This window comes from Phalangium opilio, unplaced genomic scaffold, assembly GCF_054372755.1.
Source record: "Phalangium opilio isolate 3A_F unplaced genomic scaffold, DU_Popi_V2 ptg000031l_1, whole genome shotgun sequence".
In the NCBI taxonomy this organism is placed as follows: Eukaryota; Metazoa; Arthropoda; class Arachnida; order Opiliones; family Phalangiidae; genus Phalangium; species Phalangium opilio.
In genome coordinates, this window is record NW_028324158.1 from 4,981,414 (window position 1) to 5,103,309 (window position 121,896).

The 121,896-nt window shown below is 36.1% G+C and overlaps 2 protein-coding genes and 1 long non-coding RNA gene across 3 annotated transcripts in view; 1 reads left to right on the plus strand and 2 right to left on the minus strand.

The window, feature by feature from the left end:
• The window catches only part of Lcch3 (Ligand-gated chloride channel homolog 3), a 14,709-nt gene extending 7,189 nt beyond the window's left edge, over window positions 1-7,520 (minus strand). Inside the window, exons 1-3 of the mRNA XM_089869695.1 lie at window positions 7,055-7,520; window positions 6,642-6,745; window positions 1-52 (exon numbers count right to left, since the gene is read on the minus strand). The exon at window positions 1-52 is cut by the window's left edge and continues 16 nt beyond it. Of these exons, the coding sequence (XP_089725821.1) occupies window positions 1-52; window positions 6,642-6,745; window positions 7,055-7,116 (218 nt within the window). The 5' untranslated portion in view covers window positions 7,117-7,520. The remainder of the gene's footprint in view (window positions 53-6,641; window positions 6,746-7,054) is intronic.
• An 18,167-nt stretch (window positions 7,521-25,687) lies between these two features.
• On the plus strand, window positions 25,688-121,345 carry LOC149690168 (gamma-aminobutyric acid receptor subunit alpha-6-like). The gene is made up of 10 exons (XM_089870797.1): window positions 25,688-26,304; window positions 26,848-27,162; window positions 64,466-64,590; window positions 76,532-76,599; window positions 77,016-77,239; window positions 91,272-91,354; window positions 108,900-109,037; window positions 109,156-109,311; window positions 116,103-116,323; window positions 120,127-121,345. The coding sequence occupies exons 2-10, from the start codon at window positions 26,990-26,992 to the stop codon at window positions 120,655-120,657; spliced, it is 1,719 nt and encodes a 572-aa protein (XP_089726923.1). The 5' UTR covers window positions 25,688-26,304; window positions 26,848-26,989; the 3' UTR covers window positions 120,658-121,345.
• LOC149690169 (uncharacterized) lies at window positions 40,707-41,824 on the minus strand. Its single transcript, XR_016383638.1, has 2 exons — window positions 41,717-41,824; window positions 40,707-41,548 (listed from the first exon to the last, which is right to left on the minus strand). It is a non-coding gene; the product is annotated as an uncharacterized LOC149690169 (long non-coding RNA).
• Window positions 121,346-121,896: the final 551 nt, after the last annotated feature.

Below are 121,896 nucleotides of genomic sequence, written 5' to 3' on the forward strand. Positions count from 1 at the left end.
ATACTGTCGAAACTAGCTATGTGCAGGTCCATACCAATGTAGAGGGGTTCCCCTGCAAATATATAAATAACAACTCTAATAAGTTAACAGAACATCTATTCATACATAAAGCCATTTTTATAAGATATATTCCATAAGTATGACGCTACCTATACTTCGTAATGCTAGAGTCTTGCAGCTCGAGCTAGTTCGAGAACGACAAGCAAGAATTGACTACATGCGGTTAATTTTGCAATCCATCTTTTAGTCTATACTAAGTCTTTGCTAACGCCTCACCAGGCGTCGGTTTACGAAAATCTATGACCTACGTCACTTCATGACAAGCTCTCAGTAACCAGTGACAAACTTATGGAACATATCATTATGCTCCCATATATCCCATGTTATTTTCTATGCGCGTTTTGTGGGCCGAGCTTACGTACTATCTGTCAATCGTCATAATTCTGACGTCTTTCAAACTTTGATTTCATTCGTTAGTTGCAACTCATGATCAGACGCGCGCGTAAGGGTCAACGCGCAGCGGGATAAATTATTCGTGGGCAGTGTTGGGCACATTTATTTCGATATATCTTTTTACCTATCAAAATATTTTGGATTTCGCCCCTATCAATTTTTTACCTATCAAAATATTTTGGATTTCGCACCTATCAATTTTTTACCTATCAAAATATTTTGGATTTCGCACCTATCAATTTTTTACCTATCAAAATATTTTGGATTTCGCACCTATCAATTTTTTACCTATCAAAATATTTTGGATTTCGCACCTATCAATTTTTTACCTATCAAAATATTTTGGATTTCGCACCTATCAATTTTTTACCTATCAATGATAGGTTTTTACAAGTTCCCGTGATGAAATAGATAACAGAAATAAGGAGAAGGAGCTTAGTTACTAACTTACTACCGCGAAATTTCCGATTAATTTTATGTGTAATTTCTTTTGACTGATCACTAGAATAAATAAACCGATTCGCGGAAACAATCCAATGAATCTGCAGGCCAGCTTCGGAGGGAGAAATACCGCGAAAAGGGACAGCTTCAAAATAACTGAGGAGTTACAGCCTTTCATTTCTTCGGCATATTGTCCATCGCTTGAAACTTTCGTTCACACCGGGAGGGTGGGAACCGTCGGACCGTGGGAGGGGTGGCGAGAGTTAGCAGATTCTGGGTTAGAGCCCTGAGACCTAACCGAGGCTCTTTTTTTTCAGGCGCATGCGCGATTTTTTTCTCCGGACCGTCGGCCGCTAAATTTTACTCTCGCGTGAGTCGCGACGGCGCGAGTCGTTAGGCTTAGAAATTTGAAACTTGGTTTTCTCTTTCTCTAACGTCAGTGATGACGTACTTGCGCACCGCTGATGCGTAGTAGCTACTAGTCGGCCTCGGGTAGATCTCTCTCCAGACCTACCGGGAAGAGGGAAGGAAGGAATTCACTAAAATTTTATTAAATATATTAGAAATATCATTTTTGCTTTCAAATATTTTTAATAGGTAGCGATACCTATCAAATTTAAATCAAATTAAATTTTCTTAAAAACTAATGAATCAGGAAAAGTATCAAAAAAATTCCTTAGGAATCGGAACTTTCAAACTCAATTTTTCAAGCCTATCATTTATAGGCTGATCTATCACTATCAAAATCGGTCAAATGAAAGGTAGATTTTTTTCCAACTATCAAATAAAGTATCAGATTCAAAAAAGATATGATAGTGCCCATCACTGTTCGTGGGGTAAATTTCGTCATACATAATGATAAGTTTAGCTTCTCCCATGAAATCCTCCTAGATACGTTGAGAAAATGTGTACACAATGATTCCTTTTAACTGTATGTATTCCTAATGGATATGTAATTAGCGCATTGATACCGAAACATTGAAAAAATATTCTAAAATTAGCCTATTATTCGACGGAAAAGGTACGGTAAATGAATCATCCTAATTATTACGTATCCCGAAGCCTTAATATTGCTATTTTAGGGAACTCGTCTGGAGCCTTATAAACATAAAATCCAACGAAATTTGGGAAATATGCAACTAAGTTTTATTCGTTCGACCGAAAGTTTATAAGACATGTTCCATAAGTATGGCAATTTCTATACTTCGTAATGCTAGAGACTTACTAAGACGCGAGAATTGACTACACGCGGTCCATCTTCCTATTTAGTCTGTCTGTACTAAGCCTTTGACAGCGCCTCACCAGGCATCGCTTTAAAAGAATCTATGACGTTTCATGTACGTCACTTCATGACATGCTCTCAGTAACTAGTAACAAACTTATGAAACATATCTTATAAGCTTATGGTTTCACCTAATCACCTTAATGAGAAAAATGTATTTTTAAACTTAATTAGGAGGCAAGTTTTGACCTCTTTTGGAAAGGTAATCTATTTTATTAAACGTAAACATCTAGGTATATTTTGACTTGTCAAACTTAACGAAACTTTGTTATACTTTGAAACAAATGCAAAATTAGCTAAAATGATTGATTCCTCATACAGCAGCTTGACTTGTGTATTGAACCCGGAATATTTTAACTATAGTATACCTGCATCCAAAATCCTTAAGAAAACTTGCACTTTTTCCCGTTTCGTTTACATTGCATTAAAAGTTATGTTTACACGTTATCCACGCCAAACTTGACTTGGAAAGCTTAAAAGGTGCACTTTGAAATGTTTGCTTATAGCTCGATGTTTTATTCGGTCCTAAGCCAATCGGACAGGTACGCGGCAAGCTTTAAAGCTTCGTCTTAAGATTCATTGATTGGATTGGAGATTTCTTTCGTGTTTTTCCCTTGTGGACTAAGCCCGATGAATAATTGATTTTTGACCCTTTTTCTCTCAGAGTCAGCGACGGACGCTCTTTATTGCCTGTTTATTGGCGTTTCTCACGGGCCCTTAGTCTTAGCTCTTATAAGGGCCTTCAAATATTCAAAAGCCTCCCCTCTTTCGGTATGTCTAGGTATGTACCGCCAGAAGTGTATAATACTTCTCTTCGAGAGAAGTGTACCATACACAAAGCGGGCGAGGTAATTGTAACATGATTCATTCTTCCCAACACCAAATTAACATTTGGAGCAAGGTTACAAAACCGAATCACGTACGCGATTAAAGCCGCGTATACAAGAGACACTTTGAAACCGTTTTGCTGAGGTGGAACAAGAATACTATGCTGTTAAAAGCAGAGATATTTCACGAGAAAATGCAGATATTATTTTTCAAAAAGGATTGGGCCTTATCAAAACGGTTCAGTGTCTCGTGTAAACGCAGTTTGATAGTTCCCGTATCATTACTCTATTACCGCTTAACTATTTGCCTTTGGATTTTTGTCCCACGTCAAGACGAGGTTTGTGGGTTGTTTGCTAATTATTTAGTACCAAACAGTTATAGAATTCACCCTAGCACGGTGCGATGACCATTTGAAGTTTGATGAGCAGGAAAGCAAACAAAATAGGCAAGCCTGGGAATAATCATGTTACATAACTAAAGTATGAAGCGGATGCAGAGTGTCATCCTTCTTCTTTTATCCCCTTCTGATGCCGCGTATATGCCAGGTCGGCGCCCTGGGTCTTTCGAGTTCAGGCTATACTTATCTTTGTCTTTGGCCAGGAGGGCCAATCTTTATTGAGTTCTTATGGAAAAGAGATATCGAACAAAGATCTCCTTAACCTTATAGATCATTACGATATCGCGGATTCCGCTAGATTATTTCAATATTTTATCTAGGTCAATTTTGGGAAAGCGTGTCCTCGAGTGTTGTGTTTTTATATAAATGTAGATTTATTTTTACATATCTTTTGTATTATCGTCGATAACCACTTCTGATATAATTATTGTTTTTTTTGTGGTTGATTGGTTTCGTCGTTCTAAGCCGTTTTATTTCGGTTTGATTTTATTGATTTTTAAAGGTACATAGTCTTAAGGCGCGTTTTCAATCAAGCTTTTCTTGATTAAAAATTAATCTTAGTAGCAGCCAAAAGCTGAAGCAAAAATCTGTGTTTTCAAAACAGCTTCAAATTCAGATTTTCGTGTTTTCAGGCTTTAAACCTTCGAGAAGCAGATATCTAAATGAGTTTGAAATTTGCTTCTAATTTTGCACTTGGGTTTAGGGAGAAGACAGTGCGTAGCGGGAAAACTTATTTGACTGAATAACGTTTATTTCAATCCACTGAACAGCACTAGCTAAGCGCATTTTTAGCTCTCCGAGTGACGATGACGTCATGGAGAAGTATTACACTGGACGTATCTGTGTGTCTGTCACCTCGTTCATAGTTGGCAAATCGGAGCAAACGTGTTCGCAGAAAGCAATATTAGCTTCTACTCCCTTATCATCGTTAGGGTTAAGATTTACGCGGCGATCGGCTAGGGTTAACAGAAACGTCTAACCTCCCAAAGGCAGGGCTTCCACCAAAGGTTCACGAAATTGCGGCTTTTCTTATCAATCGCCTTATATACTCTAAATTTCCAAAAACTGTTAAAGAGGCATACGCTTGAATTCAAACGTCAACAATATCTATGTTTAAAATGGTTTTAGGAATAAAGTTTCTTAAAACGATTTAACTAGAAGTAAGATAAATTACTGACGGTTAAAATAATTAATATCAATTCTATTTATTTAATTTTTTAAGAAAATACTCTTAATTGCGTCTCTACTCGGAGAGGTTTTTATTTGGTTTCCCAACTTGTTTTCTTTTCCCTCGCTCCTCAACACGCGCCTATGAAAATCCATCTTCTCGCTGGTAGAAGTGTTCAACTAGGTTTAGGGAGAAGCTAATATATAGGGGAAAAACATTTAGCTGAATAATGTTGTTTCTATCCACTAAACAGCATTAGCTAAACGCATTTTATAGGTTTACAACTAATTTGAAAATATATTAGATTGATGTTTATGAAGCGTAACTGGTTCAAGAATAATATTCACTTCAAGTAAGGCCATTAGCGTGCGCAAATAGGACCCAAGACTAATTTTTTACGAATTAAAATTATATATTCGATTTGTTTCTATTTTTGAAATTGGTTTTTATCATCGTTAACATTTGGATATTCTCCAGGCCAAGTGACTGCGGACATATTCGAGAGCTGTTCTTGGTGTCACGAAACTAATTGACATTTTTTTAAATATTTTGAAAAACTGAGCCAAGAACCTCTTAAAAATTGGAATACTCTTTCATATTGGCCCACTTTTGGTTTGACCTGATTTTAAAAGTAATAGAGCTTTGCGTTTTTAGAATAATTCAGCGTTTTCGATCTTTATACGCGTGACAATTTTTGATTTGGTTTATATCATACTCTCTGTAAGTATGGGTCTGCTGTAGAGGCATTGTTCATTCGACTGGTTCTCTGTCTAGGTTTAATTGGTTCTAATCTCGAGCTAAAATGAATAGAGTTATATTTTATGAGGGTTCATAGGCACGAGTAGGTTTGGTTTTATATCATAAGAATATAATACTCTCTGTAAGTATGGGTCTGCTGCTCTGTCTTCGTTTAAATGTTTCTAGTCTAAATCTAAACTGATTAGACAGAGATATGACCTACTGTGATTTTCTTTATTAAATCAAGTTGGGTTACGGTTACGTGTACAAAAGAAGTCAAGACTGGCGATGGTCTCTGTTTCGGGCTAATACATCACAATGACGCACCCTTTAGACCTATACTCATGTATATATAAGTATACTGTATGTTTATACGCGTGCCTTGATTTGTTATGAGCAACCACGCTGCAAGTTTCGCAGGTTTTTCTCGCTTTTAATTGTAAAATTTATGGGTAATTATGAACTGCATTGAGGCTACCCTAACATGTAAAAGCTGTATAAATGTCTCATCAAATAACTTATGTCTTAAAAATCATATATTTAAAACTAACGGCTCGGTTCAGTTGTCTGCCATAATGTGAAGCAAGGCCCAACAAAGTTTTCACTCAGCAGTTTTCAGATTAAGGTTGTATAATATCGTCGTTTTTCCGCTATTTACCCAATTTTTCCGGCTCCAGACTTAATCTACGCCCTACTTCTACGCCCTCCTTAGCAACTCGACTTTTCATTAAGCATACCTTCCACAATTTCATTAGAAATGCAAAAGACTAGAGGATATGTTACTATTTGCCTATTTTTGCTTTCTGTTCGTCCTCATCGTTTGAATCATATAAGCTATATTTTACCGAACCAGAGGTCATGTAATAAAGAGGGATCTAGACCAGAAAAAACCTTACTCTTTCGGCAGCACTCAACTTGTCAAGTTACTAAAGTGAAAACCGCAATATTTGATACCTTTCACATGGTTGGCAAAATACCAGTAAGTCGTACAAGACTTGTTCACATTCGTTAATAGCGTGGACTATCGCATTCAAAGCACGATAACGTCAGTTCATACTGTGCATAAAACTAAAACGTTTTCCTACACATTCAATTTTTCTCAAGATAGGATAAATGCTTTTTGGGTGCATGCACTCTGGCCTAAAACCGACCTAAAATCAACGATGAAATTGCGAAATACCCTAGCCCTTGTTATAAGACGCGTGATACCATTTTCTTTGTAAGTACATGGATTCATTTCTAATGTACCGTCGTTTGAACTAACATCAAATACACCCAAGTTAACCAAACCCCTTTATTAAACAACCATGCATAATTGCGATTGCTTCACTTACCTCCAAAATTAGGTCTAAGCCGTATATCATACCCATCCAATATCGTCCTTAGAATATCTGTGACGTTTGCCAGCTGATCTGGACCACGTGGTATTTGACATTTCCTGTATGGTAAATACGGTGTATTACAATCAAACCCAAACAAACTCTCCATTCTTGACTCCTTATATTCAACAATGGGGGATTTGAATGTAACTTAATTGTCTATGACGATTTTGTACCGCGGACCTTTGCCTTAAAAGTCATCCCCAAAGCGAAACCTCGGCTGTCTCGCTTACAGAGTATGGAGATGCGATTCAACCTACGTGTTAGCGACTGTAAAAATCGATAACTAGAGACGACGGACTGCCCATAGAATTAAAATCCCGGGTCTAACCCGCTTTACTCCGAACGTAAATAGAGCGTAAACTTACCCTAAAATGAACAAGAAATGTATCAGGAAAATGCCTCCTCGAATGTTCCGGTACCAATCCATAATTTATTAAAGTAAAACTTTGGTACGTAGGTTCCATTCCATGCCCGAATTTCGTTAGACAATCTCGCGCTGTAAGGAATAAAACTCTGGGACGGTGTTCTTCACCGTGCTTTCAACCTTAAGGGATATTTTTACTGAGCTCGGAGAAGCGAGCGGGTGTTGAATGCGCAAGCGCCGGTGTTAGTCTGTCCTTAAGTTAGCCATAGAGGGAGCTCGAATCGAGTGCCTTTGCCTTGCTTTAGGGAACTATTCAGGGAAGATTGAGAGACTCGGAGAAGGATTGGGAGAGGCAGAGAGTTTTGGAGAATTGTACGAAACTTAACTATGGTTTGGGTATAGCGTGGGTGGGTGTGATTTGCTTGGTAGTTATCTATGTACCGGGAAAAGAGGTAATAAAGTAACACGTTCATTTGTCATGGGTTCCTTCCAGACTATAACCGTGACTGACGTACGAGGCCAATGTGGAAGAAATGATTTTCTCTTTTTAACTTCAAAACCCAAACCCAGATATCTTGAAAGACAAATGATGCTCGTTCGGAAACACAGTTGAAACGTTGAATTAAGAATAAATAGCCCACTATATTATGTTCAATGGGAATAAATATAGGAGTTGTAATCAGCTGCTGCATCGGTGACTGCTTTTGTGAAAGTAGATTTGAAATTTTGGGCAAGCTCCAGCGACGCTATCGTCATAAATCTGAACTAGCGCCTCTCTTTAGGAGATTCCAATACCAATCGATGTATTCTTTCTTTGAACTAGAGTTTTTCCAGAAGTCCATTATTTAAAATATATTGTTTCATATAGAGTCACAAATCGATTGTAAATTATAGTGAATTTATCATTATTTTCAAGCAATTGATGCTTTCAATCGATTTGCATATATATTAAATTAATATCATTTTGTACTGCATAAATACGGTATAATAAGTTTTGACCTAATTTAGTGACATATCACAATATCGCGAACGTTGTTTCGCACCGATGATATCAAATTTTTTTTTATTACAGAGAATTGAAAATTCTGTGTCAGGACCAATGACGTGATTATGGGGTTGTCACAATGTCGCAAATGTTGTTTCGCACCAATGATTTGACAGATATCAATAAAAATTTAATTAAATGGAATAGAAAATTCTAAATCGGGACCAAATCGAATTTAAAAATTGCCTGATGTTTATGTATTTGAGGTGATACGAGGCCTATGGTAAAATTCAATTGACCTAATTTTGGAGCGCTGCTCAAAATGCAAAGAAATTGTTTTAAATAACAATATTGTTTGAATTGAAGGTTTACATTTTCCGAAAACCACATTTCAAACTGATAAACAAAAAAGTAATGGATGTTGGAAACATGTACCTGCTCTCCCGCATAGAGATTGCATAACATCCTTAGTCGTTAATCGCAGAGCCTGTTTATGAGTCTAATCCAGTGAAAATGAATTTCTTTGCGTTTACATATCTTGGAAGTGTCTCTTGGTACAAAGCAGTTCTCATAATCAATTTTGTTTTCGGAAATAGTTTTTACCTCTCCGACGTCTGTCTGTGTGTCTGTGTCTTTCTGTCTACATGTCTGTCACCGCGTTCGCAGTTGGCAAATCGGAGCAAACGTGTTCGAAATATGCGGTCCGCGTTTGAAGTTCACAAATTGGAGCAAACGTGTTCGCAATATCCGTACCGCGGTCGCAGTTCACAGAAAGCAATATTGACTACTACTCCATTATCATCGTTAGGGTTAAGATGTACGCGGTGATCAGCTAAGGTTACGAGAAACGTCTTGCCTCCCAAATTGGAATGGGCAAATTTATATACCCCTAATTTCCAAAAGTTTCTAAAGAGGCATACGCTAGAATTCAAACGTCAACAATAGCTATGTTTAAAATTATTTTAGGAATAACGTTTCTTAAAACAATTAAAATAGAATTAAGGTAAATTACTAACGATTAAAATAATTAATATCATATATATTTATTTATTTAAAAAAAAACCTCTTAAGTGGGTAAATAGTTCTCGTCTCGACTGAGAGAGGTTTATTTTAGTTTCCCAACTTGTTTTTTTTTATTTTTTACTTCAACCAACGAAAAAAAGATGTCCTCCTTTTTTCGGATTGAGAAACTCGTCTACCTTTTAGTTAAAGGGCAAGTCCAATTTCACCAAGATACAAATTTTTCCAGTTCACCCAAAAAATCTATTGTGATTTTCTTTCCCCATCTCCGTCATAATTACATATGATCTTGACTAAAATTTCAAGCCAGGCTTAGCTATAAGATTTTTCTACGTCACAGGGAAGTAACATCAACTTCCGATAGGTACGCGAAATTTGGAATATTTGGTTTTTATTGGATAAAATTTGTTTTTGGTATTCAAGGATTTATTTTCTATATTATTGAAAACTTATTATTGTATTTATACGTACGAAGTAGCAGACATGTTTAATGACGTGTTTAAAATTTTACCATTTAAATGAGACTTGCCCTTTAACTTTTTGTTTTCGAAACTCTATACTTCTACGTGTACAACCATGTTTGAAAGTTTCTTATATGTGGACTACATTTTAGAGGTGTTTTGGAGTCAAGTGTTCGTTGAAATAGAGTTACAGAGAGATGTAAGGCAGTTGGAGATAAGTGATGAAAGGGACACTCTGCCCTCAATATTACCAAGAAGTTATATCAGTATCTCAGAGAGAAGGTATAAGATGCCTTTGTATTCGCGCGCCATAGTCCCAGTCCCCCTTTCAAAATACAAGGGGGGACGTAAAAGGAGGCGCCGGGCTATTTCGCCTCTCCTCAGTCAGAAAATATGACTGTAATTTTCGTCACTCGCGTCGTCGCGCTGACGTGAGTTTTCAAGAACCAATGAGATGCTGGTTGAAATTTAGAGACGGGGATTGACTCCGGACCTACGTTTGGACTGGAGATAAAGCTGGAAATCTGGCGAAATTATACCTTCTCTCTGAGATACTAGATATAACTTCTTGATATTACTGAATCTGCTATACTTCTCCAAAAAATAAATAAAGATAAAATGGGTTAAAAGAGAATCGTGGTGGTTAAATTCTTTTAATTAATAAATTTGGATGACATTAGACCAACACCAGCTGTTACGACATGAAAGCTTCATATGGTCTGCGTTTTCCGTTAAAGGTAACATGATGGGTTCAAACATAGTGACTTTTTCTCTCATGGTGCTCAATCATTTGAATTGGTTTTTAACCGTCTTTCAAAGTATCAGATTCTTTCATCATATGTTTATAAGATATGTTCCATCAGTATGACACTACCTGTACTTTGTAATATTAGAGACTTTCTGATAGCGAGTTCGAGAACGACACGAGAATTGACTACATTCGGTTTTGCAGTCCATCTTCCTGTTTAGTCTGTACTAAGACTTTGGCAGTGCCTCACCAGGCATCGCTTTACGAGAATCTATGACCTACGTCACTTCCTGACAAGCTCTCAATAACCAGTGACAAACTTATGAAACATATCTTATACCACACGCCATAGGTTTGTACAAGAATTTTACGAACATCTCCGAAACTAATGTAGTTCGTCGAAGGATGAACGAGATGGCGTGACTGTAGCTTATGAACGAATATTAAGGGTAAGTTTGTGTTGGTAACACATGCTTTCGCGCAGAGTCTCGCTTTTCATTGCTGAACAAGAAAGCCCGATGAAAGTTGGACAGAGTAGCGATTTTTCAATTCTGGACAACCTCCCACGCGGCACGCCCCTTAGTTCAAATCTCCATTACATCTATTTATCAAAACACGAGTATATTTTTTACGATATCTAGATAAGAGTAAGTGTAAAGATACACGAGAGGAAACTTGCTTTTTCGTCTACCTCTTCAGCCTACTTTGCGCGTCTACCTTTTGAAAATTTCTTTCTTTCTTTCTTTCTTCTTCTTCTTCTTCTTCTTCTTCTTCTTCTTTGGTTTTGAGTTTTTTTGAGAAGCATAGCTCAAAGAGAGTAGAATGTTTTGCTCGTGAGTCCTCTTTGCCAAAGGGCTTCAGCTTCTTCTGGATGCTAGCTTTGCGGATTTCGCTCACCGATATCGCTGCCAACTGAGCTCTCTCTCCCTCATTTCGTCTCTCCCGAGTTCTATTTTGGACGGTCGGAAAGGAAGGTATAGAGACATTCCCGGAGATATTTAGGGAGCGATTCATAAAATACTTCATCAACTGCGCGCGCGTATAAGGCTCTATCAGGAGTAAATTAAACACAGCAGTTTGCAACTCCTACACAGGATATCTTGAAACTCAAAATACGGAGGTCGAGGTTTTATTTCTTAACCGAATGCACCTCTTCGATATGCAACTAAAAGGGAAAGATATGGGGGTAAAACATTGCCTTCCACCTCGCTTTTCGGCGCCTGCGCTCTTGAGAGTGCGCAGAGACGGCTATAGGTCCCGGTACTGAGGGTTGCCTACCCCCTTTTTACATTGAAGAAGCTTATTGCGAGCTTCATAAAGCTCTTTTAACAGATTTTAATCCACAATTCTTGGCGATTAACATCGTTTTTTACTCCTTATTGGAATACTCTTGGCTCCATACGTACGGGCTAATGAACTGCCTTACAACAAACAACCCATGAATATCGAATCGCTGTAATAATGCCGCATTTGAAAATAAATAGCGTTTTAAATTTCACTTCTTTGACTGTGGAGCTCAGCCTTACCTTCTCTTTGTCCTTACCTCTCGATAAGCGTTTTTGGGATAAATTAAAACTATGTGTGAGATTACTACAGTCGACATTCATGGATGCCTATGATTAAATTCATACTTGTTGTGGAATTGGAAACAGAAGCCTACTTTGTTTTCAAGAGGGGTGGTTTATTTCTCTTTTGAATCAAACGTTACTAATGTAAAACAGTTAACGCAGAAGCTAACACTAATTAAGCCGTGTTACTGCAGGACATTTTTTTAGTAATAGTTTGGCGAAGTAGTCTAAATTGTCGGCCGTACCTTTTACTTTAATGTCGTTATGGGTACTGGGACTCTCGACTTTTTGCGTATTCATCTCTTGGACCTCATCTATGTTAAAGATATTAGCAAAGCCAAAGCACACTCAAATTCTAACATTTCTAATAACATATATAAGTCTTGCGGAGATGGTGGTTAATTTGGCATTAATTTGGAAATTACACATCTTATATTCGAGAAAGTGGTTTTTCCCCTTTGTTGTATCTTCTTTTCCCACGGTTACAATTCGTCACCGATTTTGCATGACCAAATCTATTGGTTTTGTTATCAATAACACCATGCCTGGTAAGTTTTGGACGTTCCACAAAGTTCAGACAGAGGCGAACTCCTAACTACTAAGACGGTAATGAACGCCGGTATCATTACAGCTTTACGAATAACCCCTAATTAAGCATAGCTTTATTCAATATCGTAGTTTTGTTTTAGCTAGTGTTTAATAACTGAAATCTCCTTCTTCAGAGTATATAATTTACATCTAAAACAATTTTATTTTATATGGAAATCCTTTTACCTCTGTTTCGTTTTCGAGATTAGGAATAAACCGCAGAAATTGGCTTCAAATAGCTAACCCATCCTGTATATAGATCCAGACTTAGGTATAGGCTGTATTTTTAGATTGGAATAGTGAGTTCTAGACTTCTCTTTGTTTTTGAACGATCATTCCTCCGTAGTTTTTAGACGCGTGCAAGAGAGAGGCCTAGGATATCTTTTCTCGTTCTTGTCATCAGATAGAAGTATTTCCTAACCGATTAAAGAGCGGCTAAAGTGTTACACGAATTGTTAGAATGATACCTTCTTATCTTTATCTTCTATTTCTATATAATCGAAAGTCCTGCCTGAATGAATGATAATCAACACAGCACAGCCCAAACCGCTTTCCCAATACATAGCCCTCTAGAAGTCAGGGACGTTAATCTTAAGTAGTAGCTGAAGTATATAATACTTCTCTGCGAGAGAAGTGTACCACGAAGCGGGGTAGTTGTAGCATGATTCTTACCAACATCAGAACATTTGGAGCTAGGTTGCTAACCGAATCACATACGTGATAAATAGTTCCCTCGTTATTACTCTATTAGCGCTTAACTATTTGCCTAGGCACATGCGCTTGTTGATTTCTGTCCAACGTCAAGACAGGGTGTGTGGGTTGATTGCTGTAGGTCTACTCGTTCAGCACACGCAAAGAAAATTTGTTTATATTTGTATTTGGCGCTCATAGGTTGTGGGAATCGCGGCGCAGGTCGCTAGCTATGTCAATAGACCTTAAACTTTAGTTAGTAGTAGTAGGAATGCTAACGCTTGGCAGCCATAAGCCTTTGGTAGTAGTAAAAGCGTTACAGTAAGTTCAAATACATTACTATGACGTCAGGGGTGACGATTTCTGCACCTCCTCTCCTTTAACTCAAGCAGAAAGACCCAGAACATGGGCTGTTATAGATTCCAAGCGGAAGAAATCTATGGATTAATGATACAAGTAAAGTCTGGAATACAAAGATTTCTTCCACTTGGAATATTTAAATGCCCATAGACCCCATACTAACCTCTGATTGAATGTAAAGGGAAGGGCTAAAACTTTATTAAACCGCCAGCTGTTCCTTCCGTGCACTTCATTGGTTATTAGAATGTCTATGATGTTTTATGTAAACTCTGTTGCGACGCGTCGATATCACATGATTTCTAAGCTCAAATAAATTATGCCTGACGTCAGGGTTTCAATTTCTACACCTCTTTAATTCAAGCAGAAAGACCCGGAAATGTATTACGAACATATTCGACTCAAAATCTCACAAGAACATACTACTTAATTTATGGCAGACTTATCAGAAACACCCTGTATTGTTTGTACATACACTCTATCTTATATACCGTATATTTTTTAATGAAACTTGGGTCTATAAAAGCTCACGTTAAACTTCCAAAACGAGTGTTCTTTTTTGTTGGCATTGTATCGGAAGGCAATATTTTACTTTGATAAACAGTTTATTTAATGAGAAGAGTAACTTTTAGCCGAAGTATCGTATGTTTTCCTGTTAGTTTTTCCTTTCCATTGACTTGTCAAAAGCAACTGCCTTCGCCTAAAACTACTGCAGGCAAAAAACTTATATTCTCTCTTGGCAGTACGTTATGTATGTCATAAGTTTAGTTGTGTACAAGATATGTGGGTTTCTTGGCACGATGTTAAAACTCATTTATGCATAAGATATTAGTAATTAAGGTTATATAACTTTGTAGGACATGATCTTTTTTCTATAAAGTGCAAATCTTCTCTGGAACGATTTTCCAAAAAATTACCATGGTGTATTTTTCGTAAAACTTTCCATAAAATTATTAAGTAGACCAAAGAGGGGGAGTTGAAGCCATAGCGGCTTTTTCAAGGCATTTTGGGTGTTCTCGATTTTCTTATTTTTCATTTATTTGTTATATTTTTCTCCTAATATCCGGTTCACCGTATTTCAACCAATAAGAGGGCAGAGCAAGATGCGCGCGCACAAAGGTAAACTTTCAAAGCGAGAACACTACAGCCAAGCTTTCTACTCCCCCTCTTTCTATCCTCTTTGGGTAGACTGGTAAGTGTACGTCACTTGCTAATAGACCAAAAAGTGACGTATACATCCAAACGACATAGCTTAAAAAAATATATTGATAAAAAAATCTAGTAATGAAAAAAATGTACTTTTTAATTTAAGAATGAAGTATCTCCGAATTTAAAAAAAAAATTATGTCAGCACTATCAATCCCGCTATTTCTTTCCAGGATGAATCTTAAACCTCATTTGTCGGTAATCGCTACGTCAATAGGCTGCGTGTTAGCAAATTTACTCATCGAGTTAAAATCTACCGAGAAAACCAAATGTGCACGTCGATAACTTGTCACCGCGAATACACTGTTGCCTGCATAATTTGTATTAGACCATTTGACAGCACGGGACGGCATTATGTTTCCTCAATTTCTTCCTGCACGGTGGAGTTTCGGCAATCTAAGTATAAAATGTGAGTTTTTATTTTAAGCCTTTGCTTTAAAAATATGTAGTGCTATTTTTGAAAGGGGTGAACGACAAATTTCTTGTAAAAGAAAACGAGTTAAAGGTGGGGGAATGAAAAACAAAATGTCTATGCAAACATTGTTTCGAAAATATACTTTCGTTTTGTTGTGTAAGCAAATTGCTCGAGTCTGTTTCAAAACCTTTTTGGCGTTCTAAATTAGATCGTTTAGGTTGTGCATACCGTATTTAGTTGTTACAAAGAAACATGAATTGACACTGTCCCTGACAACCACGGGGACAGTTGATAATGTCCTTCAATGAGGGACGCGGTGTCGCATGTTTTTATTCTATCGTTCAACAAGGGAAGCGGAAAAATGGCTATGATACTTAAACAAGATAAGTGGAAGTATGCCTAGATAATATCTTTAAACCGCAGGAAAATGGAAGCGCATTTAGATAAGATCTTTAAACCGCAGGAAAATGGAAGCGCATTTAGATAAGATCTTTAAACCGCAGGAAAATGGAAGCGCATTTAGATAAGATCTTTAAACCGCAGGAAAATGGAAGCGCATTTAGATAAGATCTTTAAACCGCAGGAAAATGGAAGCGCATTTAGATAAGATCCTTAAACCGCAGGAAAATAAAAGCGCATTTACATAAGATCCTTAAACCGCAGGAAAATAAAAGCGCATTTACATAAGATCCTTAAACCGCAGCAAAAGGGAAGCGCATTTAGATAAGATCCTTAAACCGCAGCAAAAGGGAAGCGCATTTAGATAAGACCCTTAAACCGCAGCAAAAGGGAAGCGCATTTAGATAAGACCCTTAAACCGCAGCAAAAGGGAAGCGCATTTAGATAAGATCCTTAAACCACAGCAAAACGGAAACGAAATTCATGTTGATCTGATCTACTGTCATTAAATGCTGATCGCGTTAATTTACTTTTATACTGTCCTCAAATGATGGTCGCGGGAATTTGCGTCCTTAAATTAGGGACATGTAATGCTACAATTGGTTGAAAGCTGTTTGAATTGGTTAGATTGCCAACATTGGTAAATTTGCCGTTGTTATTTTATACACCATTTTTTTTCTCTCAAAACGTGTGACCATCTTTTTGGCGAAGAGTTAAAATGGTCAATCGTGCTAGACAATATATGGAGGGAAAATTCAGGTGATAACAAATGGTGCTGGCACAAAGCAATAAACCACTTTTTTACGTAATTTACGTCATGGAAGATAGGAATTCGTTCTATCCTCTTCAAAACAAGGTGCCCAAGAAAATATTGCAACTGCCTTCATAGCTAGTTCCCCTAGTTCCATCTTGTGTTTGGCGTGTAAATGAATGCCTTTCGAGTTCCATCTCTCTTTGGTAAACTCTTTTTAGTTAATGAAACATAGTTGAAGAAATAAGAAAAAGCCGGTAGAAGGGTTGCCAAGAATTCAAGCCTTTTCAGCTTTGTACGAATTCACTGAAGTATGTTGAACGACCTTTAGTGGAAGAGGATGAATTCTTTTCACGCCACTTCCGGGCGTTTTCCAAAAGTCGCGAAGCACTCACAGACAAAGACGTTTCCCGTCATGATGGTTGCAAAATATTTGAGCAAGGAATAGAAACCCACGTGGCTAAACGACTTGAATTTTCTCCATAGCCTACTTCACATCGAATCTTATAAAAATCGAGGTGAATTGCAAATTGTTTTCAGAGCACGAACAATTGAGCTAAAATTTTGAAGATAGAAGTAAAGAAAGCATTGATAAAATAGCGTCACGTACAAAATAAGAAAAATATTTAAATTTGAACTTTGCTATGCCATGAGGTTTTTGTTGTTCTATTGGCGATCAAAACATTAAATTTTAAGCATATAGACCCAACCAACAAATAAACAAGTTGTCTTGGTCTCGTCTCCATCTAATGGACTAACAAAGTTGACTGTAGTACCATCTGTCGTTGAGCGACGAAAATAAATCTAATTCTTCATATTGGATTAGAGTCTGACTCTTGGGGTAAAACAGGTTCTGCGCATGGCAAAATCAAGCCAATCAGGTTTTTCCTTACTCTCTCAAGACCCAAGAACGAGATCTGTGCCGTTATAAAAATTCAAAAGACTTGTTGGTTGGGTCTATTGTCTTGTAGTCAGTGAATAGATCAGTCCATCAATTGCATGCAGATAATAACACAAACGAGTAAGCCGTCAACTTCAGTAATAACCCTCGCAACGTCAGACTTCCTATTGCATCTAGCGGTGTTTTTTGGCGCGGTTAATAATCCTAGATGCTAGCCTTCACTCTTGTGTGTTTGCTTCTCTGTAGGAATTTATGCAATGTTCTATAAGCTGCCAGTGATATTGCTATATTATTCAAGGATGATGGGGGAAAAAGATCTGAGATAAATAGGCATGCTAACTGTGGAACGGCTTAGGTTGGGTGGGACGTCAAAAATGGGGTGAAATAGTCGGACTCAATTTTAATTGGTTCGTCTGTAGCCCTTTTTAACCAATTACCAATGCGTCCCGGCTATTCTTCCGCCAGTTTTTGGCGTCCCACCCACCCTTACCGAAAAAACCACCTCTAAAACACGTCTTAGGTTGGGCTGAAGACGTTTTTTAGACGGTTTTTTTCGGTAAGGGCAACCTGAGCCATTCCACGGTTAGCGCACCTATTTATCTCAGATTGGTCATCCTCCCCCATCATCCGTGTATTATCCACATGGCTTCATGGGAACTTTCTTCATGCTAAAATAAATTATTTATACCAACAAGAAATTTTCAATTAACTGTCAATTATCGGGTGAAAAAACGGTCCGATTTCTTTGGCTACGAAATATTGTAAAACATATTTTTTCTAACTTAAAATCTCAATGTGAATGGGATTTACGAGGAACTTCGGAGTTTTTATTCCTTCTTTCATTTTCATTTATTGTGATAGTGGGCCAGGACAGTTCCAGCGCCCGCTTTTGATCGAGTATGTCTGTCACTTTTTAAGAAGTGCGCGTTTTTGAGTAGCTTGTTGTAGTGTGCGGCTAGAAATCCTAAAATCCCACGCTTTAAACGGCTTAGGAGCTTTAATTATGCAGTCGCCAAGTTTCCTACATTTCGACCCTAATACTTTAAACACGGAGCGTTTTTACTATTTTAGTATACGCGGCCTAGGGAATAGTGAGTATAATTAACTCCCCGTTGTAGTTAGGCCGTCTTAAAACCCAAAGATCGCGTTATTAAATGTTGTGTTAGAAATGGAGGAGCAGTTACGAATACGTAATTTTTATGTAGGCTAATATTTAAAGGTAAAGTTCACGTAACATAACATTATACCAGGGATAGATTTAATTTTAGGAGCAGGAATGGAGAGCGGTTAGTATTTACTTCAGTCCGACTCATAGCCCAGTATAGAGCCCCTCCCTCCAACACGTAACGAAACCTTTACTCATTTAAACTACATTTAGATGACGTTGCTGACTTGGACGGCGAAAACTAAGCAATCCCTTTTTACCTCGGTCGCTATGACCCGCCTCTTCTTTCATACCCTCCCTTCCCGTTGAAGGGGGTACAGGACTCGCGCCCACATTACTATGTTCTCCATTCCTACTTCTGAAATTAAATCTATCCCTGATTATACCTGAGTATAAAATATATATAAAAAAATTGTCTCTTATTTCAGAATAATTAGCATTTAATTTAAAAAAAAACGACAACTACTGTTCCGCCATTGGTTTAGTGGCTTCTGCTAGAAGATCCTCTTACCCTTGCCTCTCTCAGCCTTTGAAAATTCAACCAATACCGCAGGGTTAAGAAGTTCGTTTTAGCAGACGCCACTAAACAAATGGCGGCGCTGTAGTCCTCGTTTTCAAGACTAATTAAATGGTAATTATTTTGTAATATAAGGTCATTTATTTATTTGTTATTTATATTTTTCTTTTTATATTTAGAAAAAGGCCGTTCTTTTAAGGTATAATGTTACGTTACCTGAACTTCTCCTTTAATTATACGTTTTTAGACGCTAGGTCTAGGATTACAAGTCATGCAATTTGGTACATTAAGTTGAATTTGATTTTTCTTTTGTTAGTGAATCGTGTTTATTTAGAATACGATACTAAAGTTAAGGCATGGTATAAAATAGTAAGTTTTAGTACTGGATGTTAAATTATCTGTAATTTATGTACTCCCAAAGCCGATTAACCTTAAACATTAATTTAATGATTTCCTACTGAAATGCTATAAATATGAGTCGAGGATTTGAACAGCAATTGACTTACATAAATCAACTTCTAAGAAATCGAAAGTTAATAAAAACCTGTATTCTGCAACTTCATAAACGATGTTTTCTAAAAGCTATGAAATTTATTTGCTTTGTGCGTATCCTATAACTGTTTAGGACCTGACGATATGAAACCGATGGAATTGTTTGGAACACTATGTAAAAGCTACCGAAAGTTTGTTGGAACACTGCTTAAAAACTACCGAGAGTTTGTGGGAACACTTCTTAAAATCTTTATGAAAGCAATGTAAACTAATGTCATCACAAAAGCCTGAAGCAAAATATTTCACTAGACACTATTTGATTGTAATCAAAACTAACTAGTATAGCCTTAAGAATAGTTTATAATCCTCGGTTTCAAATTTTTTAAACAAAATCTCTACTGTAATACACCACTTTGCTAACGAAAATACTTCTAAATAAATACCCCTAAACAACCCTTCATCATACGTCATAAGAAGCACACTTACCTAATAGTTACAAATCGTCGTCTGATAGTCCGTTCCCTTCAATCTATATATGACAAGGATCCGATCCTGACAAGAGTTTTTTTTCCTGCTCAGAAACCGACATATCCATGCACGTTAGGAAACCCATGGCTCGTCGTCATTTCTTTTTTTTTTTTTTTTTTTTGCAGAGAAAACCACCGGCCACGAGCTGATAGCTAATAGGGAGATATCTAACATTTGTAAGGTGATTGGTAGAGGACGGTGCGAACTTCATCTCTCGTCTTTTCCGCGTGAAGCGTAGTATAGCCCAAGATGGAGATTGAGAGGGGGTGTATGACGCTAACGCGAAAAAAGTGCCAGCTCTGGCTAGGAAATGGGATCGAACTGCGCGGTAATGGTCATTCCGCGGTCGAACGGTCTGAAATAGTCTCGTGGCCAGTCGAAAGGCATGTTGTACGCGGTAACCAACTTAAAGATAAAGGAAACGGACGAGCCGGCCATCCCCGCCTCTATCGTGTCAGGCTCATCTTTCTATTTCTTCCTTACATGTTTTCTCTCTTTCTCCATCATTGCTTACCCGTCTACACTTCGCTTCTCAGTTTCCCCAAGATATCCCAACTACGGATAGGCCATGGTTACTAAATGGAAGGGCTGAATTATATTTATTACTACAGTGTCCATAATTTCAATCAAAAGCCACTTCTATAGTGGAATAGCTCATTGTTGAGATGTAGCACATTTACAGAACAGTATACTTCTAATTTATGTAATTGCTGCAAATTCATTGCGAAATTTTGTTCATTCAAGTCCAAGGTCGCAAATCAACATCATTATAACCTTGAAAATATTTCTGATGTTTGATTCTTTATTTGCTTGCATGATATCATTCTTTAAATCCAAAAAGATCAATGGCACTTTTTGTTCAGAAAACATTGTATATTTATTTGGTAACCAATTGACGTCTTGACTTTATTTCAACAAAGACACTAACGCTCATAAAAGTGGAAACAAAGAACTGATATTTGGGATTAAGTACAATAGAGCCAACCAACAAATAAACAAGCTGGCTTGGTCTCGACTCCATCTAAGGGATAGGATCACGTGACTAAAAGGTTGACTGTAGTACCATCTGTCGTTGAGCGACGAAAAAATCTCTTATTTTTCTGATTGGATTCGAGTCTGACTCTTTGGGTAAAACTGGTTCTGCGCATGGCAAAATCAAGCCAATCAGGTTATCCCTTTCTCGCCTCAAAACCCGAGAACGAGAGCTGAGCCGTTTTAAAAATTCAAAAGATTTGTTGGTTGGGTGTATTAAAGTTCTAAAAGTTTCTCCCTCATCAAATTAGTTGGGAGTTTCAAATCATGTTTTCGTCATGACGCCGAAGCTTCAGAGTGAAACATTTACCTTAAAACTCGGATTCTTACTCTTAATTCTTCTTGGCAGACAAGACAATTTTCTAAGAGAATTTCACAACCATTTAATCTTAAAACCCTGATCATATATTCCGTACTTATATCTTCCTTGTTGGTTTTTCTTTATGGATGGCTTTTCGTTTATTTTCTCGTTCTAACTCTTAGCTACTTCCGGCTACTGTATGAATTTTTACGTTACTTTGGAAGATAAATGTTTTCCTTTCCGTTTGTTTTAGTAATTTATAAAGAGTTTAATCTCAAACTCAAAAAAATTAATATTGTTTAAGGACATTCAAGATTTCTCCGCGTTCACGTTAGCGAGATTCTTTTATAGATTAATTGATAGGCAATTGTGAGAAAATTTAACTCGGTGTCTCAGAGCGAAAGTAGGGACCATACAGTGTGTAATAAAGGGGGTGGTAAACGCGAAGTGTGTTTTCGAACACCCTGTACATAAAACTCCTGACTTACTATCAACGAACAGCCCAAACTAGTGGGGCTGTTAATATAGTGTAAATAAACAAATTGAATTGAATTGAAGCACTTTACGTTGAACGCCGAGAATCCACCTTATTCCCTTTCGCCGGAAGTTAGGCTTTGCTCGCGTTTCATGGGGGTGAGTAACGGGAAGAAATTCGTCTGTCGTCTGCTACAAAAGCCAAAAAATATGTACTGTAGCGGACGACAGACTAATTTCTTCCCGTTACTCACCCCCATGAATTCCGCGCAAAGCCTAACTTCATGCGAATGGGAATAAGGTGGATTTACAAGGACGTTACTTCGTTGTTTTCTTTTATAAAAGGACTGCTACTTCATGGATTTTTAATAAAAATTTTATTTATTACTTTAAAATAACGGGAGCTTTCGGACCGTGGTCCTTCTTCAGCCGATACAATTTCTAATATGTATGTAAAGGACGTTACTATTACGCACTAAGGTTTTTTTTTGATAAATAGCGACCTGAACTAGACCAACTTTTCTAAACAGAAAAGGAGTTATTACACGAATATACGCAAAGATATTCATGTATGTTTGCCAAAAGAAAAAGTCAACTTAATTAACCAAATCACGAATCGATACAAGGCCGTACAGCCTTAAATCTGAAGCTACTAATAATAACTTTTCGTGTAGAAACCTTTGAATACAATAAAGTCTACATTTGCGTGACACGCTGAAAATGACGCCACCAATGTTTGCTATTTAAATATTTAAGTGACGCTTTCCCGCTTCCAATCTACCCAGTTCAATGAAGTTGGCTGTACAATTTTACGCCTATGAGGCGACGCTTTACACTCTAGCCTTGGGTATTTCTTCGTTATTATACTATATACCTTTTTTTTTTTCAAAACACAAGCTTTAAATGCGTTTTTTTTGTTGTAAGTAATCGTTCATTGTGATAAGTTTAGGCGTTGTGTTTCGCAATATGTAAATTTAGCTTGAGGGGCCGGTCACTCAGACCACCTAAACATGGACAGGCAACTGAATCGGGAGCTACGTTTGCTTAGAGCCAAGCCTGACGCTAGCGCTGTGGCGGCGGATGTCGCAAGATTATCACAAAACTCTTGTAAAATAGTAAAATTCGGTGATAAATTGAGGTCGGTAGGCGCGTGAGGGCACGTGCTACGTATTGCCATTTGTTAACGCGGGTTTAACACGACTTTTCCTGTCCATGGTTAGGTAGTCTGAGTTGTAATGGATGTTCCTTTGACTGTACTGAATGGTTTTCTCTTAATCTTTAAAAGCTCTGCCCTTGATAGTGATAAAATGATTACACGTAATCCTTAATCGGTGTACAGTGGACTTTGATAGTGATTAGCCCCTCGCGCATATCTTCCTGTACATTTATTGGGAAAAACCCTGAAAAATTGTTTCATAAACACTACAGGCTGGCCATCAAAATATATGGATTTTTTGTCTCTTTCAAGAACATTAAGACGTAATTGGAATATTTTTGTCAAATATAAAATATAAAAATAAGATTGGACATAGTTTTGAACTATTGAAAACAAAATATTGCAATTTAGATGTTAAAATATGGAAAAATTATTTGATATCGCTGGAAAAATTATTTGATATCGCTGGAAAAAAAATTTGAATATCGTTGAAAAAACATATGGAAAAGTATTTGAATATCGTTGAAAAAACATATGGAAAAGTATTTGGATATCGTTGGAAAAAAACATATGGAAAAGTATTTGGATATCGTTGAAAAAAACATATGGAAAAGTATTTGGATATCGTTGAAAAAAACATATGGAAAAGTATTTGGATATCGTTGGAAAAAAACATATGGAAAAGTAATTGGATATCGTTGATAAAAACATATGGAAAAGTATTTGGATATCGTTGAAAAAAACATATGGAAAAGTATTTGGATATCGTTGAAAAAAACATATGGAAAAGTATTTGGATATCGTTGAAAAAAACATATGGAAAAGTATTTGGATATCGTTGAAAAAAACATATGGAAAAGTATTTGGATATCGTTGAAAAAAACATATGGAAAAGTATTTGGATATCGTTGAAAAAAACATATGGAAAAGTATTTGGATATCGTTGAAAAAAACATATGGAAAAGTATTTGGATATCGTTGAAAAAAACATGGTAAAAGTATTTGGATATCGTTGAAAAAAACATGGTAAAAGTATTTGGATATCGTTGAAAAAAACATTTGGGAAAATATTTGGATATCGTTGAAAGAACATATGGAAAAATAGTTTGATATCGTTGAAAAAACATTTGAAAGATTTTTGAGAAATGGAGCAATTCTCGAGATAGCGTTGGGAAAGAACGCGGTTATGTTGGGTGACCACAAATAGAATATTCTCTTACAATAAATATTCCAATAATATTAACTTTATTGTTATCGAGCTTATAAAGTTTCAATCAGAATGCATTTGGTTTGATAAGCCCCATGCACACGCTCCATCACCAATCTTCTAAATTAAATTGGAAATCACCTCCGGCATTGCCATTAATCAGACCGCACTTTCAAAGAGCATTTCAGTTATTTTTGGCACGTATAGACCTAACAGGCTAACTCAAGCTATAGCTCTCGCAACCTTTCAGGCACTCCTTTATTGGTAAAATGATACAGTGCTCTCCGCGTCTCGTTGACTATACCTTTTAAGTCGGCTGTATCGCTTTTGTGTGATCGGCTTACGGATCTATTTCTCCCAATTTAATGAAAATACGTTGGTACAATGTCGGCCACTAGCCGCCCGCCTTTGGCCTTTTTCATTAAAGACACTCTGTAATTAAAAGTAGTCTCTCGCGGTGTAGAACGCCTATTTGATCCTATTACGTTTTTTTACACCTAATCCCTTTTTTGGTGGTCCTGTATTGAACTTTGTTTGAAAGAAAGGCATTGACTACGTGGTTTAGTGTTAGCGAAAAGGCGATTCATAATTCAGAATGCTTAGCTGCAAAATCAATATCATAAAGCCAACAAACATTCATTAATAGCTGCATTTTATACCAAGTTCAGAGCCAAAAGGTGGTAAAGTCGATGATGATTACTTTTTGGGGGAATTCAGTTCAAAAAGTGGAATTTTTATTACTTTTTATATTGAAGACTACGTGACATGAAACTGGGGGGACAAGTAACTCTTTGAATCAAAGTGATATGCAGAATGTTACTTGGATTCTTAAACTTCTTGAAATTAAATTGAGTTAAGCGCGACTCCTCGAAGTTATTTCCATTCTTGAAAATGAAACTTTGCCCCAAAGTAAAGAAAGTTTAGTGATAATAAATTTTAAGTCCAAATTAAGTTAATGAATTGCATAAATTTGAGACTAACATCGAACCTAACGAACTGGTTTGCAAAACATTGGTAGAAGAAAAACATGATCAGGCTGCGAGTAGGACATTCTGCTGAAGTACTTAAAAGAATGATTGCATACTGCTGAAAGTGTTTTGAATTTTACATGAAAATTAATATCAACACCTTGTGCAAGATGAAAATTAGCAATGAGCTATGTATGAGTGAAAAATTAACATGGAGCGTGCCACGTTAAACTGATTTTCTAAAAACACGTTAGCATACAGCTCACCTGGCTCTACATCAAGAATTTCCATTTAACGTATTGAAATCTTAATAAGGACAACAATTTATTTGAAGTCCAAAAGTAGAGTTTAAAATCTGCTACCTTTTCTAACTCACAACGCTCCTGCTCTCAAGTTTCAAAGGTTTTGACATGATACAACATTTTCGCTCCAACCCCATATCTTGAAGAATTTTGGCAAAGAGTGCCAACCCAGAGGTACCCAATAACTACCCGGGTGGGCATTAAACTCTCTCCCTCGCCCTACCCCGTCAAGCTGTCCCTCAAATATTGGACCTCGTTTCTACCCCCTTACAGTCTCTGACCCGTACCTACCATACCGTACCCCTATACAGGACCGCTAGCCATGCAAGGCAGCCTGAAAGGATAACCCTAGAACCTTTGCTTCGGTCGGTCGGTTCATTTCGACCCAGCAGGCGGCGCAAATGTAGGCCTTTTTACCTCCGAAAACTCTTTTCTCCAGCGCCAGGCCCCTCTTTCCCCTTGTAAGTTTCTCCTAGTCCCTCTCTAGGAAATGTTAGGCCTTCTTTTCTAGGACTTGCCTTTAGTTGCCTTTTCCCTCGGAACGGTCCCGGGTAGAAGAACGGAACAGTCTCTCTGGCGTTATGGATAGAGAGACCGTTAGTGTTAGTTCGTGCCGTGTAGAGTGACGCGCGCGCTCAAACCTCGAGACAGACTCGATAAAGGTTTTCGCGTGCTTCGTGAACGCCAGGGGAATAAAAACTGATTTTTCTTCATAGAAACGCCGACTTGTGCCTTAAAACGCGTGTTAATTCGATCGCGAGAGCTTATGAGCGAATTAAGATTCAATTTAGAACTCCAGACGATAGTTGTGCAGGACCGATACCGGAACTATTGTACGGACGGTCAAATACTTTGGGCGTATGCGGGACAACAACTATCGTGAGAGAATTAAGAAAGGTCCGAGACGGGACGGAAATCGCCAAGGGGAAAGAAAAAGTATCGCTGTCTATTTGGAATGTGAAGTTTTCTCGCTGTCGTTATATTTTATTTCGAAATCGAGTTTAACTCCACCCCTATAAAGTAAGCTTGCTTTGTACCTGAAAGGTTTTTGCACTCCTCAGATTTGGATAGAGAAATGAGACAGCTATAATTTGATATTAAACTGTACGGAAGTTGCGATTTATTTTTTACCCAAAAATAAGTTAGATTGATGGCGTCATATTTATGCCCTATACGCAAGGTTCTTAAGAAATCTAGTAGCACTCACTCTTCGTATAAAACCTTTGGCAGTTTACTAATGGTTTTATTCAAAACGTTAGCCCTTACATTTTAACTTCAACTTGTTCGATGCTTGAAAAGTTCATTCTACCTAACCAATTGTTAGTTAATGCAATGCTGTATAATCTCACCTAATAAGCTGTTTTATCACCGAGCCTCTAACGCTTTTTTCATTTATTATTAACTCAAATGACGTAATTAAACTACTAAAACAGTAATCCGCAACTTTCTTATCCTATATCTAAGATACGTCTTTGACGCAGTATGATTCTGTCTTAAGCAATCTCTATCCAAATTCGCTATTATCCTAGGTTACTATTTCTTACGATTATTTCTAAACGATAGAGAACGTAATTCGTGCCGGAAATATAGTCGGGAACTTGTGAAACCGCTCATCATAGACCACCACGTTCGTAAGACCACTACCACCACCATTGCCATTTATAAAACGGGTCATCGGACAGTTGTCGGGTTGTGACAAAATGTGATGCGAGGTTCGAAGACTGAAACAGTTCTAACGTCGTCCGAAGAGGGACTCTTTAAGCTTACGACTGAGATACTACCGAGGAAATGCCAACGGTTTCATTCTAAACTTTCGACTTTTACCACCCTATTCATCTCCTTGCTCTTTTACCTGGTGTACCTCGTCAATCCGGCAAGGTGAGAAAAAGAGACGCTATTCTGTTTGAATTTTTCCGATTGCCTATTAACCCCATTTTCAATCGCGTGAAATATTTTCAACTCTTATAGTGTAGAACTGAATTGAATTATGTATGTCTCATAGTCAGCTTTATAGGGCGGATTTATAAATCTAGAATGAATTCGATCGTGGCAAGTGGGTTGAACCATGCAAGTTCTGCAAAACTCAATGTAATTTCAATCTAAAAATATATAATAATTGACAAGGATTGAATTGGTTATCAGTATAATTAGTTTATTCAATGAAATACAGTAATGGGATGTTGTTTTATTTAATAATGTCAGTTTTAATTTTAAAAAATCAGTATCTGGTCCTTCAGTCAAGTGATAACCTCATTCTTGGTTCTATCAAGACAGTTTTGATTAATATAGGGGTATTTATTTTTAAAGTGCTAAAGCTAAATCGCTCCGTAATAATTATCCTTCGTAATTATAATTATTTGAGATATAATGCAGAATGGTTATTGGGAATTCACTTTGTAAATGGTGGATAAAGTGTCAAACGATGCGGCATTTTAATTGACTCTACTATACAGGACAAAAATATATCACTGATCAGTTTTATTCTTACCATATCTCTCATGGTGATTTAGTTCATCCATTTTCTATTCACACCACTAAACTAATTTACTCATTTAGAGTTGACTCGTGTAATTAAGTGAAAACGTTTTATGGTCTGAAAAGGTCGTTAGTCTCGATACTTCTACACAGCTGGTGATCTCAATAGAACCTCTGCATACGCAAATAAACTAAATATTCTTTTCGACGAATGTCAGTCATAATTAAGCTGGTCAGAAGTTTGTTGTAGCAACATATTGCAGGATTTTTTGCTGATATTAAAAATAAGCAAAAAATAAACAATATATATAGCAAATGTTCTAAATGTCTTCCTTCGGCATTTTTATAGGCGTGTACTTTAATACTTTAAATTATACCTTGAGTCGCGTTATGGTTGGATCACATTGGAATTACTACAACTTGCTTGCACTTAATAATTTATAATATTTTACAAACGTATTATTTGATGAAATTTGATTAAAACCTAATCCAACGCGGATTTCCGATATTTTATAACCTGGGATTAAAATACAGAAGTTAAGATATTTATCGATGAACATCTCTTTAAAGACGTGAGGCAGTCTAGACTTTCTACAGCTCAGTTTCATTAAGTCAAAATTACTTTTGTTAAGCATAAGTTGAAAATAAATTTTAAAAGTATAAGTGATTTTTTTTTTTTTTTTTGGCGGCTCGAAACTTAAAATATCCAAGTCCTAAAATGCTGACAGGTATTTTTATCAATTTCTTAAGCTCTCTAATATGTATCCTCGAATATAATAGAAATATAATCAAAGTTTGGTTATAATCCCAAATTTGGTTTTTAAGCCGATTTTTGGAAAAATCAATGGATTATCTGTATTAATTATAAAATTATTTGAAGTTTGATCTTGTTGAAGGAAGTTTTGTGAGGGTCTATCCCACACTTTTTTGTACAGTTAGCCGGTTTTATTAAAAAAAACTTGGCCCATCCTATTTTGTAAACTGATTTGTAATAATTGTCATTCAACAGTCACTACTTAGCAAAAAAATTAAATTAAATAATTATTATTAATTGAAGGTTTTGAAGTTTAAAGAGATATCTTAAACTATCTTTAAAAAGAGGTATTTCTAGCATATAAAGTTATAAAAATTAAAGATTTTAGTGATTGGTTTAAACCCATTATTAGGCAAAAGTATTTTTTATCGAAGGAAGATATTTCGAACACTTTAATCCCAAAGATATATAGTATAAATATTCCTTCATCCTCTACTAATTAAAATGCTTATTATTAAGCTCAAGGTCAAGAAAGGCCTTTGCAAGTTTAGTAAATGATCTTCTTTCTATTTTCCGAGCTTCCATGTATCAGTTTGAGACTAATCAACGACGTAGCTTTCCCCCAATCATCTCTTAACTGTATATCAGCATGATGATGATAATGGATTAGTCTTAGAAGAAGAAGAAGAAAAAATCTGCTTCTTCAAAATTAATTCTCAAGCACTGAATATTTTCATAAATCTTCCTTCCTCTTTAATCCCAATCATCCGAAAGGAGAATATAATGAGAAGAATATCGACGGGTTATCATCCCAGTTTGTTACTGGTTAATAGACGATAACTTAACGATGTACTGTATTCTTAAAGTGAAACGGACGCTTTCAGAGTTCATGCACGTTTAAGAAGAGGTGTAGCTTGAAATTATCTGCGGGTAAATGGAAAGTGACGAGCTCGTTTTCTTCTCCGTTTAATATTTTATATTTTTAAACTATGTCGACTTTTAAAAAACCAACATACATTTTCTCCCTGGAGCCTTATATAGTTTGTCCTTAGAGAAATTACCTCCGGCGTCGTTTTTCATCGCAGATTTCCCATTTTTATAGCAACATGAACACTGGATCCCTAAAGGGACTGGTAAACGGGATAGATTCCTCTCTGTAGCACGTTTGCTTTGTAAAAAAAAGTTTATGAAGAAACACAAGAGACTGGATGGCCTTGAGTGTTCCCAAATTCACATCCCCCATCCCTTCCCCGATGCTATGCTAGAGAGAACTCGGTTTGTACAGTGGAAGGCGCCCGTTTTCCGGTCCCTAGCCTAGAGATCTAGCGTTCATGATGGCAGAAAATGTTTGGGTTTAAGTTCTTACTGGATAAATTTTGAAATATAAGTTATAATCGACCGTTTCGGAAGTTACTTATCTTAAACAGGCCATTTTCTGGGCCTTCTGCTTGAAATAAAGAAGAGTAGGGGTAGAAACAATCACACCTGACGTCATACATAATGTATTTTAAATTAGAAACCACGTGACGTTGAAATAGCCAACGTCCTGCACCGTGACCTCCGCGACATATTAACGTCGAACCCGAATGTAAACAAATTATCTGAAAGAGTACGCCTAGGATCGACGGGTGTCTTATATATGTGAATAGCCAGTGAAACGCAGGGAAGGGGAAGTGGGTGTTTTAACTAAATTTTAAGCCCTTCCCCTTACCTTCAATCAGATATTACTATGGGGTCAAGGGCCTCTTAAAGATTTCAAGTAGAAGATATGTATGAATTCCAATTAGTATTGATAAACCCTTAACTAAGAAATTGAACTTGCTATATTGAAAGATTTGAAGTATAAAGTCTAAATCTTCGCATGAGAAAAATTATCAGTGGCGAATCGAGTAGGAGAAGCCCATAGGTTAAATTTACTATCTAGATTGAAAATTCTGCTTTTATTAGACTCAAATATTTTGGCACAAGTGTAGTTCAAAAAGAAAAAAAAGAGAAAACTTTATGTATTTAATTATCATTTAAATCTTTACATTTCTATTGCAGAGTATGTTTTTTAAATGTCTAATCAGTCACCCAGCAAAATCAGCATACTGTGTTTAAATGAATCCCAGAGAAGAAAAATATACGCGGCAACTCCTATTTACTCATCTAAGATATAGCTGGCTCACTAGTTCCCGCTTTGCAAAAACTTCATAAATTAAATGTGACAAGAGAAAAAGAGCGTCCTGGCTGGATGGGGAGAAAAAAAATGAAGTAAAGAAAAAGGTTTAGCAGACTTATTATCTCTAGCAGCGCGTAAAAAACCCAAGCCTTCTCAATCTTTTAGTTTTTAAATATATCTTACCTCGCCATCCTTGGGCCTCCTCAAAGTATATTAGAAAAGTGTCTATTTTGTAATCATTTATAATACGTTTTCTTTTAGCATGTAATCCTTTAGCACGTTGGAAACTACCGTACACTGTATCAAAATTTATATCAGTATCGCGGCAAAATAGTTTAAGGAATCGCCTTCATCGCTTAGAAGTTTGAGGATGAAACTACAATTTTGAAATAGCAAATTCTATAGCGCTATAAGAGATTTGAGTTATATTTTAGTTCATGATGCAATAGACCATGTGATAGAGTTTGAAACCCAATTTAAAATAAGATTTTTGTGTTGGAAAATCAGTGGTTAACAATATTTTAATTTAAACAAAGATTATGCCTACTTTTAGCGTACCAAAACCGTTTTGAAAATTATGAGCACACCAGTTATGAATTAATATAAACTGTCTTCGTGGACAAAGACTAGAAAAAGTAAATGAAAAGGGACCAAAATGAAATGGCTGAAGTAACAGATATTAATTTTCTCAGTTTAAAGACATGATTATACATCATTTATTTGAAAAAAAATACTTATCTTCGTCTTTTTCACCAAAATTACATTTGGTACCGCCCCCTTAGAATTAGTAACAATAACAAAAGTTCTACATAATTTTAGTACGAAAATACATAATTAAAACTTTATTTAATTGGAATATAACCAGTTAATTTTCACGAGACTTTATCTCTCACGCGTTATAGTGCAAACTTCTTGTGCCCCCTGTAATGCTTTATAGAACTGCCGGTTAGTGGAACTAAAGTTGCAGCCATGATACCTCATAAGTATACCGAATCTCGCGCTAATTACCTACAAAACAACTTGCCTAGGGCCATATGCTTCCTGTACCAGATAATTTTTCAATCTCCGTACTACCTCTAAAATCTAAATGTTTTTCCGTTATTTTCCTGTTGGGTCGATACTCATAAAACACTATTGCATTGCGGGTTAAACATTTCTACAGGGGCTCAATGAAATACCATGGAGGTCTTTGCCCCTGTATGTTCTCTCTACCCAAGACACCGATATTATTTTTTAGGTCTTTTAAAATTTGATATTTAGCATTATCGATGTATTTGAAGGTTTCGAATTGAGCCAACTAGATGATAGGTATTTCATGGCAATATTTACGCTTAGATCTTATTATGCAAACGTTTTAATTCGGTAAATACAAATAAGGAAGAATTGTAAAATTCGCATGAAATATTTCAGACCTACTATCGAAACAGCAAAACTTTTTAAATTAAATCACAGATAATGTTTTGGTTAATTTTATCAACCTTTTAAAGGAAAATGAAGTGAATTTTTATCGATTCTATTTATAAGACCTATCTTCATAGTGAAACATCCAGTAATTACTTCCGAATGATTTTAAAAATCAAGTTAGTTTCGGATTTAATAGATAATTTGGAATTAGTACCAATCGCAATTTTACTCAAATCTCGCTCTAAATTTCTTTCGGCATGGATCGTGCCTTGGGAATTTTGTTAACAAAATGCCAGGTCGTTACGTTATTGGTCGGAGTTGCTAATTTCAAATTACCCATGAAATCTCGAACTAATTTGAATTTTTAAATCATTCGGTGGTATTTCCTGGATGTTTCATTGTGCAGATGAGTCTTTTAAATTGTAGATGAATCGATAAAAATTTATTTTATAATTCAATATCCCTTTAACCCTTCGTACCCAATTTAAGAATTATTTGTACCGATCATTTAAAACTGTACTTGTATCTCAAATTGGTGCCCATTTTACCACAATAACACATAGCGGTAATCTCATCATAAACGATTTAAAAATTCTGACGCATTTCATTTTTTTTCGTTTATAGGAAGTAGGATATTTTGGGGTATACCCCGAAGCTATTTTTAAATTGTTAGGCTTAACCTATCCCCCGCCTCCTTATCCCTATAGCTCCAAATATACCCCAACATCATTGCTAGCTTATTCGTGACTCGGCCGCATTAAATAAAAGGCACGATACGATCGACTTTCGACTCCTTTTAAAGAGGTTTTCACTCCTCACTCGCTAGATACTTCCAATCCTAAGATTAATACGAGACTTCAAACACTCTAAGGGATACTTACGTGTACTACTAGTATCAAAATCACCCAACGTTGCGATTCATAGCATTATTGTTAGTTAAAAGATGGCGCCAAACGAGCCCCAGAAGGCCTAAAGCCCATCTATAGGATCAAGAAGTGATATCTAGTTTACTAGGGAGAAGATATAAATTCGCCACATTTCCCGCTTTATCTCCACTCCAAACGTAGGTCCGAAGTTAATCCTCGCCTCTAAATTACAACCACCATCTCATTGGCTCTTGAATACTCACGTCAGCGCGACGCGAATGACGAAAATTACTGACGACTGAGGAGAGGCGAAATAGCCTGTCCTCCTTTTACGTCCCCCCTTGTATTTTAAAAGGGAGGCTGGGACTATGGCGCGCGAATACTTAGGCATCTTATACCTTCTCCCTAGTAAACTAGATATCACTTCTTCATAGGATTTAGAGAACCAGTGTATTAAATATTAGTGAAATCGGTTGAAACGCCCGGACGTTATTCTATAATGAAAGTTTTTACGTTTTTTTGTCGCCATTTTTCAATATGGCGGCGGATAACAAAAAGCTTTCATTGTGCGTGTCTACTACTTAAGAGTAACGTACCTGCAAATTTTCAACCTTGTAAGGTAACGCGGTTTGGGCTCGACGTTGATTATTAGTTACTTAGAACTTCTACATAGAATAATAAATAGATTATTTTGTCCCTCTAACCTAATAATTGATTAATGAAACAAATTTGCGAATAAAATTGACTTGATATTGGGCATCAAAACATTTGACTCGATTAAGTACAACTTTCGGGATCAAATTCGAATAGAAAATCTGAGAGACCAGTTTTCTGCTAAAAAAGGTGTTTTTGAATCTCATTTAAGCGTATCTTTGAAATAGGTGAATTATGTAGCGCCTATACGTGTGCCTCGCATCACCTAAAGGCGCAAATCTACCTTTCTCAAAAGAGTATGTTTAGATTTAAAAACTATTTCTAAAAATAGACCGTTAAAAGCCCATTTCTGAAAGTGCAAGCGTTACTTCGGAAGCTAATTTAAATTGGCCATATGTCTAATCAGCGCCACTAGCGGATGGTCTGAGAACTACTCCCATAGAGACTAGGTATATTTAGGAGGGTTTACAGAATCATAGCCAGGTGGCTCGAACGCCGCGCCATCTGACGGAAATTCTGCAAACCCGCTTAAAAATACCCAGACTCTATGGGAGTAGTTTTCAGACCATCCGCTAGTGGCGCTGATTAGACATATGGCCAATTGGTTTTAATTGGACGGCCATTAATCTGTTTTTTACCTTTTTTTATACAATCCTTCAAAATAAAATCTCGCTTTTGTGTGTAGCTTTCATTGAGTCTTGTTTCAGAGTAGTAGTTAAACTATGAATTGAGTATTTTTGTTTTATTTGAGGTTTTTATCAAATGAAGTTCGTTTCGAAAAAAAAATTAATACTGAAAAGTTTAATCTTAATTTAAAAATTTTAAATAAAAATAATTTTTACGAAGGGATAACACACGGCGATTAAAATAATTACTTCATTAAAATTAAAGTAACACGAGCCTTTCGACCCGTGGGTCTTCGTCAGTCCAGATAATAAACAAGTTGGAAAAACCAATATTTTACCTCTCCGAGTCAAGAGGACTACTTACAAACTTATTTACCTAGATATAGAAGTTAAAATTTATGAATTATTAAAGCAGTATTCAAAGCTTTGCGAATATACATTAAAGCAGACGACATTTTACATCCAATAGGATAAAGTAATTCATATTTAATTGCCGTGTGGTATCTCTTCATTAAAATTGTTCCTATTTATCAACTCTCCATGGCTAATGAAAAGGTTTTTATTTATTAAAAAAATTACATGAATTTCATAACGAAGTAAAAATTAATAAAGAGTATAGTAAACATTTTGTCTATCCATTTTAATGTTTTACTTAACTAAGACGCGCTACTCACTATGATGAAAGACCCCAATACTTGAGCCAATACTGCCATATTAGGCGACAGTCATCTAGATATATAAATTTATACAAAATAAATAATTTTTAAAATAATATATTTTACTTAAAGCTGGGGTTATTACACGAAAAATGCTGTTACTTATATAATTTAACGATAATTACCCGAATCGTTACTACGCACATAGTGTATTTATTCACTGGCAATAACAATTTTGTGAAATCAAATAATCTTCCAGCTAACTTACATATGCCTTTAAAATATTTTCTTTTCAAGTGAACCGAAATGTACACATTTTAAAAGTATCTTAGAAGAGACATAGTCTCTGATTTTTTTCAAGAGATATATATAGAAAAGAAAATATTGAATTTACTTGTTTGTCATCTAAGATAAGTTTCTTACGTATTCAGTAGCTTATAGCCTTCGGTGTAACATATGTCACATCTGAAAACGTTTACTGTAATGTATTTGCCTAGGAAGATTTTGCTTGTTTACCAATGTCAAGGTTTGTATAGAGATGGTTTTAAGACTCGAATTTCCTGCCGATAGTGTCAGTTTGGGTCTCACTTTGTCGTAAGGCTGTTGCTGTCGATATTTTCATTGTTTTTAAAATCACAATTTTTCTTCAATTGCCCCTGCGGTATCAGATGCAGCACGGCTCAGTTAAATTTACCTTTCTAGTCATTCCGGCTCCCAAAACCAGTTAAAGAAATACCCAACCCTCGAATGTGTCAAAATAGATAACGAATCCAGAGTTACAGCCCAATTTGCATGCATTTTGAACAAAATTCAAAGCTGTCCAAAACACAATTAACAGCAGTCAGCTCATTTATTTCGAGCCAATCACCTTTCGATAAACGTTAAATTGCTGGTTTTTAAGACAAATAAATCTAGCATCACTGAGCACCTCTATATTTTGTTATATACTATACTATATGTAATATTTTGCGCGTTTACCAGAAGAATGCAATACCTCTCTTCAAGAGAAGTGTACGAAAAAGCGGGGTAGTTGTAACATGATTCTTCCCAACATCATTTTACATTTGGATCATGCAAGGTTACGAAACCGAATCACATAAGCGCTGATAGTTTAATGATGAGGGAACCATTTATCGCGTAACTATTTGCCAAGGTGGTGCGCTTGTGATTTTTTTGTCTCGCATCAAGACGAGGTTTGTGGGTTGATTGCTGAGGATTTAGTACTGCAAACAGTTATAGAATTCACCCCACGGTGCGATGTCCATCTGAAGTTTGATGAGTAGGAGAGTAAACAAAAAGGGTGAGCCTGGGAAGAATCATATTACATAACTAAAGTATTAAGAGTATACAGAGTGTCATCCTTCTTCTATTATCCCTTTCTGATACTACTTAGTTAGATCCAAGAAGTCGAATAGACTACTTGGAAATACCTGCGACATTTGTGCTTCTCAATAACATTAGGTTGGAACATGGTAATCTTTCAATCATCTCTATAAAACCTTGCCAATGAGGGTAATTTTTTAATAGCTCTTTATGATATTTCCGCTTGGTTTAAATTTTTCATAGAGTTTACGTATGCCACTAAACAAATTAACAAAATCTATAATTAAAGTGTATAATTCGGGGTTGGGAAATGGAGATATTTATTTACAAACTTTAAATAGCTAACAGGAGTTTATAAATAAATTTAATATAATATAATATAATATCAATTCTTTTTCATTTAAAATATGAAGAAAGTTAAAAATTATGAACCGAAATATGAGCTGAATATCGTTTAAAATAGAGCAATAATTGGTCTAGTGTTGGTGAAACACAAGTTAGGCCCGGCGGAACGGAACTTCCGTCGGACTCGGCATCAAAAAATTCGGTCGAACCAATTTCTACCGCGATTCCGTCGTGTTTTCGGCCAAGTAGCTTTATTATTCTTTATATATTTTTCAGGTATATGGTGAAAATCTACATTTATTTTTTCTAAGTCAATATACATCGGCAGTATTCTGTTTATATAGGTGCTAGTTTCATAAGTTTACTTTTCTACATGCTTGCATACATTTGAATGAGTACTTTACGTAATGTAACTATATAAAATACTATTTAGATACATATAGGCCTACTCATTCCCTAGAATCTATGTTATGAAAATGGAAGAATTTACATCCTGGTGCTTCATATTTTGACGAGTATACCTTGTTATACAGGGTGTTTTAGATAAGTTAAGGCGGATGCTCTTTGGGCGATATTGAGTCGAAAATGTAACTTTTATCTCAACTTTGACGTCCGGGCCACTGTTTTCGATATATGATTTGAGTATTTTAAGGGTGACCCCTCAATTAAATTAGAAATAATGGTCTTTCAGTTTCTTAATTAAACTTAAGGGGTCATTCGTAAAATACTCTAGCAATCTTAACTCGAAAACAGTGTCCCTGTGGCAAAATAGAGATAGAAGTTACATTTTGGACTCAAAATCGCTAGAAGAACATATCCCTCAATTTATGGTAGACTTATCAGAAACACCCTGTATATTTTATGAGGTCTAATATTAGTGCTTCTACGGTATAGACGTAATGGTACATTTTTATTCTTTTTCTGGCGAATTTTCTTCAATATAAAATTTATTTTGCGAATATCAAGAACAATTTTTTATTATTATTTTAGATAAAAGGTAAAGCTACTCTACTAAATTACCAGAAGCAGCATCTGAGATTTGCTTTTTCATATCGGTAAACTATTGAATATTACCTTTTCCGTTTTTACTTTTTTTAAGTTTAAAGAAAATAGATTCTTATCTGATCCGTGCACAGTTTGCTGGTTTTTCGAAAATGTTTAAGGATTGGAGAAAATCAAACTTAATCTTAAGTTATAATAGAGTTAATTAAACCATGTTTGACCAAATAAATTTTCGTAAAAAATTCACGCTGTTCTAATTAGTTTTAATGAAATGACCGTTTAGCTGTGATTTATAACTAAAATCTTGAATAATTCTGTTCTCCCACCATATGGAGCAACAAACCCCCATTTTTAGGTAAAGGGTCATAAAAGTTCCTTTGAAAAGGAAGTATTTTCAGCTGCTCTTAATTTTTTTCAATGCTAGTTGAAAGTGGTAGACAATTTTACAATAATTTATATAACCCCTTCCTTTTTTGGGGTTGTTCGGTGGTTTTGAAGTTATACCTTCATTTTAGTTATCACCGAATTGAAGAATGAAGAACCAAAGTATATTGTAGTGAACACTATTCGTTATACTTCTTTGCGAAGCACTGGGGTCTACCTCTATTGGACGAATCTATCAGGTGGTACTAGCCGTTCAATAGAGGTACTCTGCAGTGATATGCGGCAGGGTTAAATAAAACCGGTTTTTTTAAAAAAGCCCAGCCCACCGGGTTTTATTGGGTTTTTCTGGGTTTCATTGGGTACTTGGGTTTTTTATCTTTAGCAGCTGTGTGCATGGTTGAAATTGTCATTCAAGCGTAACTGCTAAATAAAAAAGTCTTAAAATGCCTCATAAAAAATAATAAATAATATTAAATGGTACTATTGAAGTGGAAACAACAAATATCTTTAACATGAAATTATTCTAGCATTCAAATTCATCAAAATTGTAGATCTTGGTGCTGGGTTTTATTAAGTGGGTTTTTATGGTGGGTAAAACCCGCGGGTTTTTCTAGGCTGGGTTTTTTTAGTTCGAACCCTGATATGCGGAGAAGCCTAATGCGTAGCGTCAATTACGGAAACTTAATTGCTCATATTTTCTTTAATAAAGTACATAGAAACATAGTTTTAATTGCTATAATCATTATTTAATTCTAGCTTGATGGAAACTTAGAAGTAGCAAATACTTGCTTAGAAAAATATTTTAAATCAGCTGCTATACCTTTCAGAAAGGTGAAAAAACTTAAAGAAAAACCTCCGTTAAATTTAAAACTAGTTGACTGAAATTTAAATTACTGACTTTCATTATTGTCTCTACTCTCGATGGCCTTTTATATTTTTGGTTTCAATTTGCCTTTCATGAATATCTCAAGGTTTACCCAGGCGACAAAGATCCCATTTTGCTATTAACTGTAATAAAATTTGTTAGCTCTCAAGGTAAATTTGTCTTTTCATTGTTATTGCTCTTGTGTTTCTTGATACAGTTTACGGAAATGACCAAAAAGAGTTCCGTAATTCATTTAATAACAATAATATTACAGAAAGTACGTGTACAGATATAAATACAATGAGCCAAGGTATTTCTGTTGAAATCCAACCGTTTTTCTTTTACGTACATTAGATGGAACTTAGACCCTCTTTGGGTCAGCATGAGTTTTTCTTTCGTGACTATAGCCATTTACGAAAATAAAGCACGAACTTCGTAATAAAAATGTATTTCCCAAGCCCTGCACTCTAGCCTGCAAGTAAGATCGTGAAAAACTCTATGCCATGCGCCAAGTTTGGTTTCATACTTTGTGTCAAAAGTTCATTGCACGAGGTATTACACCGGAAATGTTTTTTTTTTATTTAATTTATGTAAATAATATCAAATAACATAATTTATCAAATCCTGTATTACTATAAAAAGTAACTATGTTATGTTGTAGTACAGGATCCAAAAATAAACACACAATTCAATATTTTGGATTCCGTGACCTGCTGAAAACAGTGTCCCCTTACTGTTAGGTTCCAAAAAATTTTCACTTTCATAAAATACAGAAGATTGTTTGCAAATTTTCAATTGTTACCCATCAAATGTACAAAGTCGTAAACACATGCGTTAAGTTTTCATACATGCTTGATTTTTAGCTCAAAAATGTGCTTCACATCTGAGGATTACCAGCTCAATATATTGAATTGACCGTGAAAAAAGTTCACCTTTGATGGTAGCATTAAAAAATCCCTTACACAAAAAGATATGTATGTGGGAACAGGAATAGATTTAATTTTAGAAGTAGGAATGGAGAACGGTTAGTATTTACTTCAGTCCGACTCATAGCCCAGTATAGAGGTCCTCCCTCCAACACGTAAAGAAAAGTTCAAATTATCTTATTGGCTCATTTAAACTACGTTTTGATGACGTTGCTGACGAGGATGGCGAAAAATACGTAATTCCTTATAACCTCTGTCGCTATGACCCGCCTCTTCTTTCATACCTCCCCTCGTCCCGTGGAAGGGGGTCCGGGACTTTAACGCGCCCAGATTACTCTGTTCTCCATTCCTACTTCTAAAATTAAAATTATCCCTGTTGGGAATTTCGTTGTTAATTAATAGTTGAAAAGATTTAAAATTAAGATTAAAATTAGATTAACAACAATTATAAAGCTCGAAAGTTCCCCTGCAGTATGCACTTTTCATTCAGATCTGCCGAGAACTGCCGGTTTAATTGGCCTTGTTTCAAGTAGAATAAATGGGTCATAGAGATGAAGTAGTTACTACACTTCACGTAACAGACATCCGTGACATCATAGCTAACTTGGCTAGCTTGCTGGTACGCTATAGCTATTTCAGGTTAAAATCCAAGCTTTTGCAAAATAAAAAAGAATGAAAAAAAGTACAGCTTTACCCGTTTTAAGACACTCTCATAGCCAACTAGATTAGTCAAAGCCCGTGCATGCCCGCTGGAGAGGGGGAGATATTTTACATACTCCTTGCCTAGTTTTAGTTCTCCGGTAGGTCGCTCGATGGCGTGTTATGGACTATGAGTTTCGGGGGTCGGTCATAAATGTTGAAATTCCAAGAACTTATTAAGGGGCTGTCTATAAAGTGATAAATGTAAGTCCTATAATTTATTTTTATATTGAAAATTGAAATTGAACACCAAATATATTTAAATAAAAAGTACTCATGATTAAGGTTTAAAGCAAAGCTTTATTTTCAAATAGGAACAATTTTTGATCACTTAAATATTGCTTTACACTATTAAAACTTAGTCATGAAAAATACATTTATTTATCACCAAAATTTGAAAAAAAACTTGCATATAATAGCAATTGATAGGAATAATGTTTAATCACGTCAATATTGCTTTTGACTATTTCAACTCACTTTACAGCAATCAAATTTATTTATCACACAAATATTAAAAAAAAATAGGAACTTGCATATCTGACTTTTGTACTATTTGAAGCTTTCACAGGAGTTAATGTTTCTTTCCTTGGAGTTGAATACTGATTAATATTATCACAGTCTGACTTTTCTTCAACATTTTGACACTGTACTAATTCGAGAGACCTTTTTTTTCTTAGGAGGAGATAAATATGGATTTCCATTAGAATTAGATTGAAAATTAAGATTTTCTTGGTTAGTTTCATTGATGATTCCTGATAATGGTGATCTGTTTATTTGAGTATTTCTTTTCTCGTGAGATTCCATTGTCTGTTCTTTACTTAGTTCGCATGAATGGCTTTCAGTGACAGCTTTGGGAAATACAGATGGAATAGCAAATGTCAGTAATGATTTTCTTGTAGTTGAAATGCTAAAATCAGATGGCTTAAAATGATCACTGCAAACTCTTGCGCATGAATTGTGTAAATTTTCATCGTTCCTCTCATCATGATCTACTCCAAATATTGCAACAAGCCACTTCTTTCTGTCAACATCCTTTTTCGGGATTCTATGGAAACTTCGGCCTTCCTTCTTATTCCAATCATTACTTTTACAAGTTGGAACAAAGCAATAAACCATTTTTAATACTGAAAGAAATTTAAAACCATTTATAAAAATGCATTCAAGGTTAAGACCAAGGCCCTAGACTATATCGTAAATTTTCGCTCAGGATGTCTAGGTTAACGTATTTAAAATATATATATTTGAACCTAAAACGTAGATAAACAAATTTTTACTTTAAAATTAATTCTAACCTGTATATTTAACGTTTATTATGTCGAAAAGTAAACGGCATCCGTTAAAAAAAAATTAAATTGGTGAGCCGCTCTGTTTATAAAATTCATGCTCTTCTGCGCATACTACGTCATCGTCGTCGACGTACGTCATCATTCATAGTCCATAATACGCTACCTTGCGGCCACTCTTGGCGTTCTTAAAATGCCAGTTTAGAAAAGAAATTTCTGGGTATGCACGGGCTTTATCTAATCTAGTTGGCTATGACACTCTGAACCTATAGCGCAGTTCAACGAAGCTGCATTTTTTATTTTCAAAGAGTCTTCTCGGCTATGCTATACAGGGTGTTTGTGATAAGTCTGCCATAAATTAAACGAAATAGTGTGTTTTTAGGGTCAAACTGAGTGAAATTGGTCAAAGAACATATAGTTACGGAGATATAGGCTCCCAAACTTTGAATATCCCCTAAAACTAGGCAAAAAGTTGTAAGTATAGTGGAAATGATGATGGGCAACCAGCAGCAATGAAAGTATCCCAGCGTACCTTGCGCACACCCCTAGCTTTCGTTAGTCGATTCTTAAGTGTTGCCGTGTAGAGCCACTGGATTTCTATGAAAACTAGATTTTCTTTAAGACACAGAGGGCATCCTCTACGTTTTCGTACTATACGACCCTACCGAACCACTGAGCTTGCTGGGAGGACTTCGTACATGAGGGGACAGCCCAGTCTGGGAAATAAGGGTATTTTTTAAACTAGTCCTTGGAACCAGTGACCCTCCCTAGTGTCCGAAATAATAAAATGGTTCTCCTATAGATTTGCAAGGACCAGTAACCCCCACTTCGTGAATTTAAAAACTAGTCCAAGCGCTTAATAAACTATTCTTGCAATAGGGGAAATTGTGCTATTTCCCATATTGGCTCAGCCTTTTACGTTATGGGTATGGTGATTACCACTCCATCCCTCTCTCCTTCAAGCTAAATCAAGGAAATAATCACCATGCATGTGGGGTGGGACATGATATTAGCCATCAACAGTCTTCAATCTAAGAACGTTCTTGAACCTTTATCAAATTGGTAGAAGTGTGAGTACACTGGTAAAGTAAAGCTAATTACTTCACTTGTCACTATTCCTAATTACTTCACTTGTCACTATTCCTAATTACTTCACTTGTCACTATTCCTAATTACTTCACTTGTCCACTATTCCTAATTACTTCACTTGTCACTATTTTCTTGATTATGGAGCCCATGTTTGGAAGCTACTAGATGTTGAAGAACCCACAAAGAACTCATCCTTGAAACTATGGCAGACTTATCAAAAACACCTTGTATAGTCGCTGTGGATATTGTTTTGAAGGGTGTAAAATCGTAAAAATGCCGTTATACCAATCACGGACCTACGAACTGTAAAAGTTACTGAGGGACTTCGAGGAAACGATCCGGCAGCCTGGAAATTTCCAGCGATCTAGGTCGATAAATTTTCTCTCTGCACATAGTGACGTTTTTTCTCGCGAGATATACGTGCCAATCTTTTAAGTAATACACTTCTAGCCGCTTTTAAGTTAAGTTTGCAACCTTAAAAAGACTCGGAATAGAGACGTAAAGGGCTATAGTTCTTTTACTGACTAAAGAAAGAGGTTTATTATATGGATTTACTGTACTACTATCGGGGAGGAGATCAAGTTCCACCATTGTTAACTCGTGGGTATCAGATAAAATTTATAGCGAGGTATTGATGCGATTGCGATCCGCGTGAAACCGATTGAAATATTAACGATTTCAAAAGAACGAATTAACAATATTGTGAATGGATTTAGCTAAAAGAAGCGTGACAGTTTCAAAACCTTTTTTTTCGAAAGTGTTTTTCTGCATTTATTTTCAAACTTATGAATTTTATTTATTTATTATTAAATTTTACCTAACTTCTTTTCACATTAAATCTAAATTGCCTTTGACACCAAAATATGCACCGATTTCTATTCGTGTATTTGACATACTTCAAAAATACCCTGCCCATCGGGTTTTATTGGGGCTTTTTTGGGTTTTACTGGGCTTTATTGGGTTTTTTATATTTAGCAGTTTCGTGACTCGTACAAATTGTCATTCAAAATTCACTGCTTAGTAAAGAAAGTTTATAAAGTTTTTAGTGAAAATAATAAATAATACTTTTCAAGTTGAATCAATAGAATGAATTTTATTAAATAATACTTCTGAAGTTGAAACAATAAATATTATTAAATAATACTTTTCAAGTTGAAACAATAAATAACCTAATTATTTTAGCATTTAAATGAATCGAAATTGAAGAGTTTAGTGATGGGTTTAATTAAGCGGGTTTTTGAATTTAATCCCTTGTCTATGACAAGTGCAATTAACATAGATTTCGTAGACGTGTAATTTCTCAGTTTGTAAAACTACGTGCATTTTAACGATGTTAAAGGTAACTGCATATGAGTAACGTAGGAATTCATTGCTACTAGTCTAAATTAACTCTATGACTAACTAACATTCCTAAAATAGCTTAAGTTAACCATTCTCCTAAACCTGTAGCGCGTGAAATCTACAAACCCGGCAACCTCCTTAAAAAACGACAAAAAATATAACTATACTCATTGTTTTTTAATTAAACAAACAAACCAATTGAAATGTGTGTACGCCCGGGGTAAACCCTCGTTAAATGAATGACAAAAGATACTTTGTTAAGTATACGTTAATATACGGTACATTGCCACGCCGGGACCTCGCGTTCGTCGATAGCATCTTCAGGAACCTCTAAATTAAACCCCCAAAGTCCTCCTCGATCCTCAAACATAATATTGCCAGCATCACGCTCAGATTCTGATAAAAAGCAGGCAAGAAAATAAAAGAAGAAGAAAAGGACTCCAGAGAGCTCTTCGTGTAGTTCCCATTTCCGAGAGGGTTAAAATAGACCATCCACGCGATAGAACCAGAAAAAATAATGGCACGTTCTTTTTTTTCTGGGTCTTGCATTCGCCTCACAAACCGAGGGAGAAGCCACTTCGGAAACGTCGTGCAACGGACTGAAATTGTTGTGATTTTGAAGTGTAAGAAGTTACAGATATCGAAAATCCTAATTCAAAACATTTTAAAATGTCAATTGACATTTTTGAAATTTCAGACTTATTCTTCAAGGATAATCTCCTAATAGATATTTGTCTTGAGTTTAGTTCACTTCAATATCCATGGATTAATCCTTCAATCGTCTTCAGTCTAGATTCCTTTAATTTACATAGATAATTCCTTCAACCGTGTTGAGTTTAATTTCATTTATTTACCATGGATTAATCCTTCAACCGTGTTGAGTTTAATTTCATTTATTTACCATGGATTAATCCTTCAACCGTGTTGAGTTTAATTTCATTTATTTACCATGAATTAATCCTTCAACCGTGTTGAGTTTAATTTCATTTATTTACCATGAATTAATCCTTCAACCGTGTTGAGTTTAATTTCATTTAATTACCACGGATTAATCCTTCAACCGTGTTGATTTTAATTTCATTTAATTACCACGGATTAATCCTTCAACCGTGTTGAGTTTAATTTCATTTAATTACCATGAATTAATCCTTCAACCGTGTTGAGTTTAATTTCATTTAATTACCACGGATTAATCCTTCAACCGTGTTGAGTTTAATTTCATTTAATTACCACGGGTTAATCCCTCAATCATCTTTTATTTATTTTCATTTAATTACCATGGATTAATCCTTCAATCATCTTTTATTTATTTTCATTTAATTACCACGGATTAATCCTTCAATCATCTTTATTTATTTTCATTTAATTACCACGGATTAATCCTTCAATCATCTTTATTTATTTTCATTTAATTACCACGGATTAATCCTTCAATCATCTTTATTTATTTTAATTTAATTACAACGGATTAATCCTTCAATCATCTTTATTTATTTTCATTTAATTACAACGGATTAATCCCTCAATCATCTTTATTTATTTTCATTTAATTACCACGGATTAATCCCTCAATCATCTTTATTTATTTTCATTTAATTACCACGGATTAATCCTTCAATCATCTTTATTTATTTTCATTTAATTTCCATGGGTTAATCCCTCAATCATCTTTATTTACTTTCATTTAATTTCCATGGCTTAATCCTTCAATCATCTTTATTTATTTTTATTTAATTACCATGGCTTAATCCTTCAATCATCTTTATTTATTTTCATTTAATTGCCATGGATTAATCCTTCAATCATCTTTATTTATCTTCATTAAATTACCATGGATTAATCCCTCAATCATCTTTGTTTGGTTTCCTTTAATTTCCATGGATTAATCATTCAATCGTCTTCAGTTTAGGTTTATTTAATTTCCATGAATTAAACTTTAGGTTCCTTTAATTTCCATGGATTAACTAATGGAACGGTTTCAAGATTTTCCAAACTTTTTGAAAAAATTAAAAAAAAAAAAGATTTCTTGAGATTTCTTTGTTTTAAACGAAATTCAGAGGCATATTTGCATAAAATTACATGAATTGGTGAAAGTATACTTAGTTAAAGTGTCCTTTAATTTTGATTTTTTTTTTTTCAATCTTTTTTAAAAAGATATAAAATAATAATTTGAGGGATATGTTATAACAATCTCCAAATCGTTTAAAGAATAACAGTGACTTTATAATTCATTCAATTTTTTACCCAAAAGAAGTGTAACACAAAGCCTTCATTGTAAAGAAAGCATAGGATATTTAACCAAGCTCACGAATATTTAAGATTAGGAAGTATATAGAGATATGAAAGGTTATTGTATGAACTGACCAGTCTTTCAGATCCCAAAACGTAAATATAAAAACTGGACTAAAATCATATGTTCACGTTGGTGAAGTCACTTTGCTAGCTTAATTAGAATGTTCATACGTGTCAATTTTAAATTTTCTCGTCCAGTGTCGAGATGTAAGCAACTCGTTAGCCATAGCTTACTCGATTATGCCTTACTGCGCATGATAGAGTGGGCTATGATTAGCAGGCAAAATATGAAGTTTTAGGATTCCTGGAGCGTCTTGGTTGAAAAATCAACATATTCTATATATGCGATTCCATTAAAATCGTCTGCTCTCACTTCTGAACAGGGAAATGAACGTACAGAAATTAACAATTAAGACGACCGATTGGAACGCTAGATTTACTCTAGCCTGAATGGGCTTTATAGCCGTTTATTTTGTTAAAACAAAAAGTGGTTACCCCCTCTTCGGGTAACTCTCGGAAAACGCGAAAAAGATGTTGGTTCTGGTTTGAAGTTGTTGCCAGAAACGTGAAGAAACATGTACCCCGCTGCAATTCCTTTTTGTTTTCTTGAAGAAGACACGAGAGTTTTCTAACTCGGTTATAGAGTTTGGGAGGAAAATGGGAGGAGAGGTTAGATGGAGAAGGCAAATGGGAAAAAGTCTTCGGAGTCTCTCCACATTCCTAGCGTATGTACTTGTTAGAAAATCGCGTACTCTAGAATTGTCAGTTCGCACGATTAAGACAATGGAAAATTCAGGTACCCCACTCTGACTCGCGAAGATCCGACCTATAGCCGCCAACGCCCGCCACGGTTGCTTCCGTTGTGGTGTTTATAAAGGGAGGGTGTTTTAAACCCTTAAGTTATAACCATCCATCGCTTTAGTTGATGAACGTGTTACCTTCCCTTTAATAATAATGTTAATTCAGTTCTGTTTTCTCACTGTTTATTTGTTATCACGCATTTTTAACTATTATATGTAACACAAATCATAAGTTCATAAGACTGGAGCTTGTCATGAAGTGATGTAGGCGAAACGTCATAGATTCTCGTGAAACGACGCCTGGTGAGCCGCTGTCAAAGGCTTAGTACAGACTAAATAGGAAGATAGACTGCAAAATTAACCGAGTGTAGTCAATTCTCGCTTGTCGTTCTCGAACTAGCTCTCATTAAGTCTCTAGCATTCCGAAACATAGGAAGTGTCATACTTCTGGAACATACCTTATAAACTTATGATTCAATTGATATCATTACTGTTGGTCGAAGTACAATAGCATTTCAATATTGTCACTGAAAACTTTCACGATATAATTCGTTAAATGCCTTTGAAGAAAAAAAATTAAGGTTTTAATCTCCCTTTAAGATGAACAAGTTAAAGAATGAGGCACGATGGGATTGACTGTATTGTCTGGGCCTATTTCCTATTTTACTCCCGCTGCCAACCCAGAAGACAGTATAAACCAAGCGAGAAAATATAAATGACTTTTTTGTGTTGGAATCTAATTGCCCGTACCCCTTAAGCCTGGTTTTCACGAAGCTGATATTTTGGCAAAACGGAGCGGAAACTTGCCGCCAGCGGAAAACTTTCCTCCGGTCGAAACGAAAAGTATCTTTTTGCGGGACAGGGAACGAGTCCTAATTTTCAGCAGCCAAAATGTTAAAAAATGATGAAACGTCTCTATACATAAGTAGAATAGTATATTGTTCATTTCACCCATGGCCTAAAGCAGACGACATTTATTTATTCCTTGAGAGTAGAGATATCTCAGAAGCCTTAGTGTGACGTCACCCATGCTATTCGCCCATAGAACTAAATCGGTACCAAACATGGCCGCCCACTGCCAAGGTGAGCCCGTGACATTTTATCTAGGCACTGACGTCACAACTTAGATAGCTCTATTCTAGTGTAAACAAGCGGAAGATTGAGCAGACTTCAATTAAGACCGTATTAAGGTTGATCTGGACATAAATGTTCTGCTTCGGCACACCGATTTCCCTTGCCGTTGCAAAGACATATTTTAGTGGCAGGAAAGCGGTGTTTTCACTTCATAAATCGGTATCATGAAAACCGTCCTTTATTTCTTTTCTCTCCGCAGCTAGAAATGTTAGTTATTTCTTTAGCAAAGGTTTCTTCGCATTCATGGCGGAAGCTCGAGACCTTCTTTTTCTATCTCGGTGTATTTCGCTATAAAGGTTACCTCGATTCAACCTTAAAAAGAATTTGAGGAATACACGCTTGATTCCAAAATCCAACCGCATGTGCCGGAGGTAGTCCCCGCCAAACTATGCGCTATTTGACGCTTGGTATTGCGTCAAGAAGTAAATCCCTCTTCGGGCAGGTGCACAACGGAGTACACTTGGTATTACGAAATTATTTCAGGATTGTACCAGATCTATACGTATCATAAGTTCATAAGATATGTTCCAAAAGTATGACACTTCCTACACTTCGTAATGCCAGAGAACAACGGGAGAATTGACTACACTCGGATTTGCAGATCATCATCCTATTTAGTCTGTACCAAGCCTTTGACGGCGCCTCAACAGGCGTCGCTTTACGATAATCTATGACGTTTCACCTACGTCACTTCATGGCAAGCTCTCAGTAACCAGTGACAAACTTATGGAACACATCTTAGGAACTTATGATGCATTACTACAAGTTTAGAAATTGACTCAAACAAACAGGTACCGGAAACTTGTAGCAAACCTAGAAATTCTGCACTGTAATTTCTTTAAAGGCATCAAGAAACTATGTTTGTTAAAGGCAATTAAGATTTAAGCTAAAATTTTCTCTTAATTTGAAAAGTTAATATGTGTTCAAATAAACTCATATGGATTTTAAAGCAAAAAATATATTGCGAAAACTTCTCTTAAATGACTGAAAGAAAAAAAATTAATTTCAGTAACTACTTCAATATATGAACCTTCAATAATATCGCAAAATTTTTCTTGAAATGCTTCTTTCTTTTATCGTTGAAAACAATTTCTCCTCACTTAAAAGTATTATTTTTTCTTCGAAAAATCATCTTCTCTAAGCTTAAAAATTCGCCTCTCAAGCTTCGAACCAATAATGACGACTAAAGTTTGCTTTCTTTAAATCATAAATAACTCCCCAAACCAATTTTTAGTGTCGGGAGCAGTTCGCATATTTCTCCAAATCCCCGATCCCTCCACTCACTGTTAAAAGCTTTACCTCTGGTCTATCGGCTTGAAACAAATATAAAACGAAGGAACGTCAGAGAGTATATTAAGAACTAGCGAAGTTCCCTCCCGCTCTTTGCTACCGATATTTGTACTAAATTTAAATGGTTATGCGTGAAAAAAAGTAAAGCAACATGACTCTGTATAAATAGGTTTGTGCTACAGTTAATGATAAAAATCTCTAGTGTATTTTAAACCAGAGAGAATTTTACATATAGGTGTGGAAGGCAAAGCTATATTATTTTGTGGTTTCTACATCCGGTTATCTGTGACTGACTGAATCAAAAAGTCTCTCATTAAATGAGATGTCGTCTGATTTATCGTTAAGGCACGGAATTTCTGGTTGTTTGAAAATATGCTACGTGTGTACGTAACTAATTAAGCTGCACAAAATGACGATTCTGAATTACAAAAATTTGTAAAATTCTACAATGATCTAATAATGTATAAATTTTGCTCAATTACTGAACTCTGAACTATGCCCTATGTTCAAATTTTGCTCAATTACTGAACTCTGAACTATGCCCTATGTTCAAATTTTGCTCAATTACTGAACTCTGAACTATGCCCTATGTTCAAATTTTGCTCAATTACTGAACTCTGAACTATGCCCTATGTTCAAATTTTGCTCAATTACTGAACTCTGAACTATGCCCTATGTTTAAATTTTGCTCAATTACTGAACTCTGAACTATGCCCTATGTTTAAATTTTGCTCAATTACTGAACTCTGAACTATGCCCTATGTTTTAATTTTGCTCAATTACTGAACTCTGAACTATGCCCTATGTTTAAATTTTGCTCAATTACTGAACTCTGAACTATGCCCTATGTTTAAATTTTGCTCAATTATCGAATTCAGAACCATGTCCTAATAATGTCTAAATTTTGGTAAATTAACGGATTCTGCTTCAATAGAATCTAAAAGTTGTTAAATTACTTAGTTCTGAACTGTGTTCATGGAAAATAAGATTCAGTAGTTCAGCTGTTCAGACTGACAAAACACTTGTATTATACGGTTCAAAATTCGATAAGTTTGCAAAATTGTTAAAAAGTTTAAAAGTTCCCAGGTTCTTTATCTTTTGTAATTTTCAAAATTCATTCATTATTTTATAGTACGAATTACACTATTTTTAGCAATTCCGACTTTCACATATTCTGCATATTAGTTAGTCCCAGTGAAGATAACAATGAAGTCAAAGCACCGGAAATAGTTTCCACTTATACACTTTCACTACTTCTATGTTAAAAAGTATCCTTCAATCCTTATATTCTTTAGAATACCATGTTTCATGATCTACTCCATTATTGAAGCGAACATTTTCTTATGAACTTCCCGCGATACAATTAACTTTAAACAATTTTTCACTTTATACTTTTAGTTGAAAATCAGGCAATGATAAGATGTATAACCACCGTTATATTCGGTTCCCTCTCTTAAGCCTGTAGGTATAAATAAGAAACTATAAATTCTAGCACGTATAACGTATAGTGGAGGGCGAGAATGGCCTCTTATAAATCAACTCCCAAAACCTCTTTGTACCCCACTGAAAGTATGAAATGTTAAGGTAAAGCTAGTTCCCCATCCCATCCCTTCTCGGCCATTTATAGGTCTATATCCATCCTTATGGCTAGTATCTGCCGCTGGTATCCAATATTAGTCGAACTTTGACAAAGTGTAACGGTAAGCCTCGACGTACCCCGAGACTTATAATTTTCCAGCACTTACCAGAGATGAGTTCCGCGCTCTGGAAGAGGAGAGAGAGAGACTGAAGAGAGATGCCAGAGGATTGGGGATGTGAAGGCGGTATAGAACGATTGCCTATCCCTTAAGATGAGATTGTTGGAATGTAGTTATGGTAACCAAATAGGCTCATATTTAAACTTTTAAGTGTAGATTCGGAAGCCATTTGGGTATATGATCGAACCCCTTATATTAAGTTAGGTTTCCTTTAATAGGAGTTACTTTGTGATCATAGTGTACTTTTTCATTTGTTTCATCACAAAGTTATTATATTGACAATCGCTGAAATATGACTGACTTACCCACAAACCAGTCAATTCAGTAAATTTTCTTATTATGAGGGTGATATGTTTAATTTTGATCTCATAATATCTACCAAAAAGGTGCTGCGATTAAATGATCGTCACCTCTCAATTGTTATAATTGAAATCTATTTTCTTTACCATTTTCCACAACTTCATGTTGAACAAAGTATACCATTGTAACCTGTATGTCCTGGTTTTACCGTAGGCATGTGTGTTCAATATCAGTTTTATTTTTGGTAGAACCTGTTATTCAAAATGTGTTTGAACAACATGTTACGGCATCAGTATAACATCCTTGATTTTTTTGTTTATCAATTTCTTAAACTATCTATTTGCAAACTTACAATATTTTTACTCTCAGCAACTTTTCCCAGTTAACGACATCTTTTCCCTTAGTACTCTTACATTTGTCGTGGTTTTTTTTTAGCAAACAAATCTACCTAGCCTGGGAGCCTTTGGGAAAGAAGAAGCTTGTAAACAAAGTTTTTGTGAAACGCGTTGCGCTGCTGATGGATTTGCAAACAAAACAAAGAAAATAAAAGTAAGGAATGGAAACTGTGGCCAAGCGCGTCTCGCTGCGTTAGTTTGTCTCAAGACTTGCAATGGAAAGCAGCAGCAGATACTGTTTCCATTTGTTATTTGAGGTCCTTCCTTAAAATGCTGATTTCTAATAGTGAATTACGATTGAACTTAAGAGAACAAGATTAAGATATACCCTCCACTTCCTCAAAAACGGAAACTAATCCTTTTAAGCAGGAAACCATGGAGAAAGTCCAGTTCTAAACAAATTTCTCAAGGACTGGGCCAGTACCTTTTTGAAAGGGTGAAGGGGGTCTCCGTCTATTTATGCTCACTGGTACCAAGAACCAAAGGTTAAAATTACATTTAACGTTTTCCTCGAGTTTATCATCTCATCTTCCATATTATATGGGCAAAGAGATGAACGGGAAAGCAACGATTTTTGGGAGGCTGGATTCAAAGGAGAGGTGGGCCGGGCTGGGCCTTGCTTGGGCGTCTGACGGAGGATACGGGTGGGCGAATCAACGCCTGGATTGTCAGCTGCAATCGACAGTTTTATACGTCATCACTATTCTTTCCGCTGCGGGATGGTAGAAAGGGAAAAGCTGTGCCTACGGAAAAAAAAAGAATATCGAATATACGCTAAGCCTTGGTTATACCATCTATAGCAGTTAAGTGAAGGAGAAAGAGTTAAAAGCGATTGCCATCCCGATTCCCTCCCTGCCTTCGCTTGAGAGCCAAATTATATGCCTCGCTTTCCTAATGCGAGACTTCCTTTGTAATTCCAATTGGTTCTGAAGTTGTTCTTTTTTTATAATAGGAATTGCATTGCGTGATTTGAGTTAAACATTAATTTTAAGCGTTAAGTAAAGTTGAAAATATTATAGATTAGAGACATCGTTCGCGTGGAATAGCAGTCAAAGAAACTGCTAATTCAAATAAAGAAACGTTGAAATTATCCCACGGAAACGTTCAGAATAAATAATTAATAATTAACCTCATCGTCACGCAAACAACAAAATCGGAATAGCAAAGCATAAAAAAACGGACAGAACGGCAGTCCAAGAAAAAGTGTTCTGAAAATTTAAGCTAATCGGACTTAATATGTACCTCGGTGCAAACTAGATGAGCTTAGAGCTGCAAACACTTATAGCGACCCAGTGCAAAGGTTTTTATTATGAGGGCATGAAAAAGTGCTGTTGCTATTCATAAGTTCTAAATTTTTATGGCTTTTTGATGAAACCTATTACATGTGTTATTCTTTGACGAAGTAGATCCCTACGTAAAATTTAGAAAGATAACCATCAAAAATGTTCTTTTTTGTTCAACAATACATGAAACATTGAGGCGGTTAAACGAACAGTGCTAATTAATTTACAAAAACGTATAGAAGAAAATAGTGTTCGTGAAGTGTGGTTGGCTGAACAGTGTGCAGTTCAGGAACTTATTTGCGTTATATCACAAGTTCATGTGAAATGTTCCATAAGGTTGTCACTGGTTACTGACAGCTTGTCATGAAGTGACGTAGGAAGAGGGACTGCTAAACCGAGTGTAGTCAATTCTCGTGTCGTTCTCGAACTAGCTTTCATTAAGTCTTTATCATTACGAAGTATAGTTAGTGTTATACTTATTGAACATAACTTATAAACTTTTGGTAATATAAAGGCAAACCATAAAATTTGGTTAAGTCCTTCAACTATATGCATACATAATCTGTTAGATAAACTCTCTGTTTTAGTTTATTTTTTGTTCATAAATCCATGTTCAATATATTTGAGCACGTAAAGATAAGAAATTTTGGGCGTGAATGGGCTTACCCGCGCTCTATCAAGGTAAAAACATCCCACCACGTTTTCCTCTGTTACTAATGTTAGATATAATATAGTTCTATGATCGTAAGAAACGCATTAGCGTAGCTTTGACTGTACTGTAAAATCGAACTGAATTTTGAAGTCCTTTTTCATAACGCTTGTTATACATAAAAGTAAATAGAGAAAAAAGTTATGTGTGTAAGAACTACCTGAGGGAATTACTGATACATTATTCAAATCCAGGAGCAAATTCCCCAGTAGGATAACAACCGTCAAGTTGTCAAAACTTTTGCCCGTGATAAATTCATTTTACATTACAGATGCGTCCCCTTCCCAAAAAGCCAGCCTTGCGAATACCCCAAAGCTAAGAAAAAGACATTTCTTTAAAAAAATATTAGTCAAAACAAAAAATTCTTAAATAATGTCATTTTGCGTTTCTTGCCAAAATCTTCTGTTTTCAAAATGGTGTTAATATTAGTATAACTTAAGTGAAGCGTGTCGCCTTACATAAAGGCTCGACGCTCATATTTAAGTATATTTAAATTCTTCGAAGTTGCAAATATGGGGGCTGAGAGCGTAAGAATGTCATATTCACCATAAGTATGATTATCTTAGGTGAACTAACATCCTTATTAAAACGTAGATTAGCGTCTCGTGGCGGTGTATTTCTCGTTGAAGTTGTTCTAATTGTTCCGGATTTTACGGACACAAAACTAAATCCTGGTAACATGTCTATCTCTAACCGTAACCTCACTAAACCAAAGAAAAAAATCATGGTTCTGATTTGCGGATAGGCCTGTAGATTTCGATCAAATATGGACCTGCAATCTGATTTAATTAATTCCGGCACTATAAGCCCTCAATTATACCTATTTTTGCATTTTAGGGCTACGAACTTAGGATATCAGTTCAGTATACGTAACTCTAGTCGTAATTCTACCTAATATCGTTCGAAATAATTGTTAATATTATATTATATAGACTTGCATCGGGTACCATCCATCATCGATATGATCGCATTTTCATCGTTTTTCTTTTAAGATAAGTTAATTTAGCTTTCTTCAATTTGTGTCAGCAAACACGAGAAAGATTTGCGATAGGAAAATGTTGGCGTTAGGTAGTGTACAAATTTATGCATATTTAAGGTATCTTATTGAAAATGTATACCGAGTTTATTTATCGGAGCTAACGTGAGAGACTTTCATATTCAAAATGTAAGTGTAGATGCGACACCAGAAATGTTAGAGAATTTGTATAAAACATACTGGCAAATCTTTTACTCCAGCCATCGTGTATTAACGTAAAAGTTTCAAGTTTCAAGCTTTAGAAAGTCGTGATTCGTATAAATATGAGCATAAGTTCATGTGATATGTTCCAAAAGTTGGTCATGAAGTGACGTAGGTCATAGATTCTAATAAAGCGTCGCCTGGTGAGGCGCTGTCAAAGGCTTAGTACAGACTAAATAGGAAGATGGACTGCAAAACCGAGTTTAGTCAATTCACGCGTCGGTCTCGAACCAGCTCTTAGTAAGTCTCTAGCATTACGAAGTATAGGTAGTGTCACACTTTTGGAACATATCTAATGAACTTATGATATTAGAGAAGCGTGGTTGTGGCAAAGTTAGATTAATGTTATGTTACCAAAAATAACTTATGCTTCTCAGCTTGTTCTTCCCTCTTAAAAGTTCTTAAAACAATATAACATTAAATGTACAACGTGATAGCAGTTATGACGTACTTTTATCAAAAACGAATGATTCATTAACTGAATATGGACGTTTTCATTAGAGATCAATGACATTTCACGCGCAATTTCTCGCGGAAGCACTTGAAATCTTTTCGTCTGCTTCCACTTGCAGTCCTGAGTAGCAAGGGAAATCAGACGAGTCGTGGAAAGATGAGTGTATATTCGGAAGGGATGCGATGTTATGTAAGAGAGAGAGAGAGAGAGTTCTCTTTCTAAAATGCAACAAGCAAAGATGATGTAGCTATAGTCAAAAAGATGCTCGCAGTATATACGGATCTGAACGGGGCACGCCAATTACCGTGTTTCTTGGCACCAGTATCTCCCCCGCAAAACTTGCACAAAACCCCAAAAATACTCTTTTGAATCGCTTCCAGATCAGTTTTTTTTTCTTACCTCTAAGTTTTATTTTTTACGTTTTCTACTCACTTTTTCTTTGATTCTCGAGATCTTTTTCTTATCTTTTTCTCCTTCTCTCTCACTGCGAATGTAGTATTCTTAATAAAGACGCGGAACTAACTCTTAACTTGCAGAACATCTGATACAAACATCACGTGATATTTCTCGGGTTGTACAAAGATGTACCGCGAGCACACCTATCCCCTTTACATTACGAGAATTTTTGTATTCGCCTAGGCCTAGTTTTTTTTTCTCGTTCTAAATCTGAGAGTTCAAATTCCCTAGTTTCGTACAGTTTTAAACAGGAGTGGAATTAATACTTTTATAAATGCCACGTCAGATTGAAGATTTGACTTAACTTAATTGCGAAATGCCATATGCGAGGAAAGGAAAGGTAACAAATTTGCTGTCTCACACCTAACTGGCAAACACTTTTAGTTTTACGCTCTATTTACTCTATTAAAAGAATGAGCTCTTATTTTTAAATAAATATAACTACAACCACAAAACTGCAAAATGTGAGCAAATTAATGGTTTTGTTATTTTAGAGACCAGGAAAATAGTTTTTAGGGTTCGGTGTTCTTTTTATGCCTATATTTCATAATTGTTGAATTTTCTCACGAACTGACTGATCACCGTTTCTCCGGAATTCCTTTTACACGCTATATATGTTTAGTGAAATTGATCATAAGTACTAGATTCTCGCTAAGAATGATTTTTAATTGAAGTCCAGACAAGTTACTGAAACTTCGTTTATATACTCAGTTAAAAATTCAATATAAATGTTTTTTAACCATTCTTTATTCATTGTCTTGAAATATGTTAAAGATTTTTATCATTTACTAAACACTAAATAGTTTTAGCACACCCATAAGAAATATGGGCATGATAATGTTTTCACAACTTTGAAATGCAATAGGACGTTCTTTTTAGGCTTAATGGCAAGGGGTTCGCGCACCCAACCTTGAGGAACCGAAACAACTCAATTCTAAAACCTTCCCTGGTGTTACTGATTGATATTAATTCGGTAATGAATTGTGACGAGGCATAACCACTTTCACATAGAATTTTACATTTCACTTTAGACTTTTTACTAAAATTATTTTTAGACAAGTAGGGTTATTGTAAATTTATAAATAGTTGAAAATCAATACGGCTTATGAGATGTTTCAGTGTACAGGCTACACTATACGCTATAACCATTAGAACACGCAATTTATGATTCTGTGGATTTAGAAAATGAATTGCATTAACTGTTATTTACAAAATATTTGGAAAGTCTTATCCACCTTTTATGATCACGATATAAATTTTGATTATGAATAAAAATATGGCGTCATATTATAAAGTCACGTTATATTTCATATAGCTCGAATTATGAGTTAATATAGAAAGTGCATGGCTTCATGCACCACACCACAATCTCCGTATATACCTTTATTTTTCGCCATCATACACTACATTAATCTTATTTAACTTCGATAACAAAGGGCTTAACCGGCGCGAAGGTCTAATGCCTGGAGATCTAAAATGAGGTAATCGGATAGTTTCCTTTATATCTAGCCGTCGCTCCGTATTTTAAGGGGAATTTCGAGTCAGCTGACGGAACAAATGGTCGAGCGCTTACGGCCAAATTGCTCCCTTCCTTTACACACTCCTCTTTTGAGAAATGACCAGCCTAAATATAGAGGAACCATCAGTGCTTTCTGAAGTCCATTCCGTATAAAAATTAAGTGAATAAAAGCCCATAATTAGATGTAAACTTCAGAGTACTTTTATTTGGCTATTGAGTATCAATAGAAAGAGTAGAGTCACTTGGCCCAAAATGACGTCAAAGTCCCGTTTTCTGGGATATGAAATGTGGAACTCGTCACGTTACCTACCACTTATTGGCTATAGGTGGCGCTATTTTAAACGGTATATGCTCGCGTGGTTCATAGAACCTGATTCGCGACTGAGTTGGAGAGACTAATAGCGCCACATATAGGCAATCAGCGGAAGCATGGCGCGTTTCACATTTCTTGCTAAAAAAAAAATAGAGCGTTGACATCTTTTTTGACCTATTGACGCTACTCGGTCTATTGATACTCTAATTAAAGATACATGATGATAAAATAATGCTGAAAAGACTTAACAAATATACATGCTTTTACCTGAAGCGCAACTCCCATGCATAGATAGGTACATACAATCGATAGCATTTTTTGTTCATCAGTTTGAAAATAGGTTTGGAAACTTTTTTATGTTGGAATGTTAATATTTTCTATATATTTTGCATTCCGAGCTATGCGCACAATTATCCGTTAAATTTAGACGTTGGCATTGTATATGGCAACCTTTGACCTTAACTATATTAGGCCAAAGAAATGATTTTTTTAAATATGACTTCGTCATAACGCAGAACCTTAAAAAGTTTTTTAATAAAAAATAATTATTGTAAAGAGTGAAATCCGCGCGGAGAAAGAACGTTATCGACATTATCACATTTAATCCAACCCGAAAATCGCTCCGAATTTGCCAGTATCGCTGACCCTGAAAAAAGTTAATCTGTACTAGATGTTTTGTAGGTAACCTAATTTAATGCTTGATTATAATAGTAAGAATTGCATTATTTTATAATTTAAATAGTCCCTTGGCTATGGAATTATAATCATCACAAATAATTCTAAATGTTTTAATCACCTTGTGCCATGAGACTTAATCCGAGATCGTAATACGCAATATTTTTCATGGCGCTTAATTGCAAATAAAATTAAATATCTGTTGTGTTTACAACAAGTAACGATAACCCGACTTGGTATACGATTAAAATAGTTTATTACATAAATTATGGTCGTTGATTTACATCATTAAAAGATAGCTAACATGATAGAGTGATACCGGGATACTGACATGATTGGATATTGTGACTATAGTTTATATACTACATGGTAGGTCAATAATAGATTAGATAACAATAATAGGTCAGATTAGGGTAATGTTTTTTATGCGAACACGACATCACTTTCTCCTTTTTTTTTTATGTTCCTAATTTTTCAACGAGTTTGCGTTGTCGCGTTGATCGTCGAGGTGCGTCTTTCGGAGCTTCTGTGATTGGCGATGTCGGCCGGCTTGCGTCCTTGGATGAGAGCGAGGTTTCTGGACCAGGTGCGTTACTTGTTATCTGCGATGATATGGGGAACCAGTCGTCTTCAAGGCACGTAGGTGTTGGAGGTTTTGATGTCCTTGATCTGTCTCCTGGTGTGGCGTGCCGCTTTCTAAGTTGATTCTGATGTTTGCGAAGAGTTAGATGGCCACTGGTCACTTGGTACATCATTTTGCCTATTCGTCTGTCAATTACGCCGGGAATCCATTTTGGACCACGATGGTAGTTTCGTATAAACACAGGATCTGCGACTTGGAATTCGGATGGATTTGTGACGTGTCTCTCTATGTTTTCACGTTGGTTGCGTGGGTGACAAAGATCTAAGCATGTGACGATGTTTCTCCCAAGCATGAGTTCGGCAGGTGACTTTCCGCCTTTTAGAGGTGTACGTCTATAGCGCATCAGGATGCGAGCAAGTCTCTGCTCTAGTGGACCTTTGGAGAAGGTTTTCAGGCCCTCACCAAGTGTGTCGATAGCGTCATTACTGCCTCCAGACAGTTTCTTTAGCGATCCCTTTATGGTTCGAACGGTTCTCTCGGCCTGGCCGTTTGATTGCGGATGGTACGGTGCGATTGTCATGTGCGTGATTCCGTTGTTGGATGCGAATTCCTTGAATCGATCACTGGTAAAGCATGTGGCATTGTCCGTTATTAGCGTGGTCATGATGCCGAAACGGGCCATTTTACTTCTTAGTGCTCTGATGACTGTTTCCGTTGAAGCTGAAGCTACTATGTCCACTTCGATCCATTTTGTGTAAGAGTCCACAGTGATCAGTAACAGTTTGCCTTCCACGGGACCAGCGAAGTCGCAATGAACTCTTTTCCACGGTTCCGCAGGATCTGGCCATGGCGAAAACTTTTTCGGAGGTTCTGGTGCGTGGGATCTACATGTAGTGCATTGTTCGCTGACTTCCTTGATATCTTCGTCTATCCCTGGCCACCAACATAAAGACCGTGCCAGAGATTTCATGCGAACGATGCCTTCGTGCGTTTCGTGGAGTTGCTGTAGCATTTGAGTTCGGAGATTTTTCGGTATGACTACCCTCTGTCCTATCATGAGTACGCCTTGCATAGTCGATAGTTCGTCACGTCGGGTGTAGTAAGGTTTCATCTCCGCAGCTTCTTTGTCATGACGATTCCATCCGTTCATTACGTTGTCGAGAATTTTTAGCAGTAGTGGATCGTTTTCTGTTTCTCTTCTTATAGTTGCAGTAGTTGTAGGACTGCTGTCAATTCTCTCCGTCAAAAGAACGTATTCCGTTGGCAATGGTGGTTCCGTGTGTTGTACCGGTAAGGGTAGGCGACTCAAGGCGTCGGCGTTTCCATGTAATGTCCCTTTCTTGTATTCGATGTGATAGTCGTAAGCTGATAGTACTAGCGCCCATCTTTGTAATCTGGCTGCAGACATCTGTGGTATCGGTTTGTTTTCCGAGAGAAGGCTGACCAGAGGTTGATGGTCGGTAAGTAGAGTAAAGCGTCGCCCCAGTAGGTAATCGCGAAACTTGGTGACTCCATATATCAGCGCCAATGCCTCTTTCTCAAGTTGCGAGTAGTTCTTTTCAGCTGGCGAGAGCGTGCGTGAGGCAAATGAGATAGGACGTTCCTCCCCTTCGATGTTGTGCGAGATAACGACCCCTATTCCGGCAGGTGATGCGTCAGCGGCGAGTCGTATCTCCTTGGTTTGGTCGAAATGTACTAAGAGATTCGATTCGGTCAGTAGCTTCTTGGCTTTCTCAAAGGTTTGACTTTCTTCGGTCTCCCATTTCCAGCAAGAGGCTTTTTCCAGTAGGCGATATAGTGGTGTAAGTTGAGTGGAATAGTTTGGGATGAACTTGGCATAGTAGTTTAGTAAGCCCAAGAACGCTCTCAGTTGCTCTACGTTCGTCGGCTCCGGAGCTTCAGATATGGCTTTTAACTTCGTTGTTTGAGGATGGAGTCCTTCTCCGTCCAAATGGTACCCCAGGAAGTCGATGGAACTTTTTGCAAACTGGCATTTCTCGCGACGAAGTTTGAGGTTCGCGTCTTCGAAGACTTGAAGCAGCGAATCCAGTCTCTTCAGGTGGTCCTTGTTGTCTTGTTCTCCAAGCAATATGTCGTCTTGAAACGGTATAACGCCCGGTTGATTCCTCAGCAGAGCCTCCATATGCTTTTGGAACACCGCGGATGCGGACGAGATTCCATATGGTAAGTAATTGTATTGAAACAATCCTTTCTGTGTATTTATGACTCGTCGTCTAGCTCCAATTGGCTGTATGCTTCTCGCATGTCGAGTCTTGTGAATATCTTACATCCGGCCAGTTTAGCGAAAATATCCTCAGCTCTTGGAAGCGGATACTTTTCGGTTTCGACTTGCTGGTTCGCTGTCAACTTGAAATCACCGCATATTCTGACTTCTCCGTTGGCTTTCATGACAGGAACAATGGGAGCTGCTGACTGGGCATATGGTATTGGCGATATTATGCCGGCCTCCTTCAGACGTTGTAGCTCCGCGTCGATTTTATCGGTGTAAGCATATGGTACTGTTCGGGCTTTAAAGAATCTGGGCTCGATTCCGGACTTCCGGTGGAGATGGACTTTCACATTTTTCAGACATCCTTTCTGCTCCTTGTCAAAAACGGCGTTATGTTTGCTTAGAATGGCTGAGAGAGTTTCGTCGTAACTTGCGATATGAGATACTGCGTCAACTTGAGGTAGAACAGCATCTTGCAGAATTGGTAGCGACGATGACACCCATGATCTTCCACAGAGTGTGGGTCCTCTTCCATTATATATGATGATCGGCAGCTTTTCCGTGTGAGCTTTGTATTTCACGATCACTTGTGTGACGCCTTGTACTTCAATCAGATGTCCGGAGAAGGATTTGAGCCGTATGTCGCATTTCTTGATGGCTTCTTTCTTGATAATTGCGACAGCATCGTGACTTGAGATCAGTGAGACGGCGGATCCTGTATCGACCTCCATGGTGGTCTCGACATCGTTGATTTGACAGCGTATTTTATAAGGTTTGGGCAATTCTCCGCCTTCTACTCGTGCTGGTATATGGTAGACGTCTTCGTCTTTGAGTTTGATGGGTACTGTGGCAGCAGATAGCGCGAAGACTTCGTACTCCGGTTGATCATCATCATTCTCAGCTACGTAGTGCGTTCTTTGATCGTTCTTTTTCTGTAGTCTGCTTCGACATGCTCTGGCGATGTGGCCTTTCCTGTCACAGGAGTGACATGTGGACTCCTTGAACGGACATGTGGCAGGAACATGATCTTGACTACCGCAGCGTGAGCATGTTGCTGTCTGAGTTTGGTCTCGCCGTGATTGATGAATAGGTTTCGACCACGCTTGGCTCTTAGTCTGATGTTTGCTATTTCTAGCTGGGCGTCTTCTCTTCGAGAGTACCGAGACTGCTTGTACTTTTTCGGATGGCTCTTGATTCGGTTGTCCTTTCATGGCGTGGACGTTCTGCATGGCTTGCTCCATGGCCTGCGCTATTGACATGGCCTTGGCGAGTGTTAAGTTGTCTTCAGCCAGTAGCCTTTTCTGCAAGGAATCGTCTCTACATCCACAGACAAGTCGATCTCTCAGCATATTGTCCAGAGATGCTGCGTAATTGCAGAATTCGCTCATCCGTTTAAGTTCTGACACGTACTTAGCTATGGTTTCGCCTTGCTTGCGATCCCTGGTGTTGAACTTGAAGCGCTCGACTATCTCCGACGGTATGGGATTGAAATATCCTGTCAGTGCTGCGACTAGGTCGGCATACCCTTTGTCAGTCGGCTTGTCGGGTCCCACGATGTTTCTAAGAGTAGCGTATGTTGCCGGGCCAATTACGGTTAACAGTGTAGCTTTCTTCCTGGCGTCATCAGTTATCTCGTTGGCAATGAAGTATTGTTCAAGTCTTTCGGCGTACAGAGTCCATGAATCTGTTTCCTCATCGAAAGGACTATAGTGAGCGGTGACTGACATGATTTTCCGTCTGTCGTCCTTGCAGCTAGCTGACAATCTTCTGATCGGCCTTCGTATGGATACTGTGATGGCAGTGTAGAAACTCGCGGTACTTTATCGTTCAATTGTATCTCGCCTCCGTCGCCATTTTGTTGTGTTTACAACAAGTAACGATAACCCGACTTGGTATACGATTAAAATAGTTTATTACATAAATTATGGTCGTTGATTTACATCATTAAAAGATAGCTAACATGATAGAGTGATACCGGGATACTGACATGATTGGATATTGTGACTATAGTTTATATACTACATGGTAGGTCAATAATAGATTAGATAACAATAATAGGTCAGATTAGGGTAATGTTTTTTATGCGAACACGACAATATCAAATAATAATATTAGGCAGTATTTGTGATATTTGCCATTGCCCTTGACACTGAAATTAAAGCTTTTATATTGGGTGTTTCTGATAAGTCTGCCATAAAATTAAAGGGTTTGTTCTTTGGGCTCCCAAACATTGATTGGCCCCTAAAACCAGATATAATCGAACATGTGGGGTTAAAGATATCAGCGTTCAAAAGTCTCCAATTTAAGGCCAACATTTAACCTTTGTGTAGCAGAAGTATTACTATTAAATGGAAAGAATTATTGCCATGTAAAGCTAATTACTCCACATGTGTTCTTTGTTTTAGGGGCCTGGCCAATTAATGTTTGCAAGCTCATATCTCCGCAACTAAAAGCCATTAATTTATGGTAGACTTATCATTAACACCCTGTATAAATATTTGCTATACCTAACTTGCACCAAAACCGCAGTCGGGGGGAACTGTTATTGCTTCTCTTAAACTTGTAACGAGAGAATGAAGGAAGCGTTTAATTTTCTTTTTGCAAAATTTAATAAGATACAAAGTAGCGTTACTACTTGTAACCTTGTGTATATATAATGTAATAAGTGGTTCGTAACTCATAGCACCAAATCCTTCAAGATGTGTTTATGTCACCTTTATGAAGCGCGTGAAACCTACCTAGAAGGGGTCTTCGCACTTCCCAAAAATATGAAATCCAAAAATAAATTTTTTTGACGCAACATTTTTTTTTAATTGAAAGGTTGCCAAATTAATCATCCTCGGATTTTTTTTGACCAATTTTATAATTGATGAGCTAAGATTTTTATTTTCTCTGTTGCAGGTGTACGACGACTAGTGAACTGGAACAAGACAATTTGGCCGATTTGGTGGCCAATGTTTCAGATCTGCTCAATACATTATTGGCCGAAGAGACTTACGATCGACAAATAAGACCTGGATTTGGAGGTTCGTCCATTTATTTTTAGATTACTGTTAACTTTATCATAAGGGAAAAATTAAGTGTAGTCATGTTTGTGCTAAGGAGAGAGAGAGGTGAATTGCCACAAAAAAGACGTCATATAATCATAAGTTTTGATATCTAAGCGCGTTTATATCAACATAATTTTATCTTAATTATAAAATTCCCAATTTTCATCTTAAATTTAAGAATTTTGGCAATGTAATTTTGCAATTCGCACTTCACAAACGCCAATTAACGATAAGACCACTTTAGTCAACACAAGTGATTTTATTTTAATTTTCTTCGTTTTTTTATACACAAGTGCCATTTCACTAACTCCATACTGCGTTAATTCTTATATGATGAACACTGTGTTAAAGCATCTCATCATGATGTTCGTGAGTTGCAGTTGTTTATGACATTTTAAAGTATGCAAAACTAAGACTAAAAATGGACCGTGTAATTCGGATTTACATACTATTTCCTTACTCCATGTGTTGCAATGCGAAATTCCGCCAAATCTTGGGTGTTAAGTTCCGTGACGTTTCAGTCACGAGACCATAAGTTCATAAGATATGTTCCATAAGTTTGTCACTGGTTTCTGAGAGCTTGTCATAAGTGACGTAGGTGAAACGTCATAGATTCTCGTAAAGCGACGCCTCGTGAGGCGTTGTCAAAGGCTTAGTACAGACTAAATAGGAAGATGGACTGCAAAACCGAATGAAGTCAATTCTCGCTTGTCTTTCTCGAACTAGATCTCAGTAAGTCTATAGCTTTACGAAGTAAAGGTTGTGTTAATTTCTCTGGGATGATTATTTCATTCTGATTGGCCACCCTTCGTAATATTGAAAAAAAAATAACTCGATTACACTTCATGATAAAACTAAATATTGAGTGGGTTACTAGTGCTCTCATTTGAAGCTGCTGTGTGAAAAATTTTGAAAATAATTTAAGCGTGGACTCGAATCAAATTCACCAACACTGTGGTTCAAGAACGTCAGGGGCGATATTTTTAGAGCCAATTTCTTACAAAATAGCTCCACTCAAATTAATTTTCCACGCGTACAAAGGTACACGATTTAAAAATAGATTTCTCAGAAGAAATTCTGAGGAGTGAAGGGATATGAACGTAGTAGACAACTGCATCAGTAGACAGAGCAAAAGTTGGCTCGCATGGATAGGTTTTTTATTCAGTTATTTTAAAGAAATAGTTCAAATAACAGCAGCTACGGCATAATAGATGAGACAAGCACTATACGCTAAAGTTCCTGAAAAACATTTTTTCTATTCCAAAGCTCTAGGAAATTCTATCACCGTAAACTAAGTTTGTTCCATCTAAGATATCGCATTTTTCGGGGTCCATATTTCGCGGCTCAAATCCCGTTTAGTTACGCTTCATCACTGGCATCGTGGTATGTCGTGTGTTATTTCTTAAAAGAGAGATATCATCTTTTTATCTACTCCCATCTGCACTTAGCTTGGCATTTTTCTGTTGAAGAAGCTACCATTGTTTAAGGCAAGGTTAACCATTTTTAAACCACTTAAAACAGCACTTTGGCTTGGTTGTTATAAAGTAGACTTTAAATATGAAAAAAGATATAGAAGAAGAAAAACGAGGGGTGGGAATTTATTTTTATTTAAGGATAACGTTAAGAAATATTCTTGACAACAGTTCATATAAATACGTTATTGTGATGAAAATGATTATATCTTTGTCGGTTGGTAAAAATAAGAATACATAGATCTCTTTTACTCGGAATCTTTAAGAAGCCATAGATCCCATCATAGATCCCATCCTAATATCTGATAGGAGTTAAAGGGAGGGGCTTAAAACTTTGTTAAACCGCCCTCTCCTCGTTCCTCGCGTTTCATTGGCTAGTCACATATATATAGGACAACCGTCGACCCCTATCTCTACTCGTTCGGAACACGCAACGGGAGCTTGTTTACATTTGGGTTTTTGGCGCTTATTGGTCGATAGCTACCTCGATGTCGCTCGACTTCTAAGTTCAAATACATTAGGTATGACGTCAGATGTGACTGTTTGTACGCCTCCTCCCCTTTTAGTTCAAGCAGAAAGGCCCACAAAATAACACGTTATAGATTCCAAGTAATATAAATTTATGTGTTCTTGGTTAAAATTTTAAAATCTTTCTCAGATCTAGTGCAACAGCAAGTTTCACGCTTTGATGCGTGAAAAAGTGTAACGCTGGGTTTATAAAGAGTAAAGATAAAACTAATTTCAAGTGCCCGACCCCTTTTTGAATCGTCAACTCTTTTTTTTCGGACAAGAAATTCCCCTTAGCTTACGTTGAGAGATTTCTTATCTTTCGATCAAATATGACGCCGTGCACCATCTATTTTTAACTATATTGGTGCCTTCCCTAGTTTAGCTGACATTATTAAGTTCACCCACCGTTCATTTTCTTAACCGTTATTGAAGAGTGCATTTGACTTATGAGATAAAATATTTTTTATAAAAACTATATTTATTAAGGGCAACGTCAATGGTAATTTTAAGGCATGATTAATATAAGCTTTATGGTCTTTACAAGATCAAGTTTGAGATAAAGTAAACCAAATTTATAGAGACGTTGTCTCTGCGTCTTTGAAAACCATTTTTGACACGCATTTTTTGAATCTAGCTAAGTCTTAATAGAATCAGAAGGGGATAATATAAGAAGTTTGACAGTCTGTATCCTCTTAATACTTAGTTATGTAATATTGTTCTTCCCTGGCTAACCCTTTTGGTTTGCTCTCCTGCTCATCAAACTTAATTCAGATGGGCACCGCACCTTGGGTGAATTCTGTAACTGTTTGGTACTAAATCCTTAGCAAACAACCCACAAACTTTGTTTTGCTGTGGGACAAAAATCGACAAGCGCATGTTTGCGCCTTGGCAAATAGTTTTAAGCGCTAATTGAGTAATGATGAGGGTGCAATTTATATTATTAATATTCGTATGTTGCGAAGAATCATGTTGCAGTTACCCCGCTTTGTGGTACGCTTCTTGCGAATAGAAGTATCATATACTTCTGATATAATTAATATAAAACCATTACTGTCCTTGGAAATTATCTCAACTAAGGGACATATTAAACAGGTTATGATTAGAGTGTTTTACGGATTACCCTTTAAATTTAACAAAAAGGCTCAAAGATAAAATTAAGGGATCATTGGTAATACCAGGGATCGATTTAATTTTAGAAGTAGGAATGGAGAACAGAGTAAATGTGGGCGCGCGTCAAAGTCCCGGACCCCCTTCCACGGGACGGAGGGGTATGAAAGAAGAGGCGGGTCATAGTGACAGGCGAAAAGGAATTAAGTATTTTTCGCCATCCCCGTCAGCAACGTCATTGAAACGTAGTTTAAGTGAGCCAATAAGATAATTTAAACTTTTCGTTACGTGTTGGAGGGAGGGGCTCTATACTGGGCTATGAGTTGGACTCAAGTAAATACTAACCGTTCTCCATTCCTACTACTAAATTTAATCTATCCCTGGTAATACACTAAAGAAAATAACTTGTCAACAGTGCACCAGACGGTAAATTGTTATAGAACATTTTCGACTCAAATCTTCCATAGAACCTGCTGCTGTACCTCGCTCCTACCATCCTTTCAGAAACACAACGTATAAAATTGTGAAGGAGAATTAGTTAATACCGCTAATTAAGAAATAAACAAGTTGGGAAAACCAAAATATTACCTCTCCGAGTCTAAAGGAGGACTACTTACAAACTTATTTACCCAGATATGGAAATGTTTCTTTTTTTATGAGCAAATAGTGAAGTTAAAATTTATGAAATATTAAAGCAGTATACAAAGCATAGCAAATATACTGTAAATCAGACGATATTTTACATCCAATAAGGATATACTTGTACACATTAAAATCATCCGATGGGGGAAAAACGGGAAATGAAGAGATAAAACTTTGGAGGGATATTACCTTTACGTGTTTGTAAAGGCCCAATTTTCTACTCCTCAACTGTATACCCTCTATGTTCAAAGCCATATTCACAACAGGGTTGCCATGTAAACACTATCCTCTCGTTTCACCTCAACGATTTTCTTAGTTTGTCAACATGACTGTTAACGTTACATAACACCAAAGCTAATTTGTGGCTACACACACTGAAGGTAAATGCGCACCATAAAAAGCATGAAAACACGAAGCTATAATCCGATTGCGATCAGACCTTTCTCTGATCTGGGCTGCGTTCAGCAGAGCTCACCAAAAAAGACAGCGGATTTGGAAAACGTTTACCTGTGAGCTCTTTCGTCATATCTTTTCTCCGGTCATCGGTGTTTTAAAAATGACGCTAGCGCAATAAAGCGTGCAAGGTACCAAGGCTTAACAAAAATTGTATGATAACATATTTTAAGAGATAGATAACAACAACTTTTATAATTAAAATTAGACACTAACATGTCTCTTAAACTTCTCACGTGATCAACTTCTTTCACGCTAATTAAATAGCTCTAGTACCATCATAATCAGCAAGAGCTTTTTGTATTAATTCCTCCATGCTTTTTTCGCCAAGCTGAGAACTACGCGTTTTACGTCACGTTATCCAAAAACCCGACTATTTTCCTTGAAGACCGTGCTGGCTCAGCGCTGAGCACCGTGACGTCTAAATTCAATAACAAAATCCCGTTCTGTAGGACACTGCTAACAGCGCTGAGCTCTGCTGAACGCGGCCCAGATTTCCACCATGATTATAAAGTCTAAGCCTAATTATTTAAAAGTGTATTTAACTTTCGGCTCACTCTGAACCGTTAATGTCTCTGTATTACAGAAACGAAAACCAAACCCAAGCGTTTACTTTTTGGTTCAATAGGCCTATTGACAAATAAAAGTTCATTTGACCAATATGGATGCGTTCTTCTTGAAATCACTTTAGAAAAAATTATGCTATAAACAGATGTAGTATAGCTTAAGTAATATATAAACATCGATTTCAAATAATAATAATAAAAAATATTCTTGGGATATCAAAATGAAACAGAGCTTTATAGCTACAAAACCACTAAAGGCATCGAAATTACGAAAAATATTTCCATATATTAATTATACATTATGAGAAAACCAAATATTAAGGTTTTGTAGGATTTTTTTCCACAAAACAAAGCGAACTGCTAACGCGGTGCACTAACGGACGGACACACACAGAATAAACATAGGCTGCTTTTTAACTCTTTCCGTTTTAATTTTGAGTTGAGAAACTAGATTATCTTAAATATTAAAACAAGGAGTATAAACCTATTAGTGGAAACAGTATTTTTGTTCAAATATGAAACAATCCCGCTTATGTTTATTATCTCTGGGCATTGGTAAAAATTCACTCCATTACTCCTAGGTATTCACAGAATTTTAGTTCTTTATAACTGAAATTCATCTGATTATGTTTTAAAAAAATATTTTTCCTTATCATTGTGGTGTTTCGCGACGGTAAAAAATATTTAAATACGCCGCTAATAAAATATATAGTTTCAACTTCTTAATTCTTTAAGAAAAGAAATTTAAAACACCCAAGGAGTATGAACAGAGGTGTGGAAGTTTCAAAGATGGCCGTGGATTGAAAACATCTTTCTAATTGTGTACCAACAACGCGAATGTGCCCAAAACACACTTACGATAGTATCGCACTTACCAACCGTTACCTCTCTAACTGAGACAGTGACACAACAAACTGCATTTTTTATTTATCCTAATTCAACTCCTCTACTCCGTCTCTATTAACATCAATACTCGACCTATTTTAATTTTCTAGAGTTTCCATGATTAGTAATACAGTGGGCGAAATTCTTAAATACTCGCTCTATATTAACTATGAAATGTGTACAGTGTATCGACTTTATACGCAATCTTCATTACTCGTCCTATATTAACTTTGACTATATGGTTTTAGTTAGCACAGATTTTTCTTAAATAATTAAATAAATATAATTAATATTAAATATTTTCTTCGTTAGTTGTTCGCCTTATTGAGCGTTACATCGTTTTAAAAAAGAATAATTAAACAACCTTGAGAGACTTGACTAATATTGACGTTTGGAATGAAGCATACTCCGGTTGCTCGCCTTACTCAAATAGGTAGTATATAAGGGTGTCGAACTACAGCTAAAAGCAAGAACAACCGCAATTGCGTGAACCTTGGAGGAAGACCCCTCCATTGGAAGGCTAGACGTTTCTCGTAACCCTAGCCGATCGCCGCGTATGTCTTAACCTTAAGGATGATGGTGGTGTTAGAAGCCAGGTGTACAGACTGGTGTTCATGTGGAATGGACAAAGACGAGAAGGTGGTGGTGTTAGAAGCCAGGTGTACAGACTGGTGTTCATGTGGAATGGACAAAGACGAGAAGGTGGTGGTGTTAGAAGCCAGGTGTACAGACTGGTGTCCATGTGGAATGGACAAAAACGAGAAGGTGGTGGTGTTTAGAAGCCAGTAAGTACAGACTGGTGTCCATGTGGAATGGGCGAAAGACTAGAAGATGGTGGTGTTTAGAAGCCAGTAAGTACAGACTGGTGTCCATGTGGAATGGGCGAAAGACTAGAAGATGGTGGTGTTTAGAAGCCAGTAAGTTCAGACTGGTGTCCATGTGGGGTGAACAAATGAACAGAGTTGTTAGACAGGCAATACAATTTCCGGGACTGTAAATGCGGTCTGGAAATTGAATACACGTTTGCTCCGATTTGCAAACTGCGAACGCGGTCACGTGGGTGTAACAACGGACAGACACACACACAGACACACACACAGACACACAGACACACACACAGACACGTCGAAATTAGAACCTCTCCGTGACATACGTCACTCGGAGAGGTAAAAATTCTAATCTCTTTTAAGAAAACTAGAAAACCGAAATTAAAAATTACGCATAAGTCTCCCATTAGATACTTGGGTTGTTTAAATAATTATCTGAAAATGAGGCCATTTAGATTCACTTCCATCAAAATAAAAAATAAATAATAAATCTCTACAGCTCACTCATAAAAAATTATTAAAAGCGATTTAATTAAATAAAGAAATACGCTTTGCCATCCTTGAAGAGATGAAAATCAATATTGATCGGGTGCGGAGTAATTAGCGAGTCGGTTCCTTTTATTTTGGAGAGTGCTCGAATCTATATCCCAAGCAAGCAAGCGCCCACCCTTCCCCATTTTCTCGCCATTAATCGGTTCGATGGCTTCAATGACCTGTACCCACACCAAGTCAGTATCAAGGGTTTAGTTTAAAAATCTAAAACTTCCCTTTGAAAAAAAAGAAAAAAAGATGTTGCAAAAACCTTTCGATCGATGAGACAATTACCTAGGAAATATTTTTAATTAAGCTGGGGGTGAGATTTGGAATAAATATTAAAGGATTATTTCTTAATCTGTGAGAGTAATTATCTCAGTGGTCAAAAGCGAAATTATCACGCGGTAAAATAGGGCCAATAATTATTTTTGTGTTTCACAAGAATTGTGTAATTTTGTTCTTCGAAAAAAGTGTATAGGTACAGCCTTGTTCGTCAGCTCATCGTGACATCTTTTTTCTCTCCGGGCCGCCATTTTTAAAGATGGCTGCAAATCGAAACTCGAGTCAGTGTACCAATTATTACTGAAATCTGTTGAATCGCGCGAACGTTATTTGTTCAGCCTTTTAATTTATAGCGGTTTTGGGTTCAGCGTTGATTGTCAGTAATTACCGAAACTTCGTCTCGAAAGGTAAACATTGGAATTTAGTGCAGTTGCTTTTCTACATCGACCGAGTGTGTCATCAGAAACGGCTGATATTTCAGCAGCTGCCTAGAATATTCGCAGCGGCACACTATAACTCGATGAGGACGAAGGCATAGCCCTAAGTTAACCAATCTTGAGGGGAAATAAGTTTGACCAAGAAGTGATATCTAGTTTATTAGTCCCAGATCCCCTTTCAAAATACAAGGGGGGACGTGAAAGGAGGCCGGGCTATTTCGCTTCTCCTCAGTCGGAAAGTACACAATTTTCGTTATTCGCGTCGCGCTTACGTGTGTTTTCAAGAACCAATAAGATGCTGGTTGTAATTTAGAGGCGGGGATAACTCCGGACCTACGTTTGGACTGGAAATAAATCTGGAAATGTGGCGAATCTATTCCTTCTCCCTAGTAAACTAGATATCATTTCTTGGTTTGACTTTATAGGAAAACTTTATACAAATAGCGTTATGTATGAATGCGATTTTTTATTTATTCCCTTCAAAATGCATTCATTCGTCAATAGGAAATTATGTCAAATTCTATCTATCTCAGTATCTCTATATTTACAGGCATACATAGAGCTAATAGAGATCAGTGTGTTTCCATAAATTTTCTCAACGTATCTAGGAGGATTTTGTGGGAAGAGCAAGACTTATCGTTATGTACTCAAGCCCGGCCCATAAAACTAGCATAGAAGTTAACATGGCATGGGCGCTGAAAAATTCCTATTACCTGTATGTATTCCTGAGATGTAATATAGTTATAATTACCATTCGACCCTTTTAAATCCAAGAAAGCTAATTTTTCAATCCGATAGCTGAGGAGTAAGTCATTACGAATGAGTTTCATATTCGTAATCTTCCAGGATCATACTTCTTTTTCAAATTTTCTAATACAAAATACACGAAGCAAATTTAAATATAACTAATGATGAGAAATTTAAAACCATTAAACATAAAGATGTTTCTCGCTTATTTTCGTGTTTAAAAGCCCGTATCTTTTAAAGCTAGTACACTTGAATATAGCTATCTTAAATTTCCCAAAATTTAGCCTCGTTGCTTCGTATGTTAAAAAACAGTGAGCAAAGTTCCATTAATAACCACCTCTAGTAGTTCTCTGGCGTTCATGGCTTTTTCTTGGTTGACTAATTCCAATGCTCCCTGCACCGTAACTTAATATGGAAAGAGAGGTGTTTTTTATTTATCTTTAATAAAAAAATTCCCCTTTAAACTACATTACAAAAAATGTTGGTATATTATAAGATAAGGGATTGAATTTCCTGCTTTAAACTTGAAGATGGCTTGAGCAGTTGCTAAACTAGAAATCGCTTCCGGTTCAACATTCATTCATTAAGTTGTAACGCGAGGAAAGCGCCTTGTTTGCTGCCATACCAACTTCAAAAATCTTGATATTTTTAAGTTTTACGTTCCATAATTTTGTCAGTTGTTGTTTAAGATTTAGAAAGAAACGCCTACTTTTAAAATAGTGGTTTAAATTTTCTGAAGTTCGTGATTTAAATAAATGCCCTCGTTTACGTCATCTCGTGGGCCAATTTATAAACTGGGCTGTAAAATTTCGAGTGGTCTTGCTTGGTTCAATGATTTTGTAGCACAAGATCCTCCTTTTTTGTTAAAGGAAAAGTTCAGATAACGTAACATTATACCTTAAAAGAACGGCCTTTTTCTAAATATAAAAGAAAAAATTTGAAAATAAAATAAATGATCTCTTATTACAAAATAATTAGCTTTTAATTAGTACTTAAAACGAGGACTACTGTGCCGCCATTGGTTTAGTGGCGTCTGCGACTGCTAAACCGAATCCCTTAGCCCTACGGGATTGGTTGAATTCCCACTGGCTTGGTAGGACAGTGGTCCTCGTTTTTAAGACTACTTTAATACTAATTCTTTTGCACTAATAGATCCTTTTTTAATATTTTTCTTTTTATGTTTAGAAAAAGGCGGTTATTTTAAGGTACGATGTTATGTTATTTCAATTTTTTCTTCAATATTTCCGAGGAGGCGTTTAGAATATACATTCTATGGCTTTATTGATCTCCCCACTCGCCTCGTATTCAGTAGATATGAAAACATCTTGTGACCATTTGCTCTTCCACCGTTTTACGGTCATAAAAACCAACAGTCAAAGACGATTGGCTCATTCTAAGCGATATGTATAATTTCATAAAATATCTGGAAAGTCTTGCAATTTAGACGTTCCCATTCTGCCTCAGTTCATGACCTATTACCAAACATTTCAATACATGTGCTCTAGACATATCTTAAAGCTGAATTACCTACTTTAGGTTCTAAGCTTCATTCCTCGTGCTGCCTGGAACTCGTGAATCGGATGTGCAGCTAGCTATGCACGACGATATGTAAGGGATCACACCATGGCAGGGAAGTCAAGGTAGCAGACTCGTTGTCAAAGGAATTACTATATAGTTGTAGAGTGATGCTTATAGCTTACGCAGTGTAGAGATCATCGATAGGACCTCTGCTAGTGGCGCAAACTAAGATGTTACGTTTTTAGAATGAAGACCTTTGATGTGTCGCGACGCATTTGAAGATTAGCTCCGGCTCTGTTGAGCAGCTCAAATTGAAATATAACTTTCAGATACAGTGCACGCGTGGGAAGCGTTACTTTTACTTCTGAGCTAAATATATTGCCTCTGTACAAAAACATGATGTAACTTCGATCTTTCCTCAAGGACTTAAAGGGTACCATTTACTAGTCTAATACGTTAAACGTTGGTTAAGTTATAGCGTATGTTCATAAGATCTGTTCCATAAGTTTGTGACTGCTTATTGAGAGCTGATGAAACGTCATAGATTCTCATAAAGTGACACCTGGTGAGCCGCTGTCAAAGCCTTAGTACAGACTAAATAGGAAGATGGATTGCTAAACCGCGTTTAGTCAATTCTTGGGTCGTTTTTGAACTAGTTCTCAGTAAGTCACAAAGTGTAGGAAGTGTCATCAAACTTGTGCAACATTTTTTTTAAACTAATGGTAGTAGTGAAATGATTTGAGGCATAAAATTCTATTCGACGACTTGACACTCTACATTACGTTAGTTCGTATCTTTTTTAATATTGAAGATGTTAAGTGGTCAAATTGCAATGTGAAATATTTGTTATTTTGTAAGCACTTCGAAATAAAACGGAAAATATTACAATTTGCTTTTCTTTGGAAATGCAAATACGCTTTTATTTTTCAGGGACAGAATGGTATTGGTTTTCTTACTGACTCTTTTTAAAGTGATTCATCACTCTAGCACTATTTTTATTTTCCATTTTTAAAAACGATTCCTTTCAGTTGACAAAGGAAACTCCAAAAAATGAAATATTTCTTTTATTGTTGTTGCCAAACGCTGTTCTTTAACAAAAATGAAGCAATAATCGCAAATAAACTGTGTTCTTGGTTTTAACTCTATTTGCCTAGTGTATTAGACTTGGCAAGGAATTAACAAGCTCTTCAACGGAGCGCCGCCGCGGTTTTTCAACCGTGTATCTCGGAAGTTCGCTTGTGTTGAAACCTTTTTTTTTCTTTACTGGAGTCGGTGTATCTAAATTTAGAGTTAGATCCCCATCCGACTCTAGGCCTAATTTCGTATTTAGTCCTAGGCTTTACTTCACGCTCTTCATTTAAAAACTAGGTGATTCTGTAATACCTATCTCTTCCGATTTACTTCCTCTAAAGATGTCGGATACTTCCTAAAAAATAATGCTCAAAATGGTGGAAGGAAATTTATTACAAGGAACGTTTGCAAAAATAAATTGGAACTACAAATTTAAATTTATGGCATTCTTGAGTATGATTAGAATTGTTGTTGGAAATGCACTTTTTATTTTGTCCAGCTAAGTAGTAAATATTTCGTAGATTCGATTTTTCACCTTCGCAATGATACACTAATCCTTTAGGCAAAAACGTCAAGTGTCCCTTCTCTTGGTTTCTCTGCAAATAACTCGGGCGGTTCGCTCATCTAGATCTACGGAAATAATAAAATGGTCTACCCGACAAACTAGATAATTTTAAGATAATAAGGGACTTGGTCGGAAGTTTAATGGCATTTTAATAGCACTCGTTGCTTAAAGATAAGTCGTACTGACAAAAAAATATCAGTTCCTGATTCAGGTTAATTAGTGTTTAGTGGTGGTGTTAGCAGGCAGAAATAATTTGAAACTATTTTAATTGTATTAATCTTTGTTTTTGTTTATTTTCTAGGTAGACCGACAACTATCTTAACAGACATTGAAATTAGAAGTTTCGGGCCGCTTTCAGAGAATGACATGGTGAGTTAAAATTAATTAGGTCTTTAACCTAGCGATCGTGTAATAGTTGTACATCACTTAGAATAAGTGTTGAAAAACGAGTGAGAAAATAAACAAATTGTGTATGATCAGATAAACAAGCGGAAACGCAAACAAATCCTGAGTTAATTTGTTGAATTCATTAAAGAACTATTTTAGCGAGCGGTGTATAAATAAACATCGTATATCAACGTGATCACAGATTTAATTTCTGCATTATAAAGCTCCATTACTGTAGTTAGTGTTCGTATGGGGACCCCGACCCCGAAAACCACGGATCCCAGTACCTAAGATGTAAAATGTAGTCGGGATGTTTCTTGGGGTTTAGATTTTGGAACTAGGAAATTATTGGAAAATGGTGGATGTAAAAACTTACTATATTTTAATTTTTGTTAAAGGTGTATTCCATGGATTGTTATTTTCGGCAAACGTGGTGGGACGAGCGTTTAAAGTTCTCTCGGGGAGGCATGGAAGTTTTATCTATGGACTGGAAGTTCTTACAAAAAGTTTGGATTCCAGACACTTATTTTTTCAACGGGAAAAGTTCGCATCTCCACAAAGTGACAGTTCCCAACAAATTCATCAGAGTTAGAAACGACGGACAGTTAAAATACTCCATGAGGTAAGAACGCCATACTTATTAAATTTCATTTTGTACTTACGCAAAAATTATTCGTACAAATTTCCATTGTTATTAAAATGATAATTTGTAAAGGCATAATTAACTGGAAAATAATGAGGGGAACTTATGCCGACGAAACATGGTCGGTAGGGTAAATATTTTCCATTTATTAGTTGATATTTCGAGAGAGTCCACAATATTTTTGACAGGTCAGCTGGGAATTAGCACTGGGCTAACGACAGAAAGGCTTAGTCAAATTTCCCTTTGCATCGCCGTTGCTTGAAAACCCCTCGTAGGCATGACAGATTCTTAATTAACACTATATTAAACAACATGAGGGTATACGTGATATATTAAAAGTAAAACATAAAGGCTATGTTTATTTAGATGAAATGTAACCTTTCCTACAAACTGATGGCTTGTATAAATAAGTACTGTTGTTTTATAACAACACAGAAATTGACAGACGCGATATGTTAAAAGTAAAACATAAAGGTTATCTTCATTAAGCTAAATGAAATGTCACCTTTCGTAGAAAATTAAGACTTGAATCACCAATTATTGTTGATTAATAACAACAAAAGAGAAATTGACAGCGTTGTTGAATGTAGATAGTTACAAGAGTACACACGTGACCCAAAAATATCTAACGCCAAACTCAAAATTCAGTCTTAGATTGAACGGTTTACCGTCAATATTTTTCGGTCTATATTGGATCGTCGAGATATATTTATACGAAAACGTTATGGGCTAAAAATATTTAAGAGGTAGTTACAAAAATTTTAAAGTACTAAGCAGGGTGTGAAATAAGGTGTTGGCCCAACTTGACCCTGGACAAATGTCCACTTTAAAAATTAGCCAGGCCAGTTAAAAATTAAATGCTTTTGAGTCTACTGGCCCTGTGGCCACTTAATTAATTAAAAACTTTCCAAGGTTTCACCATTTTAAGTGGTCAATGTCCAGTTTTTTTTAAATAAAAGTGATTTGGTTCTACTTGCCAAATAAACAGTTTAAAAAAATCCTTATTTCTCAGCCTGAAGTACTGTATGAAGCGGATGACACGCCAGTAATCCGAATACTGTACCGCTCTCGGCACCGTTTGCCTAAATGCGCATTCTACAGTGCATGTGCGGGAAAATCTTAATTTATAACAATGGTCTATAACACCATTACCTATAGTAAGAGCTTATAAAAAGTACTACAAAGTTTGCAATAAATTAAAGTCAAATCTCATGCCATATTTGACTGATCGTTCAAGTCACACCTACTAATTTCCTACAGTTTCCTCAATGACCGTAAACGCATATACGCGTTAACAAAAAGTCAATAACTTTAAGCCCTTTTAGCAGGGCGTTATTTTTGTTAATCATAGACCAAAAATATAAGTTGGTTTTTCCCAGCCCAAAGCATGTTTTCTTACAATCGTGCAAGACTCTTTGAAACACAAAATCTCACAGGTGCCTTAAAGGTGCGACTCGTGGGATGGTTTGAAGGCGTGTACACTCGTGTGTTCTTTTTTCGTTGAGCATACGAAGGTATGCTTTTTTCTCTTTCTCTCGAAGAGTAAATGAGTGTTTGGCGTGATCCCAAGAAACATTAGCGAAAAACTTGGGATGAGTGACAGCCCATATATCGAACACTTGCTTTTTTATCGGCATCGATTTCGTTTGAAAATCGTCTCTCTCTCAGTTCTTTTACCGCTCACGGATACGGCGTTGGCACAGCTCTCCTTTGACTTTACTGTTTAAAATACGCGTGTTTATCTAACATACACTGTTACTCTTCGCCGTTCTGTAGGAATCGCTTAAAGAAACAAGGGTACTTACTCAGTATCTTTTCTACAGACTACTTCGAGGCAGACAATGAATTTAATTTATTTCAACCAGAGTTTTTCGCTTATTGTGAAACTGGAAATTTCTATCCACGGTCGGAAGAGAAAAGCAAAAAGTGAAAGAGTTAAAGAAATAGTAACTTTTAATTACGACTAATGTGAAAATTGATCTTAATAACTTAATATTTGTATGCCATCGAAGAAATTCCAAAAACATGTAGTTTAATAGCTGTACATAACCTGCCATTTTTGACGTCATAACTATGTTTGATGGAAAATACCTGCATGTTCCAATCCAACATTTATTGATTGATGTGCACACTATTTTCCCTTTAACAATTGCAATTAGTGAGCAATTCGAAAATTAAAATCTTCGTTTACGCATGGATATGTATAAATACTGCGTAAAATGGATTTCCATCTCTTACCTTCCACAGGGCATTTCGTTTAGTCGCCGTTCAGCAGATAAAAAAATAAGACTTCCAACCCTCTAACCTGGTGAGGGAGAGGATAATTTCTATTTTTTTTCTCTGTGCATGTTCGAAATTTCAAACCCACCACTATGGATTCTGCGGAGAGCTACAGTTCCTTTCCCCCAAGTGACCTAGCTACTTCCGATTCAATTTAGAGCCACCTCGCATCCGCGAGTGTATCGCATATTTAGTAGATCCTTTTGGCCTAGTTAAGAATCCATTATACCCAGTATTTATACATATCCATGGTTTAAGGCTGATAATTCAAAAATATGTGGCAATGAATCTTATTTTTGCTATTCTAACGTTGCTGCTTCCTAGATAATCAATATAGCGTTCAACGTATTATAGCAACTTGCATTGTTCATTATTCGTGAGACATTGAAATAAACTCCTGATAGATTTTAAGAGTGAGAGAAGAGGCAGATTTCAAAGCGAGATATCTATGCATGAATGAGTAAAAACCTTTTAGCGACTGCAGCTAGAGTATCCCTACCCAGAACAGACAACAGATTGGCACTGTCGACATGTGTCAAGCTAGGGATAAGAGCTCCCTTTTGAGATTTGGAAAGGGTGGAAAGTGAAAAGCTATAGATACTTAGCGATATCTCTCTCTGACTTCTATTTGTCAGATCGTTGTCTATTTCAATACCTTCCTCCGCGGGTGGTTAGTAAAAGTCAAAGCCCACGTTGTGAGTTCTGTCACAGCTTAATCTTTCTAAATAAAATTTATTTAAATCGTTTATAGGCCCTGTAAGACTCCATGATATACTTTATACCCATAAAGCCAGACACGGTTAAATCAAAACAAGCCTTCATAACATTGAACTTGATACATTTAACAGTCTCTTATATCTCGCTTTAAATTTACAAAATGGTTCAACGGAGGAATTTTGATCTATTTTTAAAACTAAAATTAAAAACAAATACATTTTGACACGACATGCACTCTTTCTAAAATAATTAATTCGTTTAAATGGCATCTAGTTATTATTTAAAAACACGCTCCTTTTGCTATTGTAGCTAACAAAGGAGTTAAATTTTTCCAGCGCTTTTTCGGTTAAGTGTGTTCCTTCCTCAATTCTAAACTTTGCTCTCCAAGTTTTTTAAAAGTTTTATTTTCACTGGCAATATTGTTGTCACTCTTATTGCAGTTGGTGAGAAAGTTAGGTTAGTTTTAGATTCTCACTGGAAACTTTTTCTATCGGTTAAAGATCACATTTTTATTAGCCTGACTCATATCCTTTTTGTAGGCACGGTTAGGCCTATGCCCTACTTATATTTGAAACATACAAAAGTAAAGGTAAATAAAAAGGTTCAAGCTTTAAATAGTGACATTTGTTGAAACGTAAAAGCGTAGGAAAGATTTAAAATAGAAGTCAACTTACAGGGCAATGACATCCATAGTTTTTGAATGAGCGCCTGTAAAACGTTAAACCCGCAATGCATGCAAGCAAGTATTTTCATGTGAACACTATGTGGAAACATCTAATCGTTAAATATTGAAAAGCTACGAATGGTTATAAAATTCATGACCTTTGTCTCAACAAGAGAACAGGTAATGAGACTATATCAAAAAATTTGGAGTTTAGACACAAATGCCCCAATGAACAAATGCAGTGAGAAAAGAGCTAGAAGTTGAGGCAGTCTTATTCGTTGGATCTGAGTCCCCAGTGTATTGCATTGCCCAGGGACCTGTAACGCCACTGCCAAAGGTGCATAGTATACTCAGGGTGCACTTGATATGATACGTTTGTGCTGAGCAATCAGAACCATGCAAGAGACGCCACTGAAGGGAATAAGCCCAAAAAGATTATCTACTAAACCCCTACTTTTAATGGCTGCTAATTGGGATAAGAAACTTCTGAACTTTTTCTGTGACGTACCTCTCATTACCTAATGACACCCAAAGCCCTAAAAGGCAAAAATCAGTCTGTTGCAATCAGTTAGCCACTATGATAGATACCGGTGATACCGTCTTCGCAAGATTGTAACTCTTCTTTTATCCTCCTTTGCCAAAAAAAAGGAAAATGTATGAAAGGGGTCCCTAATGCGTAACGCGTTTTGACTCTTTAAACTCTATATCCCCCTCTTTTCCCCCATTTAAATGAAATTTCCTACAAAAGATTTTCTTTTATGCGGGCCTAAACCCCTCTTCCCCTTTTCGACGAAAACTTGGACAAAAGGGACGGGACGGAAATCCTGATACCCGACTTTTCTGCAAGGTCCAAAAAGAGAAGAAGAAAAAAATGTTGGAAGAGCTAGGCTTAGAAGGAAAAAAAATGGTCCAAAAGGAAACGATCCGTAATTTGAATCGGGCGATTATCGTCGCGATTTGCTCCAATTAACAAAGAAAATCTCATTTGTTCTCTTAGACCCTAAGGGTCATTTGCCCTCTTCTTATTTTGTGGACAATTACCGAATAGGTTTATGCCTTTGCACTTGCGTGTCATGTAAAATGCCTTTTGAATTACCGATTTTTGAGTTATATTGAAATTCTCGTTCCAATCATAGCCGTGTAAAACTCGCAATAAGTACGGGGCTTACATAGTTTATATTGACGGCATTTCGCCATATTTGTTTGAAGGTTTCTCTTTCAAAAAGGGAAGAGAATAGTGGCACTATATCTACTGTGGTTTTAATACCTGGTCAAGTTAGGTTACGGACATAGTTGTAGATCAGGCAGTAGGTTTGTTTAAGTTAAATTCTAAGCCAAGAGACTATCATGTCCCTTTTTTTTAAAGATTCATCCTATTAGCGCCCATAATAGACCTTTTCAACGTAATAAAAGGGGGTAGGAAACACTCAGTATCGGGACATACAAGTGGGGCTCATGCATTGCTGTCTCTCATGATGCAAAAAGGTGCCAAAAAGCAAAATGGAGGACAAAGTTTTATCCCCGTGTCTTTCCATCATACTTACATCGAAATGGTCTATTGCAGAGTAGTGTAGAGTTATGCTTTAACCTATGCACCAAGGAAACAAACTGTCTGCAAATCATTCGGCGAAAACCTCTATATTTTGTGAAACTTCCTTGTACAGTCTAAACCCTTTCACAAGCTCTTGGTAGTTTAATGAAAGTGGACTTTTAATTTGGGAAATTTCTATACAGTGTTACCGTAATCACTTAGTATGTAGTTCCGTAAAGCAAATCTCATTATTCATTTATAATTTACTCGAAAGCTAATTAACTAAAAATAAAGTCAAAATATCATAAAAATATAATCATAATAGTATGAAATTGGTTCAGGTAATTCTTCCACATATTTGAATGCAAATGAGGTAAAATTAGACTAAATACCCTAATTACCTTACAAAAACTGCCTTATGCAATGAAACCTTAATCGCTGGAAATTTTCCTATTTCCCATGGCACCCGTCACGCGCTGGCTATCACGAACGTCTCAAAGTCTCTAATTACGTTTATAAATATAATGCATCTGGATATAGCCAATGATTACATCCGTTTTATTTTTATTGCTGAAAAAATTGGCAATTAAAACACTCACCGCAAATTAACTATGAGAATGCTTTCATTTATATGGGTGTGGTTATGGTGATTTCTTTTCCTTACAGAAATTGAAGGGAACATGTCGAATAGTTAATTTTTTCTGCTCTCCAAATCAGAAATTTGTTTTTCTGTTTTTCAAGTATATGAAGGGCTAGTGTCATGAAATATTTCTGTATCCAGTCAGAGGTAATGCAATCCTGAAATTATGGGAGATGATAGGATGATCCAAATATGTTGTTAAATTTAGGAAAATCAGAGAAGCTTAGCTTTATTACTTTTGAAGGATGCAGTTGGTGTAATATTTAAACTTTTTATCGACGGAAAATTTAAAATATTTATTTCAGTTAACTGGACAGTTATTTTAAAGTCTTTTTTATTAGTTAAAATAATGGCATTAGAAGGCAAAAATAGCGCCTAATGTTTATTTGCGTTTTGCTTTTTGCTTTTTCAATTAGAAAATATGAAAGAGCTGCCAGGGGTTTTATAGAGTACTACCCACCATAAAATAGCACTTAATTAAATACATCTTTAAAATCTTCAATTTGGATCAATTTAATTGCTAAAACCATTTCTTTTTAAAGCGCCCGTGTTTAAGCTATTTATGCTTTCATCTTCAAAAGCATTATTTAGTTATATTTATTTTCTATGAAACCGTTTAAGATTTTTTGAATGACAGTTACTACAATTCAGGCAACTGCTAAATATACAAACCCAAAAAAGTCCGGTCTTCTGGGTTTTTTTGAACCGTGAGAGAACAGTGTCATATCAAATAAATTGGTTTAAAAACAAGGTTTCTTAAAGTATAGAAGCAAGTAAGACAAAGTCTATTAATTGAAATTACACTAGTCAGTAAATTATTGTGATAAGATTTATAAAGAACAAATTTTTCTACGACGTGTTTAATTCAAACTGAACAGATTTCTGAGTTGCAGACGCCTCTTTTAAAGAAAACTAATATCAAAACCCCAAACAATTCATTATCTAGCCCACCTATACTAGACTATCCCTTATTCCAAGTATAGAAACTCTGTAACTTCTTGGCATGTAATAGGCGTAGGCCTTGTTGGTATGAATAAAATTACGACATAATTTTTTTATCTACAATGACGGATGATACCCAATTTTATCCGAGAGAAAAGGTGTAGCGCTAAACCCAGTAGTATACTAACCCGAAATTTACAAATTGATGTCTGCCTTTAATACTTCTCAAAACCATTTCATTTTGTGAAACAATTTTTTATTGCACGATTGAGAAAAAGAAATTCCATTACAACATAGAGCAGTCAAATTCAGTTGAATCGTACTGTATTTAATCCAATGAGATTCAAAAGCGTCTTTATCAAAATTTCTATTGCAAATCGGATATAAGTTGAATTTTATCGAGTTTGTTAGAAAATTTATTTTGGTTAATGAAATGTCTTATTCTGATTTAATTTAACTAAAATGTGATTCAAGTTTGAAATAATTTCATGGTCACTTAGTTTTTATCACAATTTATTGGCATATGTTTCCCCATTTTTTATCTGGTCAATACATATTACTTCGTTATTGTCTTTTGTAATTATTCAGCAAGTGCAGATGTCTTGGCAAACTACTGGTAATATTTCTATCTCGATAGACTTTGCTGCCTTAAACTGATAGCTTATCTTAATTTAGAATCTTTAATAGTGATAACGTTGATTTAATCTATTTCTGGCAAAAGTTAATATATCACATACGATTTAATTCATACGAGGTCGCGAAACATGGAATTTTTACGTCACGCCATTAAATTGTACGTAACGGAAGTGAAACCGAGGTTCATTTCCGGCTTCTAGAGGAAGTAAAATTGGACAGAGGGGCGGGGTAATTTCGCAGGAAGTGGCGAGGCGAGTGCCGCTTCGTTTTCTAGGACTTCGTAATCAAAATCATTACTTTTTTCGATTAGCATTTTGGGGAAACCGCGTACCTCCCCCCCTCTTTTCACGATTTAAGGTGGTACCTCGCTTTCCCCCTCCCCACTTTCTAGTTTAATTTGGTGTTCTAAAAATAATCCACCTTCACTGAAAGCAACGGAACGTGACTCTTAGTTGTACTTTGATTCAGGGTGAAATTAGTAAAAACTTTATTTCCCAAGCTAGTTTAAATGTACTGCGAAAATCGTGTAATTCGAGGTGTAATTGCTTTTAAACTTAGTTTGAAATGCAAACTACTTTAGAGAAAATAGCCCTGTTAATACCAAAAGTATACAGGGTGTTTGTGAAAAGTCCATCAATAATGAAAGGGCGTATTTATTGGGCCATTTTGAGTCGAAAATGTTCTATGACATTTTGCCGTCCGAGCCACGGTTTTCGAGTTATGATTTGAATATTTTAGGGATGACCCCTTCATTAAATTAGCGCTGTCTTTCAATTTCTTAATTAAATTTAAGGGGTCATCCGTAAATTACTCCAATCATAACTTGAAAACAGTGGCCCGAACGGAAAAATGTCATAGAACATTTTCGACTCAAAATGGCCCAATAAATACGCCCTTTCATTATTGATGGACCTTTCACAAACACCCTGTATATGCATTATAACAAAAGTCTTGTTTTCTACTCTTTGTATGTGGTTGCCACTTACACTAAACACTTTGAGACCGGTTTCAATCATTTGGAAAAGTCAAAATGCAAATATTTTAAAATTTTCTATTCACTATTCACCACAGTGATCTTTCATGAAAAATTGTGTTTATAATTTGCAATTGCAAAAACGATAAAACGCTTTAAAATTGTCTAATTTTTCTTTTCAATTATTTACTGTTAAATATAATGAGCCTGCCTTTTTTCTACTTTAAGTTTTAATGCCAAATATGCGTGTCGTGTCGTGGTGGGAAGTTTTCAAAGTTTTAAATGTAACTTTTTACCGAAGTTTTAATGTGTTTATCTCGTGATTTGATTGGAAGTTCTCAGATTTTAAATACTTGGATATTATCTGTTGGTCTACTGAATGCGAGTTTTGAAAATCGTTTGAATAGATACGCTTTTGTTAACTTCATAAATATATCCGATTGAACTGGTTTGGTCACTTGATTCTTTATTTGCGTGACGAAAGAGGCCTATTGACATTTGAGAGATTGATTGATATCAAAATTATAGTAGTTTGATTGTGTAAAGTACTATTATTAAGATAAATCTTGGAATATCATAAAATAATTTTGGTTCAATTATTTCTCTTCGACCCTTCATTTTATTTTTGGTCTAAACCTAACCCTAATGAATAGAATTTGCCAAAAGTATTTTTACTTCAAATGAAATACTTCGATTTAACTCGTCGTTTTTGGTTTAAAAACAATCTGGTGTTTTGCTTTTAAAATAAATTCTGGTTTATTTTTAGGCTTAGTGTTTCGAAATACGTGTGTAAAAAATTGTTTCAAGTTTTAAATAAATTCATTTGTTGAAACGCAAAAGCATAGAATATTCAAAAATTGAGGATTCTAGAGTGAAGCTAGCTTACAGGGGCAAAAGCATCCATAGTTTTTGAATGAGCGCCTGTAAATGTTTAGCCCGCAATGCTTCCGTGTATTAGATATACGGACACTATACTTGGAAATATCTAATACATTTAATAATTAAATTTCTCTACAACAATTTATTTTATTTTACGTCTAAAACTAACTCTAATAAATAGCATTTGCAAAAAATACTTTAATTTAAATGTAAACCATCGATTTAACATAAGCTGGAATTTTTTGTACATATCTAGTATTAGCGGAATGCCAAATTCTTAAATGTTTTTGAAAACTTCATATGTACTGGTCTTTGTAATATTTGCGTATTTAATAGAAAAACTTGAGTAAAGTCATACTGTTTCTATTGCGTTTTGGAGTGTGCCAAACGTTATTGAAACTCATTACTCACTTTTATTTAAAACTGGCTTAAGTAATTAGAAACCCGAAAGACGTTTCTGTCTATAAAAAAAAACTAAACACTAAATAGATTTTGGGACCACCCAAATGAAATATGTGGATTAAGTTGTTTTTTAAGGAAACTATTTTAAAAATTGAATTTAACAACGCTTAGATAAGGGCAATTCATAAAGCTAAAAGGTTACGGGCCTAAGAAGGCCGTTCATATCCTCACAGGCTTAATTACTAGTGGTTCGCAAACCCCACCTTGAGGAACTCAACCAAACTACTTCTCAAATCTTCCTCTAGCACTCACTGAAAAACCATGGAGATGCCCCTCTCCTCTGGATTTCAACAATATTTGTTATTGATTAATAAATATCAGTTGGCTCGTAATTGCGTCATTGTGAGATAAGTTTGATCGATATGTAATCTCTTAATGTTCCAGAACAATATAATTTCCTAATTCAAAGCTTGAACACATTTTTTTAAAACACAATTCAAAGCAAAAAGATTATGTACATTTGTGCCTTAATAGTTAGGGTGATATGTCCCATTTTAATAAATTATCCAAGTATTGCATGACAGAAATATGACCGTAATATAACATTGAACAAAACAAAAATGTTTTGAAGAACCTTTTTTATTTTAGAGTTTCATCATTTAATTCTAGAAACTTTTAATTCGTATTTATATAAGAGCGGTGACGCGTACGTCTTTCAACTTCAACAACCCTTTGAAGCATCTGTGATAAAAAAAAATATATGTAGATCAAGCTGCTAGAACAATAAAATAACATCACGGGGAACTCGATATCTCGTGGGAAAAAATATCTGATATACACACTAAAAGGCATATAAGAAATGTGCATGCCAGAGAGGTTAAAGGGGAAGGAAAGAAAAACGTCCAGTCGAGTATACGGGCTTATCTAACAGACGAGGATCTTCTTTGTCACCGCACTGACCCCCGCACGTTCTTACTAGAGTAAATTGACTTTCGTTGCTCCAAATAACAAACAAGTCAACGCGAGCTAGCAGAAAATCAGCCCCCAACACCGTTAAATATATCCAAATGAAAGATAAGCACCTTTTCCTCGAACCTTTCGCTGTGAAATACAATCAAATGTTAATTTTTACCTGTACCTTGGGCTGTTGGGAGATTTCTACAGTGAATGCAAAAACTGTCAAAATTTCTATTCTCGTTCAGAGCCAGATGTATTACTATTTCAGATTAATTTAGTAAAATTCGATAAGGAAACAATTTACTAGTGGTAATAAATTTCAACCTAAATTCATAATTAATATAAGAACTTCAATTTTGCCATATACGTGTGGAATTTGCATACAGGGTGTGTCTGGAAAGTCTGTCAGAAATTATGGGGTGTTCTTTGGACGGTTTTGAGTCGAAAATGTTCTATGACCTTTTGCCGTCCGGGCCATCGTTTTCGAGTTATGTTTGTAGTGTTTTAGGGACAAACCCTTACATAAATAGCATTGTCTTTCAGTTTCTTAGTTAATTATGAGGGTTATTCATAAAATCGTACAAGCAAAAAATCATAGAACATTTTCGACTCGAAATCGTTCAAAGCACAACATGTACATTATCTAAGCTGTGCTATTTTCTGTGAAAATTGTCTTCGAATATCGTTTTCTTTCAGTTTATAATTTTGATAAGGGCGTCAAAAAGTTAAAATCAATCTTTCGGTTTTTTACCTTTTTACTACGAAATCAAAAGTAATTTTGACCGTAATTTACTACAGAAGAGAGAGTAAAGTTAGATTACCCCAGAATTTTACTGCTTTTGAACTCTTCTCCAAGTAAGCAATGACTATAGGCCATCTCAAAACAAAGATTCAATCGAAACTTTCATAAATCGATATGAGTACAAAACTAGAAGTAAAGGCCCGTTTTCAATCAAGATTTTCTTGATCAAAAATTAAGCTTTGCGTCAAAAGAAGCAGCCAAAAGCCAAAAATAAAGATGTTTTTAAACCAGTTTAAATTCAGCTTTTAGTCTTTTCATACTTTAAACCTTCGAGAAGCAGATATCTAAATGAATTTGATATTTGCTTCTCATTTTCTTTAAGCTTTTGCCGCTCTTAGTAAAAGCAATCGAGTTACCCCATCTTTAATCAATTTTATTAATTTGAAGCATGTTTGAAAGCGATCAGAGTTTAAGCTTTTCTGTTTTATTTATTTTTTTTGAAGAGCTCGCGTCTAAAGCCACAGCCAAAATTTTGAAAAACTTGATTGAAAATGGGTCTTAACATCTGAGAAAATGTGAAACATTTCGCTAGTCGTATTTCCATATGTTCAGAATACGTTATGCCATCACTCCATTAACTCGCTGAGCGGCATCTAGACTATTTCCGTACTCTCGCGTGCCTTGACAGTGACAAACAAACAGAGCAGACCACATAAGAGATCCATTACGGTGGGAAATATAAAGACCAAAAACAAACGTGTATAAAAATATTCCGTTCCATTCCCCGCGTAGTATACATTCTGCTAGTATATATATATATCTCTATTAAGATACAGCCACTCGAGTATTAGAGTGTACATTGTTCCCTTGTGCAAACAAGACTGGTAATCCTTCACAATATCCTACCGGAGGGATCAAAGAAAGTTGTCACCGCGACAACTAAAAGAATACTAGGAATTATCGAAGCAGAACCCATAGCAGACCAAATAAATTGCGACCAGACTGCATTAGTTTTGTGGAAAATAATGGGATACACCATAAGTTTATAAGATATGTTCCATAAGTATGACATTTAACATAATTCGTAATGCTAGAGACTTACAGCTCCAGCTAGTTCGAGAACGACAAGCGAGAATTAACTACACGCGGTTAATTTTGCAGTCCATCTTCCAACTTAGTCTGTACTAAGCCTTTGACAGCGACTCAACAGGCGTTGCTTTACGAAAATCTATGACCTACAGCACGACAAGGTCTAAGTAACCATTGACAAACTTATGGAACATACCTTATGAACTTATGGATACATGAACATGAGAGGCCTATATGCTAAGATAATATCTTTAAGCGTGCGATTCGTGACTAACAACACTCGTATTTTGCAAAACGATGTTTACATATAATTGTTTATATTAAGAAAATAATTATTCCAATTAACATAACCAGTGATTTCTCGCAAAACTGAAATTGTATTCTGTTTTATTAGCTCAGTCTCGCAATTTTTGTTCAATCCGAAACGTTTCTAAAAAGGCGCTCTTTAATTAGTGTGCAATTGGAAGATTAGCTCAAATTTATCACTAATAAAACGTGTAAATACTACAATCTCTCATTAAAAATAATTACCTTTTAATTAGGCTTAAAAACGCTGACTACTGGGACGGGATTGGTTGAATTCTCACAGGCTGAGAGAGGCAAGGTAGGGGAGGGGTAGGAGGTTCGGTGTAGCAGACGCCACTAAACCAATGGCGTCCCAGTAGTCCTCGTTTTTAAGACTAATTAAACACTAATTATTTTTTAATAAGAGATAATTTATTTTTTAATATTGTTCCTTTTATATTTAGAAAAATAAAACCCGTTCTTTTAAGGTATAATCAAGAAGCGATATCTAGATTACTAGGGAGAAGTTATAAGATGCCTAAGTTTTCGCACGGCGTAGTCCCGATCCCTTTTCAAAATACAAGGGGGAGCTGTTGAAAGGCCGGGCTATTTCGCCTCTCCTCAGTCGCACGACGTGAGTTTTCAAGAACCAATGGGGTGCTGGTTGTAATTTAGAGGCGGGGATTAACTCCGGACCTACGTTTGAACTGGAGATAAAGCTAGAATGTGGCAAATTTATACCTTCTCCCTAGTAAAATAGATATCTTTCTTGGTATGTTACCTGAACTTTACCATAAAAATCGGTTCCGTTTATGTTATCAAAGAAATCTTTCTACTAAACCGCCCTGATTCTTGGAAATGCCGGAAACCGAGGCTTCATTACGATCAATATCAAAACTTAATTCCGTGTTAAATACTAATTAGTATATATATTTCTACGGAATGGGAAAAATACATTACTTTTAACGCTTTCTCCGCATTTGTAAATATAGCGTATTTCACGAGCAATAAAATAGCACGCGCGAATTATTTTACCTAAGCCTATTAACTCTCTTCCCTGCGATATTGTACAGGGTGGAAACATTCCCCGTTGACCACTCACCAAATACCTGTCTGTATTCGTAAATCGTAGGTGGTTGTCAGGGCATCTTTAATTAGGTTTTTTGACGTAAATCTTGTAACCTGGTATTTTCCCTCACTCAAAGTGATCAAAATTGTTCGCCAAATTACCTGACACCCTAATTTAGCAACATTTTCTTAATTTATTTTTTCAGAGTGACTATCAAAGCCCAGTGTCCTATGCATTTAAGGAAGTATCCATTGGATACCCAAGCTTGCCCACTCGAAATAGGAAGCTGTAAGTTTTAAATCTTTTTGTTTTTACTTACATTAAAAATCGCTCGGAAAAATTGTACTTAAGACAAAGTTCCACTGACTTCGAAACGAATCTTGCTTTTTTGGTTAGTTAATTTGATTTTAGAAAATAAAACTGTCCATAGGGAGCTGTGTGGCTTAATATGGCTCTTCCCTTTCCCACCAAAATGGCGTCAAACTTGACAGTCAAAGGCTAGTGGGGAAGGCTCCTGATTGGCTATGTGAGGGTCCGATGCTTAGTAGGGGAGATTTTCACCTCTTTGTCCACTCTCTATAACACATGATATTTTAATCTCCATTGATCGTTACTATGACGTCATGTCCTAGGCTAATTTTAATGTCGGGTTTGAGTTCTGGCAACTCCCTACCAATCTTTTACGTCACTTCCGGTGGGATTCAGTTGCTTTCTTAAATTCAAGTTTCATATAATCATTTCAAGATTACTATGACCCCTCAGGTTTAAGAATTAATATGTTTTTAAAAAACTCGTAAAAGGAAAGGGTTAGGGTTAGACTTGAGGTGCGACTACCTCTTTCAATGCCAGTAAGAGCTTATATTTCATTGTTGAGACTTGAAAGTGTGTAATAGTGCATAGAATGACCCCCTACTTTTGGAGAATGAAACAAGGTTACTCTATTATTTATTTATGTTGGAATCGTGATATTTTGTCGGTGCCCCAGAATGCGGATAGCTCCAATAAAATACCAAATTCAACCCAAACACTGCTTCCCCGCACTAGAGGCAAGATTCCATTGCTTCATGAGATACCTACGTGTCTTTGAAATCTTACCCGAAAAACTTCTTAAACCGTTCAAGAAAATTGGAACAGTTTAAAGCATAGCGAGCAAATTAGTTTGAAACATTTATTTCTGTAGTCAGTGTAAATATTGCTTTTTGCCCCCTTCAAATACAAATACTAGACCAACAGACAATACACTTTTTAACGAGTTAAAAATAAGTAATTTTTATATTTAGAAAGGTCATAAGTTTCATGAATTGGCTATACATATATATTTAATTCTTAATTTAGCAATTAAAACGGAAAATGTAGAGCTATCTGTAAAAGTAAAAATATTGACTGATAATCAACGCCCAGCCGAAACCACCTTTCATAGAAAATTAATAATTTGAACGGATGTTAACTAAGAAATATTTTTTCCAATCCATGGCCATCTTGAAAAATGGCCTTGGTAATTTAGCCGTCACAATTCTGGTAAACTTGGAGTAATTTTTCTAAATGAATTTACAATTTTTAGTACTTAAATATAACAAGCTAATTTTTACAAAATTTAGCGACAAAAGCATAATTTATTTCTTTCTTAAAATTTACTCTTTAAATTAATTAATCATTTAAAAAGAACGCTGTTTTCCTCATCTCTAATTGAGGGACGAAGGTATATTTATTAAAATTTTGAATTTACCCGCATGACAATTTTGACCTACTCTCTCTGATGAATAACGTGTTAGAAATGAGTTAAAATTATATCAAAGTAATTCTGAGGTTATTTAACCCTCTGTAAAAGTATGTAGCTTGCCATTGATGCTTTTAGAGCCAACTCTCTTCCTATTTTTACCACGTAGAGGGAGAATATTTTGTGAATTTATGTGCTGAAACAGAATTTCTTAATTTTGAACGTCGCCAACATATTTTTCTAATTAACCTAGACATTAATAATATCATATCTGTCTTCAACGTGGGATTCGCTCTTATCTACATTGAAATGACACATGAGTCAAGTTATTAATATGATTTTACCATAAGTTTATCAGATATGTTCCATAAGTATGACACTTAACATAATTCGTAATGTTAGAGACTTAAGGCCCTTTCAGACGTTACAACGTTTTGATTCATTTAGATGAGCCAACTTCAGTTGAGTAAACTATTTAGATGTGTGAACAGAGATTGGACAAGTTGAATCACCAAATTAAAAATTGATCACTGACAGATTTTTGCTGACTCAACTATTTGACCCATCTAGTTGAGTCTGAAGTTGTATCGTCTGAAAAGGCCTTTACTGAGAGCTAGTTCGAGTCCATCTTCCAATTTAGTCTGTACTAAGCCTTTGATACCGCCTCACCAGGCGTCGCTTTACGAGAATCTATGACGTTTCGCCGACATCACTTCATGACAAGCTCTCAGAAACCATTGACATACTTATGGAACATATCTTATGATGTTACGTAAAATTCCTGGAATAATTTTAACCAAGTGATTTATTATAAGGCTCATTAAAAGACTTTATTAAGGTTGAGATTTTAAAATTAATTGTAGCCTATTTATCATCATTTCTTACAAGTTAGCATTTAAAAACCATTAAATTTGATAATCGGAGTTCTTAAACACTGATCGCTTTTTTAAGTAAAATTTGGATTGAAACGAGAGATTTGAGGAATAGGTAAAATTTCGGATCAGCGAAAGTTAAAAATAATCTAAATGATTGAAATAAACTTATCACTGTATCTCTGGTTTGCAGGGAACTTTGATCTTAATGAATGATCGCTATTTTAATGAAATAGGTTGATTGTAACGAATGATTTGCGGAATTCGTTGAGTTTTGGGTTCTTGAAAGTTTAAATTAAACTCATTCCAATTTATAGGGAACTTTATGTTCGGTACTCTATGTTAAGTATGAAAAGTGTGTGAATTCGTGGAAGTATTGGAAAAGGGACGGCAGATACGTTACAAAAACCTCCGCTACGATAACTACCATAAATATTTGGCTTATATTGTTAGTTAAACAACATCATTAAAATCATTCGATTGTGGAAAGTTGATTAATTGCTATACTGTATCAAAACAAAAAAATCGATCAAGCAGCTAGGCTAAAGGGTGCGAGACTTTTTGTTAAAATATACATATGCTTTTGATTTTTCATAAATTTTCCTTAAATAATTTTGATAATCGTCTTTCTAGTCTAATACTGTATATTCGAGATTCTAATATTAACAATGATGCATTCACTTCCTTTTTTAAATCTTGCCCTTCAAGTAGCTTTCTTTGTTTCTAATCTTTATTACATATGACTATTTATGTAAAGCACCATGATTTCGCAAGTCTCAAATTTCTTGAAATTTCATACATAATTTTACTTTTCAAGTTTATCATTTAAATAATACTGAAGAATGGATATTGAAATGCATATTATCTTACGTAAAAGCAGAAGTAATTAGAATAAATTGTCTTCCACCCTGACAGTAAACCAAGGCGAATAAACGTTATGCCAATTTGGTTTTGTAACAGCCCTGAGTATTCATAATTAAGGACCGACGAAAATTTTAGTAGAAAATATGCTCCATGGCAGGGCCGGAAATAAGAAAAATTTCTTATAGGACATTAGGACATGTGTCCAGTGACCCCCTCCCACCTTTAACTGGAAATTTTATAGGACATCGTCCACCGGAGTGTGCAAAAAAAGGTGTCGCATCTTAATAGTCAAGCTATCAATTAAACTTAGTAAAACATTATTGGTAAAAATGTCCTGTGACCTCCTAAGTTTTTAATAAAATTATTTTTATTGGACAATGTCCAGTGTCCCGTGCTTATTTCCGGCCCTGGTCCATGGTTTTTAAGAATGCTTTTCTGTTTGCTTTAATATGGCATTCGTTTTGATTTAAAATGATGTAACAATCAAGTTCAAAACCGCAGAACTTGTAATGCCAAATGTTATGCCATGTTTGGATGTTTATTTTTAATAACGGTACACAAAATGGAAAACTATTCGTTTTCGAGTGTGTAAAGCCTCAGTTGGAAATTCATATTATCGCTCCATTCTTGATAAAGCATTCATCAAAAATGCATCAATTAAAATCCCTGTCAAATCCGATTCACATTTACATAACTTACATTTTTTTTCTATCTTTCTTAGTCCCTCACTAAAACTGGGTGGAAATATAAAGAAAGTTCTTTATCCCCAAAAAAATATTTTCTCTCACTCTTAGAAATCAAAAAGTGTTCCCCTCAAGCCACGGAATCAAATTTGCGAGTTTCATCTCGAATTCGTTGCCATTTCACCCTCTCGCGGTGAGCGGCAAAAATGTTAAAAATTAAATCTAAATTCTAAATCTGCGACGTTTAAGATTCCTGGAAAGGAACCAATTTCTATTTCGGTGCGGTTTGAGTTTGTTGGTAGTGTGACGACTATACGAGATATATGTACACAGAAACCTATCACTTGAAGTTTGTGATTATAAATTGCAACATTTTACGTGCGGGAGTATTGTAAGCTCTTACAGTCTGGTAACACCATAAGTTCATAAGACATGTTCCGTTCTTTTGATACTGGTTACAAACTGGAGCTTGCCATGAAGTGACGTAGGTCATAGATCCGAGCGACGCCTGGTGCATGAGGTGCTGTCAAAGGCTTAGTACAGACTAAATAGGAAGATTGACTGCAAAACAGAGTGTAGTCAATTCTCGCTTGTCGTTTTCGAACTAGCTCTCAGTAAGTCTCTATATCATTACGAAGTATATGTAGTGTCATTCTTATGGGGCATAGCCTATGAAATTATGGTAACACGTATTTATAAGTTATTTTTGAGGGAAATTTGATGAGTTAACTAATGTGGAGACTTTATTGATGCCGATGTCAAGCGAAAATGTTTGCCGTCCGGGCCCTCGTTTTCAACTTATGTTTGCTGTATTTTACAGGTGAAACCTTAATTAAATTAGCATTGATTTGATTTTTATTATTAAGTTTAATTAAGGAGTCATCCTTAAAATACTCCGAACATAACTTGAAACTCAAAATCGCCCAAAGAACATGCCTCTTAATTTCTGACAGACCTTTTCAGAATCACCCTGTATATGTTTGTCGCTTGGAAATTTTGTGAATACATCTGTAACTTCCCAAAATAGTAACTACAAATTTGTCAAATAATTTTATAGTTAAATTACCGTTCTTGAAAATTATGGTAATTTAAAACGTGGTATTTTTAGATACAGTTAAACGTCAAGGAACGACATCTTTTATTTTATTTACTTTGGCATTTTCACTAAAATATTCTGAGTAGATTACTGAAAAGTGTGCAAATCTGCATGGGGAAATAAAGCAGGATGGAGTTCATTTATTTCTTCAATTTATGGACTACTGTTTGAACCAATGTCGCGCGTTTAAAAGCCCCCCAGGTTTACGACTTTATAAAAAAATGATTTTTTCCCTCGCCAATAAAATTTGCTTAAAAATTCATTGAAAAGCGCTCCCGGAAAAATAGACATAGGTACTGTATGTACCTTCATCACTTTTGATTCAATGGCTTGAAAGATAGGAAAAGGAAGAGTTTGGAAAGACCCGTTTATATAAATTTTCTACTTCCTACACCCAAAATCAATTCATTTGCAAAAATAAGTAGATTTTAGTTTTAAATTTCTTTTTTTTTTTCAATTTCTTAAGTATATTTTCAATACTAGAGTACTGTGGGAGTGCCATGTGTTCACGTTAAATACGCAACCAAATGCAGTAATTACAAAAAACTCCAGATCTTTATGAGTAAATCTTCGATGGAGCAGAAGTCTCTATATACCCAAAGCGTTGCAGTCTGTACCCCCATCTACGGAACGGCAACGAAGTCCCCCCAGCATGCTCAGCGTTTCGGTAGGGTCCTACCAAGAAGCAATATCTAGTTTACCAGGGAGAAAGTATAAATACGTCACATTTCTATCTTTATCTCCGGTTCAAACGTAGGTCCGGAGTTAAACCCTGCCTCTAAATTACAACCAGCATCGCATTGGTTCTTGAAAACTCACGTCAGCGAGACGCGAATGACGAAAGTTACGTATTTTGCGACTGAGGAGAGGTGAAATAGCCCGGCCTCCTTTTACTCCCCCCCCCCTTTGTATTTTGAAAGGGGGACTGGGACTATGGCGCGCGAATACTTAGGCATCTTATACCTCCCTGTGTCTTAAAAAGGTTCTCAAACACAGTGGCGCTAGGCGGCAGCACTTAAAAATCTCCTACGGAAGGGTAGGGGCTTTCTCAAGGTACATTAGGAGACTATCATTGCCCTATCATCATTTTTGCTCCATCTTACCTCTTGACTCCCTGCTCCCACCAACCATTTTTATAAAAGCCAAGTTGAATTTTTTGATAAAGTATTCTGTAACTCTTTAATAGACCAATATTACCTCTTAAACGACGTCTTTCGATGAAACCTTTCCGAAAACGTTGTTTTAATTTCCTTAAAACTCTCAGGAAGTTTTTTTAACAGAAATTGTTAGGAGCTGATGTACCAACAAGCAACAGAAACATTAAGAGACATAACTGAATGCTTAATTATGCGCGTGTTTCTTGTGCTTTGTGCTAATTTAATTGCAACTCAACAATAGATATGTGTTGGATTTCATCGCAGAATTTGAAGGAAGCCGAATAGAAAGAATTCAAATTTTTGGCGGAAGTTAGATGAGTCGTGTCAGATCATTTGGAATTTTAACATTGTCAGGTAGAAAAGACAGATGCTTCGTTTCTCGTGTCGGTTGAGAATAAAACAAATTTGTTGTTGCATAGTTTTATTTATATTTTTCGGCAGCATGTACTAAACACTGCCAGAACGATTACGAATTCATGGTATCAATTCATTTAAAATTTTATAATTTTAATAACGCTTTACACCTTTTTGGAACGGGGCTAAGTCACAATATGATTTGTATTATCTTGGGATGTGAGTTGGTAATTTATCAATTATCGCGGTAAATTACGGAACGCAAAAAAATCTTAAAACCACGGTTTTAATACGTTTTGGGTAATTACCGAGTAGTTTTTACTCAATTACACATTGACAAATTGACAATGGCAAACCATTCGTTCGTTCATGAGTTAATAATATGTTAGCTCCCCATAAGTTACTCAGGCAATTAATTTTTATACTCCAGCGTTTTCTCCCGCGCCGCCAGCGTCCCAATTATATGCGACGCTCTGCGGCCGCCACGTGAACGACAATCTTATTTACTCTTCTTTCCGGTTTTTACCCGGAAGCGCGTGTAGTGGAAGCTAGCCAATGATATCGGAGCTATTTAAGCAGCCGAATATTTTGCTCAGTAGCCTCGGTTAAAAAACAGTCAGAAAAAGAGATCAGTGGATTGGATTTAGCTCAGTTGTATATTTTTCTGGTTTCAAGTCACAATAACAACTCTTATCTTTAGCATTCTTTATCAATTTCGGCAAGTTGCATTGAGTTCCTGCACTTTTTTGTCTCAGTAAAGACACAAACGCCATGATTTAATGTTTAATTGTTAAAACATAAACATTCACGATTAAAACATTCCCTTGGTGAAAAAGCAGCCGACGACTCGAGGTCGAGGAGCCGTGCGAGCGGGATTTTTTTTTCGACAAGAGAGGGCGCAACATTCGGATTTTTCCCGCGCGGGCGAAATGGGAAGAAATCGCTGGATACATTACGCCTATGGAGGCTGAGTAACTTATAGGGAGCTAACATATTATTAACTCATGGTTCGTTTGATATCAAACTATATAACCGTTTATCGGTGTTTCAAGATTTTTAGAGGAATTGTTACGGTAAGCTACCGGTAAATTACGCTTTTGTCAGATACGGTATTTTTACATCCCTAGGTGTTATCCTTACCATCAAGCTATTCTCACGTTACTACGTACTCGTTTTGTCAATCTATTTACAACGACCATTAAATAGCGTCTAATTTAACGTTTAGGAAAGCTTTTATCCGTTATAAGGGCTTTCCTTTCAGTGACGAGTCATATGGGAAATCGTATATAAAACTGCCAAGTCGATTGTTGTCTTAAGGAAGTTGCGCGTTCTTGACACCCCAATGGCAATTTCTTTAGTTGAGAAAAGAGAAAAAAATGGATTTTTCCTTTGGCTGCAGACTGCGTTTTTCTAACTCTTAGTTTTGCCGCCCAGTAAGCATTGGGCGGTAAAAACTAAGAGCTGAACGTTAAAAATGAATTATGGTCGAATATATAGGAATTATCTTCCAGGAGTTTCTTGGTTGTTTATGTTCGTTTTAGCTCGGATTGCCGATAAAAATCATAGTTGTTTTTAGATAGAAGTTGGCAACGAATCTTGCCTTTTAACTTAAGTGGGTTTATGTGGGTTTTGCAATTTTGAATTTTGCAGATTATAGCAAATAGTTTTGCCAGTATGTCTCATCTTATGCAAATACAGCGTGTTCCATAAATGGTATTAGAACCGAGGTATACTGGGTTCTATGGGCATTTTATAGTCGAAAATGTAACTAATATGACACTTTGCACAAAGGACACCGTAAATTAAGACCATTACACACGTGGACTGGAATGGACATACGGCGCGTGGGACTTTAGGCTAGGGTCAACGACAAGCGATGACATTAGAAGAACGGGGTATTCCAGTCCATCTGTTTAATGGTCTTAGCCGTAAACAACTTAATTAGATAAGCATCGTCTTTCATTTTCTCATGTTAATTTTAAGGGGTCATTCGTACAACATTCTATTCATTAATTGTTAAAGGTACCTTTGGGAAAAATATCATTGAACATTTTCGAATATACATCGCCCATAAAACTCACTGCGCGTTTGCCCTACCACCCTTTTATTTAACTCTCTGTACATTTAGTTCATGTTTGAACCACACAGTAAGGAAAAGGTTTCTTACATAATTTTGACATTTAAGTAAAAGAATGACAAGTGAGATCTTCCAAACGTTGCAAAACGTTCTGTTAACATTTATCCTGTAAGTGATTTGGTCTGTGCAACTCTATCTGCTATGAGCCTGTTCTTACTAAGGCTTTCAAAACGTTTTTAAAGTATTTTTAAGACAATTTATGGTCTAAATTTAATCTCAATTAACCAGGAATGTGAACACAAATTACACAAAGACGTACATTTTAAAGGAATAGCGACCTGATTTAAAAATTATCTGAAATCTAAAGAAAACCTTACTTTTTTGAGAGTTTAAACTTTTCTGATTCCAAAAATATGCTTGATAAATATTTAAATATGAGGGAAAGCACAGAAAAAACACTTCAAAAACTTGAAATTTGGGGGCAAAAGCAAATTTGCGGAGAAGATTCTTTGCTGGTTTTTTCTCCTTGCTACGTCACTCACGGCATTTCGCGGAAAAGTCAAGCGCGAGCGCCCGAGCCTACTAATTCCGCGCGAATCTGAATAAAATAGGCTTAACGCGGCGCTGAGACACTAACAGGCGCCACGTGAGCAACATCTAGAGTGAAAATTTCTCCTTACTACGTCATCAAACGAAAGAAAATCTTAAGTAGACCTTTTCCAAACACAATACTTTGATTGCAATTTTATAAATTGCTACGAAACCAAATAAAAAAGTAAACATATCATAATAAAGTAGATTTTTCAAGGATATTTTTCGCATTTTAAGTTTGTGGATGACGAAAATTATGGCACTAACACTTTAAGTCTCAGACTAATTATTTTGAGTACCATTTTTATTTGACAACCCTTGGCATTCGCGATGTCATAGCTACCCACAGCAAAACACTGTCAAACCTAATTCATGATTATGAATCCTTATCGTGGGGATAATACGTGTGTTTTTTTGCTCTTCGATTTTGTGTTTAGCCTAGGCTTAGCTTCAGTGATAGAACAACTCAACTTTGAGTTTCCATTGAGAAACTTATAACTTAGACTTGCAACATTCTTGCTTAATTGATGAAATGGGTAAGAATTGTCTGCCAGATTGTGAATTTAGAGGAGCTGGAGAGAAACATGGTAAAATGATATTCTGTGGATTTTGCAAAATATGGTTCCACCTAACCTGCCAAGGCCTAAAGACTGCTATCTCCGGGTCTTTTTGGATTTGTGATACTTGTGTGACGGATTTAATAACATTAAGGGAGACCATTGAAGATATAGATAACTTTAAAGAGGAATCCAAGACCTCTATCCAAAACCTTAACATATCCATCAAATCCATTAACCAAGAAATAATGGAGATAAAACAGCAATTACAGGAGATAACTAGCTCGACGAAGGAAATTCTGGACTCAAACCTCTCCAGCCAGCTTGACGTACTTCAAAATAAAATTACAGTTATTCAAGAATCTACCGCTAATACTTTTGGACTTTTGGACGGAAAAATAAATCGTGCCCTGGTAAAGCCAGGTCTATCAGTAAACCCGTCTTCTAATCCGGGACCTGACTTTCATAACAAAGATTCTCATACCAAGGATACTCAAGCCATATGGCATGCCCCTCCTTTAATTATGCCAGTGCCTTTTCAGGAGAAGTCGTATACTAACATCCTGAAACGCAATGCAGTTAAGGGACAAAACCATATAACTTATCCCGAACCTAAAGCACAACAACTTCAGCTCACAGTGAACAAGCTCAAACCTGGAAAATTGAAACGCCCTGATGGTATTGGTAAAATGCCGGAAGACCGTGTTACCTCTTGTAAAATTAAGGCTGCAACCAAACAGACGTATGACTATTTTATCGGAAATTGTTCGAGTAAGGCTAGTGAAGCTGTGATAAGAGATCACTTAATTGACTCTGGCATTACTGACGTCAGTATTCGGCAAACATATAAAACCAAATCTGGCAATACTGGTGTTAGAAATTTCATTATGAGAACAAATAGTGAGGCTAAGAAATTATTAAATCCGCTACTATGGCCTTCCGGGGTCTCTTGCAGAAAACTATCCGGTAGTCAGCCTCGTGAGGACTCTCCAAAGACCTGGGGTACAAACGATGATGCTAACTTACTAGTCTGGTCAAACTCACCTAAGTATACATATCAACTTACAAACTGTAATTCTGAGGTCTGCGTACAAGATATATTGTTGCATCTAAACGACTTAAATATTGACTCACCAAAAGTAACCATAAGCAAAAACTCGGAATACTGGACAACTAATTTTATTATTGAGTGCAGTAGTAAATTTGACAGTGTCATTAGAGATGTACAAAATTGGCCGAACCCTCTACGGATCAAAAGATTATGGGCGATCCCTAGCCCAGAAATAAGTGATGTCGATAGTGACCTTGACAATACAGTATGACTAGACTCAGAAGGCTCTATCAACCAAGTTGATGATGTCAATAGTAACCGTGACAATACAGTATGACTGGACTCAGAAGGCTCTAACAACCAAGTCAAAAATAATTTAGGCAAAGCCACCCATGGTCTTAGAATAGGTCATCTAAATATAAGAAGTATTAAGTACAAAATTCATGAAATTGAATACTTATTGAGGGAGAACAATATTGACATCTTAGGTGTCACAGAGACCTGGCTAAATGATACAATCCCTGATGTGGTTTGTTATATTGCCGGATATTCTTTCTGGAGACAAGACCGTGTAAAAAAGGGAGGTGGTGGAGTAGGGATTTTCTGCAAATTACATTTAGCAGTTAACCTAGTGGAAATTATACCTGAAAACCAGCCGGAGAACTCGGCTTTGGAATCCATTTGGATTGAGATGCTTTTCCGAAATTCGGGAAGGTTCTTTATAGGAATTGTTTATATTCCGCCAGTGGTTAATATGACTGATACCCTAGAGGACTTACAAAATTGCCTCTCCTGTTTAAATAGTAGGCCTAATACAGAGTTAATTCTGTTAGGTGATACAAACTGCGATATTTTACCCAGAGTTAAAACAGCAAAGACCAAATTACTCATGCAAGCTTTAAAAAATTATAAACAAGTAGTTGCTAAGCCTACCAGAATAACTATCGACACTACAACCTTAATAGACCACATCTATACGAACTGTCCAAACCGAATTATTGGCAGCTTTGTGCAAACTTGTAGCGCCTCGGATCACGACCTTACCTGGATTATATGGAAGAAGTCCTGTCCAAAGATATCCAAAGTAATAAAACCTGTTCGGAACTTCAAGAATACCAATATGGACCTTCTAGTAACTAATATTCAACGGGACCTAGGGAACATCAATTTTGAACTCAATGATCCCGAAAAAGGGCTTGAACTATTTTTACAAACAATTAACTTGCATTTAAACATCCATGCCCCTATTAGGAAAAAATATGTCCCTGAGAAAAGCAATCCCTGGCTAACGCCTTATATCAAGCATCAAATGCACTTACGAGATGTATGTAAAACAAAATCTAGGAACCCTAGTGTAGTAGAAATATTTGGTCCACTGTACAGGAAGCAAAGGAACTTCGTGAACTCCTTGATATATAAGAGCAAAACTAGCTACTTTAAAAATTCTCTAACTCAGGACTCCACTAGGTCTACTTTCTGGAGGGTAATTAAGCCGCATATAAGTCATAAGTCGGATAAATTAATTAATTGTCTTAAGATAGGAACTGATACTATTGATTCTCCTAGAGATATAGTAAATGTACTAAATAAATATTATATAAATGTGGCTAGTGACCTACTAGAAAAAAATGACCTAGTGCCGGCTACCCTACCTGTCTTACCTAAATCAGTTCAATTAAATGCAGAGGATAAATGTAAACTGCTCTCAACTTTCCCGCTTGTTACTGAAAATGAAATATTTAATATGCTGAAAAAATTGAAAATAAATAAGGCTAGTGGAATAGAGGATTTTGGTCCGGTAATATATAAGGGCCTAGCAGCGATAATTGCTAGACCATTAACCACTATTATAAACATGATCTTGTCTACGGGCGAGTTCCCTCCACAATGGAAAACTGCGAAAATTATCCCAGCTTTTAAATCCGGAGATAAAAGAATTCCCAAAAACTATAGACCGATCTCTATTCTGCCGACCTTATCTCTTATATGCGAAAAACTAGTGTATAAATCGGTATACAACCACCTGGAAAATAATAACTCTTTATATCAATACCAAAGTGGATTCAGATCAGGCCACTCTACTATAACCTGTATCTTTGACCTCTATGAAACCATTTTAAAAAATCTTAATAATGGACTATATGTCATGCTAGTTTTTATTGACATGTCAAAGGCATTTGACACTGTTCAACATGACTTACTACTGTCTGACCTTGAACAGCGGGGTATAAGTGATATTGCCTTGAACTGGTTTACTACGTACCTTGCTGCACGAGGGCAGATAGTATATCATAATGGGCATTACTCTGATAAGCTGGTCATTAAACATGGTGTACCTCAGGGTAGCGTTATGGGCCCGCTACTTTTTAACATATACACGACAGATATTCATGACTCTTTAAAAGGATCAGTTTCCAAAGAATATGCGGACGACACAGCTCTTGTGGCAGCTAATAATAATTTACAGCATCTAATTAGAGATGTTGAAAATGATTTAACCAGTCTAAAAAATAAAGTTACGAGTAAAGGCCTTATCATAAATATTGATAAAACAAATTTCATGTTAATCTCCCCGAACAAGAAAATGAGAAATGAGTCTAAGGATTGCGTTGACCTGTGTCATGGTACAGTTAAGAGAGTTAGCCAGTTTAAATATTTGGGCCTATGGTTAGATGACCAGTTGTCTTGGACGGCCCATGTTGATTATTTAGTAAAGAAAGTTGATATGAGACTATGGACTTTAAGACCATTACAGAACTATTTGGACTCTGAAACCATAAGATTGCTCTATATGGCCTGCATTCAGCCCCTTATTGCGTATGGGATTATATTTTACTACAATACCGGTAAAGTAAATAAAGATAAGCTAAGCGCTATTCATACGAAGTGCTCTAAACTCATATCTAAATCTAAAAAATTCTCCTCTGCCACCCTGGCTAGGACTGTAGCTAACATAAAAAATCCAGAATTATATTACTTACACGCGTTAATGGTATTTATGTTTAAAGTAAAAAACGGCCTATTACCAGAATATGTCCTAAACTGGTTCCCTTCTAGAAAATTTGATATAAGTACCCGAGGGGATAGTCTAAATTTTTATACCGAATGTTGTATCACGAGTAACAGAAATAAGAGTACTAAATTACAAGGGGTTAAAATATGGAATGCATTAACCAACCCGATCAAATCTATACAGACTATAAAATTGTTTAAGTCTGCTGTTCATGAATACTTCGCCGAATCGAAAGAGTATACGGTCTGAATCAGTTGCCTTTATGTATTTTTATAGAATAATGCTTATTATATTTTTTAAATAGTTTTTATTCATGTTAAATTAATTAATTAATCGGACGCCATTGTAAATAAGGGTTTTCCCTTAATGGTATATCCAATAAAAAAGCTTCTATTATTATTATTATTAAAGAAATGGACGTGACTCCATAAAATGTTGTGTCAGTCTATTACGATTCATGAATCTTGTTGACAACGTTCGATATCTCCAAACAGTCCATCGGCATTTTATTTATACCTTGACAGAAGTGGATTACATGAAGTATTTAACTCTCATTTATGATAATTCCCATCTACGATATTAAAGGGATGCACAATGTGTTATGTATCAAGCTTATCTTCCATCAAATAGAGCTCTAATTGGCATGCATGAATTTCGTAGTGCTAACAGTGCATTGGGAATTTGCGTCGAAATTTCCGTTGAATCTATCCGTCAAGTCGTTTTAAACGCGTAGCCCAATCACTACTCCATGAAATAGTAAGACTACTTCAAAATATAGTTCTACATAACGCATTATACATCCCTTTATTTCGGAAGCTGTCTTTTTCATCCCAGAATGCTCACAGCAACTAAATAGCATTAATGTTGTTTATATTTTGACCGGCATAGTGTAAGTAAATAGTCCTCTGGCATATGAATCAAAATATCAGATAACACTCTGCCAAGTGAATATAAAATTTTCTTGGTATTCCTGACTCGGTCAGATCAAAACTACTAAAATAATCACCTCAAGTGATCTACTTCAGGGCTCCTCTTGCGCGCAAAAACTCCCTTATGTCATCATAAATTTGAGAACCGTGGGAATACAGTATGGGATATCGTGATCCCGATGAGATCCATAATATCTTATGGGCTTACACGTGTTTATTGGGAGCTCTGATTGTTTTACTCTATCTTGAACGTGCTATGAATTGAGAAATTTGGTGAAAATCCTCCCGGGCAGTTACGTTTTTGAAAAGTACGTTCGCCCTTATGTTCCAGATGAGAAGATCAGTAATAGCCAAGGCTTACCTTTACTACCGTGTAAAAATTGAGTGGTAGTGGCTGGCAATGAGCGGACTTGGCCATACGCCCTGTCCCCGCCTCTTTAATCGTTTTCTACGCCTTGCTTCCATTTATTTCATTCTATTACCGTAATGGAAATATCGAATGGGCTACGCCTCACCCGTCCCTGCCTTCCCGTTTCGTATCCCTTATTTCCAATTCTTCGCCTCTTGAAAAATCCCTCTTCCTGCAATTCTTGTTCTTCTTTCTTCCTCCTCTTCCTTCTGGAATGGGAATAGATTTGCCAGGCTCCTCTCCTTTCTTCAAAACTGATTATCTTCCAAATCCTTCTTTTCTGACCACTGCCGACACCGCCACTTCAATTGAGTCGGCTTAAAGTCAAAGTGAAGCCGTAAATACAGTACATTTTTATGAGACGCGCATATTCTTCAGTGAACGCTCTTATGTTCAGGAAGAGGATTTAGTTTGGTTAAAGCTCAGACCACCTAACCATGGACATAAGGCCATGATAAACCCGCGTTAACAAATGGTAGTGCGTAGCAGGCGTCCTCACGCGTATTCCTACAGCAATTTATTGCCGAATTTTACTATTTTATTAGGTCAGGCGTTTCTCTACGTAAACCTGGTTCCCAATTCAGTTGTCTGTCCATGGTTAGGTGGACTGATTAACCAATGTGTATTCGGAAGGGTTTTATATGTGTTATACGAACTGTTAGGTTAATTTTGACAAAGCTTTTAACCACAGTAAAGTTTTTCTGGTTACAAAGCTTGTTATGCAGTGTCGAAAGCGGAAAGATTTGTAAAGGTAGATGAGAAGCACTATCAAAGGATTTTTACAAGATAGTACGTAGATGTAACTTGGGATGCTACGGAGCATTCGTTATTTCGGCTTAAGGTCTTTTAAATTGACCTGTGACAAAGAACCTTAAGCAACAAGAGTTATGACGAATGCGTCAGCGAAGACTGTTATACCTCGGTCTGCCTCATTCCATCATAAATAGTTGTACAAGACAACGCGCCATATGTATTTACTTGTTTACAAGGCTTGGTAATTTCCATTTTGAAACCAACGAGAATCCAAGGCGCTCTCTCTGATTCACGTTCCATAGCATTATGGCTACAAAATCCGCTCCCAAAATGGCGCCATTACAAAAATGGAGAGTATAATTATTTGGAATAGGAACTTTTATCTCTCCACTCCTTTAACGGTTACAAGCCTCACCCTTGATTCGTATATACCTTTCAGTCACTCTCTCATCTGGATGACTTAATTAATCTTCTTTCCCAACCGGACGTTGTTAATTTAAAGGGGTTTGCTCATTTAGAAGTTAATTACTGGACAAATTATGTTTCGGCTTTTCTTTCGAGCTCTTTAATTGTTTTATTGTTCTTGTTGACAACTAGAGCATTATATATGAAACAGCACGTATTGGAAAGAGAGAAAGCTATCTAAAAAGTACATTTATAGTGGGAGATCCCGTGACAGCAGGGGTGGTAATAACAATTAGTTTACGTAATGATATGTTTGGCCTCATATTTACACTGGCAAATCATGTCGTTAGACGTTCTATTTATAGAATTGTTACAGAAACGTTGGTACCAATTACTACATCAGATATTATTTATAATTCATGGTATTTTTTACTTTAGTTAAAATTAAATTTACTCCGTTAAAAATCATGTTTTATGAATATCACGTTTTGGTTTCCACGACTACAAAGTATACTCAATAAATGTAATTGAGAGCTACAAATTAAGAACAATTAGAACAAAAGTTTTTACGAAAACAAGAATTGTTTCGGGCTACGGTCAAACGGGCTAATATTTTTTCTGAAACTTAAATAGAACAAATTAAGGAAAACGAATCTAATTGATAAATTCTTGTTTTGGCCTATTTTGATGTTATTTTTCACATTTCCGTCTATCATTCAGTTCAATTATTAGCTTCGTGAAAGTCGTTCAGGCTCGTCTACTTTCCTTGATTTATAACTGTTCGTTAATCAATATCATGGATATGTATAAATACTACGTATTATGGATTCCCATCTCTTACCTTCCAAAAGACATTTCACTTAGCAGAGAAAAATTTGAATTCCTATTCCCCCCCAACCTTGTGAGGGAGAGGGGAATTTGTATTTTATCTCTTTGCGCATGGGTTAAATTTCAAACTCACCACTCAGGATTCTCCGGAGAGTTATAGTTCCTTTCCCCCACTAGCACCTCACATCCACCAGTGTATCGCATATTTGGTGGCTAGCTTTCTGGCTTGGTTGGGAATCCATATTACGTAGTATTTATACATATCAATATCTTCACAACTTATACATTTTTGGTAAATGTTTGTAAAATAAGCTAAGAGTTTCGCCACTTTGGTCTGACGATTAATCAGAGACGATGTTTTTACAGCCATAATAGTTTAGATAGTGACGAAAATCTCATTTTATCTGAAATTAGGTTCCGAATTAGTTGACAATTCTTTCTAAAATTAACCCATATATTTTTAATTGTTCTTTGCAGTTGGATACAGCGATAAAGACCTATTATACAGGTGGAAAGGACTTAATGCAGTTGTTATTAACGAAGAAGTCACTTTATCCCAATACGCCTTCCTGAACATTACTACTGTCAATCGCTCAAAAGAGATACCAAATAAAGGTTTGATTTTAACCATAAGAAGGTAACTGTAATCGAAACAGTTACTTTTTTGGCTGGCACAGTGTAAAATGTATTTGAATTATTTAAATTAATTTACAATTTTTTTTAAATGGTAAAGAGGAGAAAAAATCCACCATAGTAGTGGGTTTCTTCCTACAACGTCGTCGGGGCTACTACATTCTCCAGATCTACGCACCCTGTGCCATGATCGTTGGAGCTTCCTGGGTCGCTTTTTGGATTAACAGGAATGATGCAGCTGGAAGAGTCACAGTTGGTAAAGTCTACATTAATTACTTCCAAATCTTTTCTCAGTTTAATTCTTACGTAAAACTTTGTCACGTGAGTGTATGCATTTTTGTTAAGCATATTACGTTTATGTAGGGATCATTGTCTTTTTCAAAATAAGAACGGTTATGTCCTAATTCATGGCCTGAAACTAAAGACGTTTCGTGGAAAGCCGGTCAAGGCTCAATTTTTAACATTTTTAGAGTTTGGCATTATCTTTCACCAAAGAGGATATAACGAAGGGGAGTAGAACCCGAACCGCCATGGCAAAGTATCTTAAGAGATCGTCTCGCTTTTCTTTTCTTGGCTTTAGAGTTCTCGCTTTTCCTTCTACTCCCCTTTTTAAATCCTCTTTGCTGTCACATATTTGTAGATATTATATGGAGTATCCACAGTTACGGATATGATACGAAAAATTGCTGTGAATAATTTTGAGTAATATGAATAAGCATAATGTGAATAGAAAATGCCGAGCCCTGAACATTTTAACTATCTTATTTTTGGATCTGTTTTGACTTAAAGGGAGTAGAAACATTGAATTTTCATTTTTAACCATATCACATAATGTAGCGATAAGTTTGACCTGGCCCCAAATAGTTGTAGCAGTAGTAGTGGTGGTAGCATTAATAGTAGTACCAAATGTGAATGAGAGGGAAAGTATGACAATGGCCATAGAGCCTGTGTTAAAAAACGCGGACATCAAAGTTTCGCCAATAACTATTTAGTCTACTAGTGACTGATGGACTTGCAAACTCGCAACTGAAAGTAGTTCAGACATTTATGTTCCTTGGTTTAACCATAGCCCACTTGATCACGCGCATCACGACGCAAGCTGCTCGCCCTATAGCTAAATTACCGAGATTTGTTTTAAACGTATCTAGTTTTATGTGCTCTTCTATTGCTTCGATAACCTTACTTAAATCCATATTATACCTTCAAATACCTTTTAAAACACTACCAGCTACTCTGTCCTGACTACAAACACAAATCGAGGAAGTTCTAGCATACACAATAGCAGACGACGGTAACCGCATAACCGCGAATTAACACAACTTACACAAGACCTATTTTAAGGTAATGAACAGGCCCAGTATAGCTACTCCAATAAAACGGTCAACTACGGCGAAACTCTGATGACTCGCGACTTTTGGCCATTTTCATACTTTTCCTCTCATCCACTTTTGGTAGTACCAAATATTTTGTTCGTCTTGAAAGGAGGAAAGTGAAAGTAAAAGCAACTGTAGTAGTAAAGTTAAGCATTTGAGTGGTATTGTGGTGGCAATGATTAAATAGTTTTTCATTCACTTGTTTTTTTAACAAAGATATAATTATGTTATTGCTTTAATTTAAGTGGAGGATGTCAAACTCTTTAATACTCCTCACACCACAATAAAGATTTGGAGTTTTAAAAGTAAAAGGAAGTATGGAGAACTAGGCACTATTTACGTTAAAAAAAGGCGTCCTGAGTTGGTTTCTACTCCCTTTAATAAGGGTCAGTTTGGAGATCTGTGACTAAGCTGAAACATTGGTCATTACACTTTGTTTGTCATCACAAGTTTGTTTGTACCTGGTTCTTATTTATACCGTTTAAAAAATTTCGAATAAATCTTATTGGAAGCTTTAAAATGGAACGGGCTATGAAGTTAAATTATACAAAAATAACTTTGAATTTAAAATTTGAAAAGGAAAAAAAGCTCTCTTGGAATGACCATAAGTTTATGAGATAGGTTCAATAAGTATGACGCAAGAGACTTACCGAGAGCTAGTTCAAGAACGACTAGAGAATTAACTACACTCGGTTGTGCAGTCCATCTTCATATTTATTCGGTACTAAGCCTTTGACAGCACCTCACCAGGCATCGCTTTACGAGAATCTATGACGTTTCACCTACGCCACTTCATGACGACCTCTCAGTAACCAGTGACAAACATAAATATATCTTATGTTTGACAAATAAATCCATTTTAAAGCTATCATAAAACTTACATTTAATCAAAGCTGGAATATAAAATCCTGTTTCGTAATTTAAAACTTTCTTTCTCATCACCTATCATTTCTATATTTCCGATTCGAATATAATCCTTCGGAACCTTGTCTCTTCTAACAGCACGGATTCAACCGTTTCACCTTTGTTAAAAAATCCCGTAGTGTCTACACGAAAAGTGTACAATGTAGAACTTTACCTTTCATTTTCCAGTTGGTACGGAAAACAATGTCCGAGTTTACGCCATGAGCGTCAAAATCTGGCCAGGACCCTCTCTTTCAAGAAGTCTTTTAAAAACAAATCAAAACCGTTTATTATTACCCGTAGATACGGAACCAAGTTCGCCATGAGTAGTTTGAACTGTAGAACGGTAATTCGAAAATGGGGCTGCCCACATTTTGCCGATGGACGCTCATGGTTTCAGTAAAAGTTCGCATGTTTTTTTTACGTTAATTTTATATTTTTTGAAAAAGTTGTAACGTTTTTTCTGCCCCTTGAGAATTTTTTGAATAAGGTTTTTTGGCATGATTTTGCCGAATATTTTTATATGTAATGTCCATAGGCTCAATCTATGGTTTGCATTTATGAATAATTAATCTTCCAGATGGCTAATTAAGGCTAATGAAGTAGGTGGTAATTGAAATAACGAATCTCGGGCAGTGGGTATGATTTGTATGTAGACACGAAAGAGATTATTATCGATGCACAGACTTGAAACTGCAACCCAATTTTTACTGATCCTACTGATCCATTATCTTATGGTGTAATTAACCATTGTACCTGTACATCGTTGTACCTTTCTGGTTTTGTCTTTATGAGTTTGTACGACTGTCTTCCGTTCATAGCGTGTTACCAAAGATTTCAGAAGTTTAAAGCGAAACTCTGCCTTCAACTTAAGCAACTGTAACCCATGAAGGTGCAGGTTTATGCGTGTCACGAAAGTTGGGGCAGATCTGGCAAAATATTTCCTTCACCTTAGAGGCTTTTACCAGTGAGCACGTACAAGAAGGAGAATCAAAGAGAGAAGAGGGAAGATAACTATAACGGCACAGCCAGATATCTCTCTCAGGTGCACGTACTTCAGCGCACACCCGAGGAGCCAGACGCTCACGTGATCCGTTTAGAATACTGACTGTAAACAAACTTCTCTGATATTTTAACTCTCTGTTGCGCCGATTGCGCATGTGCGAAACTCTGATACCAAGCCACAGCTCGGTACCGGTTTTGAAAGGGAGGTTTGACGGAGAATTCGCTCTCTCTGAGTCTCCTTCTAATACGTTCTCACTGCTTTTGCTAAAGTAAGAAGTCTAAAGAGATATTCGTATCCGTTGATGAAAACTCCCAAATTGTACGTAGCGTTTGGGTTAAAACAAGCCAATTAGTGACAACTAAAATTCACCCCATAATAGTTAGTATCTTTTGATTCTTATTCAAAGCACTGACAAGACAAAAATAGCGGAGTTTCTAAACGCACACCGTTAATGTCATCCAAAGTTCCGCTCAAAGGTTGCGGAAATCTCGGCACAGGTTGCTAGCTACGTGAATATCGCGTGGTTTCTAAGTTCATATTCAGTATGAATGACGTCACTCCTCTTTAGTTCAAGCAGAATGGCCCAGAATATGACCTGCTAAAGATTAAAAGTAGAAGAAATCTAGGTATTCCTGCCTATATAATAAACCTGGGACTACACAAAGGCAGGAAAATGCTTTAACTAGTTCTCATTTTATGTTTGACAAAAACATTAAAGCATTTCCATTTGTTCTCATAAATTAATTTCAAAAAATCATCTCAGACTTTGGCGAAGTCTAAAGTGAAAATTCGCTCCCATTCTCTATATAGAATTGAAAGTCGGAATCCTAGAAAAGTCGGTGACGGTTTTTGAAATACAAAACTTGGTATATAAGGCGTGCACCCTTCCATCAATGCTTGATATAAACCAAGAAAAGTTTCTCACTCGGAACCGTCAAAGAGAATTACCGACAAATTGCCCCTACTATTTTACAAGCGATTTTCTTGAAGAAATAAAAAAAATTGGTGGAGAGTAGCAGGCTGCTATTAAAAGAAAAAGACGGCTCTTAAGAAAAAAGGAGAAGAGATATGCAATAGGATCGGGTAAGGGAAAGGACCTAACTTCTTGCTTTCAAATCTAATTGCCAACTTTTAGAGATATTCTCAGTACGTACTCCATCCGTGACAACAAGAATTTATTTACAAATCCAATGAATATTTATATCTGTTTCCATAATTAAAGGAACGACGTACAGTTTTTTCTATGAGCTATTTTGAGTTGAAAATGTATGACATTTTGACCAAGGGACCATTGTTACAAGTTATAACTGAAGTGTTTTAGGGATGACATCTGAATTAAATTGGCATTGTCTTTCAATTTCTTACCTAGATTTAAGGGGTCATTACGAAAATACTATAATCACAACCCTTAGGTAAAATTGTCATAGAACATTTTCGACTCAAAATCGCCCGTAAAGTAGAAATGTTTTCCGTTTCAAAATCAGAACTCTTAAAGATTTTAGAGACATATTGTCATTTGGTGAACGACATTTGGGAATAGTATATGGTTTTGTTGTATTGAAAAATTTAGTAGGAATTCTGCTTTGTCTGAAGAGGGTTCCTTATACAGGGTGTTTCTGGTAACTCCGCCATACTAATGGAGAGTGTCAAATAACATGGAGTCTACAACATTGGCCTCTCACTCTATGAAAGTGCTATAAAATGGGTATAAGTGTGCGTATAGAGCAAGCGCTATTACTCCACTTGTTGTGACTATTTCCTTGTTTTAGCAGCCTATGTTTGGAAGCCCTTACCTTGCTAAGTAAATTTTGGAGAATTCATGTTCTTTGACGCTCTCCACTCAGGTTACCCACACATTCATGGCAGACTTATCAGAAACACCCAGTATAATGAAAATATACCATTCATTAAAATGGTGGCAATACTGTAGGTTTCATAAGAACACAGCTGAATGATTCCATAAATGTATAAATCATGATAGCAGTTAAAATATTCATTTCATAAGTGATAAAATTCATTCGTGAGACTCGTACACTAGAGAGTACGGTAACGTTTTACGTTCTAAGTTGGTTCAACGTGAAGAACTACCTCCCTGCAACTTGAGTTTCATTCCATAAGCCAGTATTTGCCTTAAGCCTCGGTGTAGCCTGAATATGAAAAAATATATATATATATTCCCCAATCCCACAATCATCCCGTTTTCTCTGAAATTCGCCCTTCGTCGATTTTCGACCATTTTCTCCACGATTTCTTTTTCAAGTATAAATCTGTTCAAGTTAGTTCAGTTAATGCACTCTAGACTACTATGTTTTCATTCTCGAAGAAATTCTTTGCCGAGTTCTTTGCTTCCGAACTAACATTTCATTGACTTGGAAGAGCGGAACAAGTTGATTCTTTCAGCCTCAGCGCTGTTTGAAGAATGATTTCGCTTTATACGCAGTCCCAGTGTCTCCTGGGACCATTATCAAAGGCATCAAGGCCTTATTATAGTTTTATTGTCAGTCCCAGGTGATATTGTTCAAAAGTGTAGAAGACAGGCCCGTGATTCCGCTCTAGAACACTCCTTTTCCTACGAGGCATTTCTCTTAGCGTTTCATTCGTTTTCCCAGGAACTCTTGAATCTTTCTTTACAAGTTGGTTGTTCCCCTATTTTATCGTATCGTGACGAAAATTAACTTGAAATAAGAACAAACGTTTTTCATTTTAATGATGTTAAATGATTGATTGGTTTTCGAGAAATAAGTGAATCTAAGTTGCTTTGATCACATATTTCTGTTTCAATTCATCGAAGTTTTCAACTCTAAACCTTCTATAAGATACACACCCTATCATGTACTGACGCAAAATACCTGTAGCATGATAATTCTCTAGCTTAGACTAAAAGCCTATTTGTACATTATTCTCGATACCTTTTGCGTTTAGTGATTAGGTTTGCAGAGTTAGCTCAAATGAAGCCTGTCTCATAAATGAAAGGGTAAATGTTTCACACTAGTTAACCAATTGTTACCATAATATTGTTATCTTGACCTTGAATGGGAGTGTTCAAGATGAAAGACATTCCGTTCACACTTCTTCAATGATTCATTTAATTAAAGGGAGGGTGAAGTGGAAAATCAAGAATTTTTTTATCGATTCTTCTACTAATTATAAGACCATTCTGCATATTGAAACATCCAGGAAATGCCTCCGAATGACTTTCAAAATCTAAATTAATTTCAGATTTTAAGGATAGTTTGGAGTTACCCTCTCTGGCACGCTCCATGTCTAGTGCCACGATTGTCACATCGCGATAAAAACAAAAAATAAAATCTCGCGATAAATTTCATTCGATACAGAGCGTACCACGAGAATTTTGTTGAAGGGTGTTACGCCATTGGTCGTAAGGGTTTATTTCAAATTATCCTTAAATCTGAACCAAATTTGAATTTTAAATTTATTCGGAGGTATTTCCTGAATTTTTGACTATGCAAACTGATCTTATAATTAGTAGAAGAATTAATAAAAATTTACTCGGATTTTCACTTTACCCTCCCTTTAACCCTTTGAAATATACCAATTATATTGATTAATTTTCACTTACCTTATACGCCAAAATACACTAGGTTTTCCTCAATATGTTATTAATGTCATTACATGGTTTGCTCTAATCCATAGGAAATGAACAGTCCGTTGAATCTGTGCTGTTACAGTGACAGTGTTACACTTAAAATGTCAAATATAACGTGTTGTTTATTTATAAACTGATAATTTTTGCCTGAATTTTAGGTGCCACGACGGTATTGACTTTGGTAACGATGGGATTTACGGGTAGAGCGGCGTTACCGCGAGCCAATTACCCGACAGCCTTGGACTGGTTTGTCATCATGTGCTTTACTTTCGTCTTCACCGCTCTGGTGGAGTACGCCTGTGTAAATTTTGTAGATAAATACGAGAAACACAAAAGACAGAAGAGAAAAGAAGCCATCTTAAAGGCTAAAGCAGAAAGGGTAAGTTTAATTTTCCACATTTTAAAAAAAAAACATTCGGTATGAAAACATAAACATGAGGAGCATGCATTGAGGGCATGAAATATACTAAATTGGTGTGCATGTTTTTTTATTAAACTAAACTAAAAGTATCATAAATTCAGTTTAAAGACACACTTGATAAGTTTGCACGGTAAGGTTTAGAAAAACCAAATGCTAAAAGTGAAAGCGTGCGTGAAAACGCTATGTGAAATTATTATTACTGATTTCAACCATTTTGATTTAATTGGCATCGGCCATGCACTTGCGCTGAAGGGACATAATTATCCCGGAAATTCCACCATCATAATCCTTACCTTTAAAGTAGCACTGATCTGTTTTAGGCTACTGCAATAGGTATCTGATAGAATATAATTCGAATACCGATTTTAGGTGACGAATAATAATTTAAGGATTGTTAAAGGAGAGGTATCATAACATTATACCTTAAAAGAACTTTCTTTTTCTAAATATTAAAGGTAAAACATTAAAAAAATAAAGGACTTCATATTACAAAATAAGAAGCATAAAAAAACGTGGAATACTTTGCCGCTATTGGTTTAGTGGCGTCTTCTGCTAAACAGAACCTCTTACCCATACAGCATTCGTTGATTTTTCTCAGGCTTAGAGAGATGAGGAGTTCAGTTTAGTATGCACTAAACCAAGGCCTTTCTTTTAAGGTATAATATTATGTTACCTGAACGTTTCCTTTAAGAGTAGGACTTACAAGTTTTGCCTTAAATCTTATAGCACGGTCAAAGGTATAAAGTTTATGCATCCATAAGACAGGTCCGCCTTAAATTTGGTTATTTTCGAAGTGCTTTTGAACAAAACTGTAGGGAGGGGCTACTTTCAAAGTATCAAAAAGCTGTTTTGCTTGTTGCGAAACTGAGAGTAGGAAAAAACTGCCTTTCCTACTCTCAGTTCCTATGAACTATTTCCTGTCAAAACGGTCTTACTTAGATTACCTGTTAGACTCCAAGGCACCAATTTTTAAGCAAAATGCGCCTCACGTTACCTTATTAGACATTGATGGAATAGTGGAAACTATTAAACTCTCGACGAAACGTGAAGTTTTAGCAAATTAGTTTGTTAAATTATTATAACGCCCAGATACAGTAGAACTCACGTACAACGTAATAAGTGAGCAATTCATAATCATCAACTTATACTCAATCCCCAGGGACCTCCAACACGTTTTTACACTTATGCAAAAAGAAAACTCAGGAAAACTTTACTCGCACGTTGTTGAATGATGAACGTTTAAGGACCTAGCAACTCGCTGCTATAAACTCTTCTTTTTATACTTGTCCCTCTTTTTAGTACCGTTATTTTTTGTAGAGTGTGTTTTTATTTAAGTGATAAATGGATATAAGGATCCAAAGCACCCATAGGTAAAAAGTCACACTGCACTCTTGGGAAGCATGAGGGACCTTATAGCATAGATACGTTCCATAAGTATGACACTACCTATACTTTGTAATGATAGAGACTTACTGAGAACTAGTTTGAGAACGACAAGCGAAAATTGACTACACTCCATTTTGCGGTCAATCGTCTTATTTATTTTGTACTAAGCCTTTGACAGCGCCTCACCAGGCAACACTTTGACGTTTCTCCTACGTCACTTCATGACAAGCTCTCAGTAACTAGTGACAAACTTATGGACTTACGCTTATAGACCCAAGATTTTCACGGGGATTCACGAGTTTGTTCTCAAAATAATAAAAACCGTTGAAATATGGCTTGGCATGGTCCTCTTATAGCTTAAGGTATATGAAAACTTTATTTATTGGGAGTGTTAGGACATAGAAATGGCTAAACAAGATAGACAAGTGAAGTTCGAGTAGTGTGTAAAATCTAGTTTTTGTCAATGCAAAAAATGTTTAAAAACCTGTTTAGTTTATGTATAAAAAATCCATACCAACTACCAAACTATAAAAAGCCCTTGTGTAAACCAATTTTCAAACTAATGAAAATGTGAAGCGAAACTTCCGAAACCATCTAGTCTTCTTAGAACAAAATAATTATCGAAAACTTAGTAATGAATTTCCCGTCTAATTCCGCCAGAAACCAGTCCTTGAAAGACCATTGTAGTTCTATCAGATCCAGTACATCTAAATTTAAGCATGCAGTTTTCTCAGAACGAAACAGTTGACTAAAAACCATATATTTAAACGAAAACAAATCGACAAAACCCCGTTTAGTTTTGTCAGAAACAATTATGCAAAGAAATACCATTTAGTTTTGTGGGAACCAAAACCTGTAAAACCATCTACTTTTTTGAGAACCAATAACATCAATAACCGATTTAGTTTTCCCAGAACCTAAACGTCTGAAACCAACCTATATTTATCAGAACCAAAAAGCCGGTAACTCATCTACTTTCTCAGAAGCAAAGAACCGAAAACGCGATGTTTCTCTGGGCTTTAAAGACTAGTAACAGAGACAGAGAGTCAATGCCGCTGTAAATAAACTGCGCGGAAACGCTTTTTAACGGGATTTGGTCGCCTGAGCTTATCTCGCTGAGACGAAATAGAAGCGGGAACCTAAAATAAATGGAGGGTTCCTAGTGAAATTACTCTGACCATAATTTGTCAGAGGATGAGATTACCAGAGACTGAGAAGTCGTAGAACCATAAGAGAAATAGTTTGACACGAAGTTCTATCTGATATGAACGTATCGGTGATTGTAGCTTGACGCATTATGCGGTCCCTTTCTTTTCAAATCCTATTTCTCTTGCTATTTTATTGAATTGGTGGTCAGCGACTCTCGTAGCTGAAAATGGAAAGTTATAACTTGTTTTAATGTTTGTCTGGCATCACGAAAACGTCACAATTCGTACGATCCCATGTTTGGTGTTGAAGATAAAATTGCATGAAACAAAGGAAACATGGGTACAGACCGTTGTTGGGAAGCCGAACATCCTTTATAAAATCTTATTGAACTGAACTAGAGGACATAAGGCCTAGATTTATTTTCATGGTTTGCAATCTCTACTCAGTTGTAAACATTTGATTCCTATGTGATTTCCCGATTTGATCAAGTGAACATCTATTCTGGTTAAGGAGGTAAATGCCTCGTTTCATAGCTTCGGTTTATCTTACTTCCGGTTAAATAAGGGATAAGAAAGCGAAACTCAAGTAGGATCATTCCATCTCTTCTGTAGTTGCCCTTTGATTTTTTATTGAGGGTAAACGTGTAGGGTTAAAGGCAACGAAAGCCAAAAAGAGAAAAAGAAAACCGCATGAGTGTTCTGTATTTTGGAGAGCGTTTATGAAGGGATAAATCTTCCTTAAGCTTATTATCCAGGGTCCCTCCGCGTTCTTCAGTAACATGCATCTTCTTTTCTGGTAAAGCAGTCGAACGATGTGGATTATTTTGTGGCCGATTCTTTGCTTATGTTTTCTTACCGGCTTCTTTTGGGAGGGGTGGGGGTGGCAGTACTGTAGTGCACTCCATCTTCATTTAGTAATGTAGTACACGTTCGTCTGTTGTAAAGCGAACATTGCATGATCTTGTGAAGTCACTACAACACAAAATACTAATATTTACTTCATTTTCAACCACTTGTATTTGTTTGCATAAATGTCAATTGAATTTCAATAGATGTAAATTGTGCATGATTATAGAGAGATGCTAAAGGCAATTGTTTTAGTGCTCGATTTTATAACGAATGTCTTCTGTCAATCTGCATGGTTACCATTTCATCTATGTTTCGCATGGACATCACACTGGCATGAACCTAAACGTACAAAATAACGAACTTCGATATTGTACGCAGGAGAAACAGGAGCGTCAACAAGCGGAACTTTTGGGTCAAGTATCGGACAGTAGCGTCGACATCCAGGATGGTGACATCATCATGACAGAGACTTTACCGACGGACGGCTCTTCCGCGCCAAAATTTCAATTCCAACAAGTACAACTCCAACCCGCCGCTCATGGCGAGCCTTCTACTTCGCCGGTGGTCAGCTTGGCTGTCGAAGAAGTCATTGAATTCGAACGAGAAGAGGCGATACACAGGCCCGTTCCGGCCAGTTGCATGCAAGGGCTGCGACGCCGGCTACGTCGTAAGAAGCCCAAGTCTCAGCGACTGAAGGATTTGTTATTGCTCCAGCAATTGGAGGTTGAAGAGGAAGATCCGGCTGTGGCTTCTCTCTTTTTAATTGCCGCCAAGATAGATTGCACAGCTAGGCTAGTTTTCCCGTGTACCTTTGCCGTCCTCAATCTAATCTACTGGACAATGTACCTTTACATTATCGACGACCAATTACCAAATTTTTCGTCGAACAGCGTCATAGTCGAAACTTAAAATATTTGGAGAAACGTTATAATGCGGGTGATTTTTTTTCTCTCTCTCTTTTTCATTGTACCGATTATATTTTCTTCTTTTTGTATATTTTTTAAAAAATGATTATACCGTGACAAAAACCTTATATGTAAATATTTAACTGACTGTGGAAGAAATACTGGGACAAACACGAAACTTCTATATTGCATGGTGCCATCTTGGCGTATGTCAGGTCTTTAAAGAAATTTGGCGGTGCACTGTTAAGAAACATTTACCGGTTCAATTCAACTTTTCCAATCTTCAAAGTAAATCCCCCCCCCCCCCCAATTATAATAACATGGATTATTACTGTTTCCTTCTGTTTTTGTCATGTCTAGTCTCTAATTCAATTTGTTTACATTTCGTCTCTAACATTCTTGTACTTTTAAAATTATTCATTCGAATTTCAAAAACTATTCTTTTCAAATCATATAATTTCAAAATCCATTCTTTTCAAATCATATAATTTCTAAACTGTAGTTTACAATTATAAAATCATACCCCATAGTACATTAAAGGCAGTATGAAATCTTATCTAAGAGAGCTACCGGTCTCTTAGAATTTCAAAAAGCATTCTTTTCAAATCATATAATTTCTAAACCATTCTTTTCAAATCATATAATTTCTAAACCATTCTTTTCAAATCATATAATTTCTAAACCATTCTTTTCAAATCATATAATTTCTAAACCATTCTTTTCAAATCATATAATTTCTAAACCATTCTTTTCAAATCATATAATTTCTCAACTATTCACTTCTAATACTATAATTTCTAAACCATTCTTTTCAAATCATATAATTTCTCAACTATTCACTTCTAATACTATAATTTCGAAACCATTCTCTTCAAATCACGTAATTTCTAAACCATCCTCTTCAAATCATATAATTTCTAAATCATTTTTTTCACATCATATAATTTCTAAATCATTCTTTTCACATTATGTAATTTCTAAATCATTCTTTTCACATTATATAATTTCTTAACTTTTCTCTTCAAATCGTATAATTTCTTAGCTTTTCTCTTCAAATCGTGTAATTTCTTAGCTTTTCTCTTCAAATCGTATAATTTCTTAACTTTTCTCTTCAAATCGTATAATTTCTTAACTTTTCTCTTCAAATCGTATAATTTCTTAACTTTTCTCTTCAAATCGTATAATTTCTCAACTTTTCTCTTCAAATCGTATAATTTCTTAACTTTTCTCTTTAAATCGTATA

Bases quoted from the DNA above. Each gene is read 5' to 3' on its own strand.
- LOC149690168 (XM_089870797.1), top strand. From the start codon at position 26,990: ATGCGAGGTTCGAAGACTGAAACAGTTCTAACGTCGTCCGAAGAGGGA. The intron at 64,591-76,531 runs GTTCGTCCATTT...TTTATTTTCTAG, and splicing joins AATAAGACCTGGATTTGGAG to GTAGACCGACAACTATCTTA. The intron at 91,355-108,899 runs GTAAGTTTTAAA...TGTTCTTTGCAG, and splicing joins CCCACTCGAAATAGGAAGCT to TTGGATACAGCGATAAAGAC.